The following is a 131,929-nucleotide window of genomic DNA, read 5'->3' as shown; positions in this document are numbered from 1 at the left end:
TTCAATTCACTCACGCTCATGCACACATGCACACACGCACTCAAACCTAGGCCACAGTCAATTTGATCTTAAATGTACAGTTTGTGTGGGTACTCCAGTGCACGGGCCCCCACACCCTGCCAGGAGTCAAGGGCACCCCAGCCCAGATGTTATTTACCCCCAAGGACAAGAGGAGCTTACCCCCGCTCCAGGGTAGACCGTATTCCAGGCACATCCACTGCTCTTCCCCCCAGCTGCTGGTTTCTTTCTGTCTTGGATTAGGTAGGAGATGGTAGACTTTCTTATTTTATTTTATTTCATATATATATATATATATGATATATGATGGGCACGAGCTTGTTCTCCAGGCGGCCACTGGTGACCCATCTTACAAACTACCTGCGAGGCGAACAATCATGAGGAGAATGCATGACCAGCACGCCGCAGAGAAAGCAGCAAAAGATGAAAGATGGTAGAGGCGACGTGTGTCGCACTGACAGGGAACCGCTGGACATCTGTCAACAGCCATAAGTACCTCGGCGTGATTTCTTCAGCCACAATAAAGTTAGCTTTCACTGCCACATTGTTTTTGGTTGTGGCTTTTGTGAACACATTCTGCTGCGATCACAGTCTCAATCTCAATTTCACTCGTCGCGTGATACATATACAATGATACACTGCCATCTAGTGGCTGGAAATGTAGTTTATAGTCAACGCACGCCTTAAAGCAGCATAGACCTATTTTAACACAGATTTTTAAGACCAATGAATCACTCACGGGTGATTCATTGGTCTTAAAAATCTGTGTTAAAATAAATAAAATGACGTGGCGGGCCACATCTGGCCCCCGGGACTTGAGTTTGACACTATTAATTACCACAACACCACGAAATACCGAATTACAGAATTCAAATGAGCCATTTTAATCTATATTTAATTTAATTTTTTATTAATAAATCAAACAACCATAGTATCCCCCCTCACCCCAGTGCTGTGCAGGTTGTATGTTGTGGTGAGGATGTGATTACAGTTTTTAATTAAAGTATATATATATATATATATATATATATATATATATATATATATATATATATATATATATATATATATATATATATATATATACATATACATATACATATACATATATATATATATATATATATATATATATACATATATATATATATATATATATACATATATATATATATATATATATATATATATATATATATATATATACATATATTTTATAGCTGTGTACTTTGTTGTTAACTTTTTTGAAGGCGCATCTTAGGGTAAAGGAAACAAAAAACATGAGACTTTTTTTTGAGAGTTTTTATTTAATTTACTCTTTGTATCTCTGAAAGCTGATCTAAGTTTTGGGATAAATATAAACAATAAATGGCTGTTGACGACTGAACAACAAGCCACCGTGTTTTTTCATTCAGTCTTGGAACAGTATTACATTTGAATAGTTTTCAGTTAATTCTTGTGACTCTGACCAAGAATTGCCTCCCTGTTGTTGCTGATACATGTCCTTCCAGCACAGACCAGAAGGACAGAAGTCTCCAAAAAAGAGTGAATATGATGCAGCTTCCTTTTTTCCCTTGAAACACATAGTACACGTTTAACCAGAATACATTTTGCATTTTTGACCATGTGGCATTAAAAAGTAAATACGTAATGTGCATAAGCTAAAAATAAATAAATAAAAAGTCTTATAATACACTGAAGTGTAAAGTTCTTTGTAGGGGCTTAAGTGGAGATAACCGCTTAACATTTTTATTCCTAGTTGTGTTCTACTTGAGCATGCAGCTTAAACTGAACAACTGGTAATCTTGAAAATTCAACCAAGCAAAATTATAATGCATGAATAAAAATATCTGAAAAAAAATTCTAAATTTTAATGTATTTATTTTTATTCTGAGAGAACAATTTTTTTCACCAGGTCCAGACATTCAATGTATGAACTCAACACAGGTAAATAGTTAAATCTCACAGTACTGTAGTACTGTAGAAGTTTTCAGAATTGTAACTGCAAACAAAGTTGTCTGCTCTGGTGAATGAACACTACTTTGTGTTGAGGCTGCCTTTGTCTGCACACATCTCTGTGTCTCTGTCTCCCCAGAGACTGTGCTGCCAACAGGCATCTGTCTTGTTGCAGCTCTGGTGCTTTGGTCCAGACAGATGTCAGCTCAACAGACAGTTCTCCTGACCACATGCAGTACTTGGCGTCTGTTTTAAGATGGACTGTGCTATACTGCTGTCCCACAGGAGGGGGACTGAGACAGACGGTATCCAGACATGCCAAGTCAGCAGCTGAAGGACTGGACACTCACTTCAGCGCATTTACACTCTGGTTAGACAGAGATGTGTTGATTGTTTGTGTTCCCTGTGCCCAGTCAATGCAGCTTTCATTTCACTGAGCAGCTTTTCTTTTTTCTTTTGTAACACATAGTACATGCAGAACCAACCAGAATGCAGTTTGCCGATCAAGTGGCATTAAAAAGATAAGCAAAATATTTTTTTTACGATTGAATGTGAGCAAACTGAGGGTTTAACGTTCTTTTTTCATAATTAATTAAAAGTTGACGTTGCGTAGAAGCCACTCAAATCACAGTGTAGAGGGTCTTAAAACCATAAACATTGTATTTGAATCAGGGTTGTTTGATCACAGTCAATCTCTTCGTTGTTTGGTGATACCAGCTTCCAGCACTTTGGTTTTTTTCCTGCCATCGGCTGCTCGTCACAGAGGAAACACATGACTACTTCATATGCAGTCGTGGACGCTCCTTACTGTTACCGCTACATTGAGAAGCTGCGAGTGTTTTCACTATTGAATGCAGCTTCTCAAACTGACAGTCAAGCTTTTCACATCAGTTACACCTATGGTCAGTCGCAGTCAGCAGGATGATAGAAAGAAAAGATAAACATAGTTGGGAGTTATAGATTCATATTTCATGTTTTACTCTTTGTCTTTCACTTATCGCTCATATACACGTTCAAGCTTCAACAGCGAAGTGTCTTCTTGGGACAGAAATTGCTCCCATTGACAGACAACCGTATTGTTTCTCTTTACACCTCCATGAGTTTGCCACCGACACCATCTCATCATGTTTTCTTTACAGATACTCAAAATATTGTTGACTGCATAACAGACTGCTCCTGAGGATAATAATGACAAGTGAAGACGAGTTGGGTTCATCTGTAAAGCTTTCCTTCATCAAAATATCTAAACCAAACTATCCCCATTTTTCTTAAGCATGTGTTTTCTCTGGTAGCACCCTATTCCGTTATAGATCACCATGTGCCATGTGGACTAATTGTTACCCGAAAATGCAGAGGAGACAATTATGAACAATATTTATTAAAGGGCCCATATTATGCAAAATCAACTTTCTAATCATTTTAATACTTATATTTGGGAATCTGGAGGCCCTACCAGTCCATGTTTTCGTGGTCCCCCTTAGTACAGGAGATAAAACACGGTAATGTTAAAACCCCACAAACCTGCGAACCTACAGCTGTCTCACTGCAGTGGAAACCACTGGAGCATCTTTCTTCAAGCTTGAAAAGGTATTATATTTGGACAAAATTACAAATAATGTAACAGAATACAGCATAATGTTGAATTTAAAGTGTGAGTGCCTGTCCTGTCTGTTTCTTTCTCCCACAGATCTTCCGGGCAATGCAGTTGAAGATGTTTCAATATGACTCATGTAGAAGGCATGCTCCGATGTGCATAAAGCCAGCGATTGTACACAAGTGGAAGACGACACAGACTGCAATTTTGAAGCAGCTCAGTGAGCAGCTTGAGAGCAGACTCTATGGTTATGTAAAACGGTTACGTAAAACGTGTCATAATACTCTTATTTTTACATGTGTAGCCTTGTGGTGCTTATTTTCATAAAGGATGTTTTTGTTTTCATTTTATTTTATGAATTTATATGCATACATTAAAATGTTTGTTGTTAAAAGGTAACATGTTCATTCAGTATATTTGTTGAATTATTACATGATGAAACAGGTAAAAGTCAGAGAAGAGGAAGAGTGGTGTTAGTCAAAAAGTGTCATGTTCAGCTGGTGTGTGCTCAAACTGTCACAAACTGTGCACAAACTGTGCACAAACGCTAGAAGACCACATTTGTTTGTGGGGCAGTGAATCATCTTGTACTCTATCATCTCTAGGTGTGTATGTCTGTAGTCATTGGCCAATCGTGTCCTCACCTTGTTCCGGGAGGAGGAGCTTAGCGTAACCTCCGTGCTGCAGCAGGTTTAATGACAGTTACTAAAACACAAAAAAAATAAGTGGAAAATAAGGAATGGAACAAAGTGGCAAAATGTAATTTATATACTTATACTGTTACTACAACAACAAAAGACAATACAAATACAAAAATAACTTACTGTTCAATTCCCCTGAGGCGTTAAGGCCCAATTCATTCTGCAGAGAGAAAACATTCAAACACACTGGTTCAGGGTGGTCTGCCATGCAGGAAGGTGGCTTGTGCAGCTGGTTCAGTCTTCTTAGAAGCTGTAAATGACAAAGGATTAGTGATGTTTGATGTCACATAATGACTGATACCAAGTTTACACTAGCTGGATATTTTGAGCAACAAATATTTATATATTTAATGCATGCAAACACGACATCTGACTGAGGTTTTTTTTTTAGAAATGATCGTCTTCAGAGGCAAAATCGCCGTATGTGTGTTAATGTAAGGCACAAACAAAGGGGAAAGTCTCCGTTTGTAAAAATACCCGTGATAGTGTAAACGTATGAATAGTTAGGTTTTCATCCAACAAGCACACGTACCTTTGGTATCTCCCTGCAGCAGAGATTTTCGGGGGCTGTTAGCATTGCTGTGCAATTGCCACAAGTACACCTAAACCAGAGGGAAAACACATCAGTTATAGATATTTTTTCTAATATGTTGTTAGCGACAACTACAGGTCAGGTTATGCCACGGCGTAATTTTACGAATTGAAAGTAGTGCATTACGGTGAAACGCAGTAACAACGGGTAAACGGACATTACTTTGGGGTATACGGAGCTGGCAGGCAGTCGCCCCTGGAGCAGGGTTGTGACGATGCTGCATGACAATGGGTGATAAGTGGCGACAGTATGGCTCTGGAAAGTAAGTTAGGTGTCCAACATAATGATGTAACGTTATTACGGAGGAGCCGAGGATAAAAAAAAGGTGCTATTACATTCCCGCTGGTGTGGAGAACACAGGAGTAGCAGCTCGTTACTCAAACAAATCTAGAGTTTTATAAGCAGTGAGTTACATGAACAGTGGCCAGCGGTCGCAGTATTTAGTCCGCGACCGTTTTTAACCGACGAACAAACACAAACATTTTTAAGAAAAGGTCAAAGGACTGTTGCAGTCTACATACTACAACTTCTGTAGCTTCCTCGGTGTCAGACTGAGTTTCTTCCACCAGCCATGGTCAGAACGATCTGACACTGGTGAACGGGCGGCTCAGGCTTAAGAAGCCTCCTGATTGCTGATCAGGAGCAGGTGGGGAGGAGCCGCCGCAGGTGTCGCTGATCACCAGCGTCCTCAGTGGAAGTAGGTTGACCACGCCTCCTGCTGAGAGAGAGCAGAAACCCACACACGCCAGAATAATAGGGATAGGGGAGAGTATGATTGTGACACTAATGGCATAGGATGGTCTATTTTACTGTCATGAATACTGTAGAATAACTCCACACTAGTACAGGTTCACATGGCCCCAGAAAATGATGCTGTTTACAAAGAAGAGCTACTCATGATTCTAATGAAGTGAGGAATCGGAATGCAAAGACAATTACAGTCAAAATACAGAACTTTGACTGTGCAAATCAACATCTTTTATAACAATTCCCTGTGTTACCTGCTGATCTGAAGGGTGCCGACCTTAACTTCATGCATTCTTGATATTCCAAGACATGCTAACTAGGGCTGTCAAAATTGCTCAAAAATGATATTCGAATATATTCGCATAGTATTTGCATCACACATCTGGGGGCTTTCAATCAGCCTGACTGTCAGGTGATGACAGCATGACGTCAGTAACAGCACACACTAAACCAGACTATAACTACCTGTATATGTAGTTTATTTAAGGTTAAACATATTTTCACAACATTACCTACACAAAAATAAGTAACAGTTTGGTATTCATAGACCCAGCTCCCAACCCAACTTTGAGAATAGCTTAACGGCGATAGTTTTTTTAATCGACGATAAGAGTCCCACGTTAACGCAGCACGTTAACGCTGATAACGACCCACCACTACTTTAAATATAGAGAGGGTGTCCTCCTCCCGAACCATTACTGGGAGCTGGTTTCACAGGAGAGAAGCCAGAAGAAGCAGGGAGGCTGTTGGGTCATCTGAAGCCTTTTTAATCCTCATGAATCATTTCTGTTATTTTTATTTCCTCAGCCACTGAAAACACTCTCAGAAAACACATTATCATCTGCTCTGTAATTTGCTGCTCACATTAAGTAGAAAAATGTACTGGCTGAAATAGAAATAGTATAAATATCTTTTACCCCATGGTGTAGATGGGATGATAGCTCAGTCATAACATTTTTTTAAAAACACAGTTGCTCAACTGGAAAGTTCTGGCATAAAATTAGAGGCCAGCAGTACTGACCATATGTTATGGCAGAAAAAAACCCTCTACCATATAAGTTTCAGCCTCACAAACAGTGTAAAGACAGGAGTTAATGTGATTTGACATTTCACTCCTCCAGCAGCCATCTGTTTCATCTGGACTTCCAGAGAACTCATAATGTTCAGTTGTAAAGGAATCAAAATGAGGAAGGACATCAGTGTTTGTCCAACAGTCAAGGCTAGTTTATTTGCGCCATTCGTACACAAGGCAATTCATAGTGCTTTACAGGCAAGGAAATACATTGGAAATTAAAAAAAAATCTATTAAAAAATACATTATAGAAATTAAAACAATTTAAAACATTAAACAATTTAAAATCAAGCATCAATAGAACATTGGAAAGTCATTTAAAATCAATATTATATTCTGGTGTAAGCGAACTCGATGATACTGATGATTTTGGGTTCTTGTTAAACGTGAGCCAAAATCATCACAAGTAAAAGAACCAAATACTTAAACTACTTCAGACTGTGTGTATTGAATGTATATAATAAACAAGTTGTCACGGGGTCACCAGCTTAGAGAATGTTTGTTTATTTCCTGTGTTGATCTGCCCTCACTAACTCTCCTGTCATTGCAGATCTTTCCACTCACGTTGGCCCTGCACCATCACTCATACCTGTGATTTTGACTTATCCATGGCTTAAACTCCACAACCCTCACATACACTGGTCCTCAGGAATCATTTTGCAATGGAGCCCTCATTGCCATGCTGTTTGTCTCAGATCTTAAGGAGGTGTTTAATAACACTCAACGATGACTGTGCCACAGACCTCCTGCCCGGCACGGCACTGTAGTTCCTGTTGAACCGCCAATAGAAATTGGCAAAGCCCAAGAATCGTTGCAGTTCCTTGTGGCAGGTGGGATGAGGCCAATCCAAGACAGCACTGACTTTGCTGGGGTCCATCTGGATGGGTCCATCTGGATGCTCCCCTCTTTGACGATGAAGCCCAGTAAAGACACTTTCGGAGATGTGACACACATTTCTCTGCCTTTAGATAGAGTCTGTTCCCCAGGGGTCTCTGGAGAACACTGGACTTTGGACTTTGAAAAAAATGTAAATGTCATCCAAATAAACAAAGACACATGAATTGAGCCGGTCCCTGAGCACATCATTCACTAGGCCCTGGAAAACTGCTGGGGCATCAGAGGCATGACAAGATACTCGTAATGACCCGAGGAGTGTTGAAGGCTGAATGCGTACCAGATGATAGAAGTTCCTACTCTAAAAAGTCATTCAGAGGGCCTTTAACACCACTTAAGGCCACATTATACTTCTCCGACTGTGTATGCGTTATCCGTCTGCGTCACCACGGAGACGCCTCGAGCCTTTATACTTCTGCGTCGTGGTGACGGACACGCGCTGCAATTTCCCGCCCGATCAGTAGGGGTCGCTGTGCAAGGTTGTTGTGCTTCTGGCTACAGTGAGCAATGGCGTACGAGAAAGAAAGAGAGAGAAAGACTGTTGGTGTTGAAACAGTGGCCGTTTCTCACTTTTCTGTGTGACGGAATGCAGTTTTAAGATAATTTTTAGGCGAGAAATTGGCCATTTAGAGTCTAAACATGTGCTGTGTGTGATATGACGTATTTATAGTTTGGCAGTGACGTTATCGGCGGGGATCAGCTCCGCATCTGAGGACGCTCGGTGCTCACTGTGAGCCGGCACAGAGCAGCTTATCTCGGCCTGTCCTGAGGACCAATCACAGCTCTTGCCGTCTCCGTTGTCCCTTGACGGAGTGACGGACACTTAAAAAATATTTTGTGCAGACGGAGACGACGTAGAGGCTCTGAGACAGGCTCTGCGTCGAAGCAGAGTCTCTGCGTAACCTACGCAGAGCACTTTACGCAGAAGTATAAATTGGGCTTTACTTTAATACATGGACCCAAGTCAAAAATTGTAATTAGTTAATTTAGATAAACCTTCTAAGTTGCAAACTTTATTTTTTTAAGTTGTGATCAAATAATAATGTTGGTAATTAGATCAAATTAATTTTGTATATAATTTATACTCAAATTTCATTGTTGGTGGGTTTAACACAAAATTCAACTTAACTTGATAACTTAATTTTTCTCAACATTGACTTAGCAAGTTTTAGTTCCCTCTTCTAACCACACAAAGTACCTGGACTAGTTCTGAGAAGAGACCGTGAACAACCTTGATAACAACAACATTTCATGGTGAGTAAAATGTAATTATAATAGTTCTAGTGAAGTATTGGGTTTACATTTGTTTCAGTGACTTTCATTCAGATAATAGCATGTGTGCCCAGCAAGAGAGAGCTGTTGGGAAAAGGATCATTCACATTTAGCTCATTGCATGCGGCCGCCAGCTACATACTAATGTTACCCCACTGTCACAGCCACAATTATTTTTTTGTTTTGTTTTTGTTGTATAGCTGTGTTGTTGTTCCACTGAGAGCAAAGTGTGGTTCGATGTTTCTGAGACAGGAATCAAAGAGGTAAGCAAACTATTCATTTTATTTTGCTGGCCTGCATTGTTTGATGCAACACAGGTAAACAAAAAGAAAATCGTTAAAAGTTCTGTTACATTTATTCACAAAAATGTATTTGGTCCTCATTAATACTATTGGATATGCTGTAGCTAATTATGTGCTTCATGTTATGCTCCACAGATAAATGGTGAGTTCAAAAGTATAACCACCTGGATGCAACTTTCATGGCCAAACTGGACGAGTTCACCCAGAAACTAATGGATGTGGTTTCATCAAGAGGAGGAGAATACGTGCAAGTTCCATGACATGGCTAATACATGGCTTTTGCTGTTATGTATCTATGGAGACAGGTGGTCACACTTATTCAAGATGCTTAAGGAAATACATCAGAAATTACATAATGCTTTTGTCACTGAGGAGCAGTGGAAATTTGAGTTTATTTTATTATTTTGCAATATCAAGTTTTGTTTGGAGGAGGACTAACAGATCTGTTAGTGCTTTGTTGTTTAGTCAGTGTTTTAGTTCATGTCATGTTTTGGTGTTGGTTTAGGTTCACTTCCCCTTTTATTTTGGTAAACACTCACGCTTCCTGTCGCGCTGACACTGCGTCCACCTTGACACACCTTCCCTTAATTACCTCATGCACCTGGTGATCCTCAGTAATCACACACACCTGACCTTGATTTTCCCTCCTCTTTATAATGTCCTCACTTTCCTCAGTCAGTGTCAATGTGTCGTTTATGCTTCATGGAGAAATCATTCTTCCAAGTCTGAGCCCAAGTTTTTTTGAAAACTCAAGTGAGAATAGGTTTTGTTATTTTAGTTAAGAACCAGTTCATTGTTTTCGTGGATTGTTATTTCATTTTGTCAGAGGAGAAATAAAGCCTCACCGTCATTCTTTCATCCTGATTCCTGTCTCTTGCATTTTGGATCAAAGCATTGCTACACCTTCATAACAAGTTTACTTCAAAATAATTAAGAAGAAGTTAATTACAAAAGCAGTGGTTGAACTGTCTTTCTTGAAAGATACTACATTACCAAAAAAAAAAGAAAGAACAAAAACCTAAAGAAAATCTAAATTCAGATTTTTTTTATATTGTTGCTACTTAAAAAAGTTGTGTGCATTATTACTGTAATTAACTAGACAACAAATAAAAGTACTTTATTATAATATGGTAAAGCCATTTGTAATCTACCATGTTTATGTTACCTAGCATTCCATTCATAGTCCTGTGTGGGGTTTAAATAACATGTGATTTATAAAGGATTGAAATGCTTTACTGTTAATTAATTAATGTTTTTAACTTTTATTGTGAATATAAAAGAAAATAGCTTTTTATTAACTCTTGGAATTTACATATGAAGTCGTACACTATATTACCACTACACAATCACATGTTGTTTTAAAGAGAAACTCCTAAGCCTGAGACGCTAACACTGATGATAGTATTGTGTTTTGCTGCTTTTTATACCAGAATACAGAGAAAACCAGTGAGTGAGAGCAAGACCAGTGTGGCTGTGACGTTCTCCCACCACATACGGACACAACCGGTTACACTGACACAGGTACTATATCTGCTTAGCAATGCATTTCCCAGGGGACACCACACATCAGACCCACATTGCTGAGAAAGAGGAAGGTGTCCAGGATCGATCAGTCAGACTTTGTCCATCCTGAGGGACCACTCAGCAGAAATTCTGCTTCACCACGATCGATTCTATGGACAGACACCACAGAGAAGATTAATAAGGTATGTTAAATATGATGCTGTTCTGTATCTCATGCACAAAGTGGACCACGAAGGCTCGAATGGCTTTAAAGGGAAATAAGTGAATGAATTAACTTATTCGAGAGGGTACTCCTTCATTTTGACCATATTTGTGTCTGACCAGTTATAGAATTATGGTTACATTGCTTTATGTAACAAAAACACTTTTTTCACCACAGGTTCCTGTATATTGGTCTTAAGAATACATGTAGGGTGAATTCCAATTCCTTACTTAACCCTCAATCTCAAAAACACGCTCTCCCTCTAGTGCAAGTTCTGTCCCGATTCTCAGAAAAATTAAGTTGAGGCCAAGTTTAAGGGCTGTATCACCCTCAATATTGAGATTTTTCCGGGACCACCCTTGGGAGCAAGGGCTACCCAGAATGCATTGCGAGTTTTCACATAAGAAAGACGGCGTCGAAACTAGTGAAGCGAGTGCGATACAAATGAAGTATTTTCTTTGTTAATAGAGATATAAAAATTATCTTAGTTTAGGCCCATATTATGGATTACTGACGTCATTGTTGCGTAACATTTATTTTTATTTTACGATCTTTTGTCAATAGTCGGCCGGTGTGGTTTACTTTTCAATAAGTCGTGGTGTGTGGTAACTGTCAGCTGAATATTTGTATGAGTATCATCTTATAACTAACTGACAACCTAATAACTTGACTGACAAACGGATCAGAATAAATAATCCTGACGTAAATGTCTTCTTCTTCTTCTTCTTTTTTGGAGTTGACAGACTGGACGCAGCTTTCGCGTTATTCTGCCCCCTGCAGTCTGAAGACGTATCTGCATTTAAGGGGTGTCCCATTTCTAAGTGACAAAATAACCCTCAACACTTGGTTTTGAGGGCTAAGATTTAGGGTTAAGATAGGAATTGGAATTGGCCCGTACTCTCTGATTGGAGCATATTTTGTAGTGTATACTGTATAGTTTTGTAGTGGATTTCCTGTTTGATTGTAACTTGTCTGAATGGAACTCAATGTGTGCAGAAGACAATGCAAATGTGTGTGTGTGTGTGTGTGTGTGTGTGTGTGTGTGTGTGTGTGTGTGTGTGTGTGTGTGTGTGTGTGTGTGTGTGTGTGTGTGTTTCAGTGGGATAATAAAATCTGCATACATTTCCAATAATTATCTCTGACAGATTATGCAGTTTTAAGAGATTTATTGGCAGATGAAAGTGTTTAGTCCAGTGCTGGATGTTGGTGATGGTGTAGCAATGTGGGGAGAGTCTAATTGTTCTTGAGAAGGGGGGAAGTGAACTTACTGTGTTCCACCTGCTTTTCGTCTCTGCACCTACACCTGATTCTTAACACGTGCTTTTTTAAAACTTCAATTTAAAGGGACACTGTGTAGTATTTATGGGTTTATATGACCCAAAATCCACTTTTGTATACATATTATGTGCTCCTTCATTGTCTAGTCGCTGTATGATAAAATAAATGTAAAATAACATGGTCGCGGGCCGCTACTGCATTGCCACAACGCCATGTTTCTACCGGAGCAAACGCGAGAGAACAAATCAAGGGTCTCTTTACTTGTAGCGGAAGTCCCGCCTCCACTCTGAGGATACCGTAGCGCTCAGGGAAGGGAGGGGGTGAGCAGAGGAGCAGTTCTTTGTTGTAAATTTCAGCCTCTCCTCTAGATGGCACTATAAACTTCTTACTTCACCTTTAAATAAGGAGCTTTGCTTCATTTTTTTTGACAGCGTTATAACACGTACAATTGCTAGCTAGCCTCCGATTATGTTCCTTGTTGAAATATACCGTCTGTGGTCATGACATGCCAGTAATGATGCAGCAAATAAGAGTCAACATACGTGGGGTGAAGCCACTGATTGACAAGCTTGCAGATCAGACAGGTTTTTTACTCAGGTTAGATGAACAGTGTTTATATTGGATTTAAAAGAGTCTTCTGATTGGCTGGGCCTCTTATGAAAGTGGGTAGGCCTAGGGTCAGCCGAGCACTGCCTCTTGGTGAGCCTTTTGTGGTCAACGTTTTTTGGCAGTCATGTTTTCATGAGAATGAGCTTCCATTTCCCAGACCGGTGAATGAGGCTGACAGTGCACTACGGTCCACAGGCCAAGTCAATAAACCCCGAACTATGCCTTTCAAACAGACTTATAAGAAGGCATACAACAATTTTAAAGCGGACCTAGACCAGAAGTTCCAATTAACGCTGTTTTTTAGTGTGTATCTGCGTCATTACCTTGTTTAAGAAGCCATTAAGGTCCGTTGTGGAGGTGTTTCAAGAGCGACAGTGTCTTCTGACTCTGGGTCTGACTCCGGGTCAAAGTCATAAAAGGGACTGCGGTGGGGAGTCGTGAAGAAGCTATTTTTAAACATTGTTAAAACAATGTTTTGATAATGAGGAGCAGTGCATCCACCGTTCCAGAGGGGGGAGCTGTGTTGTGAGCGGATGTGCCACAGATTCTCGTCCACATCACAGAGTATAATCTCCCTTGTGATGCAATGAGGGTAGAAACGCTGTGCATGTCACAACCATCCCCTGCACTGATCTCCTGTAATATCAACACATGGAGCAGGGACCTCTGATTTTGAGCCTGATGCTCATACACTCTCTCCCAGCAAGCGGAGAAAAACTCCTCAATAGGGTTGAGGAAAGGAGAGTAAGGTGGTAGGAACATCATGACCATCCTTGGATGAGTAGTGAACCAGGATCTGATGAGCAGGAAATTCACATTGTCCCACACAAGTGCATACTTTGGTAGGTGAGGCCCGAACAGACCTCTCATTTAAGGGATCAAATCAGAATGAAGGTGGTCCAAGAAAATGAGGAGCTTCTGTGTAATTGAGATTACGGTCAGGTGAAAATAGAACTTTGCTAACAAAGGAGGAGTTTCACACATCTTAGATGACAGATCAGATCAAGGAATGTGTCAATTATGATACATTTATCAAATGTTCCAAGAGATTCATATATGATATTCATGGTATTATATTCTTGACTGATGACAATTGAACAGACTATTGTGCAAGTGATGACTTACACAATGAAATGATGCTGACATGTTTTGCAGAGAACAACCATTAGACTGAGAATCGACAATCAGTTTAGATCAACATGTTCTATTCACTTGGAAACTGTGCTAAATATAAGCTAACGGTGCTAACTGTGTGCTACAAGTACATAATCCTTTGCAAAGATGTACTAAGACAATTGCAATTTGATAAATGAATGAGAAATGCAATTCTGTTGTGGACAATTGCCAAGTGGTTTGGAGATTTGTCCGTGTTGTTTTGAGAATGTCATTTCTAAAATGAGCCAAACCAATGGAGAAAAACTGTAAAATATGTGTTGGCATTGTAATCTTAACAATAAACAATCCATACATTTTTCATCGTTTTCATTTATTATCAAATTCTATGGCAAGCATTCTTGACTGTGTCTAAAGCTCAGCAACAAAAGTGAAATGCCAAACATTAACATAACTGGCTCCAACAGGTTGCGCATGATTTCAATTTGCCTGGGAGGGAAACCTGTCACTGTCTTCTACAGGAGGAGGAGACAGAGCGCAGCCATCACCCAGGCATTGCCACTGCATATACAGCATGAAGAGCACTCCTGGTGCTGTGAGGAGGGGATAATAAGATGTACACACACACACACACACACACACACACACACACACACACACACACACACACACACACACACACACACACACACTCTTTTACTTGCTGCATACTGAGGACCAGGCAAAAGTGCTGACAAAGTGAGGACCAGCATTTCCACTTTATAAATCAACACAATTACAAATATCTACTTCATGAATGACATCAATAAAGAACTACTGGTTGCAGTACCATAAAATGTCTGCAGGTGAAGCCCCAGAGCAAAAAGGGCTGGAAAACTTTTTCGATTTTATTTTATTCTTTAAATTTTTGGTCCAACATTTTACAAAAACGTCATACTATATGTCGACCAAAATTTAAAAAAGAATTTGACAAAAAAATTTTGGTCCAAAGTTTGACAAAAACGTCATACTATACTATGTCTTCCAAAATTTGGAAAACAAAATTGACCCAACATTTAAAAAAAAAATTTGACCCAAAATTTAAAAAAAAAAATTGACCCAAAATTTGAACAAAAATGTTGACCCAAATTTTGAAAAAAAATTTGAAAAACAATTTGACAGAAAATTTTTGGTCCAAAATTTGACAAAAACGTCATTCTATACTATGTCGTCCAAAATTAAAAAAAAAAAAATGTACCCAAAATTTTTGGCCCATAATTTGAAAAAAAAAAATTGGTCCAAAATTTGAAAAAGAAAATTTGGTCCAAAATTTGAAAAAGAAAATTTGGTCCAAAATTTGAAAAAGAAAATTTGGTCCAAAATTTGAAAAAAAAAAATTTGGTCCAAAATTTGAAAAAAAAATGATGGTCCAAAATTTTAGAAAAAGTCGTCCAAAATTAAAATTGACAAATTGAGTATAGCATGTTATAGCAACCTAAGGAAGTGATTTCAATGAAAACAAAGTGAGGACCGGCCAAAATGTCCTCACTCCGTAAAAATTACCTCACTTTGTTGGATTAAAACCCTACTGGTCCTCAGTATGCTATTGCTGCATACTGAGGACCAGGCAAAAGTGCTGACAAAGTGAGGACCAGCATTTCCACTTTATAAATCAACACAATTACAAATATCTACTTCATGAATGACATCTATAAAGAACTACTGGTTGCAGTACCAAAAAATGTCTGCAGGTGGAACCCCAGAGCAAAAAGAGCTGGACAACTTTTTCGATTTTTTTTTTTATTTTTTTTTTTAAGTTTTGGTCCAAAATTTGACAAAAACGTAATACTATACTATGTCGACCAAAATGTAAAAAAAATTTTGACAAAAAAAATTTGGTCCAAAATTTGGCAAAAACGTCATACTATGTCATCCAAAAGTTGAAAAAATCTTTGACAAAAATGTTTTGGTCGAAAATTTGACAAAAACGTTATACTATACTATGTCATCCAAAATTTGAAAAAGAAAAAACATGTTGGTCCAAAATTTGATTAAAAAAACGTCATACTATACTATATCAAGCAAAATTAAAAAAAAACATTTTGACAGAAAATGTTTGTTTCAAAATTTGACAAAAACGCCATACTATGTCATCCAAATGTTGAAAAAATCTTTGACAAAAATGTTTTGGTCCAAAATTTGACAAAAACGTTATATTATACTGTCATCCAAAATTTGAAAAAAAAAAAAAAAGCAAAAAAAATTTGGTCCAAAATTGGATAAAAACGTCATACTATACTATATCGACCAAATAAAAAAAAACATTTTGACAAAAAAAATTTGCTCCAAAATTTGACAAAAACGTCACACTATACTATGTCATCCAAAATTTGAAAATAAAATGAAAAAAAATTGGCAAAAAAGTAAAAATTGAGTTTAGCATGTTATAACAACCTAAGGAGGTGATTTCAATGAAAACAAAGTGAGGACCAGCCAAAATGTTCTCACTCGTTTGTTGGTTAAAAACCATCACTGGTCCTCAGTATGCCGCAAGTACAAGACCACACACACACACACACACACACACACACACACACACACACACACACACACACACACGCTAACCTGGCTGAATGACCACTCTCTCTCTCGTCCTCCTCCTTTTTCTTGACCAAAATCCACCATCGACTCCGTTCCTGTGGAGCGTCTTCTCTTTGTGTTCTTATTGGGGATTCCTCTCACTCTCTCCTCTCACTCTCTCCTCTCCTCTCACTCTCTCCTCTCACTCTCTCCTCTCACTCTCTCACTCTCTCGTTACGCAGCTGAGTTCTTCCACACGCTCCGATTGTGTGATTCAAGTTGTACAGCAGCGCACAGCATGGACGCGCACACGGTCCCCGGAGCGCAGCTCTCCCTGTACGACCTTTACTCCGTCGTCCCCTTTAATGTCACTTTCCCGGAGGAGGAGAGCGGCTCGATGGTGGACGGGGCGCGGAACTACACGGAGCGGGAGAATCCGGTGAGGAGCCCCGGGGCCATCGTCACAGCCATATGTATCACGGCTCTCTACTCCGTCATCTGCGCGGTGGGACTGCTTGGCAACATCCTCGTCATGTACGGGGTGGTAAGGTAATTATTTGTTATTATAGCAAAATCGTAGCATATGTATAGCAAATGTCTCTAACGCAAATACTGTAAATATCCTGCATTTCACATTGAAAAAGCCAAAGAAATAAACCAGGTATTATGTGAGATCAAAGTCATAACTGACTCCAGAGAAACATCTGATTACATCCCCATACATCTTATCGGAATATAGCCTAAAATATACAAATATTATTTGTAAGCCATATTGCATAGTGCTCTGCAGTCTTAGCCTTCATCATTTAAAGTAAAGAAATGTGTTATGGTTCGGAGTGGGGTTAGGTTTAGGCCAGCAGCAGTTATGGTAAAGGTGAGAGTAATGTCCCAGGAACCCATGGAAACCACTCTCTCTCTCTCTGTGTGTGTGTGTGTGTGTGTGTGTGTCTTCTTGTACTTGCGGAATACTGAGGACCAGTGATGGTTTTTAACCAACAAACGAGTGAGGACATTTTGGCCGGTCCTCACTTTGTTTTCATTGAAATCACTTCATTAGGTTGCTATAACATGCTATACTCCATTTGCCCCCCCATAAAAATTCTAATTTTAGACGACATAGTATAGTATGACGTTTTTGTCAAATTTTGGACCAAAAATGTTTGGTCAATTTAAAAAAAAATTTTTTTGGTCGACATTGCATAAGTATGATGTTTTTGTAAAATTTTGGACACATTTTTTTTTTTTTTAAATCGAAAACGATTTCCAGCCATTTTTGCTCTGGGGCTCCACCTGGATACATTTTATGGTACTGCAACCAGTAGTTCTTTATAGATGTCATTCATTAAGTAGATATTTGTAATTGTGTTGATTTATAAATTGGAAATGCTGGTCCTCACTTTGTCAGCAACCTCAGTATGCAGCAAGTACAAGAATGTGTGTGTGTGTGTGTGTGCAGGTCTTCTTTTGCTGAAGAGTTGTTGGGAGGTAACTGAAAATATTATCTCAGCTTCCCATTTCATTCCAACGAGACAGAAAGTGCAACATTTGTTCCTCTTTTGGTTCAAATCATAATGGAAAATGTCGATGATGCTTTCAAACTCTTACAATGTGACACTAGAATGACCTGAATGGTTGTGTATTTCTGAGTAAAAAGATTGTGTTTGCTGTCTAATTTTCTATGCAAGGTTAGATGTTGCCCTTTGCAGCTCTAAAACCAACATAATAAAGCCTACAAAGCCTCAACCTGTGCACACCTCAGGAGTGAAACAGCTTATACGTTCTGCAGCTGCTCTGCTGGTCCTCACTTATCATGTCAGTCACATGCTAATCTCAGACATTAAGGCTAGGTGTTCTTATTCCAGTTTACAACTTATTTTAAATTATCCTTATTTATAGAAAACAACAAATTAGCTGGGTTTAATCTGCATTTACGTGATGGTAACAATGAATGACTATGGCCCAATCCCATTTCTCAGCTCCCCTTCAGAACTGATAAATAAGAGGTAGTGGTTCAAATCTAGCCGCACGAAATGTGACCTGTAAGCAGAACATGTTTTACCCTAGATTCAATATGCCACAGTGAGTAACAAAATAAAAAAGCTGTTAAACACCTGGTGTTAAATGATTATTGTGGACAACCCCATTACTAGAAACGTTTCTCCACCTACTCAAAATTCAATAAAAATGTAAATATGTAATTTACTGAATCACTTGAACCTCTATTTAAGATGAAAAGGTACAGAACTTCCAGTATTTTCACTTACAGACCTGACAATGTGTGAAGAGATGTCCTTCATCAATTTACACCAAATATATTATAGTAGTGACACCTGTGGTTACTGGTGATAATACCAGGGATGCATGATAATATCAGAGTCAAAAAATAATTGCACAACTCTGGGTAAAAATGTTATTCATTCTACTAATGCATTTTTCTTTCTTATAAATAGACCTAAGTGCAACAACATTATTACCTTATAGGTAGATGGTTCCTCACTGACGAGAGCGGAGGGGAAAAGAAGCAAGTTTTAGTCCCTGAAATGGTCCAAAGTTGTAAAGGGAATATGGAGCACACCGAGGTTAAATACAATACATGATGACGTATTTGATGGGAAGGCAGAGACAGCAAAAAGGCTAAAACCATTAATGATAATGTCAGAGTTTATGGAGCTTGAAGACCAGCATCTATTACTTCTCTCTTTCCCTTTCTTTTTCTCTCATGCACATATACACACAGAATACATAGTATAACCCTCAGGGGTCATATGAAGGTCTCTTTTTTCAAATACAAAGACCAATCAACCCAGCTTGATATATACAGTGGTATGCAAAAGTGGTTTGGGCACACCTGTAAATGTTCATGATTTTCCTTTATAAATCATTGGTTGTTTGAATAAGAAATTTTAAATATGTCATATAGGGGATAAACACAGTGATATTTGAGAAATGAAATAAAGTTTATATGATTTACAGAAAGTGTGCAAGAATTATTTAAAGAAACTTATGAATATGCATAAATTTAGGCACCACAAAATATGTTTTTTTTATAGCTTCCAATTATATTCTGGATTCTTGTGGATTCTTTACAAAACATCTCCAGTTCAGTCCGGTTTGATGGTTTCCGAGCATGGACAGTCTGCTTTAAATCACACCACAAATGTTCAATATTATTCAGGTCTGGGGACTGAGATGGTCATTCCAGAACGTTGTATTTGTTCCTCTGCATGAATGACTTAGTAGATTTTGAGCAGTGTTTAGGGTCGTTGTCTTGTTGAAAGATTCAGCCCCGACACAACTTCAACTTTGTCACTGATTCCTGGACATTGTTCTCTAGAATCTGCTGATATTGAGTGGAATCCATGTGACCTCAACTTTAACAAGATTCCCAGTCCCTGCACTGGCCTCACAGCCCCACAGTATGATGGAACCACCACCAAATTTTACTGTAGGTAGCAAGTGTTTTTCTTGGAATGCTGTGTTATTTTTCCACCATGCATAACACCCCTTGTTTTGCCCAAATAACTCTATTTTAGTTTCATCAGTCAACATCACCTTATTCCAAATGTGCTTTATCATACCTCAAGTGACTGTTTGTGGCGGGTGCAGAGAAAAGGCTTTTTCTGCATTACTCTTCCATACAGCATCTCCTTGTGTAAAGTGCGCTGAATAGTTGAACGATGCACAGTGACACCATCTGCAGCAAGATGATGTTGTAGGTCTTTGGAGTTGGTCTGTGGGTTGACTGTGACTGTTCTCACCATCCTTCACCACTGCTTATCTGAGATTTTTCTTGGTCTGCCACTTCAGGCCTTAACTAGAACTGTGCCTGTGTAAATGTAAATGTAAATGTACTTTATTTATACAGCCCTTTACAACAATCCTTTCGGTGATCCAAAGTGCTTTACAAGAAATAAATAAATAAAGAGGAAACAAATAATGGTCTTCACATTCCTCACAATGTTCCTCACAGTTGAAACTGAGAGCTTAAATCTCTGAGATAGCTTTCTGTATCCTTCCTCTAAACCATGATGTTGAACAATCATTGTTTTCAGGTCATTTGATGCAAAGAGGAGAAACACTTACAATTGACCTCCTTAAATACTCTTTCTCATGATTGGATTCACCTGTGTATGGAGGTCAAAGGTCACTGAGGTTAACAAACCAATTTTGAGTTCCAATAATTAGTGCTAAAGGTATTGAAATCAGTAAAATGACAAGGGTGCCTAAATTTATGCACATGCCTAATTTTGTTTAAATAATTCTTTCACACTTTCTGTAAATCATATAAACTTTATTTCACTGCTCAAATATCACTGTGTTTGTCTCATATATGATATATTTAACTGACATTTATTATCCAAAAAAAACAATGATTTATGAAGGAAAATCATGAACAATTACAGGGGTGCCCAAACGTTTGCAAACCACTGTAACCTATTTGTGAACTGCTGTTGAATAAGTCATGGTTTCCTATTGTGTCCAGTGCCATATTTGTTTAGACTACATATTTTCTTTTAGACTGAGCGATTGCCATTTTCACATCCACCTATGTCACTAGTGGCCACATCACACAGTGTCCATGCCCCCATTACATGCTGTGCTTTATTGAAACAACAATCTTGACTAAATGTAACTATATACAGTGTGTGTGTGTGTGTGTGTGTGTGTGGGTGTGTGTGTGTGTGTGTGTGTGTGTGTGTGTGTGTGTGTGTGTGTGTGTGTGAGTGAGAGAGCAAGAGTCTGTGTGTACACACCAAATGCCCAAGTAAATCAGTCTCAGATCAGGATATTTCTATTAATGTTTACAATGTTTTTCGCTGTGATCGTACCAGGAAAGGTGGAGGTGTAGCCATTTATATCAAAAACAAGTTTCATGCTACTCTCCTTGTAGGGGACATACACATTGAAGATGAGGAGCACAGTGTGTGAGAGTGGGTGCACGAAGCATTATGGTAGTGACACTACTGTGCATGCTCTATGGGCCCCTTAACCCGGAAATAAAGGCGGATGTCAAAAACTTTTTTGGCATATGCGCTGGGTGAGCAGCTTGATAGGAATGAACGGAAGCGAAGGGGCGATGCTCTATCCAGTTCATATTATACATCCATGGTTGGGTAGTAGCCGTAATTTTTGTTGACCACTACGCTACGCTACGCCACTCATTCATTCATCACTTTTGTATCCGTTTAATCCGTTTCATGGTTTTCATTCATTCCACTTATCCATCCAGCTCAGCTGCGCTGTAATAGCTCTGTGCTGTGTGATACAATAAATGCACCAAAAGCATATTTGGATTTCAGCGTATTTGTTCTCATAAGCATCCAAGCGTGTCACAAATCTGCGAACCTGAGGACCCAACCTCACACTCTCAGTGGCTAAACAAGGTTTGCAAAGGAAGCCGCAACAATTTGTCAACAAAAAAGGCGTTTAATGAAAATCATCAAGCCGCGCCAAAGAACCAAGTCATCACGCAACGACTAGCCCGAGAACAAAGGAGCCACAACTAAGTGCCACCACACCATCCATTCACCTGGGGACAGGTAGGCCTGAACTTCTTTATGATGAGGATTAAGGAATCCGCTTCGATTGGAATGCATTGAGTCAAATGGGGTTAAATGCAACCAAGAGATCACGTTCACATCATTCCTCATCCTCAGCCTCACGCTCATCTGCTCGTTTAAAAATGGAAACAAATCTTGCAATTTTGGCAGTACAACAAAAGGCACTAATGGAAAAACATGCATTGGATGAAGAAGAGATGAAGTTACGCAAAAGAAGAGAACAGCTTTTACTGGAGAATAAAATTGCTGAGGAAATGGCAAAGCTTAGTGTTATAAAATCACAAAGCAGTATTGGCAGTAAATCAAAGTCAAAAGTTTCAGATGGGATGAACTCATACTATGAAAAACAACCACTTAATATCAATGCCAGTGAATTTGTCCCATCATTGTCAGTTAAACGAAAACCCGATGCAATTGAAATCCCACAGACAGCTGTGAAGCCTAAAGTGACTCACTCACCAGACATAGAACATCTTCCAGGTCCTTCTTACATGCTCCAACATTATGTAATGGCTCCTGAAGAACTTATGACTAATGTTATACATACTGACGCATCACAAAATGACAGTGTGCTGGACATATTGAGAAAACAAAATGAAATTACAACACTCTTAATGCAACAACAATGCCTCTCAGCACTCCCAAAAAGGGAAATTCCCATTTTCGATGGTAATCCACTCAAATACCATGCATTTATTAAAGCTTTTGAAAATGGAGTTGAGCGAAACACCAACAACTGTGACAGACTCTACTTCCTTCAACAGTACACCAAAGGGCATGCAAAAGAGCTGGTGAAGAGCTGTCAGCACATGGAGTTGGACCGAGGATATGTGAAGGCGAAGGCTCTATTGAAAGAGCACTACGGTCATGAGCAAAAGGTGGCAGCAGCATACATGGAGAGAGCTTTGTCATGGCCCACTGGAGGTGACACGTATGTGACCTGCAGGAAAAATACGACAGAAGAGGAAAGTTTATGGACATTGCCAACTGAGAAGTTTGACAGACCCTGTGTTTGGAAACATCCAGGACACTGCTGTATCAACCAAACAGATGAAACACAAACATCACCCTCATTCCAACATCAGAGGAACCAGCTTTGCTACACAGTGAATCGTGTGGAGAGAACAGCCCAACCTGTGAACGAAGCCAAGGACATAAGACAACCAGCCAAGAAGATCTGTTTGTGCTGCACTGGAGGACACACATTGGAAAAAATGTCACACAAGGAGAAAATCTACTTCCTGAAGGAAAATGGTGCTTGTTTTTGCTGCCTGTGTGTAGGACACATCAGCAAACATTGCCAAAAGAAGATTTCCTGCTCAAAGTGTGACCAGAATCACCAGACTGCTCCATAGGGATAATGTGGCAATGGCAGAACCGGCTGGGAGAAGCGTCCAGGTGACAGTGGATGGCACCTTGGTTTCCAGTGGGCTTACAGGGGCTGGTGAGATGGATTGTAAGCTTCCTATTGTACCGGTCCAAGTAAAAGCGAAGAAGGGCAATAAAATCATTCTAACATATGCCTTTTTGGACCAGGGAAGTACTGCAGTGTTCTGTACTGAGAGTCTGAAGCAGAAGCTCAATTTGTCAGGGAAGAGAGCCAACATTCTTCTCAGGACCATGGGGCAGGAGAAGGCGGTCAGGAGTTACGTCGTGCCAGAGCTGGAGGTGGCGGCACTGGAAGATAGCAGCTTCATTGAGTTACCAAAAGCTTATACTCAGTTGTCTATGCCAGTCCACCAAACAAATATACCAACAAATAAGGATCTGACAAGGTGGCCATATTTAAAACACATTTCCTTACCACAGATTGAGGCTGGAATTGAGTTGCTGATTGGAATAAATGTTCCACGAGCAATGGAACCGCTGGAAGTCATCCGTAGTGAGCATAATGGACCCTACGCTATAAGGACGGTGCTGGGCTGGACAGTAAATGGGCCACTGATAGGAAAAGGTGGAGAGGCCAATTATTGTGAGCAGCCAGTAACTGTGAACCGTGTGTCCATTGTGAATTTGGATGAACTATGGCAACAGCAATTTAAAATGGATTTTCCAGAATCTACAAGTTGGTCAGTCCAGAGAAGACCTGAGGTTCATGGACATGGTCACAAAGTCAGTCAAACACATTGATGTTCACTACCAAGTCGCTCTGCCTTTGAAAAATTCAAATACCAGCATGCCAAACAACAAGAAAGTAGCGGAACAGCGTCTATACCATCTGAAGAGGAGGCTTCAGAGGGATCCAGTGTTTTACAGGGAGTATCACACCTGTATTAATGATCTCCTTGGTAAAGGCTATGCTGAAAGAGTTCCTGGTACGGAGCTGGAAATAAGTGATAGCAGAGTTTTGTATATACCGCACCATGGTGTTTACCACCCGACAAAAAGAAAACCCTGTGTTGTGTTTGATTGTGGTGCCAGTTAAAAAGGACTCTGAATGAAGAGCTGTTGCAAGGCCCCGATCTAACCAGCTCACTAAGTGGAGTTGTGACCAGGTTCAGGAGGGAACCTGTGGTCATCATGGCTGACATAGAAGCTATGTCTCACCAGGTGCAGGTGCCCCTAGATGATGCTGACCTGCTGCGATTTCTCTGGTGGCCACAAGGAGACCTGAGTCAAGCACCATATGAATACAGGATGAAGGTACACCTTTTCGGAGCTACATACTCCCCTAGCTGCGCCAACTTCGCCCTTAGGAAATGTGCAGAGGATTTTGGACATGAGCACAAGGAGGAGACAGTGGACAAGCTGCAGCACTGCTTCTATGTGGATGACTGTTTGGTGTCAGTTGCGACAGAGGAGGAAGCACTGACCCTCTGTCATGAGCTCATATCTCTGTGTGCTAAAGGAGGATTCTGTTTGACCTAGTGGCACAGTAATAGATCTGAAGTGCTCGAGGCCATCCCAGAGCCCTACAGAGATAAAGACAAGAACCAGTTGCTTGGACAGACCCATATCCAAAGTGTGTTTGTTGCTGGATAAAGAGGAGGCAGCAGGAGGACGTTGTTGACCTTTATAGGGACTTGAGCTGGACTTTGCACTAATAGGTCAAATAGATGACCAGAAGAAGGAATATTCAGTGTAATGGTTTATTCATGGACTTGAGTAATTTATTGGACAGTTTTTCTTGCATCTTTGAAATTGACATGATGATTTAGTATGTCTATCATTGTGTTTGAAATCTGAATTATTATGTGACACCTAATAATCAGGGGCTGGTGTGTAGGGGACATACACATTGAAGATGAGGAGCACAGTGTTTGTGAGAGTGGGTGTTGTAGAGGTGGTGGTTCATGTTGGAGTGGGCGTGTGCACGTGCGAGAGTGTGTGTGTGTAAAGGTGCGCACTTACCTGCGACACAGATGAGGAAAGAGACAGGGTTGGGTACAAGGATGTATAATGTGAACTGGATAGAGCTCCGCCCCCTCTGCCTTGAAGACAATTTTTGCATGGTGGCCACTGTGGGTACTGCAACAAAAAATCCCATGGGGCCCAAAAAGCAATTTTCCCATTGACCGCAGTAGTAAAAGAGACGCCTGTAAAAGTGTCCACAGGACACCTTGAGACATGGACACAGGCTTTTATAGATCTTTATATTATATATTTCTAATTCATGGAGTTTCATGTTTGAAAAACATTCCTAAAGGCCATAAAAAGCCCAGACAAATCTTATTTCTCAGAGTGACGTCACAGCTGTGTACGAGCACAGCCAAGCGCGGTCATGTGGCGTCTCGGGAACAGCGCTGCTGTCAGTGAACCATGAAAACTTCATGAGAAATGTGAATAAATGAACACAATGAGGGGGTTTCATTTACATTTTTAAAATATTATGACAAAGCAGGTTTTTAGTTGTTGTATTTTCAAACGTATTATCGATGTATTAACAAGCTGCTGTGTGGATTCATTGAGGAGAGCAGACTGACATGCTGCACTTTATCACTGTGTTCAGTCCCGGACATCGTGACACTGATGACGGTGTGGACTGTGGAGCTGTGACCGTGTGATGCACTGTGACCTGCGGTCACTTCACCACTGATTCCCGGGGAGGATGTTTGTCTTAACGTCACTATCGGTTCATGAAGTTACTGTTAAATGTGATGAACACGCGAAATATATAGTTGAATATAAAAGTGTTGAGTGAAAGAATCGGGAGTTATAAAACTACTTTAACACGTTGTTATTGTTCGTAATAATAATTATACAATTATAAAAGGGAAATCAGACAAAAACAACATTATTCCTGTAACACATTAGCTAAAGCTGAAGTTAACGTGACAGCGGTATTCATGAAATCCGCTAGCGCACGTCATTAGCGTACTTCCATCATGCCTTTCGCTGTTCATGTACGCGCCGAGCAAGTCGATAACGCAGACAGCTCGTTCACATAGCCACGAAGCATTATGGTAGTGACACTACTGCGCATGCTCTATGGGCCCCATAACCCGGAAATAAATGCGGAAGTCAAAAACTTTTTTGGCATATGCGCTGGGTGAGCAGCTTCATAGGAATGAACGGAAGCGAAGGGGCGGAGCTCTATCCAGTTCATATTATACATCCATGGTTGGGTAGTAGCCGTAATTTTTGTTGACCGCTACGCTACGCCACTCATTCATTCATCACTTTTGTATCCGTTTAATCTGTTTCATGGTTTTCATTCATTCCACTTATCCATCCATCTCAGCTGCGCTGTAATAGCTCTGTGCTGTGTGATACAATAAATGCACCAAAAGCATCTTTGGATTTCAGCGTATTTGTTCTCATAAGCATCCAAGCGTGTCACAAATCTGCGAACCTGAGGACCCAACCTCGCACTCTCAGCGGCTAAACAAGGTTTGCAAAGGAAGCAGCAACACTCCTCTTCTCTTTATCTATTAACAAACAGTTTGAATTTCTGGCATTAAAACTTCAATTTAAACAAGGACAGTCCCTTACAGTAATAGGCTGTTATAGACCTCTTTCAGCCTGCATAAATAAATCTAATAAATCTAAGTCAATTAATAGATAGCCAACTCGGACTAACGTTAAATGCCCCTCTAGATCGTCGCGAGTGAGTATGTATGTGTGTGTAGGAGTCAGTCTGTAGCTGGCAGGCGAAGGAACAGCCGTTCCTATGTGGCAGTTAAAGTTCGTGAATGTTGTTCCAGCCAGGAACGAACTCACTCGTGTAGCTGTGGCTGCTCAAGAGACGAGGGTGAGTTGGAGAGTGGCGACTCTCCTGGAGGAGACGAAGCGTTGACCGAGCTTCGGCAGGAGAGAAGACGAGAGAAGGAAATCACGGAGGACGGGAAGGTCCGTGGTGAACAGCGGCTGCTGTGTGGCGAGGAGGCGACGAAGGCGAAGCAGGCGGAAGGTGGAGGTGATCCCAGGAGAGTAGTGAACGGGAGTTACATATATGTAGGACCACTCGAATGGACCTTTAAATGCAGGAACACACACACACAATAACAATTGGAGACGCAGCCGACAGGCTGCCGGTCTCTCCCATGTGGTAGCCTGTTGCAACAGCTCTTGCTGCTTTCTACCTTTACTGTAAATGGTAAATCTTATTAGCATTACATTTCTTTAGCTGTGGCATTAAAACGGTCATTAATGTCATTTTTATTTAACCTTTATTTAACCAGATAAAAACCCATTGAGATCAAGATCTCTTTCGCAAGGGTGACCTGGCCAAGAAAGGCAGCAGCACACATCAATAGTTAAATAAGAAGCAGGACCTTCTTGTGGGCTAATGACTTTGAAATGTATTTTTTATTACTGACGGATTTTACAATGCATGGGGTTATTGTGCAGAAAAAACTAATCTGACCAAACTGAGGTAGCATTGTTCCTCATTGATCAAACGGAAGGCTGCATGGTTACAAGCTCCATCATCTCAACTGCATCCAAGCCGGTTATGTTGTCACCCAAAATATGGTGAGGAATTTGCAAACATTTATCGATCCCCGTGGTGTTGAACAGAGACGTAGAAATCGCCTGATGCGATGAATGGACTTATCGTTGCATCCCTAGTAAACATATATATTATATATATACTTTCAGCTTCTCCCTCTCTGTGGGTCACCAAGATATATGCTGTCTGCAGTTCCTGAAACAACCTTCACATTAATTCAGGCTTGAGACCGACACTAGGATTGTGGCCCCCCATAGATGGTAATTTAGAATTAATAATGAGCAATGGGGATTGGGAACTTTGCCCAGGGGTGTCCTAGCCCTTCGTGGGGATTTGAATTGGCAACCCACTAGCCAAGTTCCCCTTATGATTGGCTAAATATATATATATAAATATCCATCCATCCATTATCTACCACTTTATCCTCCACTGGAGGGTCACGGGGTCAGTAAATATAAATAAGAAACCAAACACCTTTTTCAAATCATTCCACCTGCCTCATCAGAGTGTAGAGTATATGAAAATACATTTTGGATAATTCTCTCATCTCAGAGTCCTGGGTTATTGACACGATCAAATCCACACAAACCTCATTCATAGCAGTGGCTGCATGGATGCTCACGCCACTGTGGATTGGGCGTTGGGCCACTGTGGCACCAAGAGCTCTCAGCCAAATAGTTGATGGAGAGGCTGACACTGACTCCTCTGGAGATTGTCCACTTTATAATGCAGGAGAGGTCAGCGGCATGAGGCTCCACTTATCTCCCAGCTATCCTCTACCGCACCTCCCATTCCTATTATCACACCTATTAGACGGGAACTGGCTCAGTGCTCATGCAATTTATTGTGAAGTGGTCTTAAGTGGATATCAGCTCAATGCACAGTCACTGGAAAGCAGGATTAATTTCAAACTGAGAATCTGAGAAATGACCTGTTGCTTGTGGACTAAGCAACAGTGATCCACCAAGTTCATGGTCACCTTTATTTATGTGGCACATTTAAGTCCAACCAAAGTTGTACCACAGTGCTTTATAGTACAAAATAGAAAAAGCCAAGTAAAAATGCAACTCAACATTATAAATACAATATAAAATGCACAAGTCAATGCAATAAAATAGACACAATAAATGGTTGCAATAGGAACAGGGATGTATGGCTTGACAATCAAGTCAGTCTTCAGCTTTAAAAACAAACAAGCGAGTTTTCATTTAAATCATGAACTGAACAGGAAGCCAGTGCAGATTAGACGAGATTAAATGAAGCCATGGGTAACGCTCTCAAAGTAATTGGGAGACTTTATTTGACATGCTTTATTTTGGGGAGAAGTCAACAGGAAATATATATTTGATATACGGGTGATTTTTGGCTGCAAGGGGCACAAGAGCATCAACAAAATCAACAGAACAATCACCAAATAGTGGACATAGCAGTGGAAAAAAAGATGTTGGCTTTATGAAAAATAGAACCCAGAGGTCGCAAATATAAAGAGAACAACAATCAAGCAGATGTTGCATCATCATCTGTCAGCCTGTCAATCACCACTGCAAACAAGAAGAGGCTCCCTGATGTAGTCCCACCTCACTTTGAACACACCTCACCTCTCTCTCTCAGTTGTCATGCATGTCCTGCACCAGTCTAACATACTTCTCTGCCACTCCAGACTTCCTCATACATTACCATAGTTCATCTCTCGGCACTCTGTCGTATGCTTTTTCTAGATCTACAAAGGCACAATGCAGCTCCAGAGTGACCACCCAGAGTCTCCCTGAAAATCATACATAATACAAAACACTCCTCTCTTTTCAGCTTCTATCACTTTGTCCTCTGTTCTGCCATTTTCCTATTTTTCATCTTCCTTGTCACCAGATTCATCCTACAAACCACCAAACCCATGCTGTCTGGCTACATTCTCACCTACCACTTCAGATTATATCGTCTATACATGATGTAGTCTACCTGTGTGCTCCTACCTCCGCTCTTATAAGTGTCCCTTTGCTCTCGCCTCGTCTGGAAAAATATATTCACTACAGCCATTTCCATCCTTTTTGCAAAGTCTACCACCATGTGTTCCTTTGTGTTCCTGTCCTGGATACTAAACCTGCCCATCACTTCTTCATCACCTCTATTTCCCGAACCAACATGTCCATTGAAGTCTGCACCAATTACCACTCTCTCACCTCTGGGGATATTCTGCATCACTTCATCAACCTCACTTCAGAATGTTTCCTTTTCCTCTAACTCACATCCCACCTGTGGGGCATAGCCACGTCCAACATTTAGCATCACACCTTCAATTTCTAGCTTCAGACTCATCAGTCTATCTGACACTCTTTTCACCTCCAGGACGTTCCTAACAAACTCCTCCTTTAGGATAACCATACTCTTCTCTTCCTATCAATACCATGGTAATACAACTTAAAACCTGCACCTAAGCTTCTCGCCTTACTTCCTTTCCAACTGGTCTCCTGGAAAGTATATCCACCTTCCTTCTCTGCATCATGTTAAGTCTCTAGCTTTTCCTGTCATCTTCCCAATATTCAAAGTCCCTACTATCAGTCCCAGACTCTTATCTTTCCTCTTCTCTCTCTGCTTCTGAACACACCTTCCTCCTCTCCTCCTTCCACCCACAGTAGCTCAATTTCCACTGTTACTCTGTAGGTTATCGGCACTTAGGGCAGTCGTTGTAAACCCGGGCCTCGACCGATCCGGTAGTAAGCGACAGGTGTGAGCTCTCAAATACTTTTTGAATTGTGTTCCTATATCTGCTACAGAGGCTGAGAAATCAGTCATTTAGTAGCCATTGAAGCTCAGGTTTTAGAGACATTTTTTCCAGGCGCTTCAGGCCTTAATGGGTTAACAGAAGCTTCTCTAACCTCTTGTCAGAAAGTCTATTTCTTCTAGGCGTGAACACCAAGAGATAATCATCAGTCAGGTGTATGATGGGGCCTCGCTCATGTCGGGTAAACATGGAGGGGTACAGAAACTGCTGCAGCAGAAACTGGACAGAGAGATACCATATGTCCACTGTTATAATCATCAGCTGCATTTGGTGGTCATCCATGCCCTGGCAGTAGAAAAGGATGTGATGGACTTCTTCAGTGTGTGTAACATGCTGTACAAGTTCTGCAGAAAACCAACTGTTGCCATTCTCTACAAAGGAGAGACACTCAAGCGTCTACTGGACCAACACTGGACTGGACATTCTGCTACAGGTATGTTAATTTGCACTGATTAATCTGATTATGATGATGCTGTATTGTGAGAATGACTCCCCTACCTGAATTTATTTTCTCTATTCTACAGTCTCAGTCATTCTGAAATCATTTGATGACCTACCCACACTGCTCAGAGAGATCACCAGCAACCAGGCATTTGGAGCAGATCTGCGCATTGAAGCAACAGGATTGTGGCAGAGCATGTCTGAGCCCAGCTTTAAGTTCATTGCTGAGATGGTACATAAGATCCTTGCATATCTTGATCCCCCAAACAAGATGTTGCACTCAGAAGACATGGACCTGCTTACATGTGAAATTATTAATGTAGATGGTGATGAGCACAATAATAATAATATAATAAAACTATGTTTATAGATCCTTCCATGCAAGAAATGCAGCTCCTTACAACAAAGAGTTACATGAACTAGGTGCTTCACAATGAACATAAAACATGTTAAAAAGAGATGAATGAAAATAACAAAAAAGAGTAAGAATAAAACACCCAGCTTTAGCTCTTTTTCTGGTTCAGTAGAAGCAGTTTGAGATAAACTCATGAACCCATTTTTGAAGGATTTGCAATGAACTTCATTTTAGAGGTCTCTTAAAATTCAATCCACTTTAAATAATCTTTAAAATCACTGAAATTTTAAATGAATCACTATAAATTGTTGTGGGCATCCCCACAGTAACAATTGTTTTGATATGTATGTTACAGAATATTTTAGAACTTATAGTTGGATGTGTTTGTTTTGTTTCATTTTCCTGTGTCTTTTCCTGCAATGCTGCATTTTAAGTTGTGTTATATTCTGTACAGTAACAATAACGCTCTTTTATTTTCTTCAAGGTTTGCAGCTCGTCCGCAGTGCATGCATCTGTCTTGAGAATATCCGCACTGAGACTGAATTCCAGGCAATCCTAGTGCATTGTGACAGTGTCACAAAAAGGCCATCAAAAAGAAAACTGCCTTTGCTGACTACGCTGTGGAAGACATCAGAACACATGTAGATACAAATGAGGAAACGGAACTATGCAGGATTTATTAAAGTTGCATTGACTCAGTATATAAGGAAATGAAAGATCGCTTTGAGAAAAATAACTGTGAACTGATGGAGGCACTAAATGCCCTGGATCCTGTGCAAGGCACATTCTTGGATGTCAGCAAGTTGACCTCACCAAGACACCCAGCACACCCGAGCCATCAGGGTTCCACCGCAGGCAGATATCAGCCATGGACAGGGCATGCAACTCCCCGACCCTCTTCCCAGAGGTAATGGCGAGCAGAAAATCAGCCTTCATAGAAAGCCATTTCAGCCCTACTTGGGTCAGAGGCTCAAAGGGAGGTGACAACATGGCCTCCAGCACCAGGGAAAAGTCCCATGCAGGAGCCCTCAGGGTCCTTGGGGGACACAGCCTCAGAGTCCCCCTAAGGAAGAGGGACACCAATCTGTGGCACCCCACTGTGGCACCATCAACCATTTCATGTTGGGAAGAAATAGCTTTATAGACTCTCAAAGTGGAATGAGAGCGACCACGATCCAGCAGAGCCTGCAGAAACTCAAGAACAGACGCCACAGAGCAACACACTGGGTCTACTGTCTTATACCTACACCAGTCAGAGAACAGCTTCCACCTGTTTTCATACTGAATCCGAGTAGATGGCGCCCTCGCATTCAGAATTGTACCCCTGAGTCCCGCAGTGCATACCCTCAGTAGAGGGTCGGGCCGTGAAGCGGCCAAACCCAGAGTTGGAGGCGACCGGGATCCAGATGCCGAACCTGACCCCCCAGCTGTGAAAGGAGATCCTTTCTGCGCAGCAGTGGAAACCAGAGTCTCCCTGGCCAAAAGGGGGCCACCAGAAGGAGTCTGTGACCCTAAGAATGAGGGGCAGCGGCGGGAAGGCATACAGAGGTCTCTGCGGCCAATCGTGAGCCAAAGCGTCCTGGCCGAGGGGGCTGGTCACCTCCGTCCAGGAGAACCAGAGGGGGCAATGCGCTGACTTCGCCGAGGCGGAGAGGTCCACTCTGCCAAAAATACCCCATATAGTCTCCATCACCTCCAGATGAAGCTGCCACTCCCCAGGTGGGGGCTTTTGTCACGACAGAAAATCTGCAACCTGGTTCTGTTCCCCGGGTATGAAGACTGCCCGCAAGCTGGCCAGACGGCGATATGCCCCAGTCAACAGGCTCCGAGATAGCCGGAGTAGTTGTGCAGACCGGTTGCCCCCCTGGTGGTTGATCTGGGAAACTGTGGACCTGTTGTCAGATCAAAGGCTGTTCAGCCACATCTGCAGAGGGCGCAGAGACAGCAAGCCCAAAGGCACCACAGACGAAGCAGCTCTCAGCTTTCCCAAGAGCCAGAGGAACTGAATGAATGTCACCATCCTGCCAACCCTAAAGAGGGGAAGGCGGAGGCGTATATCGTCCACATGCCGAGGTGCCAGAGAGGCCGTCATAGCGACCGAGTCCAGAACCACTTGGAATGGGTCCAGGCCGCTCTTTTGAAAATTCACCTTCAGGCCCAGCCGGGCCACGTGCAAAAGCAGCCGAGCTGTATCCTGGGCCACCTGAGGCCGGGACGGTGTGCATACCAGCCAGTCGTCCAGATACTGCAGGACCTTCATGCCCCGCTTCTGCAGGGGTGCCAGAGCTGCTGCTACAACCCTGGTGAACACCCTCGGGGAGAGGGAGACACCGAAGGGAAGTACCCTGAACTGAAAATGCTGTCCGCGGAAGGCAAACCTGAGGAAGTGCCAGTGGTGCAATGCAATTGGGACGTGGAAATATGCGTCCCTCAGGTCGACAGTGGTGAACCACTGCCCTGGCAACCCCACGAAGCGTGTCTGACGCAGTCAGCATATGAAAAGGTAGAACCTTCAGGAACTTGTTGAGTCCCCTCAGGTCGAGAATGGGATGAAATCCGCCATCTTTTTTTGTCACAAGAAAGTACCTACTCGAGGTAGGATCCACTGGCTCGATTGCACCCTTGGCCAGGAGGGCCGACAACTCCTGAATTAGAGCTAAGGCCTTCGCTGGGTCGCTGACGATAGTAATTTTGACCTGGCTGAAGGCTAGGGGCCGGCGTCGGAACTGCAATTCGTACCCCCAGGTCAAGGTGAAAACCACCCAAGGGTCTGAAGTACAGGCAGCCCAGTCACTGAGCTGATGATGGGAAAAATATCCAACGGCCGGCCCCGAAGTCCTAGCGCCTGCCCCCATGGCGTCCCGAGGCCCTGGAGGGACGGCGGATAGACTGTGATGCACGAGGTTTCCGTAAGCGCTGCTGCCAACAGAAAAACATGAATGATATCGTCACCGGAGGCGGGAGCGAGAACACTACCGTCCCAGTAAGATACACAAAAGAAAAGCGGTGTTTAGAACCGAGCAAAGCTAACAGCTAACACACCAAAGATGAAAGGAACAGATCCTCTAACGTGGAGGGTCACAGGTGACCATGTTGGTATTAGGCGCTTGAACTGCTCATGCGTGAGGTGGAGGTATCCAGTAAGGATGAAATAGAACAAACTGATATTTTTCAGCCTCAGGGCTTCATCAAGCAGTGAAACAGATCACACATCACAATTAACATGATTTGGTTAAATGGAATGATCATTTATTTGATTGATCTAAATACTGTAATTTTGTGTACCTTATTGCAAAGTGTTACCATTGTTCAACATGATGTTGCATTTGTTGGAAGCAATGCCTACCGTCTTGACAGCATTGAAACATGGCGTGACATTCGGAGAAAGCACCGCGCCCTCTGAAAATTTGTATTCCACTCTTGAAAATGTCTTCACAGAGCAATCGCCAAACCATGCTTCATCAACGGAAGGCGACCTGATTCTTGGCATTTGAGAAGGAAGGATAATTTAGGGATGAGTGGAAGGACATTGCCTTAAGAAGGTTTCACACAGTCCACAGACGCCACCTGCCACTCTACTAAAAGTGGTTAAACCTTTCTGTGTCTCTCTCACTCACTCACAAACTTTAGGTTACGTGTAGGCAGAAGGGTAACACTGCTTTGTGCTGCTCCTTGTGCTCCCTAGCTGCTGTAGCTACCTCTCCCAGTATGAATGTTTACTTCAGTGTTCAGGTTGACATCAGTGCTTCTGTTTCCAGTAGTGAAGCTGCTGCATGGTGCTATCTTCTTGAATGCATGCTTTGTTGAATAAATGGACACAGCACAACACTATTTTGTTTGCTTGTTTTTTTAGATTTTGTGATGAACTGCCCCTTTTTAGTAAGAGCAAAATTATTTCTCCGCACTGTAGGAGTGGTCACAGAGCGATATGGTTCACCCTGAAGCTAATAAATTGTAGGTTGAAAAGTTTGCCTCCCAGAAAAAATTTAATGCCCCGCCTTAAATGTTTTTCAGCAGCCGGGTCTGTACTGCCAGAACAACTTATCCAGCTCTCCCCCACTTACTGGTTTTGAACCGAAGTCCAGTTTTGGTTGTTTAGAGGGTGAGAGACCTCCTGCATTAGCAGCTCTCTGCTTAGCACTGGGTGGGACTTGCTCTGTTAGTGTGGCTGTGCCATGATGTGTCTCTAAATGCTTTATTAAATTCAAAGTTGTATTTTTGAATGTAGATAAGACTTTGTCGCCAACACAGAGCGTACAACGAACCTTTATGTTGCCATCTTTTGTTGACACATAGTCAAAATATTGGCTGTATTTCCACCTGGAAAACGATGTTCTCTCGCCTCCCTCATCGTTTACGTTTGTGTCTCTACACGTGAGTTTACCTCCTCATGCGGAAACGTGGCTTGTCGCACATAGCCTACATCACCCAGGGACTCAAGAAGAAAGCAAATAGTAACGCACAGTGACTTGGAAAAGTAACTTTAATCTGATCACTGGTTTGAAAGTAGTAACGCATTAGACCAGCGGTCCCCAATCTTTTTTGCTCCACGGACCGGTTTAATGTCAGGAAATATTTTCACGGACCAGTCCCCTAACGCTCTTTGGTCGCTATGGTAACGCTTAAACGCGCCTTCAAAATAAGATACACAAAACAGCTGTAAACGTTTCATATCATGTTGATATATTTGTTTCAATCGCTGAATGAAACCTGTCATATTTGGAACAAGAGTCTGGACCTTAATTTGCTTGCACAAAACTATTGATCAGCACTCAGCATTTGTTTGTTGTTCATCAAAATCAGTATACGCCATTGAGCGCGGGCGAGCGGGCAGGAGAGAGAGAGAGAGTAACGGGTGCATTGAGTGAGGTCTGGCCATTAGTGGCATCACTGCCACTGTTACACTGCAAGTTATTTACTTTGATTAAACTACAAATTATAACTGAACACCAGCTTATTTGCAGACTCTACACTCAACTGTCATATCTGTGGTCAATATCTGTGATATGACTCCATAAAACTAGGATAATTCACATGCACATGATGTACATGAATGTTCAGCCAGCACATATTCAGTCCTCTCGTCACTTTTTTCATTATTTAACAACAGCATAGATCTGCAGCCATCTGTAGCTTCTATGAGCTCACCTCTAAACCCAACTACTTTCTCTGTGGTGAAATTACATATTTGATGATTGGGGATTCCATGACTCTCATCTGTTTTATAATATAAATAATAATATAAATATAAATACTTATGCTTAGCCTCTACAGCTAAAGCTAAAGTCTGACACGGTAGTGGGAAACTTCCCATAGCTGAGGCGATGCAGAAGTATAAGCCTGACTTGTTCTAACTTTATTTGATGTGCCAAAATGACTACACCTGTGTGAGATAAGTTACATTCCTGGAAAACATGACAAATGGCTGTATTGTTGTTTTCTGCAACATTGTGCTGATCTGAGAAGTAGTGGAGGAGCAGGCATGTGTCGGAGTGTTTTTAACGACAGTGCAGGTACACTCAGCAACTGTGGGGGCGCTTGTGAGTTGAAAATCTGAAATAGTGTCGTGCATTGCTTGAACTTTTACCCAGAAAACCAGGTTTCTTTTCAAATCAGTCATCAATTTGCTCCCAAGCCACCTTCTGCCTATCACAACCGATTATGCTCCTCAATTATTGCTCATAAAGCCCCAGTAGAAAATTACGAAAAGAAAAATCAATACAGATATGCACATTGTAATGGAACAAAACCTAAATATTGAACCCCTTATATGAAAGTGAGGCCATTTTTCTTCTCCTATTTTTGCCATTAAAATGTCAGCTACATTAATCACACTGTTCCTTCCTCAAGTAATTTATTCCTCAAAACTGGAAAGCAGAAGAAAAGACAAATAAGTGCAGCATTCATTTAGTAGAAAAGGACAGTATTCATACAGCACTGTAATATGTACGAGCATTACACTCTACATTGAATCTTGATGGAGTTTTGCAGTCTCTGGTCTTGAATAGTCTAAAATGTATATAAGATGTCAGACAGATGTCCAGGGCTGATAACATGATCTCTTACACACACAAAAAAACACAGAACTGTAAAGTCACATGATGAAAACACAGTTCTGCACATTATAATAGTGTATGAATTTGATAGCAGTATTTTCTTTCTGGAGCTCTCTGGTTCTTTCTCTGCTTCATCAGATGCCACCTTAAATGTAAATTACTCATCTGAAAAACACAACCTAAAGTGTAAGGAATTAGCATTACACAGAGCATAAGGGAATTATCTCTTTATCAAAGTCATTCTTTCAAATCCCCATATCCCATAATCGAGTGTTACGTACCCAGTTGCACTCATTACAGCATGTTTTCTCTGCTCTGTGTCACAAACAGGTACACCAAGATGAAGACAGCCACAAACATCTACATTTTCAACTTGGCTCTTGCTGACGCCTTGGCCACCAGTACGCTGCCTTTTCAGAGTGCCAAGTACCTCATGAACACTTGGCCGTTTGGGGAAGTCCTGTGCAAGCTCATCATCGCCATTGATTATTACAACATGTTCACGAGCATCTTCACCCTCACCATGATGAGCGTAGACCGATACGTAGCCGTGTGCCACCCGATCAGGGCGCTGGAGTTTCGTACGCCTGTCAAAGCTAAGTTTATCAATGTGCTCATCTGGGTGCTGTCCTCAGCTATTGGTGTCCCCATCATGATCATGGCTGTGACCAGAGTGGTAGATAATGGTAAGACTGTTTTTTCCCCCACTGTTTCATAAGTGCGAGAGCTCTGGAAAAGAATCCTTAGGACATCAATGAGTATGTATCGTTAATGGCAACATGATCAACCTGATCATGTGTCCAGTCCCACTCATGGTCTCAAAATGATGGACTGTAGAGGCCTTTTTAGACCTTTGGATTTACCAAAAAAAAAAAACCTGCAGTTTTGAAATCAAAAAAGTTGATTGATATATATATATTTTTTTTTTTTCTGAGATTCAAGTTCCAACTCAGCCAGTACCACAACACTTCTGAAGTCTGTGGCTCAGATTGTTTTATTATATTATACTAAAGATAATATTTAATGTACATACTGGGGCACAGGAAGAGCTAAATAATGGCCAAGCCCTAATTTTTAAACATTTAGCAACTCTTTTAATCATTCAAATTAGACAAGGTGACTTGAAAAACATTTCGCTGTGATGTGACAAAGAATAAATATTTTTCATCATTTTACATTAGGGGTGTAATGGTATATGTATTCATCCCTCGATGTCACGGTTTGGTGCACGCAGTCATACGGCGAATACGTCCAAGTGTGGAGAATGGTGTGGAGTTGGAAGAGCCGCCGGCTTCATGTAAATCAACTCAGGGTTCTCACCAGCACAGTTGAGATGTCATTTTGATCCCCTACACCAGGGGTGTCAAACTCACATCAGGGCCACATCAGCATAATGGTTACCCTCAAAGGGCCAGATGTAACTGTCATACAGAATAAATGGAACTAAATGGAACCCAATATAATGTAAAATAAAGGTAACTACCTGTAACATATTGCTAAATAACTTTCTGTATTTATTACTTATTCGTTACAAATATGATGCATTATAGATGTAACCCGGTCCGTGATGGTGTTTCTTGACAAACTAACAGTTTTAAAAGTCTTGTATCTGGTCGGGTCAGACCTGCTCACACACCTTCAGCATGCACTGCTTCAAAAACACACCCAGAAAAAGACTTTGAAGCACGGCTGATTTCTTCAGCCACAATAAAGCTAGCTTTCACTGCCACATTGTTTTTGGTTGTGGCTTTTGTGAACACATTCTGCTGCGATCACAGAGAACATTCTCTCTCTTTGAGCAGCTATCTACTGATCATTTGATGTATCTGTTTTTCCCTTAATTGCAGCACTTAAGCGGTTCAGACCATGGAGTGAAAACAATGAAAAGTGCACACTTCAGAGTCTGTCAACATGTTTTACTAAGATCTACTCGGATCCCCTTCACTTCATTGCAACTGTACGTCATAAAGATCATTATTTGGATGTAAAGATAAGGCTGTACAACGAGAAATGATCCAGTCTGTGTTGGAATATGGAGTGCTTGTAATTCAGAGCTCTGTAATGTTCTGCGTCTCTGGTAACGTGCCCATTTTGAGTTACTTGCCCTTACTTCATGAGTCACCATAATAGTCCTTCAAAATGCCCCATTTTTACCTAAAATTTTCAAAAACTCTGCACCTAGCGTAAGGGGGGAGCCCCCTTGCAGCACCAGCCCCTTTGCTTTGTCGTTCCGCTCCCTCACCATGTACTCCACATAGTGACATTTTCCCAGAAAACCCCCTGAGACCCCAGTCTTATACATACAGTTTGTGTTGCTTTTCATCCGTTGTACTGAACCCGTACCAAACCGTGACTTGTGTGTACCATTGCACCCCTATTTTACATGCATTTAAGCGAGGCTAAATACCGTAACCTATTTGTTTTTGCTGTATTATTTTTCCAGGTAAAACCATGTGCATGCTGAAGTTCCCTGACCCTGAGTGGTACTGGGACACAGTGATGAAGATTTGCGTCTTCATCTTTGCTTTTATGGTTCCTGTATTGGTCATCATCATCTGCTACGGCCTGATGATCCTTCGTCTCAGGAGTGTCCGTCTACTCTCGGGCTCCAAACAGAAAGACCGCAACATGCGGCGCATTACCCGCATGGTCCTGGTGGTGGTGGCCGCCTTCATTATCTGCTGGACCCCCATTCACATCTTTATCATCGTGAAGACCATGGTAGAAATTGACACCAGAAACCCTCTGGTGATTGCCAGCTGGCACCTGTGCATTGCCCTGGGCTACACCAACAGCAGTCTCAACCCTGTCCTCTATGCATTTTTGGATGAAAACTTTAAGCGATGCTTCAGAGATTTCTGCCTCCCCTGTCGCACCCACATTGAGCAAAACAGCCTAAGAAGAGGCCGCAGCACCATTAAGGAGCCTGTGTTCACCTGTGCTCCGACAGAGATGGGAAAGAAGCCAGCATGACTAGGCATGGACTCGGTCCCCCATAGCTCTCGTTCAAGGAGGATCCAACAAGATCTGCAAACAGAGGACACGCAGATCACCACAACAGAGTTTTAAGATCTCTTAAGATGAATTACTTTAAGACATCTGATACTGCCTCATACTCATACGGGAGTGCATAAGTTTCATTCTGATCTTAAAAGTGGAAACGTTATCATCCACACAGGAAGTTTGATGTCATACAAATGTATTGACAGTGGATGAAGGTGAAGTGACAGCCCGAAGTGTCAGGTCATCTCTCTGCAGAACACCAGAATGGGAGAGGACATCAGTTTTTGATGATGAAAAACAGACAAGGAAACACCTGCCACTTTCTCTCATGTCCAGAATACGTCAAAGAGTATTGGACTGAAAAAATCTGTCATTCATTTAAGTAGAGACAACTGAGATTTTGGTGATGGAGGAATATATTTAAAGAGGAAAATTCTAACAATCGAGGCTTACATAGCAGAACCACTACTACCAACCAACTGCTGGCCAGTGGATTATAGCACATAGGAGTTCCATATTGTATATTGAGACATAGTGTGGTGTTTTATTAATTTAATCGTACATTGATCTCTTCACACCAAGGATTGGGAACATTTTCCAATCAAGGGGCCATTTCAATTCTAAGTCTAATTCAAAATCTGCAACTGCTTCTCATTGATGAGGTGATGATGTTACATGCTTTTTTTTTTGACATCACATTTACTCAATTAATTTAGTTATACTCAAAAGTTTGGCTATACTTTTACATCTAAAATGGCTAGATGGTATTTGCTAAGGTCGTTTCATCATCATTGTGCTGGTACTACAGGCTCTTTCACCACTTTGCAGTTCAGCACAAAGTTCCCAGCTGGAATGGCTGTTTTGTCTTTTAGTTGCTGCAATCTCAGTGTAGTGTTGCACCAATTTCTCTTGAGCTGCATGACATTCAGCATTTCTGGACAGCCACCATTATGCTTCCTGCTGTCATGTGTGCTTATTCTCCCTGACCATGACCTGGCAGACACATGATGACATGATTTACGTTTGTTTCTTTGTCTTGTAATCATGAGCTGCAATATTTTATATATTTATGTATTTATTTTAATGGCCAGCATGTACACGTAGGCCCCATAAAGGTTAAATTTAGACTGAGAATATGAGTGGGTAAGATTTTGTTTGTCAGTATGTAACAGTATGGCTGAAATCTATTGTTCTTGTCTAAGGCCTGGTTGCAAAACAAAAGCCTGATTGTGAGTTTAACAAATCCTGCAGGCTCCATTTTGTAACACCACATGGGGTTTATGACTGGAGAGCTCTCCGTGGGGGGGCAGAATCCTTTAAGTCTCATTGACCGCCACTGTTTTATGATCCCCCGACTGATAAAACCATATAATTTGGAAGACAGAACTTTCTTCCCTCTCTTGTTCCTTCGCTCTTGCCTGCTGCACTGGTTCCTGCTTTGGGCCCATAGCTCCGGGCCCCGGGCCACGCGGCTCTGGCCGTGCCCTCTGACATAAGGCTCTCCCGTGCAGCACGACGATGCCAGCTTCCACTCCTCCGCCTGTGAGGATCACACCTCCGCCGGCGAATCGCTCCATACCTGCCGCCTGAACTGCTTCCACTCAGAGACAACGAGGATCAACAGCTGTCCACTGCGAGCTAAATAACGACCCGTCCACACTCTGCGACTCCAACAAACTTGACCGGACCCATGGACGGACCACAAAACCTGAGATCCGCTTACAGTAAGAGGCAATGTGTTCTGGGCAGAGTTAGGTTATATTTCTGTGTTTGTTAACTTTTCTTTGTGTTGAACGTGTTGGATCGCGCACCCACACGCTCGCATTTGTGTTCTCGTCATAACCACGTGTTTCTTTGTTTACGTTTGGTGTTCGTTATTGTGGTTTTACTGTTGAATGTGGAGCCTCCGCTGCAGACCACCGCTGCAGACCACCGATGTAGCGCCACGCTCCGCAGGTATCCTCCTCTGCTGTGAGCGAGCAGGGAGATCACGTGGTGAGATAATGGCTGTTTAAACGTTACGACTCACAGGCTGGCCTGGCTTCGCCTGCGTCAAGTCTGTGTGGTTTACACTGCCATTGACTTACACGCGATCCTGTTATTCGGTCACAGAACCGCGTCACTCCCTTCTCTTATCTTATCTCTTCCTGTTCACACACACACACACAGACACACACACACACACACACACACACACACACACACACACACACAAACTGGTGTTTATGTTGTATATAGCTGTGTGATTTTAGCTTTAGCAAGTGGGATTTACTGATTCAAATCACTAAGTTATCATTATGCTTTAATGTTCATTGACTTAGATCATTCCATTAGCCTTGGATATTTAATGTTGGTGAATAAAATTGTCTAATTGATTCTTGTTATTTGATTTAATAAATTGTTACTTTTGTTCACTTAAAGGAACGCTCTGTGTCTTTTGTACATGAATGTTGTGACAAATGGTGGTTGAGAGGGTCAGTGCTCAGATTCATACCTTCATTACTGTTCAATTGGGATATTTTTGATATAGTCAATTACAGTGATTATTTAGACTGATTTTGAAAGGCATAGATTGATTGTCTTTTCCCTGATTTCAGGGTGGTGCCCCGATCTAAAGTTAATTAATTAAATTGTATTACTTTTATTTTTATCAATCAAATTATTGCCACTTTTGTTGAACCACAACATAATGGTGCCCGATGCAAGGGTTTTTAAGAAAATTAATAACAAAATTAATTATTAAAAATAATTAATCATTTGTATTAATATTTTCTGACCAATTACAAGTTGAATCACAACATATGCCACTATGATTCTGAAGCAAAAGAAACCATGCTACAGCTGAGTTACATGAAGGACCTACTGCCAGCCCTTATGGAAAGACCTGCAGCATAAATGATCGTGGTGATCTCCAGACAGTCAAAATATGATGCACGACATCAAGATCAAAGCATCCCTCAATTTACACCACTGATGTTTTGATTTCTATGGATTTTTTTCAGCTCAGCTGTTGGTCTCTCATAGAAGCCCACGGAGAGTCTGACTGCAGAGTGATAAACACTTTACACACCTTATCAGTTCATGGTTAAAGACCAATATAAATTCAAAGAACATCCCTGAAGTAGATAAAGACATAAGTCCTGATGCCAACAAATGGCTCCTAGAAGATTATTGATCTACAAGTTAAATGAGAAAAACTACTGTCATCTGTCTCAGTGAAAAACTGTAGCAGATTTAGCAGACAGCGAGTGCCTTCAGCCAGTCGACTGAATAATTCTGGCTGACTTATCAGCAGATCTTCACAACCAATCGTGTTACAGGCATCAATCAATGTGAAGTTAATGACCATTTCAGCTTTGCATAACAGTTTAAGTCAGCAGCATTGCAGATGCAGAGTATTTTGCTCCTGCTCTCATATGAGACTAGTTTAATGCTTAATACATTTACATGATGTCATGTAAACATGTCTAAATATATTTATCATGCAGTTTATTGAATGTAAAGATGTCACATTTTAACGTGGGACATGAAGCACATCAAACATAATATCACACACAACCAGATAAAGAATGAAGACTACATGAAGAAGAATAAGGCGTGGCAGAAAGTGAGTGAAGCAGTTAGTCGAACTTTAATACAAATGTGGTTCAGCACAGGCCAATAAAAGAAGGTTGTGTTTACTCACTTATATACAAGTTCAAACAAATGATCCAGTGTCCACAGTCACATGAGAAACAGCTGTTCTTCAAATTCCGTGTGATGCTCATCCAATGCCTGGTTTTCAAAAAAGTAAAGAAGTGGGCTGAGAGCTGAGAGTGATGGAAAGTGAGGATCAGTGGAGGGGGCATGGGTTTGGCATTTAGTTACACTTGAAGAGCAGATATAGTTTATTTTGTCATTCTTTCATATTCAAATTGTTTCAGTGTTCTCTTTGTTGAGTACAAAAAGACTAATCAGTCATACAAAGTGACAATAACAAAGTAGCAATAACCAAAATTCTTTAAATCTAATTGTATTGTATGGCTGGGACCTCACTAAAGTCAAGGCATTGCAATTATATTTTATATATAATTATATATATTATATATATATTATATATCGGGCCTTTTTTTGTCACCACATCGTTCTGACACAGACTGGATCATTTCTCTACACGCAGCTTTATCTTTACATCCAAATAATGATCTTTATGATGAGGATCAAGTGCAGTCACAATACACTGTGAAATCACAGCGTATTCCGAAATCACAACTTGTCACGACTTGTTTATGTTTTTTCTCCCTGACAATTGTATTTATTGGCTGATGATGTGAAGTGGATTTAAACAAACAACATTTAAGAATGTTTGGACTCCAGCTTTATCTGTCCCTTGCTGTCATACCCTACATTTTATATACCTTTGTAATTTACCTTTCTTTGATATTGTCATCAACTATGTTGTATGCTGTTATTTCTTTTTTATATGGAACTGCTTCACACTGTAAATGGAATTCTAAAAAAGGTCTGCTTGTAAATGTATATTTGACTTGTGTCATGTAACTAATTGCTCCAGTACAGTGTTTAAGGCAATTGTGCTGATGATACTTAACATTATGTTCATTATTCTGTTGTGTTGATGTAATACTTCTTATCAGCTTCTCTTTGTGCACCTGTTGTAGAGAATATTTCCAGTGTGTCAAGTCTGTATTATGGAGTTAGATTTGTGTCTTTATTATTCAATCAAAAAAAAGTTTGCTTCAATCAAAAAAAACGTTTTCAATCAAAAAAACATTCACTTCAATCAAAAAAAACCTTTTCAATCAAAGAAAAAAATTGTTTGAATGCAAAAATATATTTGAGACTCAAAAAAATGCATTTGAACACTGTTTTTCTTTGATTGAAAATGTTTTCTTTGATCGAAGTGAGGGTTTTTTTGGTTAGAAGCAAATTTTTGATTGAAGTAATGCTGTTTTGCGTTTGGGCCATATTATGGGTAGGACAGTTGTGTCTTTATAACTCAATCAAAGAAGAAGTTGCTTCAAACAAAAAAAAAATATTTTCAATTAAAAGAAATCACTTCAATAAAAAAAAACATTTTCAATCAAAGAAAAAAAGTGTTTGATTGCAAAAAATATTTGAGACTCAAAAAATTTCATTTGAACACTTTTTTTTGATTGAATAATAAAGACACAAATCTAACTCCATACTGTCTGAGATTGTTGACAGAAATCAATCAAATTTATATCGAAATAAAGCAAAATGGGGAAATACCATAGTAATGAGATAGCAATCATATTTTCTTTGAAAATTGTGGGCTCATAATCAAACATTCCATCTTGCATTACCATGATTGAATTCAAAGTGAAGAGCTCTTGAGAGGAGTACACGGTGTCATCCTGTAAATGATGTGAAGAATTTTCATTTGGTTGTAGAAGCTTCCTATGCAAGCAGCTTCTTAGGGGTGGGCAATTATTTTCCGCAAGTGGGCACATGAGAAAAAAATTGTTGAGGGCCGGACCAATGGGCTGAATTAATTCTACTCCATATTCATTTTATATCTTAAAAAAAACAGTAAATTGTATTGTTTTGGTATAAATTGGGCAGCATACAAACTCACAATAAACAAAACACAGTAAAAGTAAATGCAGATTGTATTAAAATCAACAAACCAACTCTATTGTTGAACAGTGAAAACAGATTCATCATTGAAGAGAACACCTCTCCAACGTGCCAGACGCCATTGAATGTGGGCATTTGCCAACTTAAGTCGGTTATGACAACGAACTGCAGTCAGGTCGAGACCTCCATGAGGACGACGAGCATGAAGATGAGCTTCCCTGAGACAGTTTCTGACAGTTTGTGCAGAAATTCTTAGGTCATGCAAACCGATTGTTGCAGCAGCTGTCTGGGTGTCTGGTCTCAGACGATCTTGGAGGTGAACATGCTGGATGTTGGAGGTCTTGGGCTGGTTTGGTTACATGTGGTCTGCAGTTGTGAGGCCGGTTGGAGGTCTGAAACGCCTTTGGAGACGACTTATGGTAGAGAAGAACATTCAATTCACGGGCAACAGCTCTGGTGGACATTCCTGCAGTCAGCATGCCAATTACATGCTCCCTCAAAACTTGTGATATCTGTGGCATTGTGCTGTGTGATAAAACTGAACGTTTCAGCGTGGCCTTTTATTGTGGCCAGCCTAATGCACTCCTGTGCAATATTCTGTTGAAATGGTCATTTTGTGTAGAAAGAAAATGCTTTAGATCTTTGAGTTCAGCTGGGAGCAAAAACAAAAGCGTTGGATTTAGAAAAAATCAGTAAACGTTAAATGTTAAATTACAGTAAACTACTGGCAGCTACATTTACCTGGAGTTTACTGTTATTCTACAGCGTATCTACTGTTGTATTATTGTAAAAACATTTACACTACTGTGCTGTATAGAATGTCAGCTTTGCAGTATAATACTGTTATTTTAGTGTTGCTACTATAATCACCATAAGCAGTTTATTACTGTAAATGTATGCATGTACTGTAATGTATGACAGTGCTGTAAAATGTGTAGCTAGAAGCTTATCATTTAAACATTTTACAAAATGAAAACCCATGAAAATTTAATATACATTTTCCAACGAAGTGCCTAAATTTTAATAACAGAAAGCGAACAAGATATTAGGTGTGGTGAGTAAAGCTTATGCAACCACATCACATTCACCAAATGACCTTTGTGTCTCATAATTATGAGAGAATGCTCTCATTTTTAGAAACTATTTTTTCATTTTTTTTCAATTATGAAAGACCAGACCAGTTATTGCCCTTATGAGCCTATTTGTGTCCAGTTGTGTTGCCACAGCTGTAACGTTCAACCCAGCACTCAGCATGAGCCAATGGTACACTCAATCATGATTTGTGACATCTGTGGCATATTGACAAGTGACAAAAGTCCACATTTTGGTGTGCCCTTTTATTGACCAGACCATAAGGAGTGTCTGTGTACTGGTCACACATATTGACCACCACTCTGTCATGCTCCATGACTCTGGTGAGTTGAAATACTCAATCTGAGATTGTAGTCAGTAGAAGTGGCCAAGTGACACTGGACTACTGGGTTTGAGAAAAACAAATCATTCCATAAACAAATGCATCAAGAATCCGAGCAAATGTCATGACATTCTATTTTTGTTCACCATTTCAAGTTTGTGCGTTTATATTTTTGTTGAGTATATATTTGAGCAGACTGATTTACTATCATTCAAAATGACCACTTACAGACTTCAACATACTGTCCATGGCGACCTTGAGTGTCATGAAAGGCGCCTCCAAATATAATGCATTATTATTATTATTGTTATTTTGTATGAAATTATCAATCTTTCCAACAGAACTGTTGAAAGTTAGGATTTTTTTTTCTCAGCAGACTTTAGTTACTACAAGTGGGCAAATTCTTAGATACTTTTTCAGTACTTGTGTGCTGCAGATGTTTCTCACCTCTGTGTGCAATGATATGCAGTGACATCAGAAGAGACAGAGAGAACATGATGTACAGAAAGTTATGTTACACATTTCATAGACTCAACATTTGTATTGGTCATTTCCTCATAAAGGCAATTCAAATGACTTTCCTCACAGTCCCACCAGCTAGCTATGAAGATGTGTAACAACAAATGGACAAAGAAAGTACATCTAATAATAAAATCAGAATAGTGGAAACAGCCTTTTTACAGTAATTTAAAGGTACGATCAGTCCATTGTGAGGTGGAGGAAGAGAAGAGAGCAGGTCTTTAAAGAGAGGACCATTAGGTCATCTCTGAAAGACACTTACCGAAGCTGCTCAATATCCTGTGTTCTGCAGTTCTGCAAAAACTATGAGGTTTTTGACCATAAAAACAAGCTAATGTTTGTAAGCAGACCTCCATAACTGCTTACAAAAGACCATTCTATCCCCCCTTTAAATAAGTAAGCTCTGAGAAAACTACAAGCAGGTTTTTTGACATGTTTTCCGTCGCTCTGCATACATCATCTGGATCATTGGTCTGATTAGTTGTAGGTCTACCCAGTTGCGTACAGGGGCATTTTGATCTATGTCACACCTTGGTCACACCTCTTGAACGTGGTAGGGGACTTTGCACTTCCACCCTGCTGGAGAGGAGCAGTTTTTAAATCAGTATGTTTATAGTTGACACTGGATGTTCCAGTCACTGTCCTCATTCCATCTAATGTATCTCCTACCACAATGCAGCTTTGTCACAACAACCACAGCACTTTCTCCTGACTCAGCATCCCAACTGCTGAGTGGCACCAGGCTTTGTTATATTCACTAAATCTTCTTACTGCCACGCATCAGCGAGTCCCCACTTCCCCCACAGGAGCCACTGTTTGGAGACTAACAGCCGCCCACCTCCCCCTCCGCCTGCAGAGCCTTGTGTACAATCCATCTCTTGCTTGTCTTCCAGTCAGAGGCAGATGTTTTATAGTCCAAAACTATGAATAGATGCTGTGGTTACAATATGACTGTGAATGGTCACTAACAGGGCTTTTGCTGTCTAATAATGTGCACCTGCCAGTAAAACTCAATGCATTGATTAGTTTCGAGGACAAATTGGACATAAAACTTTCATTGCACCAGTAGAGTCATAAATATTAAATGCTCATATCCAGGATGAAGTCGAGTGCAGCTCTTTTTTATCACCCACAACAAGAACATAACTCAGCTCCAGTAAGCACAGTTGCTGTCAACATTTGAGATTTATTGCTAATTATACATTCATGCACAGTCAGTTCCTGCTTAGTCACTTTTCTTGGATTACTTGTAGAACTGAACGTACAATTATTCTTGTTTCCCTATATTTAGCACATTCTCTTGATATTGTGTGAAAATAGTGGGTGAAAAATGTAAGCTATAAAGGAGCATTTCACACACTTTCTATGTGTGGGTCCCACTTTTTAAAGTAAGCTAATTATCACAATCTCAACTGTGACAAGAGGAAACGTGTCACATTGGATGTAACTAATGTCTGTGACACTGAATATCATTTTCACGTGTTAAACAAATCATTTCCAAGAGATGTTTGCTAAATTGATTTGAACCTAAAGAGGCAATTAATGTTGCCTTTGGGTGTGTATCTGCATCATTACCTCATCAAACACTTCAGTCACTAATGAGGGTTTTATTGGTTTCCTGAGCTCTTAAGTTAATTTAATTTATATCATCAAATCACAACAGAAGTCATTTCTGGTCACTTTTCCTGTAGAACAGGTCTGTACCGTGTTCTTTAAATAGTGATCTACGCGTCTCCTCCGTTCTCTGTTTTATGATGGTGGAGTCCGGCACACACAGACAAACACGTGAACACCTACAGCACTTTAAGCCACATTTTCACTCCACAACAAAACAAAGTAGATCCAAGTACGATCCCCAGAAGTTCTGTTTTCAAACGTTGCAGAATCAGTTGTGCCTTTGAACACACCCCCTTTAGACGGTGAAGCAGAGCCATTTGTACAGGATTGCAATATGGAGACGTGTGGTGAGCTGCAAGGTCTGTAATTCTAAAGTGTCTAAAATACCCAGGCATAATAAAAGGTCAGTTTAAGCCTATGTTTTGAAGGTGTAACTGGGTTGGGTATTAATTCTAGATACCACACTAGATGGCGCAACACCATTAAAACGAGCTAGCTAACGCAGTTTTCGGTTAATATTAGCACTTATAATATTATCCACTGTATTAATTCTCTAGATACTATACTAGATGGCGAAAACAACATTCAAACACGCTGCCAACATGTTCTATTGTTCTCAAATGTTAATTAAACACTGTCCTTAGTTCTTATACATATAATGCAATCCACAATGCTCTCCTTTTACCAGTGGGGGCGCTAATGTAAGAAACGCTCCCATAGGTCCAAAAGTGAATCACTTGTTCCTGGTCCCATTGCGGACATTTCCATTTCATCCAAATCCGTCCGTGACTTTTCGAGTTATGTTGCTAACAGACAGACAAACAGACAAAAAAACAAAAAAAAGAAAAACAAACAAACTCCAGCGAAAAACATATACATCCTGGTGGAGGTCAATAAGGATAGATTAATTTGGTTAATTAAAGGAAAACATATCTTTACACAGTTTAGTGGGGATGGGATCTAACTGACAGGTTGATGGTTTGGATGATGAAACTAATGATGTTCACTCAGGGAGAAACTGTCTAACTGTACACATGGTGCTTCTAAAGCTAACAGATGAGTCAGTGTCACTGTGAGGGAGGAGATGATCAGTTTTTTCTCTAATTGATGTTATTTTATAACAGTTGATAAAGTGGTCACTGCTCAGTGTTAAAGGAATAGATGGTTCAGTGGAGCTGTGATTGTGTGTCAGCCTGACTACAGAGCTGCAAAGAAACCTGTGATTATTCTTATTTTCTTCATTAAAGAATAATAATAAACAGCTCTAGCTTTATGAAGGGTTTTTTGTATGCTACAAAACCATCTTTCCTGGCTGTATAAAATTCACCTCGGTAACTGGAACACCATTTTCTTTCTAATCTACGTAAAGCCTGTTTAAGAGCGCAAGTATCGGAATTAAACCATGCTGCTCATCTTATCTGATCCACCAGTTTCTTTTTTAGGGGGGCAATAAAATTTGTATTTCTAGAATAGCATTATTATTTTTTAGAAATTTTGCTTCCTTCCCTCATTTTTATCCCTGATTTCTAAAAAAAAGTATTTTTGCTCACCTCCGATGACGTAATATGACGCGTTACACGTCATATTGTGTCATCGGAGGTGACGCACAACGTGAAGATTAGAACTACAACACTAGTTCTGCACTTTTTGGACTCACCCACAGGGGGACGAGACTTCCCAGAATGGACGAGACTTCATTCCCAGAATGTAAACACAGTGTCCGCCATCTTTTTCTAAAAGCTACCACCGGCTCTCGCTCTCTTTAATTTGGCCTTGTAAAGAGAAGACAATGACAGAATGTAGTTTTCAAACTGATATGGCTGCGAGGGAAAAAACCTGCTTTTTGGCATTGCCCGCGGCCGGAACCGAGTACCTGGAGAACTTTGGAGAGCTGTGTGAACTTTACACAACTCACTCTCCGCGTCACTGTGGTAATGGAAGCGAGGCAGCGCTGCTACGAGACTTGGAGCCAGAAGTGAGCGGAGCATTCTGGGAGTTGTTGTCGTTTGTGTACATGAGCGAAAAATAAATTTTTCTGAATTTCTCAGCCAAGAAGGCACTTTCTTCAAATATTATTTCACATTTCTACTCCATAGATGACCCTTTTTTAATAGACATTCAACTTCCCAGTGGTGAAATATCTCTTTAATAGTCCCCATTTAAAAGTGGTATTATTTGACTCTGTTTTATTGTCAGTATTGATCTTTATTAAATTGGAATGTCTAACTCCACTTGTGTTTGCTATTGATTTGTTTATTTAAGTATGTCAGGACAGACACAGTCTCTATGGGGTTTTTAATTGGTGACAAAAAGAAGCACATAGCTGCTCTGTCTCCTGGTCTCATCTCTGGATTGTCATGGGTTCTAATAAACTTCCCTAAACGACTAGAAAGCTGCTCCAGCCAAAGTAGCATGGACTCCATCTCTTCTCATGAGACCAGGATTCCCCCAGAAGGTTTGCCAGTTAGCTATAAAACCAGTTGTTTTCTAGACACCACCTTGACAGCCAGCGATTGAATGATGACATGAGGCTGTACATGTCGTCACTGGTCACATTGAGCAAAGGGCCAGAGAAAATGACAGTGTCCGACATTGACTTAAGGCCACATTATACTTCTCCGACTGCCTAATGCTTTATGCGGCTGCATAACCACGGAGACCCCTCAAGCCTTCATACTTCTCCGTCGTGGTGCCGGATACTCACTGCAATTTACCGCCTGATCAGTAGGGGTCGCTACGCAAGGTTGTTGTGCTTTTGGCTACAGTGAGCAATGGCGTCCGAGAGAGAAAGACTGTTGTTGACAACAAACAGATGATTATTCAGCGGCCGAAAGAGAACAGGACAGACACAGTAGTTGTCTGAGACGATGACGTGACGCCAGCACCGCTCTATCTTCTTATAGGGTGAGTTTTCATTAATGTCATTAATCTACATAATGTTAGTGTTCAGCTGCACAAACAGGGATTAAAACATGTTTTTCTTTAAATAATCCACAGTGCGTTTCAGAACGTTTTGTGACTGCATTGTTATTAACTAGCTTCAGGACCGATGTGCTTGAATCATGTGTGAATGACACAGCTTTGTGTATGAAGTATTGACTGTGATGCTAATGTGGCAGAATTAAGATGTCATAATTGACGTCCAGGTGTACCTTTAATTGCTCCACTTACTTGTTGACCAGTCACATCTGATCGTAGTCTATAAATGGGTGGCTGTCTCTGAGCTTTTCCCTGATGCCGAATGCACGCCCTGCTTCCGTATGAGTGGTGTGAAATGTTTGTGCCGGTGCAGTAAATGACGATGCCGGTCCCCCTCTTCTAGACGTGGATCTTTTACAGATCTCGCTTGGTAGGTCTTTTGATATCCTTTCATAATCACATGATGCGCAATTTATGAATGGGTGTTTAATTATAGGGTGCCTCGGATAGTGGCTGCATGCGCACAGAGGGTTCACTCCCCCATGCGCTTCTGTGAATATACTTGCACTGAGATTGGTATGTAGACTTGTGCCTTTTTCAGATTTTGTTTAAACATTGAAATGTATATTTTTAACAAGGTTCCTTCATGTTGACCTAGGAACAACAGGCCTGGTTTGGCGCTCTGGCAGCTCCAGGCACATTCCCGTTTGCTGCGCTCTTCCTCACGCTGCACTGTCCTCCACAGGAACGCTGCTGTTTTGCCAGAATTAGAAACTCTGTCCACAGGAGGCAACCTGTATCGCTCATAAGCATAAACAGTTTTACTTGGTTTAATTAATTAGGTCTTATGCTGTTTTTAATGGAGTCGATAGAATTTGGCCACATTTACCTTAATTAGTTTACTTTAGTTTGTTTATTGTTTTGATCATTTGAGTAATCACGTGTCTTTTGTTAATTTCTTTATTTTTCATGCACCACAATTTTGTTTAGTTACTTTATTTTGGGCAATTAATTTAGGTGGAAATTATTTTGATTGAATGTTAACTTGTATTGTTTACTGATTATCTTATTTTTGGTATTTTGTTTATTGATTATCTTATTTTTGGTATTGTTTATTGTTGTTTCATCATTTTTCTTTATAAATCATTGTGTGTGCAAGAATTATTTAAACAAAATTAGGCATGTGCATAAATTTAGGCACCCTTGTCATTTTATTGATCTCGATACCTTTAGCACTAATTATTGGAGCTCAAACATGGTTTGGTAACCTCAGTGACCCTTGACCTCCATACACAGGTGAATCCAATCATGAGAAAGAAGTATTTTAGGAGGCCAATTGTAAGTGTTTCTCCTCTTTGCATCTTCTCTGAAGAGTGGCAACATGGGAGCCTCAAAACAACTCTCAAATGACCTGAAAACAATGTTTCTTCAACATCATGGTTTAGGAGAAGGATACAGAAAGCTATCTCAGAGATTTAAGCTCTCAGTCTCAACTGTGAGGAACATTGTGAGGAATGTGAAGACCACAGACACAGTTCTAGTTAAGGCCTGAAGTGGCAGAACAAGACAAATCTCAGATAAGCAGAGGTGAAGGATGGTGAGAACAGTCACAGTCAACCCACAGACCAGCTCCAAAGACCTACAACATCATCTTGCTGCAGATGGTGTCACTGTGCATCGTTCAACTATTCAGTGCACTTTACACAAGGAGATGCTGTATGGAAGAGTAATGCAGAAAAAGCCTTTTCTCTGCACCCGCCACAAACAGAGTCGCTTGACATATGATAAAGCACATTTGGAATAAGGTGCTGTGGACTGATGAAACTAAAATAGAGTTATTTGTGCAAAACAAGGGGTGTTATGCATGGTGGAAAAAGAACACATCATTCCAAGAAAAACACTTACTACCTACAGTAAAATTTGGTGGTGGTTCCATCATGCTGTGGGGCTGTGTGGCCAGTGCAGGGACTGGGAATCTTGTTAAAGTTGAGGTTGCATGGATTCCACTCAATATCAGCAGATTCTGGAGAACAATGTCCAGGAATCAGTGACAAAGTTGAAGTTGTGCCAGGGCTGGATCTTTCAACAAGACATCGACTCTAAACACTTTCCAAAATCTACTAAGGCATTCATGCAGAGGAACAAATACAACATTCTGGAATGACCATCTCAGTCCCCAGACCTGAATAATACTGAACATTTGTGATTTATCACCAGTGGATTTACATTGGACACTATACACGCAGCATTTATTGATTCTTCTTGCACTGTATATAAATCAAGTTCTATTGTGAATATAAATCAAGTTCTATTGTGAATATACAATGCAACTACAGTTATCTAACTGTAGTTGCATGGAGTTTGCATGTGCTCCCTGTGTGCATGGGTTTTCTCCGGGTTTTCTCCGCTTTCCTCCCACAGTCCAATATGGGGATTAGGTCAATTGGTCTTGGTCACTCTAAATTGCTATGTTGTGAGTGTGAGAGTGGATGTTTGCAGTGGCGGCTCCTGAAGAAAATTTCGGGGGGGGGGGGGGGGGCAATTTTTTCTGAGAATAATTAAGGTGACCCATTTAATAAGTGCATAAAGCAAGATTAACAGTCCTCCTTGTTTTTAAAGTTTTTAACACGAGAGTCAACGGGAGAACTTTCGGGCGATTCTCCACGTCAGTCAAATCGCCCCAGAAGAGGCGGAACCATAAAACATGACTTGAATCTGACGATTCTGATTGGACAATGACAGACAATAGTCTAGAACACTGATAATAACTACCTTTGCTGGCAGAGACGACTGAAAGGAATATTATTACTAAAGATCTTTGGAATTGCTGAGGAAAATAATTCTCTTTCGCCCAAATCGTCCCTATACACCGGATAAAGTGGTAGAAGATGAGCGAGTGAGTGACAGAGCGAGTGAGTGAGCGTGCGAGTGTAGTGAGGGAGTAAAGCAGACTTTTGCAAATGAGATCAAATTGATAAGTAACGTAAGCATTCAAAATTCACATGAAAAAAACCACAACTACAGTATGTGTTTACTTTCACCACTGTGCATAAACTTAATTTTCTGGGCCTAACTATCTATTTTTCAGAGAAACTTCCACAGATGAACTGCTGCTGTGTTGTTGTGCACCTCAGGGATCGAGACAACAATTTGATACTCAGGCAGCAGGATTATTATCCCCTGGGCCTGGTTTTTCAAAAGGTTTAATATGGATAAAAACTGATCTGAATCACAAAAAAATAATCTTAAACCAAAACACAAATATTTTTGATTGTGATGAATACACATGAATTAGTGACATAATTAAATATATTATTTGTGGTCAATATTGACAGCTGTTTGGGGGAATATTTTAGGAGGTCAAACTCTAATCACTGTAGCCTGATGGATGAAAAACTCAAATTAAAACCTTATGAATAAATAGGATATCTTGTAGGCTATACTACATGATCCAAATATAGTATTATTTGATACAATTTTAAAGTTTTATTACATTTTTGGCCAGATTTTTTCATATCAAAGTCATCCCAATCCTACTACAAAAACCCATTTTCAAGATTTGATCCAATCCGTTATCCAAAATCCGAGCGGATTACTTTTGAAAAACCCGGGCCTGGAGCTCACATGAAATAATCTGTCAGACTCCATCATCTCCCCTATTTCATAGTGTCTCAAACCCGGGTCTTCGTGCTGCAAAGGCAAGAGCGCTAACCGCTACGGCACCGTGTGGTCACTTTGATCACCAGTAACAAGCTTAAACAATGTCCTGCATGAAATCCCAACTACGTCTGCTCCTGGTTTGTGTGTTCACTATTGGAGTGTATAAGTATGTGAAACTAGGGCAGATTGTGTGTGTGTGTGTGTGTGTGTGTGTGTGTGTGTGTGTGTGTGTGTGTGTGTGTATACCTGCACATAAGAAAGTCTAAGGCATACATTTAAACCATTTCTTGCATGACAGAACATCATGTACAACATTTGTCCAGGAGGTGGCACCATACTCATTGTCCATCAGGTTAATCAAGCAGCACAAGGTCAACCTCAGTGAATTTAAGTGTAATTATTGGCATGGATAAAATGTGACGATACGTTGCTAAAATATTATCTTGATTGTCAAGTTTAACCACACAAATAGTCCTTGATGAACTCACATCTACATATTAAATTGGAGGCAACAGATTGTCAAATCCATTATGAGCAGTTTTCTCGATTAGATATTATTATTATTTTAATCTGATTGCTGTTAAATGAATTTAATCATGAGCTACTTTGGCTCTGAAGAAGCAGTCTGTAAACAACTAGATACCAAATAAAGGTAGTGGAGAAAATCAATCAATACAAAACTTTAGTCTTTAAAATGTAGTATTGTGGGAACACGAAGTACCAGGAAATGGACAAACTATGGAACTATGACTATGTAAAAACAGTTGTTTTGATTTCCTGTACAATATAACAAGGAACAGGTTAACACAGATGCAGTAGGAGTGCCGACTACATGTCAGTTTCTCTGACAACCACAAAAATCACATTTATCATTTGACATTCAGTGACTATATGAAGGCTAATTAGAAGAGAAGCCTTGTTAATTGAATGTCAGCTGCACTGGTGAAGCAAACGACTCCTAAGTTAGAAGAAACCCATGTGTTTTATCATGCATGAGTCAGAGCAGAGTCAGACTCTGGGATGCTGATGAGACGTTTGTGAATGTTATATTACACTGCCCTCATCTGGTCATTTCAAGGGACCATTCATGTTTTCATCACTACCAAGTGATTTTCGGTGGAAAGGATACTGATGAATAATCACATCATGCAGAAATGAAAATCATTGGTTCTTTTAATTTCTGTTTGAATGTTTCATTTGTACAGTGTTCTTGCAAAAAAAAGGTTTAAACTTTAAAGATATCTGTATCAAAAAAAAGAACTTTTGTACCATTGCTGCTTGAAAAAGACATTTGAGAAATATTTTACAATTGAAACATGTCAGCATTACTGTAGATACACAATATAAAGTCAATAATCAAATCTACATAGTGATCTATACATTTGCAGCCATCCATCTATACACTTGTCATAAAGGATCGTAAAAGTGAGGAAAATAAAAATATGTACATTTTCCTGCTTGGATAATTTAATTATTAAAAAGGAGATCTTTTTACCTAATTAGAGGATCTTTTAGATCATTTAGTCATATGTGTTAAATGATGCTGAAAGCACAGTTAAACATGGTGGGACAGCAGGTCGATCAACTGTTGAGTCTACTCTTATGACTGAGGTTAAATAAGACAAAAAAAAGAAAACAGTGTCGTTCCAGCATCTTTCACATTTTTTCTATTAATTACAGTGTGTTCTATTACGTGTGGAATAAGGCTAGTGCAACATAGCACCTTAGTGGTAGTACCAAACATGCATACACATACATATATATATATATTTTTATTAACAGTGTTTAATCTGATTCCAGAAGGATCTGCTGCTTATGTCAGTGATGCTAACAGGAAATACACTTGTGTCAGTACGTGCATGGTCTTCCTGTTCTGCTCATGGAAGCAGACAAAAGAATGAAGAGCAAAGTCTCCCCACGTCTCCGAGCCTCAGCAGAGGGATGGAGGAAAACTCCTCACTCACTCACATTAGTGTTTGCATAGAGCGCTAATCAAACTCTTGCTCTAGTGATTCCACTACTACAGTCCCCTGAACAGTCTGTTTGGGGGGCCAGGCTTGGTCAGAATGACTGTGGAGTTGTCTTGCTTTGGTTCCGGCCACATGGGTTGAGCTCATATTGAAAGGGATAAGGCCTTGTATAGTACCTCTTCCCAGTCTGAGTGTTTTACAGTGGAATGCTAAGGACGATGGAACCTGGAGGAAAGAGCATAGAAATGGTTTCGAGGTTATTCTGGATGCTTCAGCAGCAAAAAAAACATCCTACAACTGATCTAATATTGATGGGTTTTACTGAATAAATGGAGAAAACAGTGGAAATTAATTATTGATGTGGTGTGTGTGTGTGTGTGTGTGTGTGTGAGCCTGACCGGGTATAGATCTTGCTTTCTTCATGAACCTCCATCTCAGAACTCTTGAATTCATTCAGCTCTTTGCGGATGGCAGCCTGTGGAAACATGAGAAACAGCACTTCAGTAGGTGTGGCTTTACTGGACAAAGTGTGTGAATTTAGACACTTTCTCACTGTAGCTGCACCACACTCACTCACAGTCCACACATATTCCAAACTATAGAAATGAATGTTCCCACATACAGCGTCACAATTCAAATTCATTTACTTGATAAAGCTCATGAGGCAACATTCCTGAGAGTCTTCTGTCCTCGCAAAAACACTTCAGTCTTCGTTTAATCATGTTTGGCGTTTTATCCACACAGAAACTCATTCTGGGAAAATTGTGCCCACAGAAATATCAAAAACACCATCCTTGTATGTTTGTATTGACAACCAGTTTTATTTCCTTAGCCGCCCTGGCTTTCTTCATTCTGTCTCTGTGATTGTATACATTGAAATGTACACTAAATTAAAAGAATAAAGAGAATAAAGCTGTATTTAAAATAAATTAATAAATAACAATAATAAATAATGAAAAATGTGCACAGTGCCTGGCATGTACTGTATACATATACAGTACACATTTACATGTTTCCCCTTAAACCACTCAAGTGTTGTTTTAGCAGTGTGTTTGGGCTCATTGTCCTGCTCGTGAACCTCCGTCCTAGCCTCAAATCACACACAGAGTTGTACAGGTTTTGCTCAAGAATAGCTCTGTATTGAGCACCATCCATCTTTCCCTCAACTCGGACCAGTTTCCCAGTCTGCTGAAAAACATGCTCACAGCATGATGCTGCCACCACCATGTTTCACTGTGGGGGTGGTGTTCTTTGGGTGATGTGTTGGGTTTGTGCCAGACATGGCGTTTTCTTTGATGGCCCAAAAGTTCAATTTTAGTCTCATCAGACCAGAGCACCTTCCTCCATGCATTTTGGGAGTCTCCCACGTGCCTTTTAGCAAACTCAAAACGTGCCATTGTGTTTCTTCTGGCCACTCTGCCATAAAGTCCAACCCTATGGAGCGTACGGCTTATTGTCGTCATATGTACAGATAATCTAGTCTCTGCTGTGGAACTCTGCAGCTCCTCCAGTGTTACCTCAGGTCTCTGTGCTGCCTCTCTGATTAATGTCCTCCTTTCCTGGTCGTTGAGTTTTGGTGAGCGGTCGTCTCTTGGCAGGTTTGTTGTTGTGTCATGTTCTTTCCATTTGGCTATGATAGATTTGATGGTGCTCCTGGGGATCATCATTTTATAACATGACCCTGACTTGTATCTTCTAAACTACATTGTCCCTCACTTGCTTGGAGAGTTCCTTGGTTTTCATGGCAGTGTTCAGTTAGTGACGCCTCTGGGGCCTTTCAACAAAGGTGTGTATATGTGCTGACGGATCATGTGACACTTAGACTGCACACAGGTGGACATCATTTCTCTAATTATGTGACTTCTGAAGGTCATTTGTTGCACCAGAGCTTTTTATGGGCTTCATAACAAAGGGGGTGAATACAAATGCACATGCCAATTTTCAGTTTTTTAATTCTAAAAAATAGTTTTATGTATATATTTTTCTCATTTCACTTCACTTTCACAAATGAGAAACATTTGGATGAAGACAATTCATGAAAATATGCCGTCTTTTAGGAAAATGTTAAGAATGAATAGAAAATAGATAGTTTATGTTGTTTGAGCCCCGTTTCCATGTGGATAAACACATCCAAGAAAATAACCTAAACAGAGGGTGTTGAGATTGTGTCATGTCTCACCTTGTCAGCAGGAGTCAGTTTGGTCCATGGTTTATCAGCTCGACGGTCGTAGTCCTGGGCGTGGGTGCACTCCACATATTCGTGGAAACGCAGGATCTTCCTGGCCTGGAGTTCAGCCACTGTGGGCCTCTGGGACAGCTGGTGCAGGAACAAACACCAGTATGAAGTTGAGGTTTTTAAACATTGTAAAAAAAAAGTATGATAAAAAGTTACACGGTATCTTTCTGACCTTTCTGGTGAGCCTCCGTTTGATCTCACTTCTCTCTGATCTTCGATCTGCTTCATTCTGGGCTTCAGAGAGAAAACACATTCAATATGAGAGTGGGAAGAAACTGCAGCCAGTCAGGTACATTTCAATTGAGCTGCTGTCGGCACACTGATGGAACAGGAATCTTTAAATCGCTGACTCATTCCACACAAGGCACTGCATTGTTTTAGCCAAAGTGCAAAGCATTGTCTCTGTCCGCTCATGAGGACAAGAGAGACACAGCATGCTGCTGCGAGTCCTGGATGAAAATGTGCTGACAGAAGTTCACAGTATCAGCTTCATACTTGGTTCAAAGATGATTGTACTTTTGGAGTTGGACAACATTCAGAAATGTGTACTTGGACCTAGTCATTTTTACACAGACTCAGATTAAACAAGATGTTGATGAGAGGTCTGGATCCAAACCTAGACACTGTCTTATTTGGACCATTATCTGCAAAATCCTTCAGAATGTCCATGTTTTGATGGAGCAGCTGTAAAATAGAAGACATTTTTAAAATAAAGCAAACTCAAGACCTACCTTTTTAACCTGACCTTACTTGATCTTTATTATTTATTTAAACTATTTGTTTTACTTCAAATTCAGGATAAGAAACAAATGACGTTATTCCCCTTTTACTGAATAGAATTTCTATTTTACTGTACCTATTATTTTATCAATTTCTCATTGACTTACTTTTATGTACAGTTTTTAAATTGTATATATTTTTACTATTTACATTAGATTTTTTTTTAACCTTCTTCAACCTCCTGTTTTTTGTACATTATTATCTCCAGTGTTTTCCCCTCGACATGTTGAATCTTCTCGTCTTTACTTCTTCACATCCCCATTACTGTTTAAATACATAACACAGGCCATATGTTGGCTGAGATGGTTCTTTTTATTACATCACAGTTCCTATGCAAATGCAATGCAGCATAAGTTTAGGTAATATTAAATGTAAAAGTAAAATAGATCAATAAATGTGGGTAAATACCTTAAGACGATTAAACAAATCAATTGTAAAAAGCCAAAGGCATCAAGAAAAGTAATGGAATATAAAAAGACGAGGAGGAAGATGGAGTGTCTGCTCGCATCAATTCATCAATTATGATTCCACAGAAAAGTAGAACGTGCTCGAGTAGAACACACAGCTCTGCCAAGAAAGAATATTGACTTCTACTTTAGTGCACTACTGCAGGGAGCTGGCTTTGTAAGTATCCATGATATTTATGTTCATATATCATTAGTGGTTATAAGCCTGAACACTCCTGGACAGAATAATGCTGTGATTTTTATTGTTGTGGCTCAAAAGCACCTACACAAGCAGCCATAACTCTTCACCTGTGTCACACAGTCATAAAACATACTGCACTTATTCAATCTGTCAGTCAAATGTGTGACTGTTTGAATGAATTAAAGTTTCTCTTGTTTATGTACCTAGCATTCACAAAGTATGTCTTTGAAATGGCAAGCAAATGTTTTGTGAACAAGGTCTAACTGATACCGGTATCAGTAGATACTCAATTTTGTGATATCAGTATCGGGCACAAAAAAACTGTATCAAAAGCAGAGATGAGCTTCTGTTCAGACTCATTGGATCAGATATCAGAAAGAGTAAAATACTAAATCCAATACAATCCAAACATCCTACTCAAACAGAATTGGAGCCGATGCTGTGGGCTGCTTCATTTTTATTTCTCAGATTGTGGGTGGATGCACTGCTACTCATTATCAAAACATTGTTTTAACAGTGTTTAAAATAGCTTCTTCACGACTCCCTGCCGCAGTCCCTTTTATGACTTTGACCTGGAGTCAGACCCAGAGTCAGAGTGACCATCACAAAGCCCTGATCTCAATCCTATTGAGAATTTATGGGCAGAGCTGAAAAGGCATGTGCGAGAAAGGCGACCTACAAACTTGGTTCAGTTACACCAGTTCTGTCAAGAGGAATGGGCCAAAACTCCTGCAAACTATTGTGAGAAGCTTGTGGAAGGATATCCAACACGTTTGACCCAAGTCATACAGTTTAAAGGCAATGCTACCAAATACTAATGAAATGTATGTAAACTTCTGACTTTCAAGAAAGTAATAAAAAATTGTTTGAAAAATGATCTCCTTCATTATTCTGGCATTTAGCAAATAGAAATAATTTTAGCAAACCTAATTTACCTAAAACAGTTAAAGTTTAATGTGATTTAACTTCTGGTTTCCACTGTGTATATATATGTATATATATATATATATATATATATATATATATATATATATATTGATACGTGGATACGTGGATTTGATACAATTATATTTTAATGTCAGTTAATAACATCAATGACATGCCTAGATATTTGTGTTATAGCAGAAAATGACTATATTAATCGTCAATTGCATTGTTTCTAACACAACTAATGTTAAATACCTTCATTTAACATTAAAAAGCCAAAGAAATAAACCAGGTATGATCTGAAATGAAAGGTAATGACTGTATTTTAAGATTATGTGCTAAAGATCATAAACAGTAGATGTTTTGTTTTAGAGTGTATTAACAGTCTGTTGTCACTCTCCTTTAAGAAGTGCAAACATCTCAAAAGATGAATTTTTTGATGAAGGGTTTCCCTTGGTTCGAACCCCTGTTGGAACAAGGGCCTTTCTGCATGGAGTTTGCATGTTCTCCCCTTGTGCGTGTGTGGGTTTTCTCCGGGTTCTCCGGCTTCCTCCCAGTCCAAAAACATGCAGTTTTGGGGATTAGGTGAATTGGTCACTCTACACTCTGCGCTGGATAAGACTTTGCGCATGGGTCCATCTCTCTTCATCAATATAAGGTCTTGGTGAAAAATGAATGTAACACTGGATGGAAATAAATCTTGTGACATTGCAGAAGCTTATCAAAACAATGCCACAGTGAATGAGTGCCGTAATCAAAGCTAAGGGCGGTCCAACCAAAAAAATATATATTTTTTGGCCAGGCAGTGAATATCGATATATCACTTTCAGCGCATATTTCTGGTAAATAAAGGTATAAAGAAGGTATATCGTGATCATATCTTTTTGACACAAACATAAATAACTACCAACACCTGAGAGAGGGAATGAAGGAGATGGATAGAGGGTGACACTCACCTTGAAGGATGTTCCTCTGCTCCAGCTCATCTGCTGACGGTCTCTGACTCAGTCGCCTGGAGGTGGAGAAAACTGTTGATTAACCATTTCTAAAGACCAATGAAATGAATTACATGTGGCATAATGGATGCAATCCATCCTTCTCTGTGACAGACTGACGACACAATTTTATGATAGAGACTTAGGGCCTGATTAACTAAAGCTTTGCGCGTGCAAAAACGCGTGCAAACTGAATTGCACACACAAATTTGCGTTAATGCTGATCTACTAACAGGGCACAATGAGAATTGCGTCTCTCAGATGGGCAAAATAGCACTCGCAATCCATTAAGCTGGCTTGCTTTAATGAATAAGCAATGTGGGGCACTGACATGCAATTTTGCGTGTGCTGGGAGGAGAAAGTGTATGTATATGTATGTTCAGCACGGGCAAAGTGATTTATGAAAACCTGAAACTGATTGCGGTGCTTAGTTTTGCGTCTATAATCAACACATTTGAAAGCCAGCACAGCCGTGCGCACAAATGGCTGCGGTTACGCACATACTTCTGCACCTTTGCTGAAGCATAATCCTCTGAGAAATCCATAAACAAAAATACTTTTTGTAAATCAGGAAATTACGCTTTTCCAGAGCATGTTAAACTATGCGTTCACAGATGACGCACATTCATTTCTTATTTGGTATATCTGAATAAATTAAATATACAGTCAGATATTGGGACACTCTTAAAAAAACAAAGAATGCACCGGTGAGCTCAGCAACACCAACAGACCATGAAGACCACAGAAAACCACTGTGGTGGACGACAGAAGAATTCTTTCCCTGGTGAAGAAAAACCTTCATAACAGTTGGCCAGATCAAAAACACTCTCCAGAAGGTAGGTGCATGTGTTTCAAAGTCAACAATCAACAGAAGACTTCAGCAGAGTGAATACAGAGGGTTCACCACAAGATGGAAACCATTGGTGAGCCTCAAAAACAGGAAGACGAGATTAGAATTTGCCAAACAACACCTAAAAAAGCTGTTATAATTCTGGAAGAACATCCTCTGGACAGATGAGACCAAGATCAACTTGTACCACAGTGATGGGAAGAGAAGAGTGTGGAGAAGGAAAGGAACTGCTCATGATCCACAACATACCACCTCATCAGTGAAGCATGGTGGTGGTAGTGTCATGGTGTGGACATGTATGGCTGTCAATGGAACTGGTTCCCTTGTGTTTATTGATGATGTAACTGCTGACAAAAGCAGCAGGAGGAATTCTGAAGTGTTTCCAACAATATTATCTGCTCATATTCAGCCAAATGCTTCAGAACTCATTGGACGGAGCTTCACAGTGCAGATGGACAATGATCCAAAGCAAACTGCAAAAGCAACCAAAGAGTTTTTTAAGGCAAATATGGAATGTTATCAGTCAATCACCTGACCTGAATCTGATTGAGCATGCATTTCACTTGCTGGAGACCAAACTGAAGGGAAAATGGCCCAAGAACAAGCAGGAACTGAAGAGCGTGTCAGTAGAGGCCTGACGGAGCATCACCAGGGATGAGACCCAGTGTATGTGATGTCTATGCCTTCCAGGTTGTAATTGACTGCAAAGGATTTGCAACCAAGTATTAATCAATGAAAGTTTGATTTATGTTTGTTTAGTTTCTTCTACTACTTTTAGTCCCCTAAAAAGTGGAGGCACATATAGAAAGTGTTGTAATTCCTACACCGTTCACTTGATTTGGATGTAAATACTCAAATTAAAGCTGGAAGTATGCAGGTAACGCACACCTTGTTCGTTTCATTTCAAATCCATTCAGCCAAAAAGAAGAGAATTGTGTTGATGACCCAATATTTATGGACTCGACTGTAGATATTCATTCAGTGGCTTCAAATTTCATTTTGTGCTTCCGTTGAGTCTGCTCTTTCTCTATGTTGACAACCCTTGACTAGCACAAAATCCTCATTCAAATAGGGCGGTCTTAACCATTTCTGCGCCTGTAGTCAATTGCGGCTGCAATCTAAGTAGGTCACCCACAAAACGCAAACCAGCAGCAGGCACAATCTTTAATTTAGCGCTTTCTATATGGGATCTTAGTAAATCAGGCTCATGGTGTATATGACTATGTTGTACACCAGTCAGTCCTTTACCGTGTCAGTGCAGTGCCGATCTTGTTCCTCACTGCCACCCACTGCTCCCTGTTGCGCCAGCTCATGCTGTCATGGTTCTCCTGTGCATCCCTCTCCTCTCTCTCTTGTCGCTCCAGCTTCAGGGCTAATGTGTCCTTCCTCTTCACACGCCTCGCCAGTCCACCTGTTACACACACCACAAATATGCACACAGACTTAGACTTATGCATCACCTGCTCATACAAAAAATATGAGAGAATATGGAGAAATAAAGACTGGAAAAATATTACATTTTATGTCTGAAAACTGCAGGTGAAAGTGTCTGTTTCATGGTAAAAACAATACTCTGCTTATTAAAAGAAGGTTTATTCAGGTGCCCATAAACTTGTGGAGAGAATGGCAGCATTCATCACAGAGATTTCCTGATCACTCAGTTTCTGATTTAATTTTTCTAGATGGTAGCAGCACCACAATAATCCGTGTATGGTAAGTTCTTTGGTAATTCCGTTTCAAAACCAAATCAGAAAAACTTATTATCTTATTATATAAATTATTATCATTTCCTGACAGATATTTTGACAAACAACTCAAACATTTGATCATGAGGAATTTTCGATTACTTTTCACAAATTCAGTTGTCAAACTACCAATGAATGCAAGAGGAAACTTACTTGGAGGGCCTTCATCTTCTTCATCATCATCATCATCATCATTATCATCATCTCTGTACAGGATGGGACCATCAGAGTCAGACTCTTCCTCGCTGTCCCCAGGGCCTCCACCCTCATGAATGACACTGACTCTGGCGTCTCCAATAAGACCCCTGCGGCTGCGGGGCTCCAGTTCAGGCTGGCGGGGAGGCCTCTGAGGGTGGAGCTTCCTCATCTCTTCCTCCATGTCAAAGTCATCATCTTCTGGCCTGAGGAGAAAAACGGTGGCTGTGACAGGGCTGAAGACATCCACAATGTTGTTACAAATTAAGCTATGATGACAATGAAAATTGTTGAAAGAAAACAGCCTAAACCAGAGCTTCCCAAACACCAGAAGTGTTAGGTCCCTAAAATCTTCCAACAACATTTATTTATTTGCAACAATATAGCACATCACTGAGGTAAAATATACTAGAAATTAGCATTGTAGGGGTCGTAGCTACAGGAACTGCTCATGAGATGCATTCAAATACTTGGAAAAATATCTTCACTTTTGCAAACACACATGCAGTCCACTGGCTAAATGCTTGCTGCTGCAGACTATGCAGCAAAAGATTAGGTCGCTACTGGAGTAGAAAGATTTATTCATTTCGTTTCATTTAAATTAACAGTCAACTATTTTGATAACTGATCATTCGGTTTGAGTATTTTCTAAAGAATTAAAACCAGTTTCTCTCATTTTTTAGTTTCTTAAATGTGAATATTGTCTGGTTTCTTTGCTCCATATAACTATAATAAGCTCAACCAGGCTCACCATACTCTAGGGAACAGTAGCTGCTCCCCTTTGCCAAGATCGAAAAGTGTGGATAAAGAGGATTTCTTATGCAAGCATGCCATGAACAATATATGGAACACTTACAGTCTGAGAGGTTCGATGGTGACGGGGAGAGAATGCCGCGAGTTACTCCCAACATCAGCAAGAAACTCTGGAGGGGACTCAAACAGCAGTGAGTGAGCCCTCTGAGAACCATCCTGATTAGGCTGCGGTGGACCGGGGCTGGCCAAAGCTCTCTGGATGAGGATGTGTAGAGGGATGGCTGGAGGTTGGTTGGGAGGCTCTGTGGTTGGGCTGGGGGGATCAGAGTAGGAGGTGGAGCTGGGAAGTTGGAGTGACTGAACCCTGGGAGGTGATGGAGGTATGTGAGACGGCGGTGAAGGCAAAGAATCAGTGATGGCCTGAGGAGCTGCTGTTTTGACTTCACTGTTGTCTGCTTTATGGACAGCAGGCTGTGTCGGTACAGGGACAGCAGCTGGAGCAGTGGTGGCAGACTCTGGGACCTCAGCAGAAGCAGAGGGATCCACAGAGTGGCGCTTGGTGACGGGCGTCATCCTCTTAGGTGGTGTTGGTGGAGAGCGTTTAACTGGTGCCAGGACAACGATGACACCACTGCCTGAATGCGAAAGCTCTGCTGTGAATAAACAAGACAAGAAAAAAAACAGTCAGACTGTAGAAGGCTGAAGAATAATAAAAATAAAGCAGATCTGTCATTAATAGTTTTAGTCAAGGAGAAAATAAAAGGTTCAGTGGAGGGCGAGTCAGTGAGATTATAAGGTATATTTTCCTGCTTTTAAAGGCTGCTGCATTGATAATATGTATAATATATATAATAATATGATTTTATATGTCTGCATTACACTTCATCTGAACTACATCATATTTCCATGTTTTACAAATATATATATATATATACATATATATATAATATAATATGTATTACATTGAATAAATTCACAAAACACACTAATTACTGTATATATTATATATATTGATTTAAAAATGTATGTATTAATTATTCATAAAAAAGTCACTAAATAACTCAATTCTAAGCCTAATTGTTTGTGTCACAGCAGAATTTGACCATATTAATCGTAATTTTCACTGTTTTTTTATTGTTTTATTTATTATCTGAAATGAAAGGTAATAACTGTATTTTAAGATCATGTAATACAGATCATAAACCATAGATATTTTATTTTATAGTGTATTTACAGTGTATTCGCACTCTCCTCTGAGTAGCACAAACATCTGTGAAAACATGTGTGCATCTTTATCTTACCATATATCTCATATATCTGGATATAGTCTAAAAATATTGAGATATTATTTATAAGCTACCTAACATAAACATTGATTTGATTTATATATTGATATATATCGATATCTGATGACAAAAAATATATATCAAGATAAGTTTTTTTTCACACATTGCCCAGCCCTAAGTCAGTGGAGGGTGACTGATACACACATTATGAGAGAGCTGTATCAACAGTCTTCAATGGACATTCAGTGAGCTCAAAGCACAAACACAATCAACGTACTCCAGCACACTAACAAGCGTTGTTTCCATGCAATGTTTTCTTGATAGAATTCAGACTAAGTTAGTCAAGCTGACAGCTCCACAGGCTGCAAAACACATGCGATGAAGTGCTGATGTTAAAATGGGAGGTGATGTGTTCCATGATATGCACTGAAGCTGGTGGATCGACACCATCCATGTGCAGACTTTACTAAGGCAGACTGGGATGTGGCCCCTGCTGGATACCTGTGCAGGTCCCTGCAGCTCTGTGCCGCATAGACACAGGCAGAGAGAGGTAGAGGCCAAGCTCACTCTGACGTCTCCAGCTGGTCCAGTAACAAGGCTGTCGGGCCTGAGAGCTCCTGTTCAGTGAGGAAGCTGGTAGAAATGAGTGGACATGTCAGGGGGTGGGATTGGGTTTACATTCCAAACTGGGAGAGCATACAAGAGTGGGGTTTTGGAAGATATTTGTCTGGGTATTACACTGTCCAGAAGCAGAACACACAGAGAAGGATAAAACAAAGAATACTCCTCCAACCAAATACCACAGCAGCGTCAAACTTCTAACTGGTACATGATTTCATTATGATGGTTTCTTTACATGGTTTCTTGTTCATCCATGCAGATAAAACAGTTTGACATGTGTGTAATGGACATATACTATGTATAGTATAAGTATATATACATGTACGTATATTAGAAAATGGTGGCTGAGAACATGGGAAAACAATTACAGCTGCAGTGCAGGCTTTTAGACGTCTCTTTGCACAAAAGCGAAACTTGGCTGCAGTGCAGAGCAGATTATGAACTCCCCACCACAGGAATATCTTCTCTCTCTCTTTGAGCAGTTAACTAAAGAGATCAGCTCATCTGATGCATCTGTTATTCCCTTAATTACAGCGTTAAAGGTCTTCTACATAAAGATTGAGACCATGGAGTGAAAACAATGAAAAGTGCGCTTTTGAGAATCTGTCAACACGTTTTACTAAGATCTACTCGGATCCCCTGTATTTCATCACGGCTGTACTCGATCCTCGTCATAAAGATCATTATGTACAGTTGTGTTAAAAATAATAGCAGTGTGTTTGAAAACGTGAGGAAAGCACAAAATCCCTAAAATTGTTTGTATTTCAATGCATTGGGAACACTGCACATTATATTCTAAATCATAACATGAAGAAAAATTTAAACATTTTTTAACTACTTTAGAGAAAAAATTTAGAAAAAATAATATTGGGCTGTTCAAAAAAAAGCAGTGTCTGCATTTTTCTTTACAACTCAAATATTTACTGTATACATTGAACAATCTTTAGGATTTAGCATCCCTGTGAATCATCTAAACTAATATTTAGTTGTATAACCACTGTTTCTGAGAACTGCTTCACATCTGTGGTGCATGGAGTCGACCAACTTCTTGCACTTCTTGCACAGATATTCTGTTGTCTTATTGAAACACCCATTTCAATGGCATTTTCTCTTCAGCATAAGGCAACATGACCGCTTCAAGTATTTTGATATGTGAAAACTGATCCACGATCCCTGGTATGTGATAAATAGGCCCGACACCATAGTAAGAGAAACATCCCCATATCATGATGCTTGCCCTACCATGCTTCACTGTCTTCAGAGTGTACAGTGGCTTGACTTCAGTGTTTGGGGTCGTCTGACAAACTGTCAATAGCCCTTGCAAGCAATCTTACTTTCATCAGTCTACAAAATGTTTCTCCATTTCTCTTTAGGCCAGTCGATGTGTTCTTTGGCAAATTGTAACCTCTTTAGCACGTCTTTTTTTAATTATTTTTTTAAAGATGGTCTTTGTGGGGGCTTCTTGCTGATAGATTAGCTTCACACAGGTGTCTTCTAATTGGTTTCCAGAGGGCAAGTGGGGGACACCCTCTAAAACAGTCCTAGCTAAAAGCCTGCTGCAGAGAACGGTATTGTAGACTAAAAACAGTTTATTTCCAGTTTATTTCTCCTCAGGACTTTTTTTAGGTGTCTAAAATATGGCTTGATGATGACCCAGAGCCATAACTAGCATAACTCTAACGATGCAAAATAAAAATAAAAATAAAACCTCCAGCAAGCTTCATCAGCAGTTTACTATTCACCCATGAGTAACTGCACCTAAACTGCCTCATGCCGAACTGCCTCACCACTGCATTTGAAATTCCTAAAGAGGAGGGAATGAAGCAGATAAGAACAGAGAGAAGTGCAGATTCCTGCTGTGAGGCTGCAGCACCACTGATAGAGAATAAGGCTATGTTTACATGTGTACAATTTCTTAATTCTGAAAATATTTGTTCCGTTTGGAATTTACAATTGTATCATTTACATGGACACACAATTAAATTATCTGATTGTGGTGTGCATACACATGCATACATCGAACATGAACAGTATTGTCTAATTCTCCGGGAGTAAAAACATTAGAAGAAGCTTCACTTCTGCAGTAAACAAACACAGCATGTGTCTTCTTGTCCCAACGCCATCCACTATCCGTCTCATTTTCCTCCTCTACCGCGACTTTCGTGTCAGTGCATTATTCTTTTTGGAATATAATTTTCCTTTTCCAGCATTAACAAATAGGGATGTTCCAATCCAATATTGATATCGGTCCTGATGTTGACTAAATAGCTCTAGATATCGGATAATATGAGGCTAATCTATTCACTTCAAGTCTATATTTGCAAGTGTAGCAAGCTTTTGACAGGTACTATGACTGGTAGTTGTGAATATATACAAGGTAAATGGAGAGGTGGTGGTACCACTGCAAAATACAACACCACTAACTTAATTAAGCTCTTCCAAAAGCATAATTCTAAAGAGCAGGGAGACAAGGTGGCAAAGCAGCATTCAAACTAAACATGAATCAAACTTAGTTGTAAATCAAAATACAATAATATACAATTTTGCAGCAATCAATGGCAGGGTCTTTGACTTTTTTGCATGTTTGCTTCTTTCCTCTACCACAATGTTGGAGACTGTGCTGACCTCTCACTTTCTACACTAGTGTTGCTTTCACACGATCGGTTAGAAGTTTTCCGCCGTCGTTGCAGTGCATCATCCACAGTCAGCTGTCCAAGTTGCTGCTGGGGCACAATCATTTATTTAAATCAATAACCATTCAATTCATGTATGTGTTTATTTGTTGCATTTTGTTTTGTAAAGTTAGGAAAGTCATGTTTAAGTCGAGTCCGATGCCTTTAGTCCCTTCTGCCAAGTAAGGGATACAGTTCATTAATTCAACAACTGTATTGGATCATATTGGCAGATAGACAAAGTAAGAAAACGGAAATAAGTTAGGCGTGTGATAGCACCAAACCAACTGACTGTTTATATGAACATCTAGCTGAATAAAGATTGGAATTATACCCTCTCATTGGGAATGGCTTTTGTTTTCAGAATGGGTTGCATCAGGTCAGAGTTTTCAGATTGGCATGCTTACATGGCATTTTTTTTATTGCTATGGGCTTTTGTTCCGATTCCTTGTATTCAGGTAAACATAGCTACGGTGTCGTAAAACTGCGACCAAAATGATAAAAAGTAGCCTCTGCACGTTTGTTGAACAGGTACCATATCTTGTTTATGACCCCCATACAACTTTTAAGGATGAGGACATGAAGACAGTTTCAACATGAGAAACAAATCACAGACTATTGCCTCAGTCTCTGTAACCTGTAATCCTTTGTGAGATCTGAAATGATGCATTATAAACTGTGTAAATGTATTTATATACATGCACATAGTTTCCACATTCCAATAAACTCAGAACTCTCAGTTCAACACAGTCAGTGTGAAACAACATGTACCAACATAGAGACCTGAGTCCCTGACAAATACACCATTTCAAACAGAACAGAACTAGGATGGGCTGTAAACAAGAGCAGCTGAGGCATGCTGGGACAAGAGATATGTAATAATAAAAGCAAATCAGTTTCTATCTGGCCTCCAGAGAAGTGCTGGCTTTGCACAAATGGTGCACAGATAAGCTGGAGCATGTCCTCTCCCCCAGAGGCTGGCGGTTGTTCCAGAGTAGCAACATGATGGAAAACACCTACAAGACTGAAACAAGCTGCACACTCCGTTGAGACTCATATTTAGATTTAGGAAAGGGGTATTTCAAAGTTTTGAAAATATAGATACAGATTATTATTTTTTTCGTTAAGAAATATAAAGCAGATGGAATGTTTTATTCCAGCAGAATATTAATTCTGGAAGTGTTACTCCAAATATCCTATCAACATGTAGTGGAGCGTGTTCTTACATTTACATTTGTATTTAATGCAATCAATACCTTTCAAAGATGGTGGTGAAACACAATGTTCTACATCAGTGCATCTGTTAGTTTTGTTTTTTAAAGAGTATCATTGATCACAAATGAGTCTTCCTCCATTTTTGTAATCTACACAACAACAATTTCTCAACTCGTCTTTTAAATGGGCATGGACACACATTACCCACAAACCATTTAAATCTGACCCTTAGCTGACACCTCACAAAAGCTGATTTGTTTGACTCTTTTCTAAGACTGTGACAATGACCTCACTAAATACACTGTTGCTATGGACCTGCAGCACCAGCTCAACATTAGTTTAATACTATGTTCAATGGTAAAGTAAACACTTCCTGCTACATTGTAACCATTCAAGGGTCAGTTCAGGTTTTTTTGTGTGAGGCACCGACTGCACTTGGAACAAGTGGGATGCAACTCTTACTGAAAACATGACTGTCAAAGCAGATTTTATTCACTTCGTAAAAGGTTTGCATCATAAACTCTACACCTGCTAGTCCAGTGTTTTTCAACCAGTGTGCCGTGAGAGATCGTCAGGTGTGCCGTGGGAAATTATCCAATTTCACCTAATTGGTCTAAAAACATTTTTGGAAAACAAATGAATTCATTATCTGCAAATAATATGGATATAAATATTCAGAACACCTTCAAGCAGAAGCAGCTGTTTGGAGGTAGAAGCTGATTTCATGTCAGAAACCTGCAGGAGCTGATGTTAACAAACTCACCGTGCAGTGCCGGGTTGCTGTTGCGGTTGGTGGGTTTGGGTGGTGGCACTGGAGGCTGCTTGGCATGCGGAGGGACAGGAGGCGGCGTGTCAGAGTCTGCAGAGGAAGGAGCGGGGATGAAAGGTCGAGTGGCATCGTCGACTATTAGGGAGACGGTCCTGGGTGGTTTGGCCACAGCTACAGGAGCAGAGGAGGAGGATGAGGAGCAGGAAGAAGAAGATGAGGAGGAGGATGAGGAGGAGGTCGGACTCCTGCCGGACTCGGTGGAAGGAATGGTGAGGAATTTTGGGGGAAGCAGGGCTTGTTTGGGCTTGGAAGGGTCGTGCTGGGAGTCCTGTGTTGAATGACTGTCGGATGCAAAACGGGCAACAGCCGACTCTACAAAGGGATTAATAAACACAATACAGGAGAGGTCACAACAAGAATTCTACTGTCCCTTTATAGACACTGCAAATCAAATGCATGGTTTCACCTCTTCACACATTATATATGTTAGAAAATGGTGTCTGAGAACAGGTGGAGGAAAATCTGCATCTGTGGAGTAAACAATTAAGCAGTAAAGACCGAAAATTGACTGGCCATAGTTAGCATAGGCATTAGGGATGCACCGATCCCCTTTATTTCACTTCCGATCCAATCCGACCTTAAAAATATGATTTTCCTAAATGTAAAATCAAACAGAAACACTCCGCCACTTTATTTAAATTTCCTACAGTAGAGAGGAAGAGAAAGAGGAGGAGACTCCTGCTGTGAGGCTAGTAGCGACAGAGGGACTATAACTGAACCAGCTCTGTGTTTGTATGTATGCCATTAAACTGCAACTAAGGTGGTGAAAATGTCCGCTCTAATCGGTTTGGTATCAGGCGCATCATTTCCCATTACTTCTTAGTATCTTCCAACCTGAGTAGATTAGAGCTAAGTATTGCTGGAACTGTATAATGGAAATGTGTGTTTAATAGTGCCTAATGAGAAGCAGAGATGCTTGTTAAAAAGGGAATTAAAAACTGTGTTTACATATTCTGTACAAAGCAGTGATGTTGGTGGACATTGGTCCTTCTTCAAGAGAGAAAACCAGTATGTGTGTGAAAGCTTGTTTTACACATACTGCCTCCATCATTTTGGAACAGAGAATGTTGTCATGCATTTTGACATTATTTGAAACCTTATTTAAACACCTGTGGGCTCTTCTTAATCATTCAAATTTGGCATGGTGGTTAGTAACACATTTGTCTGAGGGGTGACAAAGTCAGAAGACATCATTTGTTTTCGCTTCACAGGGATTTGAATACACAACTAGACTCTTCAGAACTTTATAGTCGAGAGGTTATAACAGACACCATGAATTAGTTACAGCACGCATCGACCCAGATCACAGAAGCACAGAAAGAATGAAAACTAATGATTAGTTCATTCCTCTTTTCATCTTGACCTCAGTCCATGTATCAAAGCCTGTAACCCCCTTCAGACTTAGAGTTCAATCATAATGCTAAATGCCTTCATAGCACCCCCACCTTAGCGCTGCCCATGACTGTGATTGGAGTAAATGAATCTAAACAAGATGGAGCTATGTGTCGATCACTTACAGCAGGATGAAAGAGCTGCACAATAATGTGGTAATAATGAGTTCCCAGTTTTACTATGAGAGCATCATCAGTATGCAGAATGGTGGAGTCTGTGATCATTTATTTCAACCATAGTAGCCGTGTTTCCATTCCACAATTCACTTTAAGTTGTTCCCCATTCATTGATTTGTGACGACCTATAACAATACCAACATTGACTTCCACATATGTTTTGCATAGATTTGATAAAATTGCTAAATGTTATGGCACAGTCTGTCTGCATTGAGTGCTTGGGTATTTAACCCATTGACGCCGGGAAAGCATTGCCGCACTTCTACCATTGACGCCAGTTAAGCGGATACGTCCATTTTCGGGGGTATAAAGGTTCCTCTCGACATTGTTTTGAAATTACTTCTCACAAACGTGGAGGACTTTGACAGCGGAGAGATTTTGAGGAGTTTCGTCTTCCATGACGTCATCGCCGATAACTTTAAACGCGCTGAACAAATCGACTGGGATTTATGGTTAAGACATAATTATGTTTGAAGACGACGAGGTCGGCGATAATGACGATAAATACCACCGTAATCGACGGAGTGTTTACAACCGTCACATGTGAAGCAGACTGTTACAGTCATTACATGCTGTTCTTGTTCTTCACACTCCATCAGGACTAAATCAAGGCACTGACACAAGTTGATATTATTTTATTTTATTACTGTTTTTCAATTGAAAATAGTTATTCAATTTAATTTTATATTTTTTTATCTAAATAAACTAAATTTCACAGGAAAGCCACAGGTGTGAGCTCTCAAATACTTTTTGAATTGTGTTCCTATATCTGCTACAGAGGCCGAGAAATCAGTCATTTAGTCAGCATTGAAGCTCAGGTTTTAGAGACATTTTTTCCAGGCGCTTCAGGCCTTAATGGGTTAAACAGCACTTTACTAGTCTTACTGTTTTGCTATTGAACCATTCACTCACATATTTCATACAGTGCATCTATGAGCTGTGTGAAAATGTCTTGCCCAGGGACACATCGGCCAGTAGACTAGCGGGAATCAAACCCTTGAGGTACCAGTTGAAAGATAATTTTAGTAATGTCAAACTCTGCTGTGGAGTACAGGTACAGTCTGAAACCAACGTTGCCTGGTACCAGGATCTTAGACACTGAATAAAACAATTGTGAAAAAGTCTGACCTCTGTAATAACTTATCCATTTAGTTTGTTATGATGGTTTCTAGGCTTCACACAGTGCTGTTGTGGAAGCTAAAGCAGCAAGGGAGGGTGTATTTGTAACAATTGAAGAGAGAGATGTACGAGACAGGGAAGGAGGAAGGGGCGGACATTCAACATGCTGCTGTGGCAGAACCAGCCAGGTGAGACGGCAAACACAAAGACTTACTGAGTTTTTCTTTTTTATATAATGCAGGTAAGGACGTGTTTACAAAACTTCAGTTCAGTCGGAAAAGTCTATCTACCAGTGAGATACAGTGGCTAGCAAATTCTTAGGTACAGTGTGTAAAATTTAGTACCATTTATTGGCAAAGTTGCATGTTGCAGCCAAATATTCTATAGTTAAAAAAGGTTTAATTTAGGGCAAATGTAAAAACATTGTTAAAACACATGCCCAAAGTGGCAGCCTCCATAGAGTGGAGTCTGCTCCCGATATGAATAGGCTCAAAAATAATTAATTATTTTAAAGAGCCCATCAACCGGAAGTTCCAATTAACGCTGTTTTTGGGTGTGTATCTGCGCCATTACCTCGTTTATGAAGCCCTGAAGTTTTGAAACAAACAGTTCGGCCATTGCTGAGAACACTGGGTGTTGCTGTATTCTCAGAATCTGCAAGCGGTCTGAAAAAGCCTGGTATCGTTCCATAATGATTACTTCTCCTGAACAGCAGATCCTCCTGCTTAGGGCACTAGTCCAGACACATCCGGTTGCGTACATTGAACAGCAGAAGAAGAATGTCCGTTGTGGAGGTGTTTCACTTGCGACAGTGTCTTCCAACTTTGTATCCAACTCCGGGTCAAATGTCAAACACACTGCACTGTTTGACTCCCAGCACTGCAAGTCTACATGCCGATATGTCCTTGGGCTTGACATATAACCCCATGTTGCTCCTGATGGCTGTACCAGCAGTGTGTGAAAGATGTGTGATAGAAAATGCGCTGCATATAGATGTGCAGTATGAATGTGCGAATGGCAAAACTGTAGTGTAAAGCAGCTTTGAGTGGTCAACAAGACTAGAAAATAGCTATATACAGTACAGTGTGTGTATATATATATATATACAATACAACACAACACAGTGTTCTCAGCAGTGGCTGAATTGTTTGTTTCGAACCTTCAGGGCTTCATAAACGAGGTAATGGCGCAGATACACATCAAAAAAAGAGCGCTGCTCTGCTCATGCTGCCTTCAGCGTCAATCAGATGAATGAAAAAAGGAAGTTTGAAGTAGCACCGTCTTCGTTTAAGTCCGCTGTGTGAGATCATTTAGGATTCAGCGTAGACTACGATGAGAATGAGAAATTAAATGTCAACATGCAAACCACGGTGTGCAAGCATCTGTTATGCAGCGCAGTGAAGTTGGATATTGGACAGACACTCGCTCTACAGCGCCACACAGAGCAAGACTCTCATTTACGTCGTCATCACACGTCTCTTTCACTTGGAGCAGCATGGTGTATTTGTAGTTGTAGTTTCTGTGAGTGGGTGCACTATTGTTAAAATAAAGTTTGTGATGTGATTATATCTGTGCTTTTAATTATTTTTACAACGTAATATTGCCTTTGCTAGTCTGAGCAGTTTTATATTAAGATATCGAAACTGATACGTACTGATACCATGGCCCCAAAACCGTGACACATACCGAACCGTGGAGATACTGAACCGTTGCATCCCTAATATATATATATATACACATATATACACATATATACACAGACCATTTAAATAATGTGGTGCAAAGTCAAACATAATCACCTGATGTTAGTGAGTTAGTTAGTAAGTAGTTATCATAATGTGATGATGTGGGATGTCACATGACTCATTATGGTATGTTTCTACACTACATGGTCTTCACCATGTTCCGCTAATTCCACAGATTTTCTTAAATTTCATTCAACAACTCCGTAACTTAGAAACGGGCACAGTCACAAATGGGCAAATATGCCTTACCTGAGCGCTCTCTGAAGTCTGGAGCTGGTTGGTATCTGGGAAGTGTACTCCTCCACTCAGTCTCTGAGGCAGGACGAGTTTTCTTGTTTTCCTCTGAGGAGCTCTTCTGTAGAGGATGCCGCGAGCTTATCTCAGAGACAGGTCTGGCAAGAGGCCGCAATTCATCGAGCTTCTCTTTCCTGTCCTTCCCCTCCCTATTTTCCCGCTCATCTCGCCGTTCTCTTTCATTTCTTTTGACCCACTCATCCCGTCTGTCCCTGTCCTCTCTCCTCTCCCCTTCCTCTCGCCTGTCTCTGTCATATCTCCGATCTCTATCATCTCTGTCTGTGCGTGCATCTTTCCTGTCCTTGTCTTCTCTTTCATCTCTCTTTTCCCTCTCAGGTCGCCTATCCCGGTCTTCTCTTCTGTCTCTTTGGTCCCTCCTCTCTCTTTCTTCTCGATCCCTCCGTTCTCTCTCTTCACGATCTCTTCTCTCTCTCTCATCCCTATCTCTCCTCTCTCTTTCTTCGCGATCTTTGCGCTCTCTCTCGTCCCTTTCTCTCTCTTCACGATCTCTGCGTTCCCTTTCCTCCTTGTCTCTCTTTTCTCGCTCCTCGCGATCTCTTCGTTCCCCATCATCCCGATCCTTCCGTTCTCTTTCTTCACGATCTTTCCTTTCCCTTTCGTCCCTCTTCTCGCGGTCATCTCTCCATTCTCGCCTATCTCTGAAATCTCTGTCTTCCCTGCGGTCGACTGCCCCATCCTTCTCCCTGTCTTCACGCCAGTCCCGTCTCTCCATGTCTTCTCTGTCCTTCCTTCCCCTGTCCTCCCTGTCGTCTTTCCCATCTCTTCTCTCTTCCCTGCGGTATCTATCCTCTTGAGGTGGTCCTCGGGATAAAGATCCTCCCTTCTTATCATCTGACGGCAGGCGGCTTCGTCTGTCCACATCCACAGGAAACCGAGCGTGAGAGTCCACATCCAGAGGTGCGCGGTTACTGCGGGAGGCGTCGGATGGTACTCTAATTCTCCGTTCATCTCCGGGAGCAAGCCTGGGGGGATTCACTTTCATGTCAGACTCCCCTCTAGACACTCGCACACCAGCTTCAGACACCCTGTCCACATCCATTGGCAATGGGTGCCCATTTTTCACAGGTGGACCTTTGGAGTGGGTCACATTATTGCTCTCTGTACAGGAAGACAGAAGCAATAAAATAAGTGTAGTTACAACATAGAGCCCAATTTTTTTTTTTAATATACTTCATGAAGAAGAAGCAAGGTCTGCATACCATTCTCTGGGATGTCCTTTAGAAGTCCTCTTGCAATCAGCTCTTGGCGACTTTTTCTGACTGAAATCTTTCTTTCCAAAGCTGAAAAACAAAAACAAAACTAAGCAAAGGGTCATTAAACACAAAAGCCAGTGTAAATACCAAGTTTGATACACCATACCTATAGAGGTCTCAGTAAACTTCTCACTTGGCTTCTTCTTCCTCCACTTCCAGGGCTTGAAGATCCTCCCCATCTTGGAAAACTTGCCTTTGCGTTTGGTTGGAGGTGTTCCCCCGCCAGAATTTGCTTCCTCACCCCCTGGTGTGCTGTTTTGCAGGTCGACTTCATCATCTGCATGAACGTGACATAGTGAACATGTTTTTTGATTAATGCCGACTGACACTGCATAGTTTTACTTTTACTGTAATCCATTTGTAGGACTAGTGGATGCACTGCTAAAGTAGAAAGGCATCACAGGCCCCCAGTGGGAAAATACACTTCGATACATAGCAGATAAGCAAGTGTCAGATGATGACCAGTGCATTGAGTAATTTCCAAACAAATAGATCTTTGTAAAATATGTACACTGCTTTGTTTATTTACTGCATGGAATAAAGCTAATTTTTAGATGTGTGTGAAATTCCATGGTAAAATGCAGGCACAGAGAGGTCAGTGAACTGACCCTTAGAGATATTACTAACGCTTAACCCAGACACCAGGACAGCAGGGAGTGGCTGGATGGCAGTGAACTGCAGTTACACAGATGTGGTTCTACTACAACGGAATCCATCTGTGATGTGGTGACCTTCAGTAGAGCACAACAATCTGGGAGGGTTGTTTCTCACAAATGTGGAGAATCAAAGACTTAGACCACAAACTAATTATAGAGAAAGAGGAAAAACACATAGAACACAGATTTACATTAACACACTGGATCTACGACACTATATTCGGTAAATGTGCAGTAATAAAAGCATGAAAGCTGTAATAATCCTGCACTGCTCTGGTCAAGCTGTCCATATGACTCATGGCAGTCACATGATACAGTGACAGGCAGTACACAGAATATCACACCATGGGTAAAAATACATTGTGCATTGTGTGCAAATGTGTAACAGATAATGTCTTAAACAGAAACCCTACAGTTAAATAACCCTAGAAAAAATGGCTTACATATTGTTGGGTCAATATTTGCTTTATATTTAAGTAGGTGACAATAGGCTGAGAAGAGCTGGTGGCATGTAAACTGGATTCCAATAGCTGCAAGCTGTATTATTAAGAAGAATTACATGTGCAAATGCAACATGTGAGAGCAGAGAGGATCCTTGACAACAAAAACAGGTTCCAGTGTGTTTGAATTGAGCAGACACTCGGGGGCTTTTATGGATCACAGTGCACCTGTGCAACAACAACATGACTTATTAAAGTGACTGAAACTTTAACAGGGCTACACATGTGTAGAGTTGCTGGTGGTTGGTGACTTGTGAGCTCAAATCTTGTTTTTAGTAGTGCTGTGTGCGCACGCACACACACACACAAGTTTGAGTTTGTATCTTTCACAATCACCACATTCCATCTACATGCATTCTTCGACACCTGTCTGTGCCTGCCGCCCCCGGTTCCTTTCTGCTTTATAGATACCTGTCAATATACATGTGTACAATATAGACACTCTATTGTTGGCCTTCTAGTCTACATAATGCTATTGAAACGTATACGTCCTTGTGTATCATTTACTGCCTCTGACTCACCCGTGTTGTGGATTGGTTGCTTGGCCACTGTCTCACTGCTAGCACTGTTTCCCATGCTACAGCTCCAGTCCCCACTGGCCTGCCCGGGCCCTGCCTCTCCCGAGGCCCGCAGCAGGAGCTGAACAACCTAAGTCCACCTCGCTCTTCTCCAACTAGCCATCGAGCTCCGGTTACTGAAGACTGTCTTGGCTGCTCATTGCTCATGCGTCTCTACAGTCTTCCCCCTCCCTTCAGTCTGTGTTATTTGTTCTCTCCCTCTTGTCCTCCCCTCCTTCTTTTACTTTAAAACACAAGCACACTCACTCAGTTCTTGGTCCCTCCCTTCTTTGAGCTCTGACTTCATAAATAAGGTACGCCACTAAGGTAATCCGGCAGTCTAAGAATGCTTCTCATTCCTGAGAGGAGGAGGAGGAGGAGGATTTTTTTCAGTGGCAAAGTTCGAAGTAAGCGAGCTCTGAGGTTGGACAGGCCCGGCCATCACGCCTTGAGGGATTTGTGATGCAGTGGGGGCCCCCTGCTAGCAACATTTTTCACAGACTGACACATACACTACACCCCTGAAGGGCAAAGGGACAGGCCTTTGCAGGGTGAAGTAACCTGAGAAGTGGAAGGTGAGCTGGGGCCAAGATGGAGATCAGAGCCTGAGAAGAGGAAATGACACAGCGAAGGTGTTCTGTGACGCCCTAGGGATTGCCTTTTTAAACTGTAAAATGTATATAGAAAATATTCAGACTTGTGTAATGTATACGCTCCTCTCCTTTACAGCTATAATTAGCAGTTCACTTGACAAAAGTTTGCTCTGGTTTACAAATCCTTACAATTTAATTTGCAGTAGGCAAAAATATTGCCCCACAACTAGACTGATCAAAATACTGCAATTCATATTACTGCTAAGACAACAACATATATCATATGTTGATATATATGTTTCGTTAAAAATAATCAATCAAAAAAATGATCAGCACGGTGCCAACACTCAAATCATAGCGTAACAGGCTGAAAACGTTATCATGTTCCAGCTAGAGCCCTGATGTAAAATTCAGTTTCCTCAAAATCAGTCATTGTTTCTATGTCTGGCATCATTAGGGTTGGGAATCACAGGGTACTTCACCATATGATACGATGCAATATGCAATATACACTGTCCATGATACCAATAATATCACAATACAATGATTATGTGATAATGAATATATTGCAAGACAATCATATGGCAATACATCACAATATCTGTTTAACTGAAAAGAAAAGAAACCGTCCATCCTGCTGTAAACTCCCTGTTCTTCAGCCAGGTAACTTCTTCCCAAGTTCAACTGACAGGGACTGGTTACTTTAGAGTGCTAGGCATCAGACTAAAGTGCCATGGACAACCAGCCCGCATTTCCCACTCTGACATCAGAGAGTGAATTGGATGTGTGTTTGAGATGATGTTTTTTTAAATAATTAGAAAAAGTTCTGTTTTTCAGATTCTTTAAAAGGCTCTGGTTTCTCATTAAAACTGAAAAAAAATATGGATCAAACAATTAATTGAGAAAATATTTGTGAGATTAATTATTTACAGCCCTACTGATTACATATAGTGTACAATCGGTACAAATAGTACAAGTACAAAACTTTTACTATTACTCCCATCACTACCACAAAAATGCATGTCCTCCTTTCAGCAAAAGCCTGCTGCTGCTTCCGCTGCCACCTTGTGGTAACAGATGCCCTAGAAATTAGGTCTTCATCAACATATTGAAGAAGTAGCATGGAAGTGCACAATTTCTTTTGTTCAATTTCACTATTTTTTTTCTGTGACGAGGAACCTTCCTAGAGCGATGGCCTTTTTGATCTAGTGGGAACTGAAACAGGCCAAGTTACTTTTCCTCTTGGCCATGAGCTTGCCCCACTTTGTTCACACTAATAAACGGTGTTGGGCACAGTCATTGAGTTCGCTGAATGCTCCTCAGTTTTGTATAATTTGTATTTTTAAATTTCATTCTGAATTGTATTGAAGTGCAGAAACACATCATCCAAACTTATTTACATTCATGCTGGACAGAAACAATGAAGCAAATGTATCTCTACACATATATTACAGAGCACTGTGTGATTTGGTTCTTTGTAATAGAACCAAAAAAAGTAATATTGGGGTTTGTCTCCCCCTATGAGAGAACAGTGACACTGAATCATTAACCATCCTCAAAATAACGTTGAAAATAGCATGTCATTGCTCTGAATTTAAACTTAAGTTTTAGAAAATAATTGATGAGAAGAAAAAAGCCCAACTATCCACATCATTAAGTTTTGCACATATCAATTGCTCCCTCTACAGTCCAGTTAAAGCTACAGCGCACAGAACCACTCTAATACAGGTATGTGTGCAATGTCAGAGCACATGCCTACAAGGACAATAATTAGAACAGCAATCTAGAACTTTTTGAAAAGAAAAAAATGGATATAAACAGGGACAACAACTTATGAGTCATAATTACAGTGAAACCTCTTTCCGAAGCGAAGCAGCAGATGGAGACAAACCCATTTTAAAGGATTTGAAACAAAAGACAAGACACATCACAACAAGTCATGACAAACCTGAAAAACATACTACATAATGCAACATGAGCCAACCCGCTGGATGACTTTTAGATCAAAACAAAAGAACATCTGAATCATTTTAGCTGCCTAAAATCCATGACTTTACATCAGAAACATAACATTTAAATATCAGCATGGAGGAAGTTCACTTGGTTTTGATTGCTCGACCACAGAGACAGGCAATGTTGAGCAGCAAAAGCTTCCTTTCTACCATTCATGATCTGTATTACATTTCAGATAATACCTGGCATCTGTTTTTCAATTCCATGTATATATATTCATCAATATATGTAATGTTTTGTATATTTCACGAATATATTCAATATTATAAATACATGATTATCAATCCAACAGTCTTTAAAACCAGGAAAAGTCATCACAGATTGCATATGATGATATGACGATATCCGAAATCTAAGACCAAATCTAACATCCAGCAGCAGACAGTAGATATACTCACAATCATATTCAGACTGCACAGCCATTCCCAGGTGTTTCCCACAGGTGTCACAAAAGTACAACAGTTCAGTCAGGAACAAAGGACCGCTGAGTGAATACGTTGTCAAATGATCGAGGTCAGTGTTGAAACTGACACGCGGCCATGTGAGGCACTAACAGAAACCGGCACCTCTGCTAACCAACAGGTGTGTCAACAGCAAGATGTGTCACAGGGGCCGACCCCTTATTAGATGAATTTATTACCGCATTGTCTGACTCACCACTTTCTGTCATCATGATACTGCAGTTGACATAACATTACTCTCACTATACACTATGGCTGGGATATTGGACAATATATGGGTATTGTATATGGTGACATGAGACAAGATATGGTCTGAGACTTTGACTATAGTCATATGGTGATAAGGTGTCAGGGATGACTTTTCCTGTTTTTAAAGGCTGTTGCATTGATAATCATCATATATATGTATTATATTGAATAGAACTGTGAAATACACCTAACATTATAGATTAAATATGATATGTTGATTAAACAATACACAGAATTAGAATTGCAACCATCAATTATTCAAGTAATTGAGTATTCTGCTTATCTGTCAATTAACCTCTTCTTCACGGTTGCAGCGTCACATGCAGCAACAAAAACGTCATAAAACCATATCTAACTTTAATAAACATATATGCTGCATACCCATAGAAAGGTCAGAAACTCAGCTAAAAGCTCATATAAACCATTCTTATGTTCATGAAACACAGTTTAAACACTGATGGATCAAACCAGCAGGAGCGGGAAAAAAAACGTTCCAGCGCGCACAAAGCGGCATTGGAGCGTCAGCGTGATTATGTAAACAAATAAAACACATGTCGGCTGGACAGCGGAGAATCCACAGATTCCAACAGTACCAGTTTTTATAATTCTACGACCAAGATTCACAGATCCAGCCCCAAAATAAGAGCAACATTTGGGGGTCAAGGAATTTAATAAAATAGGCTTCAAGTAGGGCTGGGCGATATATAAGATATATCGATATATTTTTAAATGAGATATGGAATTAGACCAGTGTTTTTCAACCAGTGTGCCGTGAGAGATCGTCAGGTGTGCCGTGGGAAATTATCCTATTTCACCTAATTGGTCTAAAAACATTTTTTGAAAACAAATTAATTAATTATCTGCAAATAATATGGATATAAATATTCAAGACACTTTGATAAGAATGTCTAAATTGTTGATATAGGCTACAGAGTATCATTTTTTAAACATTTTTGCTTGGTGGTGAGCCTCGTGATTTTTTTCAATTAAAAAAATGTACCTTGGCTCAAAAAAGGTTAAAAAAAACACTGAATTAGACCATATCGCATATATCGATATAGTTCAAATTTGCTCTTCGCTGACTGGATCTCTCTGCACTGCTCCTCACGCCCCGCCCATCTTTCATGCACAGAGAGGGGAGGGGCAGGAACAGACACTCCGGCACTCTTCAACAAACATAGAGAAAGCAACAACACCTGCGGAGTGTGCGAAGGAGAGCGTCTGGGTTAGTAAAAGAAAAAGCAGTGGTTCAATCGTTTGTAGATGGTTTGCATACAAATCATCAGACGAGCAACAAAACCACGCTATATGTTGGAAATGTTATCGAGTTGCTGCTCTGTTTCTTGTGCAACTGGTTGAGACTGTTCAGATAAGTTAACAAAAAGGAAAAGGTAATCTGAAGACGATGTTTAAAAATGTTTTTTCTTAAAATGAGTACTTTATTTTGTTGTCTCTTTATATAAATGCTGTCCTTTACTAGGGTTTGTCATATTTTGTTCTTTTATAAGAGAAGAAAATCTGTAATTTGATTTTCAAAAGCCATTTATAGTTGTCAAACTAAAACATTTTGATATTGTACTTTTCTCATATACACATATTTATTTCAGAAAAAGATTGGCCTATTTCATAGGCTATTTTTATTTAAGATATTTTTTTTATCTAAATGTGCACCTTACGGAGCTTTGATTTTATAAAAGGCACTCCTGTTGTTATACAGTGTTTATGTTTACATTTTATTGTTATTTGAGTAGTTTTCAATAAAACTACTCATATTTGGCTTTGAATTTGACTGAACATTTCATTTCACAGCTCTCACTTTGCGGAAAAAATATCAGGATATATATCGTATATCGATATTCAACCTAAATATATCGAGATATGACTTTTGGTCCATATCGCCCAGGCCTAGCTTCAAGTTTAAGAAACCAACAGTTTTCCCCTAATTATGACAATTGGGGGTAAATATGCACATTTCACATTGTGTCATCGAACTGTGTCATCAAAGTGACTTTATTTATATTTTCCTTCAAAAACATTAATTTTGTATTTAAGCAGTGAAGCTACTTCTGTACATTACATTTGTCCTAAGTAGCATGAGATTTGGACCAGTCAGGAGTAGCTTGTGCATCAGTTTCTGCAACAACACATCTCATCTGCACCAGTGGCTGTGACAGCTGTTTAAGGTCTGAGGTGAAAGGTTAACACTTTGAGGGACACATGATTTACCCATTGAATAGAAAAATGTGTTTAATGTTATATAACTAATAACTAGCTAGCTTGGGTAAGGGATACCCTACAGATGGAGAAAACATTAGATCCCTCTTCATCATTCAAGCTGCGAAACAATCCTGAAAGATTGCAATTGGGTAACAAACTGTCGACAACATCCGGGGCTGAAGGCATTAGGGGATCTGCCTGAGTTTATAGTGAACATTAGTGGTGGTAGTCAGGATGTAGTTCAGCTGATGATTCAAGCTGATTGTTTATCCTCAATGACTTGCTTGAATACGTCGAGGACTATAGTTGCTCAGGGGAATCACTGGTGATGTGCAACTTGACAGCCTTCTATGACGAGCACATTGCTAATCTGGGATTTATAAACATTAAATGCAACACCACATGCCTTCGGGAGGATATTGAATGCCTGATTCCTGACATCAGATCAGTCCAAATTAATTGGGTCTGGTCCCTTATATTTAATGATGACCTGAGCAATGCTGTGGCTGACTGAAAAACAACATGTCAAGCAGCCAGAATCCTTCGGAAAGAGTATCTCCCCATGAAGCATGCTTTTACAGCTTCCTTCTCAACTTCATGTGAAGCTGATTCTATCTCTCCCATGCTGAGATCATTCTTACACATGCTTCTTGATGGATCGGTTATTGATCAGCCATCTCCTGGACCTGAGAAGTCCCAGGATGCAACATCCATTGGGCAGCAAATCATTTTCAACTCTGCAAGATGCATCTCAAAGAAACATAAGAACATAGAAACAGAAACCAGCTTCGCCGGCTACATGAAATCATTTTAAAGTGTCCGTCACTCCGTCAAGGGACAACGGAGACGGCAAGGGCTGCGATTGGTCCTCAGGACAGGCCGAGCTCGCTGCTCTGTGCCGGCCACTGTGTGCACCGAGCATCCACAGAGGAGGAGCTGATCACCGCCGACAACGTCGCTCCCAAACTATAAAGACGTCATATCTTAATACACACAGCACCTGCTTAGACTCTAAATGGCTAATTTCTCGCCTAAAATTATATTAAAACTGTGTTCCGGGACACAAAAAAAGTGACAAACGGCCACTGTTTCAATGTTATTCATCTGCAACAACAACAACAGTCGTTCTCTCTCGGACGCCATTGCTCACTGTAGCCAAAAGCACAACAACCTTGTGTAGCGACCCCTACTGATCGGGCAGGAAATTGCAGTGCTTTTCCGTCACCAGGAAGGAGAAGTATGAGGGCTCGAGGGGTCTCCGTGGTTACGCAGTCGGATAACGCATTACGCAGTTGGAGAAGTATAATTTGGCCTTAAGCCTTATTTCAAAACTCTTGAGTTAAGTCCCAGGATTAAACACAAAAAACATAGCAAAACCAATAAACAAACACAAAACCCCTCACAGTTCAGCAGCACTGGCACAGCAGCTGTCTGTGTTTATCTGTAAGAATGTGTGTGAGAATGAGTTTAAAAACTCATTCTCACACACAGTCACAGTCACAAGCACCTGAGCATTATACAAATCTTACAGACTGTAATCTCCTCACAGTGCACATGGTAAGGTACACCATGCTCATTTAAAAATGTTAAAATTAAGGAAACTAAGCATATCAACATGCTCAGATTTCAGACTTGCCCTGCACTTTAATTCAATATTTCCCACTGCAGAAAGCGCTCTGACAGAGAGTGTGGAGGTTCGAGGAATGCACAGCAACAACTTTACCAGCATTGCTGCTAAGTGTTGTATTGCGTGCTACATTTGCGCTGGCTCCTCTTTTCTTCCCTCATCGCGGTTTGTTTTGTCCCACTTCATTTTGCAATGCGCACAGCCTTCCCTCCAATGCGTCCACATCAACTCCAACCAAAACACAGCGATGTTCAAATGGTAGTCAGCCGTGGCCTCGGTACGTTTTCAGCCCGAGCAATTCTCTGCAACGAATACCGAACAAATGTTTATACTTTCAAAATATGGTGAGCAGAAACCGAGCAGTTTCGAAACTGACAGAAAGGGATCTCATGCATGTCGCGTCGCATTACTGCTCCGTTACACTGTTCCAGTGTGCAGCACGGCCAGGCAACTGGAGTATTCAGTGGAATACGAGGTAGCGTTAGCACAGACGAGCCTCCTCCAGGTCTTCTCTTTGGGAAAATTATGGTTTCCCAGTGAACTACAGTAGTGCAGCAGTGGAGAAAGGCAAGTCAAGAGGTCTAAGACAACATGCCTTCACGAACCCTGATATATTATTTGAAATGCCATCATCCACATGTTTATATCACCGGTACAAATATGTGCAAATGCAGATAAAGCTGACATTCAAGCAGTCTCATGAAGAATTTGGAAACATCTCTGTTATGACTTCCCCTTCATATTTAACAAAAAGAAAGAAATAAAAGTAATCAGAGTACAAGCTGGGAATGTTAGACTAACTGAAGTTGAAAATGTTTACATTATTTTCTACATGCTGCACTATAACTTATATTTTTATTTATGTGAGAGCCATCACATTCACCTTTCACCAAATTTCACAGTTTTGTTTGCAGTAGGTGCAGCAATATTGAGAATTGTTTTTTTTTATAATTATTTCCTGTTGTTTGTTTTTTAAAAAACACATCCTTAGTTCAGGAAATGATGGGCAATTGGCCACTGTTATGTATACCGTGTATTATGTTTAGTCATTTAAACTTCTCAATAAATAAAAAACAATTTCATGTTTTTTTGTATAAAATGCACTGAACTGTGATGTCAAAACTGATGTACGTACAAACCGTGATGTTCACACACCTAGTTTCAGCCCTACCTAGAATCAACTAAATTATATTTTAAGTCACTTAATAACACTTGAATTTTAAGCTTAATTAGTTGTGTAATAGCAGAATTTGACCACATTTATAGGCAATCTCATTGTTAAAATATATATCTAAATATCCTCCATCTAACAATAAAAAGCCAAAGAAATGAAGCAGGTATTATCTGAAATGAAAGGCAATAAGTGTATATTAAGATCATGTAATACAGATCATCAAATAGTAGATGTAATGTAATTACAGTGTATTGTCACTCATCACAACATCTCAACTCTTTTCATGAGTCCAGAGAAACTACCTGTGTACAGCTTTATATCCACACATGAGATATACCCAACACATATCCAGATATCATTTAGAGGACACATCACCCAACCTTACAGAAATATTTCTATGCTCTATATCGATATCAAATGTTGTAAAATAGTATATCGTGATAAGATTTTTCCCATATTACCCAGCCCTACTATACACTCAGAGCCATACAGTATAAATGGTGTGCTTGGGGTTAAAATATTTTTAGACAAAATATTTTTATTGTTTATATCTGTTTTTACCTTGATTTTCCATCACAGTGTCCAAAACTCAGCAGTCAGCAGCTCCTGAAACATATAAACAAAACATCACAATTCATAATTATTTATTATATAAGATGAGAAAAACAACTGTTTTACTGATTATCATTCAATCCTGGTCACTTGGGGAAATAATAATAGAATAAGAATTAGAAGAAGAATAAGAAGAATAAATTGCAGTTACTTCAAAAAGAATTAAGTTTTCTGTTGATTGCTGAATGAATCAATGAATGGGCCTCAGGGCACCTCAACAGATTGGATGCTCGCTGCAGCTAATTGAGGGCAGATTAAAGCTGATTGTGTTAGCCGAGACAAAAATTGAGCATTTGTTAGCTCACATTACCCGAGTAACTAAAAGTCCTTTCTGAATCCTGCCTGATGAAAAGACGAAGCAAAATGTCAAATTTACAATTTACTTTAAAGAGAGAGCAAATTGGAAAATACAAATTAACTACAGTAGTTCAAGGAGCAACAGGGTGAAGAATGAAATGCACACTGAAAATTAGGGATGGGAATTTTAAACATTTTGAGAGTTGATTGTCGAGGTACAGGTGTCGATTTTTTTTTTTGCAGCAGCAGCAGCAGTAGCAGCAACAACAACAACAGCAGCAATGCGGGGGTGGAAACTATTCTACAGTGTACTATGTCGTTTTAGGCTCAAAAACATGGCTGTACTTGACCATCAAAGCAGCGATATTAGAAATGAGGGGCGAAATAAGAAAAATATAGCAGAGCGGAGAGTTTTCTCTCCACTGGCACAGGTGTGTCGCTAGACGGCTCAGGTTTTAGAACCTGCGCTTTGTAGTGAGCTGTGTCCTTGTTGTGCAGGATCTTGACTGGGTGAGATGCCGTCTTCAATCGTGTAGACGGCTTATTGTTGTGTCCCCCACCCCCGTCCTAAACATTAGCGCAAGCTCATTCGCACTGCACACACACACACACACACGCAGCCACTGGAGAGAACTGCTGTTGTCACCATGTAGGCTAACATTACAGGTGACTGACCACACAGTCTATCGTTTATTGTGTTAAAGAGCATGGACCAAATCCAATACAAAAAATGTATTTGTGCGGCACAGAACATAGGAGAAAATGTGCGTTAAGATACAAAATGGATGGTGATGCCAGGTGGTTACTAGCCTACGCTGTCGGGGGCCGACAGCAAGGGGTATATTGCTGTCGGCCCCCGACATATATATATATAACTTGTCCAATCCTCAACTTTCCAATATACCCAAAGTATACGCACTCGCACCTGCCACTAACTGTTTTAATTAATTATTGATAAATTCAACAAAAGAACTGTTAAATATTATGATATAATGCTGACTACACTTTATACATGTTCAAAGTATCCATATAAACTCCATATTGAACACAGAATACCTGAACTCATAAATTTCTCTCTAGTTTTTAATAAAACTAGTTAACCTATTATACCTTGTTAAATATTATGAATATTAAAATGCTAACCACACCTGCCATATCTTCAAAGTGTCCAAATGTCATGAAAAAGCATTAACTATGTTTATTACATTTCATGAAAAAGCTACAATATGTTCAAACTTTCCATTCAATGCATTAATAAAGAAATGGAGGCTTAACTATTTTTTATATGATAATTAATAAATGTATATTATAATGTAATAAATATTATGAATAAGTGCTAACTAAACCCATGATATCCTCAATGTGTCCAAATGAGCTCAATAAAGAAAAATGCCTTAACTATTTTTTCTGTGTTCACTAATAAGTTAACCAGTTAACTTATTATGTAACTATTACCAATCATAGCCAAAGTAATAATGATTGTACTTGTAGATAGTTGTTACATGAATCATTGTACAACATTTGAAGGCAATATCTCCATCAGTCTGGAAGATAAAGCTGAAAATGTGTTTTTAGCATAATAAATTAATTAATTTGCTAATTAATAATAAAGCTACAAAGATAGGGATAATTCTCAGGTGGTATGTGATGCCCATGCAAAATTTTAAGCCAATACCTGCAATACTTTGGAAGATACAGGCCAAAATATGGTTTTTATATCATTAATTAATTAATTAATTAATTAATTAACTAATTAATTAATTAATAATAATGGTAGACAGCTCAAAATCAATAGGGATCATCTACAGGGGGTATGTGACCCATAAAAAAAATAAGAAAATTTAATCTCAAACGCCTTTCCAGTTATCGCGTTAACGGCTAAAATCTGCGGATGCGCGAGACCGATTCCATAATATCCGCATTTTTCGCGGATATAATGATGAGAATTACACAACCTCCTGACCCGAGCGTGTGCCAAAAAACGTTTGCATTCGGCTCGCCACCTGTGATCGCAGGCTTTCAGCAGCACTGTTGCTAAATACACCAGACTCCTTAAATAATGCGATTTTTAGTGGGAGGAGGCAGCAATGATGGCTACAACCACAACACTGTTTTTTCCACTTTGGCAAGACTGCAGGAAGTCACACTGGGGGGCATGGTTAAATCCTCGATTCCACCTTTGCTTTCAAAGGTCAAGATCATGACATCATTTTGATCCATATTCAATATTCAACAGTGTAGGGATAGGACTTTTTTTCAACAAAGCGACCGGAAATCGACACGTGCGCACCTCGAAAAAAAAAAAGAAGAAAAGTAACAAACACCTAAAGTTCACGACCAACGGGTTTAAGGAAGCTGTGCACGAAAAGGTGAGCCTGAGTCCAGGCTCCGTGCACTCTCAGATGATGAAGCGCGCGTTGAGGAGGACGAGATACCGGCCTGTTATTGTGAATGAAATAGGTGGAAGCTGGTCGGTAAGGTAACTATGGAGCTTCGGCCGTTGTCCGTGGTGCTCAAAGGCTGGTTTGCAGGATGAGTGTGTGGTCAGTCACCTGTAACGTTAGCCTACATGGTGACAACAGCTGTTCTCTCCAGTGGCTGTGCGTGTGTATCCAAGCATGTGTGTGTGTGCAGTGCACGTGGTTGTGTGAGTGCAGTGCGAACGAGCTTGCGCTTAAATGTTTAGGGCGGGGTGGGGGGCACAACGCAATTGTGACACAAATGAAGACAGCAGTAAAGATCCTCGTTAGGTGTCCTGGTGGACACCTAACGAGTGCAGGTTCAAAAACCCGAGCCGTCTGGCGACACATCCATGCCAGAGTTTTCTCTGCCACTGGATTTGCATTTATTTATTTATTTTGTCCCTCATTTTTATTATTGCTGCTTTGATGGTCAATATTGGACATTACAGCCATGCTTTTGAATGTAAACATTTTTTTAAATATGTGACAATTCGACAAAAACCAACACGTGGGCCTCGACAATCGACTCTCAAAATGTTGCGTCATTCCCATACCTACAACAGAGATCTGGCGACACCACGCCAACGCTCTCCCTCCTTCTCAACAACAGTATCTGCTGCTGCACAGATGGCAGTGTAGTTTGTTCTTTCTTTCAATTTCAGTCAGGAAAAGTATTTATTTCACTTACTGTGCAGCCCTGTTATCTAGGCGTATCGGATTGGTATTCGTAGATAGTCAACAAAAAAACATAAAACATCAGATCAAGGCCAAAAAAGATGATCAGGACATCCCAGCAACAAAGCAACCCTGATTAAAACAAAATCTTACTTTCTACAAATTCATTACATTAAAACCAAAATGTTTTACTGTCCTTAAGCATTAAAAGAAAGCAGCAACAGAAGTGAGCAATAAGTCAACATCAGGATCATAAAAACATCCCACTGATCTTCAAACTAACTATTTAAAACATGGCCGAGGCTGTGATTGGCCGAAGTCAGTAGGTGTGGCTATGTCACGAAGCTGGCATGGGAATGTCCAAACCACAGTATCAGGCTGCACTTTGGAATGTCAAAGGTCCCTGGAAAACAAACTGGTTAGAACCAAACCCATGGGACTAATCACACAGCACAATGTAGACTGTAGAAGAAAAGATAGAAAGAACTTGACACTTTTATCAAAGGCTACTACAATGTGCTTATCTCTGGATAGAATTTACACTCAACATGCTGAAAAAATATATATATACTCCATGCTAATAGGTCTCTTGTGAGTAAAATCCTGGGTTTCAATGAGATTAACTGTATAAATAAAGGTTGAATTAAAAAAATAAAACACTGTTCCATTTTAAGCTGTCATCACACTAGCATGTTGCAATTCAGGAACCTTTTTAAAATGTATAAAATTATGCTACAAGTAAAAGATAATAGAGTCAGTTCCTGGAAATCTTTACATCTTTAGTTTACAAGCCTGGCGAGTAGCTGCATTGTGAAATTCCCTCTCCCTGGAAAAATGTCGATTTATGATAAAAGGTTAATACTGTATTCTAGCTTAAAGAAGATCTGGGATGTTTTGTTGTTGACCTAATTGTCTTTGTGACATGTCGGCTGTTATTTTGCCATGATGCTACACTCTCTTTTAGACACGTTATACAGTTCTAGCAAGTAGTATGATTGCCTTGCAGTAGACCCTTTCCTTGGCACCTTGCTTGTTCTTTGTTGTATTTTCTTTTCGTTTTCCTTGTTTAAACTTCTGTAATATTTGAAAATGTAATGAATACATTTTGAAGTACAGAATATATCATTTATTATAGCCATTATAAAAATACAACATTAACTACATGATCAACTTGAGCAAATTCATACGAAAAATATTCAGTGACAAAATTCCAAAGTTAATGGAAAGACATAATAGATGTGAACTTTGAGTCAGCCATCACAAATAATACAAACATTTGCATCGTCAGGTTTAGATAAGGCCACCACATAAAGTCTGTATAGTCAAACTGTCAAATCAGCAATAAATTTGGTAATCGCCTAAAACTGAAAGAAGCAGCTAAGCTATCCTGGGGGGAGACAAGTTTCTTAGGAAATTAACAAAAATATTTATGCTGTCTGGTTCTATTTGCATCCGCCTCGTGCTTATGTCATGGAATAGTCTGGATATTAATAAGAGTACTTGCAAAAGAACCCAGAAGAACTAGAGTAATATTGTCTGCCATTAATGATTTTCTGGAAAAATCGGGTGCAGGACCCCAGCTGTTCACAACAACAGGGTGACCAATAATTTTGTTTTCAATTTGTCCTCTGTGGATGAATAAAGCAGAGCACACTGAGCACACTGTCTTTTCCTGATATCCTCTGAATGATATTGTTCCATTTAAATGATGCATCACAATGTAGCTGAAGATGATACTGCATCAACTTAGAACTGGCGAGGTCACATTTCCTCTCCTGTCTCGTCTCGCAAAGCCATACTTTTATATCTCAGGTACAAGAGTCCCTGCAGGATGAGTTCTGTCCACTGCAGGAAATGTGGTCACAGCAAAAGGAAGCTCTCTCAAACCAGCAAATGTGGATTAAGTTGCATTCTTACAGAACAGCACTATGCTTCTGCCTGCTCCTTCTCGAATGCTGCCAGTGAGCTGCCCGAGAGGCCCTACCAGCGGGCTTAGCAGGTTTTCTGGGATAAACCCTGTACATATTCCTGTTGTCTGCTATGTTCAGACTCAGTCATGTTCAGTCATGTTTGCGATATCTGCCACATTCAGAAAACGCAGTGTCAGCAGATTAAAAAGTATCCGTTTCTTATTTATTTTGTAAAGCAAATTAAATTAAAGTGTAGCTGTGTACATGGATATAGAAAATTTAGGATGCAGCACATCGTGGAGTAATATCACATTTTTGACACATCACAATCGAATGATTTCAGTGAAGAAGCACAGCCCTAATCATAAAATACACAGTTTATGAAGCATGACAATACATTGATAATCATTTTAGAATTGAATTGTAGCCCTGGTATTCCACGAAACACAACCCTTTCTAATGTAATACTGTGACTACAGCTCTTAATTACACCTCCTTCCACCATCATGCCATCAAAAACACAGCTGACTGACTGTTTGCAACGACCTTGAGGAAGAGAAGTTGTGTTACCAATGCCACGCACAATTTGAGTGACACCTGCACTTTGAGTCATTTAAACCAGCTCAAAATGTATTCGGTGGGCAGAAAATGATAGTGGTTTTGCTACCTTGACATTTTAATAACCACAGTAGACCTTGAAACAGTTTATCAACCAATGCTATCGACAATGCCTACTGCCTGGTCAACTTTGCTTCAGTCCAACTGGTTGGACAGGTCTCTGCATACTCTGTAAACACAGCACATGTTCAGCAGCTGCCTGCAGGTAGTATTACATCAATTTTCTTCGCACACCACTTCAAATGAGCCACTTGTACAGACCGCATGATTCAGAGAAAGACAGACGAGAACCCGACTGAGAATGTTGAGCAAACTGTAAAGTAAACTATGATGAGTACATTATAAATCAGACAGACAACAAAAGAGCCTGAACAAACTCATAAACCTATTATAATATTATAATCAGATTATTCTAAAAACAAGTAAAAAGTAAATGGGATAATCAGAGATGTATGGTTCAGACTCATAATCACTATTAATTATGTATATTTCCACTATAGCCTGGTTGACACTGGACATCACTGCTGCATTCTGTCAAATTCTTACTTCCCTCATCATATTAATAGATTACAGTGTTCACTCTGCTCACTGTCATCCGATTGATTTTTCAATGCGTCAACAATAAAAACTTGCAATGACAAATTTCAGAACGGAAGTACCAATTAGCTTCGTCACGACTCCCCGCCACGGTCCCTTTTACGCCTTTGACCCATGAATGTATTATAAGAACTGGATAGAGCACCGCCCCTTTGCTTCCGTTCATTCCTATGAAGCTGCTCAACCAGTGCATATGCCAAAAAGGCATGATGGGAGTATGCAAATGACGTGCGCTAGCGGATTTCATGAAAATCCAGATGTAACGTAGTAGTTTAGTTTATATGTGTGGCATGAATAATGTTGTTTTTGCCTGATTTCCCTTGTATAATTGTATAATTATTATTAGGAATAATAACGTGTTAGTCTCAGTGCATCACACCCACATCAGTAGGGATGGGACTTTTTTTGTCGACAAATCGATCGACAATCGACACGTGCGCACCTCGACAAAAAAATTACGAGTAAAAAAAGTCGAAGTGTCACAAACACGTAAAGTTCACAACCACGGAGGTTGAGGAAGCTGTGCAGGAAAAGGTGATCCTGCAGGGAGCCTGCTGTCTCAGCGCATGATGGTGCGCGCGTCACCGGCTCGTTCCCTCGAGTGGCTGTGCGCATCCAAGCGTGTGTGTGTGTGTGCGTGAAGTGCGAACGAGGTTGCGCTTAAGTTTAGGACGGGGGTGGGTGAGCTACATGACACAAGCGCTACACAAATGAAGGCATCTCACCCAGTCAGGATCACTTTAATTCACTCTGGTGAACACCTAACGAGCGCAGGTTCAAAAACCTGAGTCGTCTGGCGAGTGGCGACACGCGTTCCAGCGGAGAGTCCGCTTTTTTTTGCCCCTCATATTTATTACCGCTGTTCTGATGGTCAATAATGGACATTACAGCCATGTTTTTGAGCCTAAAATGAAGTAGTACAGTGTAGAATAATTTCCACCAATAAATGTTAATGAGCGACGAATAAATAACTAAAACCTGCTTTGTCATAATATTTTAAAAATGTAAATGAAACCCCCTCATTTTCATTTATTCACATTTCTCATAAAGTTTTCACTGACAGCAGCGCCGTTCCCGAGACGCCACATGACCATGCTTGGCTGTGCTCGTACACAGCTGTGACTCCACTCTGGGAAATAAGATTTGTCTGGGCTTTTTATGACCTTTAGGAATGCTTTTCAAATATGAAACTCCATGAATTAAAAATATAGAATATAAAGATCTATAAAAGCCTGTGTCCATGTCTCAAGGTGTCCTGTGGACACTTTTACACGCGTCTCTTTTACTACTGCGGTCAATGGGAAAATTGCTTTTTGGGCCCCATGGGATTTTTTGTTGCAGTAACCACACTGGCCACCATACAAAAATTGTCTTCAGGGCAGAGGGGGCAGAGCTCTATCCAGTTCAGCAGGAGGATCTGCTGCTCAGGAGAAATGCTGTTGACGTAACCAGAACTGTTTTTTCCAGAGATCTCGCTGAGCCCGAGATTACAATACAACACAGCGTTCTCAGCAGTGGCTGAACTGTTGTTTCGAACCTTCAGGGCTTCATAAACGAGGTAATGTCGCAGATATACACCAAAAAACAGCGTTTATTGGTGCTTCTGTTCTATGGGAGCTTTAAAACAATGTTTTGATAATGAGCAGCAGTGCATCCACCTTTCCAGAGGGGGAGCTGCGCTTCTGAGAGCTGGTGTGCTAATTTCGTCACTTCCAGGTATTGGCCAATCACAAGACAGTTGGGAAAGCCGTCGTTTGCTGGCCAATCACAACACAGTACGTCTTCTGGGGGTGAATTCTCAGTCTGAAACAGCGTGGCTGACGAGAGCTTCAGTGAGGAGAGATTTGCAGTGCAAACATAAACAGACAGACCATAAGTGTTGTTCACGATTATTTTTAAGTTATTTTGTCTAATGTATAATGTATAAATTGTAGGGCTGCAACGATTAGTCAACATAATCCACAACATTGACGATTAAAGTTCCCATAGAGTGGTCCTGTTGCACATATATGTTAGTTATGGAGGTCTACTTACATACATTAACTTGTTTTTATGGTCAAAAACCTCCTAGTTGCTGTAAACGAGCCGATAGAAATCCTCTTTTATAATGCTGTTCCTCAGCCGCGATATTTCAGACTGAACTCTCACACCCAGAAGACAGAGTGTGTTGTGATTGGCCAGCCAGTGTAGAGCTTTCCCAACTGTCTTGTGATTAGCCGATACCCGGAAGTGACATATTCAGCACATTGGACACCTCTGGAACGGTGGATGCACTGCAACTCATTATCAATACATTGTTTTAACAATGTTTAAAAATAGCTTCTTCACGACTCCCCGCCGCAGTTCCTTTTATGACTTTGACCCGGAGTCAGACCCAGAGTCAGAAGACACTGTAGCTCGTGAAACACCTCCAGAACAGACGTTATTCTTCTTCTGCTGTACAATGTACGCAACTGGATGTGCCCGGACTAGTGCCCGGAGCAGGAGGATCTGCTGTTCAGGAGAACTGCTGTTTACGTAACCGGACCGGGTTTTTTCAGAGATCTCACTGAGCCCGAGATTACAATAAAACACAGCGTTCTCAGCTGTGGCTGAACTGTTTGTTTAGAACCTTCAGGGCTTCGTAAACAAGGTAATGACGCAGATACACACTAAAAACAGCGTTAATTGGAACTTCCAGTCTAGGTCCGTTTTAATACATGTGTTAAAACGTGGTGACTCAAGCAACTTGGATAGGTAACTTTCCTCTGCCTATCCACATGTGATAATTAAATGCTTTGGTCAAGTACGACCCTTTCAGAAAAACTTTCAGAATAACAACAATCTCACGTTCAGTCAGAAATGGCAGAGAGCAGTAATACACCCACGGTGGTTACCACTCCTGACCATCTAAAAGGTTTTTGGCTTTCTATCAACAAACTAAGAAGCTCGTAAGCTGCAGCATATGCAACGTCAAAATTAAATATCACTCGACAACGAGCAACATTAGGGGACACCTGCCAACACTGCACCCTGACAAGCTAGTGGAGATTAAGTACGAGCAGGCAAGAATTACATATTTGTTGCCTCCCTCCACATCACAGGGTTTACAGCTGCCCGGACTTCATCCAAGAGCTTGAGCCAAGGTTCACGGTTCTTAGCCGCGTGACCATCAGCGACAGAGTTGCCAAAGGCACGGAGGCATATGTGACAGTCACTACACATTTCATAGACATAGAATAGAATTCTAAAAATGAGGCTCAGACAAGCCACACTGCAGAAAACATTGCCACATCTATCGGGGACAAACATGGGAGAGTAGAACATGAGTCGTGAGTATAACATAATATAACAACCATATATTAAAGGGACACTGCGTAGTATTTTTGGGTTTATATGACCCAAAATCCACTTTTTTTTATACATATTATGTGCTCCTGCATTGTCCAGTCGCTGTATAATAGTTTTTGTTTCATTTTCGTAGTGTTTCAAAAAGTCATGTAAAATAACATGGTCACGGGCCGCGGTTGCATAGCCACTGTTAGCAGCGAGACGCCATGTTTCCACTGGAGCCTGTAAGGACAAACGCGAGAGAACAAATCAAGCGTCTCTTTACTTGTAGCAGAAGTCCCGCCTCCTCTCTCTCCGCTTCGTCTGCTACGGCCGCGGTAGCTCGCCCTCTCCCTCACCTCACGAACCTCATCTGCTGACACGGTGAAAGACGACGAGGACGACATTTGACCAGCTGAGGATACCGTAGCGCTCAGGGAAGGGAGGGGGTGAGCAGAGGAGCAGTTTGTTTCAATTTCAGCCTCTCCTCTAGATGTCACTATAAACTACTTACTTCACCTTTAAGTTAAAATGTATTAAAATTTGAATATAATTTGAATATTAAAAATAATAAGGAATGTCATTTGAATGGGATTGTAGAGGAACATTTACAGGCCTACTTGAGATAATGTAAATTGTGATTTGGGGCTATTTTAAATAAAACTGCTGTAAATTGATGTTGGATAATGTCATAAAATACAAAAACTCCATACTATGGCTGCATTATTTAACATAACCAGTTGGAACATAAAAGGTGGAACCAGCTCGTTTTCAAATAGAAATCATAATTTATTTATTTATTCATTTATTTATTTGAAATGCTTAAATTAGTAAAACAAAATATTGCATCCATCCATTATCTACCGCTTTATCCTCCACCAGAGGGTTGCGACATAATATTGCAATGGCTGCCAATTCATTCTTTGGTTTTTTATTGTTCTTTCTTTTATTCAAATTTGATAAATAAATGATGAATGTATATCTGTTAATTTTCACTTTTACTAGAGAATTTAGATAATTAAATGTTTAATGTTCAGATGGTGTTGTGTGGTACTACATCACACTTTAAATTAGGGATGCACCGATTGCCATTATTGGGGCCGATTACGATTTTTCAAGAAGGTTGACCTGCCGATACCGATTTTAGCCGATTCCGATTTCAATTTTTTAAACTTTAACAGCATACAGAAAGATTTATATTTTTGCATCCTTTCTTTAATAGAACATTATAACATATAAATACAAACGGACGAACGGTTTCATGGTATATGATGGTATTTTTTTTTCATGCATACTCAGGTGTTCACAGTATTTTCTACTGGTTGAGAACAGAATTACTGCAGTAGATGAACTTAGGGTGGTCTATTTTACTGACATGAATACTGTAGAATAACTCCACACTAGTACAGGTTCACATGGCCCCAGAAAATTATACTGTTTACAAAGAAGAGCTACTCATGATTCTAATGAAGTGAGGAATCAGAATGCAAAGACAATTGCAGTCAAAATACAGAACTTTGACTGTGCAAATCAACATCTTTTATAACAATTCCCAGTGTTACCTGCTGATGTGGAGGGTGCCGACCTTAACTTCATGCATTCTTGATATTCTAAGACATACTTACTAGGGCTGTCAAAATTGCTCAAAAATGATATTTGAATATTCCCTCTTAAAAAACACAGATATTCAAATATATTCTCATAGTATTTGCATCCGCTGCATCTGGGGGCTTTCAATCAGCCAGACTGTCAGGTGATGACAGCATGACGTCAATAACAGGACGAACTAATACAACGAGACATAACTACCTGTAGATGTAGTTTATTTAAGTTTGAACATATTTCACAACATATTACCAACACAAAAATAAGTAAATGAACTAATGACCAAGAGCGCAGACCTCACTCTCTCGCACTCACTCGCTCACTCTCTTTCCCGCCCCGTGCCAACAATGCCTAGCGCTCTCTGCGCATACTGGTTAAAATGACAATCAAACAAATGCTGAGTGCTGATCAAAAGTTTTGTGCAAGCAATTTAAGGTCCCGACTCTTGTCCCAAATATGACAGGCTTCGTTCAGTGATTGAAACAAATATATAAACATTAATAAAATGTTTACATGCAGAGCGCGCTCACTCGCAAAGCAGACAGCAGTGGCGCGGCTGCACGGATGTTGTGTAATCAAATACACCGGTATGGCCGTATATTAAAAATTCATATCATAACGCAAGAAAACGGTATTCGGTGTGAACCGGTATACCGCCCAGCCCTACACTCTACTACACGTGCGTGTAGCCGTGTGCACGTGTGTTGCTGATGCTGCGCGATGCGGGTGCATTTGACCGGCTTATTAAAATTGGAATATTTATGACTGACGGCCCGGTCGCCGATTGGGGCCGGTCACTGGCCGAGCAATTGGTGCATCCCTACTTTAAATCTATTACAGAGTGACTATCGAACTAAAACTTTAGAAAAATTAAAATTTTAATTTTTTGTAATTTTTTTTATGCAACATAATTTTTGAGGTTTTGGAAACACTGCTCAACATTTTCCAATATTTTGGACACTTTATCAACCAACCAACCAAGTAATTGAGAAAATAATCGACAGATTAATCCAATGATATCTATATAGTGACTGGTTGCCTAACTGTGTGGATGTGAGTTAGGCAGGCTTTTCTGGTCGATATCAGGGAATATGAGTTTGAGCATCTAAAAAGCTGAATCATGACATTGCTCTCAAATAAGCAAAACATCTGTTATGTCTTGAATTCAGGTTATTTTTTTCTCATTCATTGTTCCTACTCGGCCCATGAAAGAATGAGATGTTGATACACACTTGAATTATTGACAAGATTAAGTTCAGCACGACTGCAACCAAATTCTGTTCTCAAATATCCTCCCACTGCACCGTGCCCAGGTGAACTCAGGTGCAACAATTAGCTGATGCTAACAGAGGCTGGTTAAGGTGCAACAACCACAGCAGTTGAACCAGTGTCCATATTTTAACAACAAAGCCTTTAGGACACCATATAAGCAAGAAAAAACACAGGTTCACACCCAACGCCCGTCACTGTCTTACTGAGCTTACTGTCTTACTTTGTTTTCTAATACAATATGATTATTTCCTTGATTCTTTGCTTCATTATTAACAAAGAAATCATTAAAACTGAACTGTTCTAAGAACATCATTTTGTGGTTTGAAAAACACTGGTCTAGAACTGCAACAATTAATCAATTACTTAATTAATCATCAACCATTTTGATAATTGATTAACTGTTTTTCTGATTTTTCAGCTTCTTAAATGTGAATATTTTCTGGTTTCTTCACTCTATGTAACAAAGAAATTATTCAAACTTAATCATTCTGGTTGTGGACAAAATAATACATTTGAGAACATCACAAAAATTGTTAGTTGCAGCCCTACAATAAATACATTACCTTTTCAAAAGTATGCATCTTAATTCTACTGTAAGCAATACAATTTATTTGGTTGCACAAAACCCCAGGGTTCTGTAACCACAATTAAACCACAATTATTTTCACATTTAAAAGGAATCAGGATATTTAAAGAGTGCATACTTTATGCCTGGCAAATAAAAACATATCATTATGTCATGGTAAACAGGGTATAACTCACTCTCATTTATCAAAACAAGGAAACAGGAAAGATTGTAATCCACCACTGTCATCATGCTAATTGGATAAACGTACTGCTCATCAAAATAAAATTCAAGCTATCATCTCAGACTGCAACAGCAACACACTTGAACTTTATTCTTCATTAAAGCAAATGTGAAATTCATTTCAAAACACTTTGTAATACCGTTATCAATCAAAACTCTTGCTAGTGTACATTTTATTCAGTTCTAATGGATGTGGCGTGCTGTTTTATGATAAGAGATTATGCTGCATTAGTAAAGTGATAACAACTCCGTAGACTGCTTGCACCATGAACGATACACTTAGAGCTACTTCATAATTCCCCCGACATTCTTAACAGCTGAGATTCATTTGACAAGTGAACGTTTTAAATCTGCTGAGCTCCCAGTTAGCTCATTAAGAACTCCCAGTTCAGTGGATAAAAGGTCAGAGCCCTGAAAAGCTGAGAGGAGCACAATCAGCCATTGTTTCCAGTTTCATCCTGCAGGGTTAGCATTTGCTCAATAAAAAACCCTGGCTGGAGTGAAAGGCCTCTAAAAAACTAAAAAAGCCACTGTCAGTGAGAAGCTGTTAACGCTACACATGAACCATCAATATTCAGATGCTCAAACATCTCACATATTTCTATTTCAACAAGGTTTTATAGCTTGTTTCTACCACTTTTTGACTCGACAGTGGCAGCAAAAAAATATTTATCTGTATGTTGATTCAGACAATACATGCACACAGTAATTCAGACTATCAGCCAGCAGTGTAAAGAGAGGCACAAACAACAGCCTAGAGCAGGGGTCACCAACCTTTTTGAGACAGAGAGCTACCTTAAGGATAAAAAATAATATGGAGGGCTACCATATAATATTTTTTTGTTTGTTTACCATTTAAATGATTAATATTATGCATTCAACTGCATACACATTAATTCCAGTGCTTACTCATAATGATTACCAGTTTTTATAAACAATATCAAAGATATTTTACTGAGCGATCATACGGATACATGCAAGTGAGGTGAAGTGAAGTGAGCCCGCGGGCACCGTATTGGCTGCCTGCGGGCTACCAGGTGCCCGCGGGCACCATGTTGGTGACCCCTGGCCTAGAGAAACAACCAGTGTTTAGCGTTATATCCCAATATATCGCTAGATTATGTACAAGCCTTGGAAAAAGGCACCATAAACAAGCAAATCCAAGAAAATGTTTTACATTTATTTAAGTTGAACTTGCACGTGTCCTGGGTATAACCTGAAAAAGTACGGGTCACTTAAAATCATTGGAAGCCAGTGTTTTCTTCCCTGATATGAAATGACCTATGCCAATCAAAACCAAAGCAAAACATTAATTAATCACTTTTTGGAAGTTTTTGAATCGATTTAGACTATCTGTCTTTTCTGACACCTCTTACAGCCAGACTGAACCAAAGACTATAGGCAAAAGCTGGATTTCTTTTCATTATCAAAACATTGTTTTAACAATGTTTAAAAATGGATAAGTCACGACTCCCCGCTGCAGTCCCTTTATGCCTTTGACCCGGAGTCAGACCCAGAGTCAGAAGACACTGTCGCTCGTGAAACACCTCCACAACGAACGTTATTCCTCTTCTGTGGTTCAATGTACGCAACTGGATGTGCCCGGACTAGTGCGTGGAGCAGGAGGATCTGCTGTTCAGGAGAACCGGTGTTTACGTAACCAGAACAGGTTTTTTCAGAGATCTCGGTGAGCCCAAGATTACAATTCAACACAGCGTTCTCAGCAGTGGCTGAACTGTTTGTTTCGAACCTTCAGGGCTTCGTAAACGAGGTTATGGTGCAGATACACACCAACAACACAGCGTTAATTGGAACTTCCGGTCTATGGCAGCTTTAATATATTCAGATCAAGATGACGTGTACATGCATCTGTTTAGCTTGATGAGTGAGGTGTAATCCTTGAGAGATGCAACGGCCTACATCCAATATCTCTATACCAGGCACAACAACATGACAGACACGATTGCAATGGTGCTTATCTAGATCACATACAATAAGCTGCAGTCCCTTTTGTCCTCTCTCCTCTATCAAGCTGCGTTGTCCCTATGGGGCGTATGTGGCTGCTTGTTGGAACAAGCAGACGGGCCTGAGAATGGAATGCATTGGAATGCTTCAGGAAGGGAAGTTGCTTTAAGTTATGAACACTTGAAGCCAGACTCCCTTGAAAAAAAACTCGCACATTTTAACAGGTAAAGAGTCCTTAAAAAAAAAGAACAAACTGCCAAAACAGCAGAGGCAATCCATGAGTAAAACGTTTCTTTTAGTCATTCTGTATCGTGCTAAATGTACCAACATTGACTTCAGTAAGAGAACAACAGACCGGTAGAGCCAGCTGGTAACTGAGGTCAACAGTGGAGAGTTGGGCATGCAGTGACAAAGTCTGAATAGCGTCTTTTACGCCGTTTAGCTGCGCCTTAACGCATTTTAACTCCACCAACCACACAGTAGTGTTGTGAGCTAAGGATAGACACGCACCACAAACAGTGCAGGAATGACGATAATCCGTGTCCGCTGTTAGCCGAAGTGGAGTCAGCAACAGGTGGCTACTGTCCCTGTACTGTAGCATTAGCTTTGCTAGCTCACGTCACAGCCTACGACCGTGATCCCGCTCCGAAAGACGTGTGTGAAATGGTTCAGGGAGGACACTCACCTTTTCGAGAGACGCTCAAGTCGTGTGGAAATGTCCCCGACAGACAGGCGCCGTGTTTTCTCCGTATCTCGCTGACCCCTGCTTACGTTTGACACTTGTCGCTGCTGTCCATCACAGGGAGAAGAGCAAGGCGGAACTAGCTTCACCGACTACCTTTTGACCCTAATCAAGTCATAAAAGTTAGTTCCTGAAGCGGCAAACAAAAATAAAAACACAGACGTCGCCTGAATATTTCACCAAATCCTCAGAGACAAGTTAAATGGTGTTCAGAGAGTTGTTTCTTTACATTGTACAGTCAAAAGGTGCAGCACACTCAAACTCGGTGGTTAGTTTAATGCTGCGGCGCATGCGCACTTCTTTGGCTGATACGTCACCGACTCACAAGTGTAAAAAAATAGAAAAGGGAACGGGGTTCTCTTTATGATTTAGTGTAATAATGTCAAATATCATCAGTCACAGTCATAATGACAAACACGACTGATTTTATTGTTAAAATGTTGATTTCGTTGTTTTTCTCTTTTCCTTTTTTCATTTATATATGATTTAGTTTTGCTTTATTAGCCTTCACAATATGTTGTTATTATTATTATTATTATTGTTATTATTATTATTATTATTATAAAAATAATGACAATAATAACTATAATTATAATGATAATAAATATAATAACACTAATAATAACCATAACAATGTATATACTGTTTAGGTCCAATGTATGTATTATCAGTGTTTTCATTACTGTTATTAGAATAATATTATTATCATTATTATTATAATAATAATTATTATTATTATTATTATTGTTATTACCATTGTTATTGTTATTATTATTTATTGCCTTCGTTAACTTACTTGTTGCCTGTCTGCAGGTACGAGAATGTATTCGAAATAAACAAAAAAAAACATTCATAAATTCATAAAATCTGATATTACAGTTTTTCTCCATTGGTTTGGCTCATTTCTTGAAACAGAAATTACATTCTCAAAACTCTAAGATCGTTTGGCACAACAGTCTTACAGTTCAGCACAACATCTTGGTTCACCTGCAAAAGCTCATATTTCTCCCAAAACATTTCACTCATGTGTTAAAACTAAATTTGGCATTGTGTAAGCACTGCAAGTCAAAATGTTTAGATGTTTTGTCACTATGGCAGAGGACCATTGAAATATCCCTCATGTCCACCTCTCAGTCTTAGCCCAGTCCTTCAATGGTTACTGTACTAGTTTTTTTTGTCTTGCTAACAGAGTACAATTGTGTGGAATACTGATTGTTTAGGATTTTATGGTAAGAGTACCATCCAAGGTTTGACATCACACATTGCACTCATACTGCCAAATAAATTGTAACCATTTTTATTTACAGATATAAACTAACTTCCATACATCAGCGTAAAAATATATATAGTATATATACAATATACTGTCATATAAACACATAAACAAAATAAATCTGGAGATTCAAAACTAACATTTATTGAGGACATTTCTGTCCTCACCCTCCTGACCGTCCACATGCTGCTGTCTGTCTGGCCACAGATTCTCGTCCACATCACAGAGTATAATCTCCCTTGTGATGCAATGAGGACAGAAACGCTGTGCATGTCACAACCATCCCCTGCACTGATCTCCTGTAATATCAACACATGGAGCAGGGACCTCTGATTTTGAGCCTGATGCTCATACACTCTCTCCCAGCAAGCGGAGAAAAACTCCTCAATAGGGTTGAGGAAGGGAGAGTAAGGTGTTAGGAACATCATGACCATCCTTGGATGAGTAGTGAACCAGGATCTGATGAGCAGGAAATTCACATTGTCCCACACAAGTGCATACTTTGGTAGGTGAGGCCCGAACAGACCTCTCATTTTAGGGATCAAATCAGAATGAAGGTGGTCCAAGAAAATGAGGAGCTTCTGTGTAATTGAATTGAAAAATAGAACTTTGCCAGCAATCTGTCATCTTAGATGATAGATCAGATCAAAGCATGTGTCAATAATGATATATTTTTTCAAATGTTCCAAGAGATTCATATATGGTATTCATGGTATTATATTCTTGACTAATTTTGACAATTGAACAGACTATTGTGCAAGTGATGACTTACACAATGAAATGATGCTGACATGTTTTGCAGAGAACAACCATTAGACTGAGACTTTGACAATCAGTTTAGATTAACATGATCTATTCACTTGGAAGCTGTGCTAAATGAAGGCTAACTGTGCTAACTGTGTGCTACATGTACTTAATCATTTGCAAACTGTAATATAATGTGAAAGTCATAGTTAAAAAGTTTGGGGACTGTGGACTCTACTGGTCATTTGTTGAACTACATGTCATGAGTGTAGTAATGATGGCATATGTTCATGTGGACAGCAGCATGACATAGATTTGTGTGCCATCTACTGGACTGTTAATGTCTATGTCCATGAGTACATGATTAACGTGATGAGAAAAGCTATGATGGAAATGTTCCTCATATAACCCCTAATGCCAAATTATTATTTGTATTATTATTGTTGTTGTTATTATTATTATTATTAGTAGTAGTAGTATCATTTACATCATCTATCATATCTATGCTGTGACATGAGAAGATATAGTCTTATATTTTGGATATCATCATATCATGATAAGGTATCTGTGATGACTGTTTCTGCTTTTAAACACTGTTGCTTTGATAATCATCATATTTATTACATTGGATACATTTGTGAATTACACTATGTATTATCAATACATTGATTAAAAATATGTGTTGAAAAAATATGTTCATGTATATGTTTTTATTGTAAGCCTAATTATTTGTGTTACAGCAGAATTTGACCATATGTATAGTCAATGTCATAGTTTCTAATACATGGAAATATCTTTCATTGAACATTAAAAAGCTAAAGAAACAAACCAGGCATTATCTGCAATGAACAGTAGACATTTTATCTAAGTGTGTATAATGTATTTTCACTTTCATTTGAGAAGCAAAAAACATCTCAAAAAAACTTTTCAAGAGTCCAGAGAAACAACCTGTGTGCAGTTTTATATCCCCATACAGTATAAAGCCTACAAATATCTTGATATTTTTAGCCATATCATCCAGCCTTCCAGAAATATTGATTTGATTTGTATCCTACTATATATCAATACTGATTGATAAAATAGATTTTTACCGATTTTTACCAGCCCTTATCAATTTTATATGTATTACAGTTTTTCTCCATTGGTTTGGCTGATTTTTTGAAACAGAAATTACATTCTCAAAACTCTAAGATCGTTTGGCACAACAGTCTTACAGTTCAGCACAACACCATAGTTCACTTGCAAAAGCTCATATCTCTCCCAAAACAGTTCACTCATGCTTCAAAATTAAATTCCTTTCCCATATAAATAGTCAGTGTCACCAAAATGCAAGAGATCCTTCTCAATTGGTTTGGCTCATTTCTCGAACCAGACCGGACGTTCTCAACGCTCTTGGTGCTTTTGACAAAATAACCTGGATGGTTCAGCACAACACCATGGTTCACATGCAAAAGCTCATATCTCTCAAAACTACATTTCTTTCTCATATAAATAGTCAGTGCTCCCAAAATCCATTGTCCCTTTGGCATTGTGTAAGCACTGCAAGTCAAAATGTTTAGATGTTTTGTCGCTGTGGCAGAGGACCATTGAAATATCCCTCATGTCCACCTCTCAGTCTTAGCCCAGTTCTTCATTGACAATGGTTACTCTACTAGTTCTTTTGTCCAGCTAACAGAATACAATTGTGTAGAATACTGATTTTTTTTTTAGTATTAGATGGTAAGAGTACCCTTTGACATCACACATTGCACTCATACTGCCAAGGAAATTGTAACCATTTTTTTTCACACATATAAACTAACTTCAATACATCAGAGTAAAAACAAAAAGTCGAAGAACATGTATACAGCACAATATACTGTCAGATAAACACATACACAAAATAAGGCTGGAGATTCAAAACTAACAATTCTTGAGGACATTTCTGTCATCCCTCTCGACCTCCTGGCCATCTACACTCTGCTGTCTGTCTGGCCACAGATTCTTGTTCACATCACAGTGTATATTCTCCATTGTGATGCAATGAAGAAACACTGTGCACGTCACAACCATCCCCTGCACTGATCTCCTGTAATATCATCACATTGTCCCACACAAGTGCATACTTTGGTAGGTGAGGCCCGACCAGACCTCTCATTTTAGGGATCAAATCAGAATGAAGGTGGTCCAAGAAAATGAGGAGCTTGTGTGTAATTGAGGTCAAGGTCAGGTGAAAATAGAACTTTGCCAACAAAGGAGGAGTTTCACACATCTTAGATGACAGATCAGATCAAAGCATGTGTCAATTATGACAATTGCAATTTGATAAATGAATGAGAAATGCAATTCTGTTGTGGACAACTGCGAAGTGGTTTGGAGATTTGTCCATGTTGTTTTGAGAATGTCATTTCTGTTTCAAGAAATGAGCCAAACCAATGGAGAAAAACTGTAACAAAACAATGAATTTGTGTGCACTGTGTGTTTGCACTACACAGTGCTTCTCAATTATTTTCTGTTATGCCCTCCTTAGATGAAGAAAACATTAAAGCCATATCACCAAGATGACAGAAACATTGATTTGATTTATACTGTGATATATACTGATAGGGGGGCCCACGGTTGGTGTAGTGGTTAGCACTCTTGCCTTTGCAGCAAGAAGACCCGGGTTCCTGGGTTCGAGCCCCGTTTGGAACAACTTCGGAACAAGGGCCTTTCTGCAAGGAGTTTGCATGTTCTCCCCGTGTGTGCGTGGGTTTCCTCCGGGTTCTCCGGCTTCCTCCCACAGTCCATAAACATGCGATATGGGAATTAGGTGAATTGGTCGCTCTAAATTGACCGTAGGTGTGAGTGTGTGAGTGAATGGTTGTTTGTCTCTATATGTGGCCCTGTGATGGACTGGCGAACTGTCCAGGGTGTACCCCGCCTATCGCCCAATGTCTGCTGAGATAGGCACAGCACCCCCCGTGACCCTCTGGTGGAGGATAAAGCGGTAGATAATGGATGGATGGATACTGATATTGAATGATACATCATAATAACATTTTAATATTGCCCAGCCCTACATCTAAAGGTCATGTGTGTAGGATTTGGGTATTTATTTACAGAAATAAATTTGATGAATAGGAAAATACTATTAGTGTGATTCATACTACTAATATTTTATATTATTATTATAACATTACCCTCCTACATCAGGAGTGGGTTTTCTACACCATGTTCCTACATGTGCAAACACTGGCTCTTGAGAGGACCTATCGTTTTTTGATTCATGACTAGATGCCAGTAAATTCTTCACACTGGACCTTTAAATAAACATTCTTAACCTAATTCCAACCAACAGGAAAGGAAGACGGTTAAACACAAAGGGTTTTTTTTTCCCCTACAGTTCATGTTTGCAATAATCTCAGATCAAGGCAGCGATTTCAGAGCTGATAGTGAAGTGATTCATTGGTGTTACCCTGATGTGTGGCCTTTGTTTGCCTGGTATTAGGAGTAAACACAGCATACAGTGCTGCCTGCTGTGACAATAACAGACAAAGTCATTCGCCAAGTCGTTTTGTTTTTTTCTAAAGAATGTTCTGCTTGTGAACTTTTGGTAGAGCCTGTTTAATCTTGATTTAATGACAGATTGTATGATTTGATTCTTCACTGTGCAGCCTGAGCCACTGGGTCTATGGGTTCATTCAGGGGGCCTGCTTGATGTGGATTAATGTTCACTTCCTAACGTATTTCCATAAGTCATTGATAACAAATCCATCACTTCCTGTTTTTGTTTCAAAGTAAAAGCACTCTACCATTTCAGTGCGCTCAATCCATTCACTTTTTTAAACAGGGCTTTTTTGTGACTATTTGCATGGCTGACAGCTTCAGAGCAGTTATTTAAAAGTATATTATTGCATTAGCAAACTCTGAGTAAAACACAGCAGCAGCTTCTTGTGTGAACAGAGTTAGTGAGACACTACACTCCAGGGAGAGATGAGACAATATTCAGAGAACGGTAACTTCTCATCTGCAGAGAAATGAAGACAAAATAGGAGTTAAGGATTTTAGTAAACAAAAATGATAAAAGATTAACTTAATTAAGAGTAATTCATTTACACCTTTCATTTGAGTCCCTAAATGATTGGTTTTATATGTCTGTAAAGATTCATCCAGGTCATAGCCACCCTCAGTAGTTAGGTGTAGACATTACAAAGTTCCAGACCTCGTCTGGAGAAACGTTTCCTATCCAGAGCTCTCAGGATTTTTCTCTTCCCAAAATCTGAAACAAGGATGTGAAAACAGAGCTTCATTTAAAACATTGATTGAAAATCATTATGATAAGCACAATAATTCTTACTTCTACTACAACCTCCCAGTTCACCAAATTCCCTTTACAGTCATAGAAGATTGTGGTTCCCGAACATAATCTGCACATATACTCTGTCTTGTGATTTTCCTTCCTTTCTGTAACATCACTCCACTGATTTATTTCCTCTCTGAAGAATCAGTTGCCAACTACCACTATGATCTTACAAATACTACCTCCCTTTTGTTGATATCAAACTTAGAAACTGTGAACAAACAGAGGAAACCCATGTCTGTGAACCCTGAAAAGGCCAACTATAAATATGCTGAATAGTCAGACCGATTGAATAGAATCTACACAATACATGTGCTGTTTGATAGCTATACAGCCACATCTTCCAAACTATAATTAAACTGTAGGATTGTATTTCAGCTTTTGTTTTCATCTTTTCTTTTTTGTCATTTCCTGTGACAAATTTGGATGATCTAAAATTCTATGGATGAATGACAGGGGAAAGGAGCTGATTCATATCTGGTCAGCTCCATTAATTCAGTCTGTCAGATTTCAGGACATTACATTATTACATACATTTCAGTCGAGCCCAGTAGCACTAACCTGTTGAGGCAATGATACAGGACTGCCAACATATATTTATTTAAAATAATATGTTTTGCATCCCAAGCTCATAATGCATTATAATCTACTTATCACACTATAATTAGCACTTATTACTTTATATAATAATAATAATACTGTAAATAATGTTCCTGCGACCTTCTGGATACAAGTCTGCTTACTTAACCACCTCAGTCTACACTGACTTAAATATCAGCCAATCAGAGGTAATGCGGCGGGTGCTTGGCTGAATTCCTAGAAATTTGCGAGGAATGGGAGGTGCCTGAGAGTTGGCAGCCCTGAATGATAGGCTGTCAAGGTGAGCTATCGTTGCTAGCCTGGACACGGTATCTTTTTTCCTAGGATGCTAGGGGAAGGTGTACCGCTTATTTCACCTCTGATTGGCTAGAAGGGCTCTCCTCCGATTGGTTATTTGATTTGATGAAATATCATCTCACGTTTTAATCGTCTTTACAACAGAAGTAAACAAGTCAATCCAACAGTACTAAGAAAAGCGCTATATTATTATTATTATTATTATTGTTGTTATTATTATTATTATTATTATTATTAATAATAAAACAGCGTGATAAGTGTGTGCTGTCAGATTTATATTTTCTAAGTTCACAATTTCATAGCCTATTTACACCGTGTTTTGATTAGTCCAAGCTGTTGGGGGAGTTTTGTGATGAACATTTAACTGAACAGTTATCCTATCAAAGAGTACATACACAGATGTATGTATTGCCTGGGATTAAGATATATGCAATACCATAAAAGGCCACTGTTTTGCCCAGCATGTTAGAATTTAAACTGACTTAATATAATAAAACAATACAAATTTCTCTGACAAACCCCTTGGTGACTGTCCCAGGCCACCTGGCCACAGAGGAGAGGAGTGGTCAGCGGTAACACAGTGCCTGTCGTAGGGCTTTGCAGATATCGTTACAACTTTTGGCCCAGCTCTCCTCTCCCATTAAAAAACATCCCCTGGTTGTAAAGATTGCTGCAATGGTGTATTGGGACTCAGATGTTGTGACTATGACTCCCAGTGGCAGCAGGAGAAATATTTGGCTATTCATTCGATTGCAGTTTCCTGACAGAAAGGAACAAATGCTATTTTTAGCCATTATTTAGCCATACAAGTCACATTGGAAAAACTTAAATCCCACAAGGTGATAGATTCCAATTAGATTCTGGATTCTGGCTGAAGGTATTTTGGATCATTCTTCTTTACAAAACATCTCCAGTTCAGTCAGGTTTGATGGTTTCCGAGCATGGACAGTCTGCTTTAAATCACACCACAAATGTTCAATAATATTCAGGTCTGAGTACTGAGATGGTCATTCCATAAAGTTGTATTTGTTCCTCTGCTTGAATGCCTTAGTAGATTTTGGAAAGTGTTTAAGGTCGTCGTCTTGTTGAAAGATCCAGCCCCGACACAACTTCACCTTTGTCACTGATTCCTGGACATTGTTCTCCAGAATCTGCTGATATTGAGTGGAATCCATGTGACCCTCAACTTTAACAAGATTTCCAGTCCCTGCACTGGCCTCACAGCCCCACAGCATGATGGTGTGGTGATGGTTCATAAGTCATCAGTCCACAGAACCTTATTCCAAAATGAAGCTGGCTTGTCCAAATGTGCTAACTAACTAGAACTGTGCCTGTGGTCTTCACATTCCTCACAATGTTCCTCACAGTTGAGACTGAGAGCTTAAATCTCTGAGATAGCTTTCTGTATCCTTCCCCTAAACCATGATGTTGAACAATCATTGTTTTCAGGTCATTTGAGAGTTGTTTTGAGGCTCCCATGTTGTCACTCTTCAGAGAAGATGCAAAGAGGAGAAACACTTACAATTGACCTCCTTAAATACTCTTTCTCATGATTGGATTCACATGTGTAGAGAGGTCAAAGGTCACTGAGGTTACCAAACCATGTTTGAGTTCCAATAATTAGTGCTAATGGTATTGAGATCAATAAAATGACAATGGTGCCTAAATGTATGCACATTAAATTAATAATTTTGTTTAAATAATTATTGCACACTTTCTGTAAATCATATAAACTTTATTTCACTTTTCAATGTGTTTGTCTCCTATATGTTATATTTAACTGAGATTTCTTATCCAAACAACCAATGATTTATAAAGGAAAAGCACAGTCTAGCACAGTAATTGTTGCTACCATAACACCAGTCACTGTAATGGAATATACTGTGGCTACCTTTATAACCTTTTGACACCCCCAACCTGTGAGCAAATGTGGTTGTGTCCTTTAGTCTACCTCCAATGGTGGATCTAAAATCTATCCAACAGCCTCAATCTACCAACATACTGTAGGTGGCTAAGTACTATATAACAATAATAAACATCAATTTGTGTAGTGTAGGTCACTAATGAAAAATCATCAGATGTCAGGCAAATATAGGTTACATATTACATATTACATATAGGTTAGTTTGCTGTGAAATGTCACAACAATTCAAATTTAACCCGAACAATTCGGGTTATATATTATGCAGTGAATATAAGACCATTTAGCTTTATAACGGTCCTCCACTGTTTTCACCAATGACTTCCTAAAGCCTTGGCGTGGGGCTCCACAGACAGCATGTGACCATAGAAGTATGTACGGGGGCGTTTATACTCAGCATGTTGTTTGTTGCAGTATTCGCCACAACGGCAGGGGGCGTACAACCAAAATATTCAAGCTGTGCTGCCGGATAAATGTCCGCTGCCTAGCAACAGTATAGTAAACTTTACGCATATCGCTTGCATTGGTCTCAAAATGACTGTCCGTATTAGCACAAACATCCCATAATCCACCAGAATCACCGGGAGGGCTTTTCCCCCTGGGTCACCTTTCTATGGGCTCGTCTTTTGCCCTTCACAAAACGATCCCTCTTTTTTTTTCGCGTATCTGTGTACACGTTTGAAACTTCCTCACAGCTATCTTTATATTTTGCTTCTGCATGTGTTTGGGGTGTGTGTGTGTTTTCACTTCAGTGTTTGTTTTGTGACTTGTGTGTGTTTTCTGTCCTGTGTGTGTTTTGGGATCTGAACAACAACTTTGACAGTTCAGAGAAAAGAAGAGGAGAAAGAGTTATCATCTTGAAACTTAGTGACCTCTTCACACAGGAAAACAGGAGTAGATGGAAAATCAGGGAGAGTCTTTGACGCTCTGAACTCCTAGACAGCTGTGTTATGGTGGCTTCGCCCAAGTTGAGGTGGCACAATAGTAATGGAAAACAATAAAAATTTAGAAATTGGTGAGATGCTAAGAGAGCTAGTAAATGCAAGACTGTCCAACCAGCAATGGTTAATGTAGCAGCTACAGCAGTTCATCAATTAGCAGTAGCAGCTGGTGAATAACAAACCCCTTCTGTAAAACTTTCTGCTGTGAGATGACCTAACAACCACAACTGGATCCACCCCCTCTCCTGTCAACATGAATAAGGCCATGGTCCTGGGCGTCCCTGCTCGATAAAGCTAAGGATGGGGTCATGCGTGGTGGAATAGAAGCTTCATGGAAACTTGATAAAAAAGATTGTTCAAGGCAAGAGTCTTTGTTTTGAGGGCAGAGTCCTGGGACTATAATTAGTTACCCACAGATCTGCAGCGTGTCAGATATATTTAGGCTAGAAAATAAAGTTGTGGAATTTGTGAGGGTGTACATTGATAAGGTCGAGGTGTGGGCTAGTGTCTGTAGTGTTTATAAGGGCATAAACATTCACAAAACAAGAGCATTAGCTCAGCTTTCCTCCACATCTACAATGATGACATGTTAGTTTCCACAGAGAAGATGGAATTTGTTCAATGGAATGCACATTCACAAGAACACTGTAATGGATTTACCTCCCAGGGTTTTGGAAGGACATGTTCTTCATGTTCAAAACAGGGTAAATCCTGAAAAAGAATCTATAAAAGTTTATTTATCAAAGTCCTAAAAAAAAAAGAATGAGAGTTAGACAGTATTTGCCATCATGCTGAAAGTCTGTTGACTAGAAGAAAAAATAACTTTTAAAATACATGCAAACAGGTTAGTTTGTGTCAGAAAGTGTACTAAATCACATTTCACAAAGGGAATAACACATCACACAAGTGCTGCACAGGATAACAAACTAGTGCTTCTATGATGGGACAGTGGCATCATCCAATTGCACTGACCCTAACCCATGGCCAAGAGGAGAGGAAGTGGTCTTGTAACTTCACTTGACAAAAAGTTGCTGGTTAAAATCTTGGGATGTGTTGGAGCCTATTACTCCCCAGGCACGTAAAAGTGCTTCCCACTGGTCCAGCGCCCAGCTTGTGTGTGTTCACTATTGCTGTATAAAAAGGATGGTTTAGCAGAGCTCAAATTCTCTATCACTAATTGGTGTGTGCACAAAAATAACTAATTTAATTCTGAGCTATGGTGTAATTGTACTGAAATGCTGAACATTTTTTTCACCTCACCTGTGCATAAATAGAAACATATACAAATAAATGACACATAATTGAAAAACTGCAGGAAAGTATAGCTACAACATGTAACTAGGACATAGGACCTTTTTTTGAAAAAGGTCCTATGTTCCCTGCTGTTGTCGGTCGATGAACCCGGTGAAACTCTCTCTCTCTGCCTGTTTGGAGCAGCTGCTGACAGATGTGCAGCAGACAGTGAGTTTTCCTCTCGTCTCTGAACAATCTGATTATATCAATGTTTATTTATTATAATAATAATAATCATAATAATAATAATAATATCGTTCATGTTTTCTCATTTTTACCTGTAACCGCCATGTTCGTTCATGGACGACCAGAGAATTCACCGATTTGCGCCGACATTATTGGGCTTGCTGTGCTCTTAAACAGTCTGGCTAATTTACACCAACGCACGGCACAGAAATTATTTTCCAGACTGGTAAAAAATAATGTGGAAGAGGTGTAGGTGTGAATGCAGGGGGAAAATATCAACAATATGTGATATAGACAAAAGAAAACAACATTTGTTTTATAAAGCCAGTATTTAGGAGCAAACTCTGGGACAGAGACACATTGCAAAGACATGCAGGGTAAAGGATGTGTCATGTGAAAAATGTGGAAGGAGGCATCATATTGCTGTGTGCACTGGTGAGAAAAGTGAGGACAATGATGATGATCCTGAGCTCTCTGTCTTGATAGGAGCCGATTACTACTGGCAAATAGTCTCGGAAAGAGTGGATGGTCTGTGCAGGGACCAGTGTCCATGTCAAGTGTAGCTGAGGCAACCTGCATGTTCATTCCACTTGAAGAAGACACACTTGTCTCCAAACAGCTAAGTGCATTCTAGGAAATTGGGTCTCTGGGTATCACAAGTGAGAAAATACAGAACCCAGATGAAGAAGAGGCTCTGCAGATGTTCGAGAGAACAACCACCTTTAAAGATGGACGATATCATGTGGCTTTGCCATGGAAACCAGAAAGAGCAGAGCTCCAAGACAACTTCAGCATTGCTAAAACTCGATTTAAAGGTCTGAAGAAGAGGCTAAAGAAAGATGTCACATTCTACAGCAGATATAATGAAGTAGTGGAGGACTATTTACAGCAGAACATTGCAAAGGATGTGCCAAAAGACAACGCAAGTGCAGACACTGTGAAATATTACTTGCCACATCACGCAGTGCTCAGAGAAGACAAAGTGACCACAAAACTAAGAGTGGTGTTTGATGCGTCGTCTCATGAAGATGGATGTCCATCCCTCAATGACTGTCTGCTGACGGGACCAAACCTGAATCCAGATCTCCTCACTGTTCTAATTAAATTCAGAAAACATGAAATAGCCTTCATGGCAGACATAAAAAAGGCTTTTTTGCAGATCTCCCTAGTGGAGAGAGATAGAGATGCAGTGAGATTTTTGTGGCTCACAGGCCCACCAAGTGGAGAAGATGGAGAACTGCGTGTGCTGAGGATGACCAGAGTGGTGTTCGGAGCCTCCCCAAGTCCATTCCTGCTCGCAGCAACAATCAGAAAGCATCTGAAACAATATGAAACAGAACAACTACAGGTTGTAGAGACACTAATGGAGTCGCTGTACATGGATGATTTCATCGCAAGTTCACACAGTGTTGACGAGGCCTACCATGTGACCACAACTGCTAAATATATACTGTCAACTGCAGGCATGGACCTCTGCAAGTGGATGACTTACTCTCATGAGCTGGAGAAGAAATGGGAGGAGAGTACAACAGACCACACCATAGCGCCAGAGAAACATGGAGCAGTGCTAAAGGTGTTGGGCTTAGTGTGGCGACCAGGAACTGATGACTTCACCTTTGACCTCAGACCACTATTAAGCATCCTAAAGGAAAAGAAGAATACCAAGAGAAGTGTTCTGCAGTCAGCTGCACGCATCTATGACCCACTCGGGTTCCTGACACCATTCAAAATCAGAATCAAGTGCCTGTTTCAAGAAATGTGGGAGAGAGGACTCTTTTGGGATGAAGAGCTACCAACTGACCTGACACGAGAATGGCAACGATGGTGTTTAGAACTACCGCAGCTAGACCGGCTCGCCATACCAAGGTGGTATCGAACAGACATGCAGCCAGAAACCAAACATGTCCTGACACTACATGTGTTTTGTGACGCAAGTGAACGAGCTTATAGTGCTGTGAGATTCAGTGTGGTACCACACCAGATAAGAATGTGGACCGATTATATGATTACGCTGCATTGGATTTGCAGCTCCGCACAGAAGTGGAAACAGTTTGTTTCAAACAGAGTGACCGAAATCCAGTCACTGACCAACCCTGAGACAAGGTCACACGTCGCAGGGAAGATCAATCCAGCTGACCTCGCCACAAGAGGACAAAGTGTTGAAGGCTTGATACAGAACCAGCTATGGTGGCACGGACCCAGCATTCTGACATCACCCGATCAGTCCGAGGAGACTGAAAATGAAGACGTTCTAGTCAAAGTGAATGTAGAACTAAAGTCCGTCAGAATCGCTAGGCAGAAGACAAGGTCGGACAAAACAGGCAATGGTCGAAACACAGGAAGACAAAAACTATGACAAGGATCGTGGGAATAAAGCGCTGGAACGTGAGACAAGGCTACAAACGAACTGGCAACGAGACACAGAATGTGTCCCAAATGCGAGACCGCGGCTGAGGAAGGGTGGATTCGTCGACCGGATGTTGTCAAATTACGTCACAGCGCAGCGCCGTCGGCTGTCCCGAATGAACCGGTCCACCTGGACTGCTCCGTATGCGGCCCGAGATATGTGGCCGACGTTAGCTTGTTTTTGAAGGATAGGTCTGGGGTATCCTTCGCCGCCGACCATATCCCACAATTCTTTGCGTGCCAGCGGCAAATCATTTTCATAAAAAACAAGATGGTGGAGGAAGCGACTGCGGCGGCTGGGAGCAGCGATTTTGTATTAAAATGTAAGTATTATAAAAACAAGATAAAAACGTTTCTTCTGTTTTAAAATGTGTACCGCGATTTATGTAATTATTAAGCACAAGTCACAAGACTGACCGCAGCATTTGCTGTTCGCTGTGTGCTGTCAGCGAACAGTAGTTCGTACCGTGAAGTAGTTTCAATCACGGCGTAACTTTCAAACCTTTTCTTTAAGTTGAACTTGAATGTGGCGGTTTTATATCATGCTTATTTTGCCACATACACCAATTGTAGTTGGTGGTTTGAAAGAAACGTATGTTAATAATTTTATTTTGTTGTAGGGACCAAGGAGCAGACGGCCGAGTTTATTCGCCTCAGAGGGGAGCACGACCAGCTCTTCACCGGGGCCAAAAACTCGGCCAGTGTTGCCTGGCGGTAAGACATAAATATTGCATTTGTTATTCCTAAAATATAAGTGTAATGTTTTGCCTATATTGATAATTTTAACTCTGAAAGGGGGCGGCAGCAGCAGTCTAATTTAAAACCCCTGTGCTTGAACTACTGATACAACCTCTCCTGTTGTCTTTTGTCTAGAACTGTTTTGGAAAATATGAACCTGCAGGGCATGGTTACTCCCCTGCAGGCCAAAAAAAAGTGGGACAACTTAAAAAAATAAATATAAAGTACGTATACAGTATGTACATATTAGTTTCATAAGTCTGTTAATGGCGTTTTACATTATATTTGATGGACAATATACTTTTTAAAATTTCTTTCATAGCTGCTATTGTTGACTTAAATGTTTGAATCCTCTGTTTCAGGATTGTAAGTGTCCCAGGTCAGGGGAAGGAGTTAGTGGGAAGCCCACTGCTGCTACTTGGCCCTGGTTTGTTAACATGGATGCGGTGCTTGGGCAGAAAACTTCAATTTCCCCACCTGTCCTCATCGCCTCCATCCCAGACTTACCAGGGCCAAGTTCAGCAGTGTGTGGATGACAGGGGGAGGAAGAGGAGGAGGAGGATGAGGAGGACGGCGGCGGCGGCGGTGGTAACCAGACCCGCAGACCACAGAGGTCCAAAAGGAGGACGAGCGATTTTGAGCTCGTCGAGCTCTTCAAAGAGGACGTCAAACGTCAGAAAGCGCTAGATGACAGAAATCATTAGAAAAAAATTAGTTTAGTAGATAATTATTTGTGTTATATGTTCAACACTGTTCATGAATTAATAAATGTGTATTCTTTTAATTGAAATATGTCATTTGAACTTGTTTTGAACTTCAATGAACTTTGAACTAGTATTAAGTTATTACAAAAAAATATTATCTGTGTATATATATAAACATAACATAACATAAAACATACAATTAATTAATTAAAATGTCCACTATTTACATAAAAATACAACAAAAAAACAACAACAGACATTTGATAACCGTAGGATCAACATGGGTGTTCTGTGCCTGAAAGGTTCCTCTATCAGAAGACACACGGGCTGGATTTTTTGGTGAGAGGAATGTCCCTGGTTGTGCTTCTGGACCTGAGCTGCCACAATGAAGACCCTGGTGTTTCTGATCTGAAGGTGGTCTCCAACGTGTCTCCACTGTCCACTGCATCGTCCATGTGATGAGTTTGCAGGTCTGGCTCAATCGACAGCTGCCATGTCACTGTGGTATTAGAAAGGAGTGAGGCAGAGTATATCACATTGTTATTCTGACTCTGAAAAAAATAACCACAGTATTTGAAATGACAAAATTGGAATCTGAATAACCATATAACACTGCTATTAACTTACGGATTACAAGTAATCATGGTCAATAGGACCCTCCTCCAGGGCAGACACCTCTGCAGACAGCTGGTCACGCCAGGCTGCTCCACTGGCTGCCTCCATGTCACACTCCCCCTCATCCTCGGCCACATCCTCCACAGCCTCATCTTCTGGGGCCATGATGTCACCGGCTCCCAGACAGATGTTGTGGAGGATGGCACATGCTGTTATAACCTTTGAAATTGACCAAAAAAGAAAAGTTAAAACATAATTGACTTTGCTTTTTGGCATTCTAAAATCTAAATAGAGAGATAACTTACATGTGGTACAAAGGTGTGGTGCACCACCAGCGCTTGGAGAAAGATGGCCCTGAGCCTCGTTTTCATCATTCCAAAGGCACGTTCTATAATAGAATGTGCCTTTGAATGATGAAAATTGAAGCGCTGGGCTCCCACACCTCGTACTGGCCTCTTGTAGGGAGTGATGAGGGGGAGTGGCTGTTGGAGGCACGGATACCTGCCGTCTGCAAGGATAAAGTGCCCTGGAGGAGGATAGAGTGCTCGAATGTACAGAGGGCTGTAGCGGAGCACTCTCGCATCGTGGACTGACCCTGGCCAGCCCACGTATACGTCAATGAAGCGACCCTGATGGTCACAAACTGCCTGCAGGAGGATGGATGAAAATAGTTTCCTGTTTTTGTAGCAGTGACCATCAGGGCCGCTTGGAGGCTTGATCCTGACATGGCAGCCATCGATAGCTCCAGCTGCTTTGGCAAAAGCTGGATGTCTTGCCAGCCCTGCAAACCCACGGGAAACAGAGTCCAGTTCCTCTGGGGTCCTTGGAAGGTTAATAACCCTGTGGCGCAGGGCCACCAGTGCCTCTGTGACCCTGTGGACGATGCGGTGGACAGTGGAGCGAGGCATGTCAAACACCCTGGAGACCACCCTATATGATGAAAAACTTGCCAGCCAGAAAAGAAACACCAGGGTCTCGATTGTGGCCCCCCACCCCCAACTCTTTTCTTGATCCAGAAGGGCCAGAAGCACATCCAGGGATTCCCTGCTCAGCCTAAAGTCTGGCCGTGTGTCCTCCTGCCCGAAGAACCTCTCCAGCACAGGAACACCCATGTTGATCCTACAGTACTGTATTCTAGACTGTGAAGGAATAGAAAAACTGTTAAAATATAATATAGATATTTGCTTTTAAAGCTTAAACATTTCTAACTTAAAACTAAAACTATATATATATATATATATATATATATATATATATATATATACACACGCACACAAGAGTTCACAGCATTACCATGTTTACTTTACCTGTTCATGTCTGTCTCTCAGCCTGAGAAAAACAATGCGCCGCCGTCGGTTATTTAGTTGAATGTATTTAAATATACTTGTTAAAAAAAGAAAGTATTGTAAAGGCTCCATCAAGAAAATAAACTAATCTCAGTTAAAATTAATCAAAACTTAACTAAAACAGACAAAACACTATTCAACTACAAACAATACTACTTAACTAACCAACTATCTAACTAAACTACTACAATACTACTAAAAATACTACTAAATAACTTGTTCAAATAATAAATAGAATTGACGATATCGATAAATACCAACATTAGCTAGCTAGAGGGAGCCGCAGAGCTTCGAGGGGCGGGAATAATTGGTGACGTAACCGCCTGCCGTAATTAGAAGACATAACCGGGCTAGACCGTCCCATTTGGCAGCGTTTGACTTCCGGGTCCTCCTCGCGGACCGACGTCGGTCTCGTATTTGGGACATAGCCAGAGGGTTTAAGAGCAGGCTGATGAAGAGACAAGTGCATGTGCAGGTGTGCAGGAACAACCAGGAAGCAGGTGGACACAGACGAGAAGGGGGCGGGGCCAAGACATGAAGACATGAAACATGGAGGAGAAAACAAAACCATAACAAAACATGACAGACAAACCAAACCATGACATGTACTCCAGTTGTTTTCCTAGTTGTGTAGAACTTTCCAGCAGGTATGGAGCATGTTTAATGATTATCATTTATATTTTTTAAAACCTCTTAAAGACACTCATGTTGTCCGCCGTACTTGTTCTGGTCGCCCTTCCCAGGGTAGTTTAGTGAGCTGTAGGAAGCAGCCGGTAAACATCTGGACAAGTTGTGTTGCTAATACTGTAACAGTTCACTTTCATAAGCATCCAGAGTCCTGTAAGACTTTAAGTTCTCCTTGGAATAAAGACTCAGAGTGTCGATCAGGTACGAGTGGATATATTTAGCATTAATAATGCACAAAGCATATTGTATAAAGCATTAATAAGCTTGGGATGCATAAAATACTACTATAAATAAATATATTGGGTGTGTGGCGGTAACCTGGACTGGGCCAGCCATACATTTGCCCTGCATGCCACGATGTCTCACACCAAGGTTTTCTCAAAAGTTGGCGGCCCTGGAACCATGAATTCTGTATGGACATCTTAAAACAAATCTGAATTATAAACAGCAATAGGTTGCATAAGATAAGTATCAGAGGTGTTTTGTCAGACAATCTCACTGTACAATTAAAACTGAGGTTTTCTCGTCTGATCAATACCACCATGAAGGTGATGTCGAGAAAATCAATAGCAGTTCCTTCAGTCCATATATGAACGGACCATTTTTTAGGCAGACCCCAAGAATATTACCCTCAAGCCTTAAAGTCCCACTTTAAATTCAATAATTTTAAAAATACACATGTAACTACTTCCATCATACTTTTAAACAATGATGCTTGAGAAACTGCAATGGCCTTATGAGTATTTAGGTCGGGGTATGTTCAATGTTTGTTTATATTACAGCCAGTGTTAATGGACACACAGAGCCACTGTGGTTTATTAGACCCTTAAAATTGTTCAACTCAATGCTGCTGGTTTTATTCTTTGCTGCCTACTTTATTTCTTCATTTTAACTCATAAGAGTTGGACCCTTTTAGCCTTTTGGCAAGCAGTTAGGCTAAGACAGGGATGTCAAACTCATTTTCACAGAGGGACACATCAGCATAATGGTTACGCTCAAAGGGCCAGATGCAACTGTCATACAGAATAAATGTAACTAAATATAATGTAAACTAAAGGTAACTACTATGTAACATATTGATAAATAACTTTCTGTATTTATTACTTAGTTCACTTGTCGCATGATGCATATACAATGATAAACTGCGATCTAGTGGCGGGCCACATTTTGCTTAAGTTTGACACATGGGCTAAACTAAGCTAAGCTAGAACCATGGTGAGTGCTGAGATTCTTAACAATGCAAACTAAATATTGTTTACCTTTCAGAAAAACCGTGGAAAAAAAAAACAGGCCCTGCTGACAAACTGCATGGTCTTGACTCTTGAACAGTTACTGTGAATTGTGTTACTCAAGGATCTCATGGTGTTGATCCTACAGGACACAACACCATGAGATCCCTTCACAGTCTGGATCACTTCTCGAGCTCATCACCCACATACTAGTTCTCCTGGGCTGAAGAGGTTCAAATCTAGAGGAGCTTGAGCCTTTGTCATCAGGGCACTTCAACTGTGCAATGAGCTGCCTGAGGAGATAAGGTTGGTTGAATCAGTGTATTAATGAGGGCAGCGACCTATTGTTCTGATGTCATTTGGGACTATACAAAAAAAAAGGATTTGATTTGATGTTATATGGCAATTGGTTTCTGTAATCTTTACTCCATTGATATAAAGAGGAGCAGTCACCACATTGACAATCTCTGTAACCTTGTGTTAAAACAGATAACAGAAGACTCTGTTTGACAGTTAGAGGAGGACCCTGACATGGTTGAGGAGGTTTTGGTCCTCGGGCCAACACCAATTAACATGTCATAGCAGGAAAGACATAGTTATGAAGTTAAAACACCCAAGATGACAACTTTCCATTCATCTACATGTTGGCTATTTGTGATGGTTTACTGAAACACTGTTTTCCCCGTGTGTGTGCATAGGTTTTCTCTGGGTTCCTTCCACAGTACAAAAACATGCAGAGGTTGTTTGGACACTCTAAATTGAACGTAGGTGTGAATGTAAGAGTGAATGGTTGTTCATCTCTGTATGTTTGCCCTGTGATGGACTGGTGACCTGTCCAAGGTGTACCCTACCATGCCTTTGCCAGTCTGGTACCTTTTCCCCTTTTTCTCTACAGAGCTCCCCCTACAGTTTTGGAGTCTATCCATCCACTATCACTGCCTTGATCTTAGTCGGTACTTGGCTAGGTGTGTATGTGCCAGGTTGATTTGAGACAACCTCCAATCTCCCAGCAACAAGACATTTAACCATCACAATGATTCTGAACTTTCACCACAGTCAAAACACCAGCGCACCTTATTTTAATAGCCTTAGTCACTGATTAATGAATAATCCACATTCTACCTCCTGCTGCCATTTAAGTGCATTTCAGTGTTTTGCTACCTGTATCCGTCAGAAATAGCATGCATCTTCGTCATATGTCACACAGCATTCTTCAGATGAAGATGATTACAGAGGGAATTCCACACTCTCTTGGTTCCACCTTGACAGATTCTGTCAGTATGATTGGAATTGAGCAGTTTCTCTGAAGTTTAAAGCATCAAAGCATCTACAACCAACAGGTCTATTTTTCTTCGATCACTTCTATTTGACCTTCTTCGAAAGAGAAGTTTACTTTTAGCATTTTACTGCACTGGTCAGACAAGCACAGCTTTGTTCGATGAGGTGTGAGATGAGGAGGGTGAGGCCTGCAGGGGAGCAAGCCTATCTAGAAAACCAAACAAGCATTGGCCTGTAGATAGTTTCAGTGAGATTAGGGAAAAGAAACACTACACTGCAATGACACAGCGCTGGATGACTGCATGTGGTTGGCTAGTGTAAAAGATTAATGGTCCACATAATGGTCAGAGTGGCTGAGGAAGCGCTTAATAAACAACTAAGTGGACACCGTACATGGAGAAGAATGATGTAGGAATTCTTATTGTATGACCTACATGTGCAGACGGGAATGAAAAACACTTATTTCCTCATGCAGAGATCTGCCTGTGGTGACGCGAGCATTGGTGGCATTACCAACATGTGACTCATGTTACAGTATGTGAAATTATTTTAAATATGGGACACATATTTATGTTAGAGCAGCCACTTCAAGTGTGTCAGGGCCCACTTTGAAATCTAAAAAACCTTAAATCACACAACACACGACATGAGGATCAATAATTCCCAGATTGGCTATATGTTTTTGTTTTCATGTGAACATGGAAAAAATTAAAAAATACGTCAGTCTCAGTAATTACAGCTGGGGCTCCATATAATATTTGAAAGGTTTGGCTTCACAACAAAGTGCTGACACTGAAGACTTACACATAAAATGTCACAATATTAAACTCAGTATTAACTTGAAGAAGCCTTTAAGATGCAAAATGCACTTGAATGCTCATTTGCATATCCTTCAGATAGGTCAGATAAATGCATATTAAACATTTTAATTATGTTATAATTAAAATGCCATGGCTTTGTTTTATCCCTTTAAGTATTAAAGTATTTCATAAATTGTATCGTACATATTTACAGCAATTTAAAACTTAGTTAAGAAACTGAAAATAAAATATGAATTTATTCATTCATATTTAAGGACCTGTCCACACTCTGGGAATAGCGGTGTAAGAGTATTGGAGGTATTTAAGTGGTTTTGAAAAATACACCTTACTTCTTTTGTGATAGGTTGATACAGGCAGAGTTTTGTATAGAAAAAAGAAACAGGAAACAAAAACCTGAAAAAACTCCAGAACCCTTTATATAATAAACCATAATGATTCACACTGGACTAATATTATCACAGGACATTGGTGTCTGCTGAAATATGGTCGGTAATTTGCATTGGAATTTTTATTTTACAAATTATGGACATGGACAATTTGCACAGGATTAACATCACAGGTATCCTCTGCAAGTATTACAAATGACTAGAGATCCCCAGCTAATACTAATTACATACCAACTAGCATACTAACTACATTTTTCTATAAAGTTTGCTGTTCATATGATACATGACGAAAGAAGCGATGATAAAAGTTCACCACAGAATGTCAAGAACATTCAGGTGGAGATTTTTCCTCATGACCTCAGTCTGTCATAATCCAGAAATGTCTTCACATTGGTCACAGACCTTGACTTTTTCAATGACAGTCACAGGTCATGCTCTGACCTAACAAACAAGCACTTTCAACAAGTATTCTGCAGAGAGTCATCACTGACTAAACATGGAGTCAGAGTCAAGTCTTCTTCATTAAATAAGAAGGATTGACACTATTTTAGTAAGTGGATGTCCTTTGGCCTCTTAACACTGTCAACATGCTTTTAAACTCGGGTTCAATTCCTGCAACTTCAACTTAAAACTGGAATCAAAATCTTCTTTGCATTAACTGATCATCATGATAGAGAACTTGATTACACAGATGGAAAAACACCACCACCATCCACTATATGCCTTGTTTGTGTGTTATTCTCAGGAAATAATTTTTACAGTTTTAAGTGGACATTGACTTTTGACAAACGTAACAATGTAATTCCATATTCACAACACTGCAGATAATAAGTTCACCTGCATTCTACCTACACTGTTTGTTGTTCAATATGACACAATATGAGACAGAGGAAATGTACCTGTGTTTGTATGACCGAAACCTATTACTAAAACTAACAAAGTCTGAATGCAGTCAAAGCTAAAGCTTGGAGTCAGTTTTTATCTTAAGTCCTGAAAATCAAGTTCAAGTACTAAGCAAAAACTTAACTATTGAAGTTCAAAGAACGTGGTACAAAACTCAGCGTTAACAACAGAGAGCACTGTTTGTTCAGTTGTGTTGTTTGGTTGTGTGGTTCTGCTGGCCTGTGAAGTCGTCACTGTGAAGTCACCTGAGCTGTCATGTCTGGCATGCATCTGCTGTGGTTTCCTCAGCACCTCTGCTTACTCCAAATAAATGAATGGAAAACAACAAAAATGGAAAATGTCTGTCCCTTTAGTAATTTCGCTCCTGAATGTGTGATTATGCTGGGCTACATGGCTGCTGTCTGCAAAAATACCCCATGGTCCATCCACAGACTAAGCGGCTAGTACACCATTGCCTTGATGTCCTCCATTGTTTGTGTGTTTGCGTCACTGTGCTGTGACGACCCTGCCCATATTGAGGAGGTGCTATGGAGTAATGAAAACAATGTGCCAGATTCGTGTTGAGTATTGTCGTGCCATAGATGACCTTTCAAGAGCATTCCGTTTTTTTGTTGGTTTGAAATTCAGCCATTATTGTGAGATGAGATTAATTAGACACCCTGTTTTGATGTGTGTTTGCTCAGTGATGGACTGGCAAACTGTCCACGGTTTACTCTGCATGTCGCCATGTTAGCTGGCTCCATTTCCGAGGACCCTTTGGTGGACTGCACATACTGCCGACACTGTACTGACTGTTCATGCTGCAGCCGTCGGTCCATCAGGTCCTGGAGGACGTGCATATAACACTGTCCCTTTGCCCTCATACACACTGGTCTGCCATGGCTCGTCATGTTTGCTCCTGCCCCATCTTTACTAGCTGAGATAGCAGATGGACATCATCAGGTCTATGAATGGCAAATTAAGATCTCAATCTGACTGGTGGCAGGGAGGAGTCCAGCTGTTTACAGAATGTCACAGACTGTTTACACTGTCACTGTGCGGGATGTTGATGCATTGTGAGCAGGTATCACTGTATCTGGTGTACGTGTGTCTGCACACACCAGCTGCGATGGCCATCTAGACCTAAATGTGAAGAATGTCATCCAGTGTGGGCATGTTAGTGCAAGGTGGAGGAATGGCTGGTCATCTGAGGCCAAGGAAATATCAACTGCATATACTCTTACATATTCATGACGTAGCCATGCTGTGTAAATGATTAACGTGCTGCTGCTGCTGCTGTTTCATGAGTGTCACCTTCGAACTCAGTGAGGAAGCATCCAGGAATGTCTGCTATCCAAAACATCTATGTCCGTGTTTATTCACTTTGAAGTTGCAATAATGGACTGGAAAAATACCTACAGTGAAACAACTGCACCTTCTGCGCCGACTGCGTTGGCTTCCTTCCTGGTCCTGGCTGCTCGGTCATGGCTAGACTTCATGTTTTGGTATCAGCCAGCGTGTTTGGAGCAGTGGTGCTGATAGGCCAGTCTGTCCCTGAGCGGCTCTGGTTCCCCACAAACAAACCCAGGAAGAACAGGAATGTGCCAGACACCGATTCTTACTGTAATCGCAGGCGCTTTGGACTGGAACATTTGCAACAGCACAAAAACAAAAGGGTGTGACAAGAGTTTTTAAAAGTACACAAACATGTCACAAATTTTCTAAAATCACAATTGCGGAGTAAAAATCCAATGTTATAATTCATTCTTTTAACACATGATACATTATACAGTATATACTTTTCATCCATAAAAACTTCTTAAAATTCTTTCTTTTAACTTTCTTTCAAAAGACACTTAACATTACCTTAGCAGTTTTAAAATAATATAAGTCTTTGTCTAACAAGATTTGTTTTGTTTTTGGTCTGTTTTTAACGGTGTCTAAAAGTTTTCCAGACAAGCAAAATGTGCTCATTTGCAGATTCTTTCTCTTAAAACATTTAAATCAATTGAAGAATGGTTTATTCATTTCTAGTGAGGCTGTTTTTGCATTGTACTGCAAAAAAAACGCACACGCACACTTTGTATGTATGCCAGCACACTATACTAAAACGCATTAACTGCGTATTGAGGGTACACAAAATAATGAGGGGTAACAGGTGATAAGTACTGTCAAGTCAGTCAGTACTGATAAGTCACTGTACTGACACCCAACTTTTCATTTTATTTAAAAGATTTTTGTACATGTACACTGTCGGTGGCAAGATTCAAGATTGATGACGTGGTATTCATTTATGATCATCTACTACCTCGGCAATGCTGGAAAATAGGAACGAGTTCAGGAAATATTCCCCGGGCGAGACAGGAGAGATTGCT

General features: G+C 40.2%; 3 protein-coding genes across 5 annotated transcripts; 1 reads left to right on the top strand and 2 right to left on the bottom strand.

Annotated features, from left to right (window-relative positions):
- Nucleotides 1–16,731: 16,731 nt before the first annotated feature.
- Nucleotides 16,732–40,488, top strand: oprd1a (opioid receptor, delta 1a; the record flags this gene model as incomplete). The annotated part of the gene is made up of 3 exons (XM_083899422.1): nucleotides 16,732–16,982; nucleotides 37,846–38,201; nucleotides 39,959–40,488. 3 exons carry the CDS (start codon nucleotides 16,732–16,734, stop codon nucleotides 40,486–40,488), a joined length of 1,137 nt encoding a protein of 378 aa, XP_083755548.1.
- A 16,997-nt stretch (nucleotides 40,489–57,485) lies between these two features.
- Nucleotides 57,486–106,956, bottom strand: phactr4a (phosphatase and actin regulator 4a). Of its 3 annotated transcripts, XM_083900022.1 has the most exons (15): nucleotides 106,830–106,956; nucleotides 90,576–90,620; nucleotides 80,074–80,244; nucleotides 79,914–79,994; nucleotides 78,649–79,812; nucleotides 73,902–74,279; nucleotides 69,132–69,263; nucleotides 67,448–67,997; nucleotides 66,550–66,797; nucleotides 65,900–66,062; nucleotides 63,763–63,818; nucleotides 60,624–60,685; nucleotides 60,395–60,532; nucleotides 58,614–58,690; nucleotides 57,486–58,440 (listed from the first exon to the last, which is right to left on the bottom strand). In XM_083900022.1, the coding sequence occupies exons 2-15, from the start codon at nucleotides 90,586–90,588 to the stop codon at nucleotides 58,425–58,427; spliced, it is 3,249 nt and encodes a 1,082-aa protein (XP_083756148.1). In that variant the 5' UTR covers nucleotides 90,589–90,620; nucleotides 106,830–106,956; the 3' UTR covers nucleotides 57,486–58,424. The 3 variants fall into 3 exon arrangements, with proteins under 3 accessions (XP_083756148.1, XP_083756147.1, XP_083756149.1); XM_083900021.1 differs by lacking the exons at nucleotides 90,576–90,620; nucleotides 106,830–106,956 and adding an exon at nucleotides 81,645–81,788; XM_083900023.1 differs by lacking the exons at nucleotides 69,132–69,263; nucleotides 90,576–90,620; nucleotides 106,830–106,956 and adding an exon at nucleotides 81,645–81,788 and having other exon boundaries at nucleotides 67,448–67,994.
- Nucleotides 106,957–122,940: 15,984 nt separating this feature from the next.
- On the bottom strand, nucleotides 122,941–124,037 carry LOC310936129 (putative nuclease HARBI1; the record flags this gene model as incomplete). The annotated part of the gene is made up of 2 exons (XM_083900168.1): nucleotides 122,941–123,144; nucleotides 123,231–124,037. 2 exons carry the CDS (start codon nucleotides 124,035–124,037, stop codon nucleotides 122,941–122,943), a joined length of 1,011 nt encoding a protein of 336 aa, XP_083756294.1.
- Nucleotides 124,038–131,929: the final 7,892 nt, after the last annotated feature.

The sequence above is a fragment of the Microchirus variegatus genome (genome assembly GCF_963457635.1).
Source record: "Microchirus variegatus genome assembly, chromosome: 13".
In the NCBI taxonomy this organism is placed as follows: Eukaryota; Metazoa; Chordata; class Actinopteri; order Pleuronectiformes; family Soleidae; genus Microchirus; species Microchirus variegatus.
Note: the sequence above shows the minus strand (reverse complement) of the source record. Positions and strands in the feature narration are given on the sequence as shown.

What these genes read in the sequence shown, in the direction of transcription:
- phactr4a (XM_083900021.1), bottom strand. Translation starts at nt 81,699, where the DNA reads ATGGGAAACAGTGCTAGCAGTGAGACAGTGGCCAAGCAACCAATCCAC. An exon ending in CAGCAACCCGGCACTGCACG is followed by an intron (nt 69,264 to 73,901) that starts GTGAGTTTGTTA and finishes CATTTCTACCAG; the next exon opens with CTTCCTCACTGAACAGGAGC. An exon ending in AACGGAGGCTCACCAGAAAG is followed by an intron (nt 60,533 to 60,623) that starts GTCAGAAAGATA and finishes TTCCTGCACCAG; the next exon opens with CTGTCCCAGAGGCCCACAGT.